Genomic DNA, 144,179 nt, shown 5'->3' with positions numbered 1-144,179 from the left:
TTGGGAGATTGTGTAAAATAATGAGATATGGTATAAGCCATTATATCTTAATTATTTAAATCTCATGTGGGTTAACAGTCTGAAACTAAGATAACATATACAATGGCGTGATGATACAATGTTTGTAAGGCGATAAAGCAATCCATAGCACAGCTAACAAAATGTTTTAATTAGTATTAAAGGATTAATTGATACCCACTGCGGTGTAACTTACACTGTATTAACATGTTGCCATTATGTCATGATTATCCACAGCAAAGACAATCAGACTGTGGATTTGATTGACTGGGACCAACAACTACCAAACAACTAACAGCAAACAAACAATCTTGTATTACAGCCAAACAGTACACTAGAATATTTAAAAGATATATAAAATGCCCCCTGGTTAATCCTTGCAATTGTTCTCTTGGGTTGATTATATTTTCGGACATATTGTTGATGTAAAATCAGGAGTTATACACTGACTATAGAGTGGTGAATTAATGAGTCCTAAAACGCAGCAGTCTGTTAGCCTTTTAGCACTTCCTGTTCCCTTGTCTTAAAGTCTATAGGTTTTTTGAATGGGTTTTTGGTAAAATGCCTTAAATAATGTCTGTGGTTAACACAGGCTAAAGATATTTACACGTTTTGTTCTGCAACATAAAATACATCATACACAACCCAATTTTTGAACTATTAAGGTTTTACTCATCTTAAAAAAGGCGGTTGCTATCAAGTGGCTAAATGGGACTACAATGTTTATCGGGAAGGTAAGACATCATCACACTGGACACAGAAACTCATTAAACCCACTTGTCTGCCTTTACAGCTTAACAGAGTCACACTCGAACTTGTAAATTTAGATGTATAACAAACCCAATCCAAATTAGACTTTGGAATGGTAAGATAGGCATTGTTTTGCCTGGTGCTTCTTTCAAATAACAGTAAAATAATATATAATGGCCACCATGGTACTAATAATGTATGATAGGCTGAAGGTGGAAGACTTCTAACAATGACTGAACTCACCCTGCTGAGTTACTTAAGTTGTGAACTCCATTCCCACTAAATCATTTCCGATATCATTCCCCCTTCCTCTGTATCAAAGCCAACAATGGCAGTTTAATTAGTCCCAGAGCTGGCCAGCTCTCCCTATCACCATCGGTCTGAATCCCTTCCACCCTCCATCCCTCTCTGTATCTCTGTCTCTTTCTTACCGTATCTTTGTCTGTCTCATCTATCCTGTTAGAATACAATAAGCCTGTGAACTTGGCAGTCAGATTCACTTTTATGCTGATTTCATCATGCGGTCTCTCATTCTGCTGCCACATATCAGCTCAGAGAGGCAGAGCGCAGCTACTGAGAGACCAATGGCAAGCACAACCTATCCTAGCACTGAGACAAATTAACTGCCATTGTTGGCTTTGATACCAAGGTGAAGGGAAATTATGTTGAAAAGGATTCAGGAGGAATGGAGACTGAAATGTGAAAAGCTGTTAGCACAGTAGGAGACGAAGGGAGAGAGAGACAGACAGACAGCTTCTAAGCAAATACAACTATTTCTCTGTCTTACTGGAGTTTAATCTACTTTACTGTGCTGTTTATTATGATCCAAGTGGTATTCACACCTTCTTGCCAGACATATAACAGCAGCAGAACCTTATTAGATGTCAGACTTTGCTTACAGTGACATTTGCGAGTTTCAGAAAGTGCACTATGTCCTTCAACAGTGACATATTTATTCATGTGATTCACTGCAAGAAAAGTATTAAACTGCTACAATTTTATGCGCATTATAAAAAATGTACTGATTCAACTTTTTTTAAAATTGCAAAACCCAGCCTCAAGGCGAGGATAGAAGTGCCACTAGTTTGCCATTAGACATTGGGTTTGTGGTTTGTAGCAGCAGTGTAGCCACTGATAAATTAGGCTACTGACCAGGGGCCCAAAGTGTCAGGGGCCTTCTGTCCCTTTCCTGCAAAATGTCACACAATTTAACTCGTGGCAACCTTTAAAAGACACAAAGAGACCACAGAGATACATACTACAAAAACTCAAATAGACCTTTAAAGAAACAGAAAATAACCACAAATATACACAAAACCACAAAAATGCATAACAACATGCATAACATTTATATATAAAAATGCAAAACAAACAGAAAGGCAAATTCTCTATAAATGTTATCTTTTATTGGTTTTATTCATTTTTCTATTTGATTGAAAATCAAACTTCGCTTAATTCTATTTATAGACTCCTTTATCCCACTGTATGTTTTTGTATGATTACACAGCAAGCTGTTAAAATGAATCCTGCCTCCTTAAAGAAGTTGTCTGAATCTGAACATGAATATCTATGCCAAGCACTGACTCATAATCCGCCTAAGTTTAGCGGGTATAGGCAACTTTCCAATTCCGTTTCGAGGACGTCAATTACAGCCTCTTGGTCAGTGGCCCTTGGCATCTGCTTCTGAGGTGCCAGGCACTCTTCAGCATTTCTGTGAGACACACCAGGCTTTCAGCTAACGCCAGTGTAAACCTGTGATAATAATTTCTCGGTATAAGGACCAAGAAAGTTTGCGCAGGATAGGAGGGAGTGATGGGCAAGTCAAACAAACAGAGGACTTTCACCCAGGAGACCGCTGTATATAAAGATATTGGCTTTATTAAAGCCCTCTTAGACAAGAGTAGTGTTGCTATAAAAAAAAACTGGCAAGCAGACAGAAACTCTGTTAGTATTCAGGTGAAGGTTTGCATGGTTTAGCAGTCTGGCAGTGGAGGGCAGAGATTATTGAAAAACCTTGCGCTCATAGTTTCTGTAAACGTGGAGAAGACGTACAGCTTTAAATAACCTCCTGAAAGCTTCTCATCCAGCTTCTGTGCCACAGCAATCACATCTGAGCCTCCACATCATCCATCAGGCATTGATGGAAAACTCTATTAGCACTGACAAAGCAACAGTTGGATCATATTGCGGTGGACAGAAGAAATAGAGCTCTTATATAATGTCCATTAGCAGCAGAGGTGTTCACGTGTGTTTTATGAGGCGGATAGGAAATCTATTACTGTTGGTGGAAGCAAAGATAAATCAGGCTTCACAGCACTCTGAAGGTTACATAGAAATCTCTACTGCAATGGGAAAACATACAGAGATAAAAGTTTAAAATGACCTCATGAGTGTGGACGTTTTTTTTTTTTTTGCTGCATTTTAGTACAATTCAAGTTTGTGTTTCAATATTTGGTTGTAGCACATATTACTATATAATTATTTTCTCAGAACAGCTTCTGTATTTTTCTAATATTAAGTGATCACTATAAATATGCCATAATTAACTGTGTCCCCCTGCGTTTTTTATTGGATGTAAAAGATATGTGACACCAGGCAGAGGCAGAAATAGACCTCAGATCAGGCATGTGTGAAGGTGTGACCTCACTCTTCGATGCAGTGTGAACACGTGGTGATGAAGTGTCTCAGCAGCTACCTAGTGACTGACTAATTAGTGAAATTAAACTCTTTTATTTTTTAATTGTGACGTTCTCTGTTTGAACTAATGCTAAACTACCAAATTGAAAATATGCCATCTCAATTATGACATTTTGGGCTACTTTGCTTCCATTGCGTTTCTTTTTTCAGACTAGTGGAAAGAAAACAACCACAATGCACATTTATGTATTTATTTTATATTTGTGTTTTGGAAATGTATGCCAAAAAGTGCAGTTTTGGAAATAACATTTCTGAAAACTTATGTCAGTAATCAACTGGTGAAGTTTCATGGTAATACGTATCAGGTTTTTTTTACCCAATTCATCTGCAGCGTCTTATATATTTTTTAAAATACATATCTTTAATAGCTATTTTCTCAAGATGTGTTTTTCCTCATATTCTGAGTCACAAATCTCAACTTCAGTAGCATTTACATAAGGAATCGAAGACTGTTTAACTCTACCAGCACAGTCAAAAGCTGACTTAAAGCGAGATACGCCTCTGTAACTAGGTTTCATCATTCCTGTCGTGTGATCAGGAGAAATGTGTGGAAAATGTTAGTTAGGATAACTTACAGAGGTTTTCGAACCTTTAGAAACTGAAATCTGGATATTAAGGTGTAGTCCAAACAAACATAATTTACCCTCCTTTGTTCCACATTTTGACGCAAGATCCCAACGACAGCATTGGTTGCCATGTGCTTTTGTTGCCTAAACATGACAATGTGCAGCATAATGCCACCATGTTTTTGTGCTGACTTCACGATAGCAGCCGGATTGTAAATAGCAGACACAGAAGGATACCTGGAGCATAATATGTAGACCCAGAAGTCTACTGCACAGTGGCAATATATGACAACTTGGGATGAAAACATGTTGCACACACACAATTCAAGCACTGCAGAGAGCATGCAAAACATAGCACAGGCAGCAACATTAAAACAGCCTCACTAAAAAGATCTTGATCAATCAGCAGAATGAAGAACTATTATCAAAAGGCCACTGGAGCTGTACTTTTTGTAATGCATTCTGACAAATGCCATTGTGCAATACACCATCTCATGTGTGACACTTTGCAAAGGCCATAACGACGCACACTCTGACGTCACAAACCAAAATTTAGTGACCCTAAAATTCAGTTTGCATGACAAAAAAAAAAACATTTACAGACATACCAGTATCAGCGTGGCAAGGAAGTCAGCGCATAGTTTGAGGACTGCAATCTTAACCAGAAGATGCAACATACTGAACTTTTTTTTGTTTTTCAACTCTGTGATCAGAGGCTATTTGAATTTAAACCATATGCAGACACATTTGCATACTAATCAAGATCCTAGAGTGTCAGCCCAACAACAGTCCAACCAAGGCATGGGGCATCACCCAAAGGTGCACAGAGCACACATCTGTGTACAGCTGCAAACACAGTTACGCAAAAGACAAATGGTGTTGGTGCTATTTGGTGAAAAAGAAACGGATGTGTAGTCTCAAGCAAGTCTTTGAGGAAATAAAAGCTTTTACCTGCTTCATGTTACTCAAAGCTGTAAACGAGTCTGTAGTGCTGTTGTGTCCTCAACAAAATAGTAGACTGTTTGTTTTTCAGCAGCATTGAGCATTACCTCAATTTCTGCATCACTGCACCTCTTCTTTTAGCCTCACTGCCACTTTGGTCCAGAAGATGATGGAGGTGATAGATGATTGATAGCATTTTCGGAGGTGGAGCCATCATGTTAACTCATACTCTTTCATAAATACACCTCGCATTTAGAGGCAAATGAGTATCATTAACATTCACATAGATGGTTCTAAATGCTCAGGTCTGTTTTATTTTACTGAAATGAACACATTCTTAATAATTTACATTTCAAACATTTCAAAAATGTTATCATATATAAGCTGTTGTTGAATGAAGCGAGGTCAGAGGTTCTGCTACAGGAAAAAAAGATGCAGGTTTGCTATTTTATTGACTTCTCTTTCAATGACTCTGACTTGGTAGATGTAGGTTGTGATAATCATATGGAGATGGTATGGAAATGAAAAATTACCCCTTTTGTTGCAGAGCACCTCAGAATGCAACCCCAGCACTTTCACTATATGGAAATGAGCTAAGTGTTTCTTAACTGCAAATATCAGAGAATAGATTGAATATGAAAATGCCCTCTATGTGACCTTAATTTAACACGGTATTTTCTGTTGGCCTTGATTTAGTTGCTGGATCGTTACTTTGCCTGTGGCCGCTGAGGGCGAGATGTGATGACGGTAAATTTGAGCCATGAATAAGCCCAAATGATGCTGTCATTTTTATGGAAACTCAACATTAGATGAATGATTAGGTCAAATTTAGGTTGAATAAATCTACAGTGAGTACAATTTCCATCACTGTTGCATTACTACCTGTGATGGGCAGGCTGTAGAGTGTTGTGACTGGATTGCTGGGAGCAGGAGTTCTTTTTTTCTTTTTTCCCCAGTCCGTATGACGATTACTCCAAAGTAGACTGCTGTGAATGTGGGATTTCTATTGGCCTATATGTTAGCATATATTAATCATTTTAAAACATTTATTTATCCTAATAGTCCTGACATTAAACAAGGCACACATTTTATTCACATGACAGAATGCATGCCTTTAAAGAGACAGTTCACCCCCAAATCAAAATATATAAAAGTATTTTTGCCATTTACCTTTAGTGCCGAACCATTTTCATTCTGAACACGTCAAATGGCGCCACTCTGTGCTTTCTACATACAAGTGTGATGCCAGAAGCCACCTTCCATATCCACATGGAAGTTGCACAGACGCACCAGATGATAATGCGGTCAGACAGAACCTATGGCAGTATTACGTATACACTTGCGGACGGCCCACCATGACGTCATCCCTTCACGTGCATTTGTTGAAGTCACAGTAATGCAGCCTGGAGCGTAAACACCTGATGCACAAGGATATCTTAAACTTCATAGGTTTATATGCAGAAGGTCCTGACAGAGTGGCAGCTCCATGTAACGAGTTCGGAGTGAGAATGTGTTGGTAGTGCTATAAGTCTTGATAGTTTTGGTGTGAGTTGCTGAGTGTTGAGGATATAGGCCATAGAGACGTCTGCCTCCCCTTCAGTATAATGGAACCAGATGGCACTCTGCTTGTGGTGCTTAAAGCTACAAAAACAAACAGAAAACTACATCGGCAAAAACTAGTGGTAAGGTATTAATCAGGTAAGGAACAGCTGCCTCTTGCTTGAGAAAACTTGGATCTGTAAATCTTTTACTTTGCATGAATGAATGTCTCCTTGTTCTCTTAGTTCTTTCTTTCTGGCAGCCTCAGCAGCACACTCCTTTATCACATATATCAACCTAGGGTTAATAAAAGAGGACGTGCTCGCTGTCTGTTAAATTCAAACATAACACTTCCAGCACTCCATTAATTAACAACTACATCACATCAGGCGGTATGAGCAGGAGCTAATGTCTCATCCCCGACATCCTGACTTGACATTAACAACCTGTCTGATCTACCACACCAGCGTCTGATGGCCTTCTCAGTGGTGTAACTGGTACTGATAATTGACCTGATCAAGACTCGGCCAAAGCTGACAGAGAGAGAAAAAGAAAGAGTTTTAAAAAGAAGGATAAAAGATGTGCAATCCATTCAGTAAATATTTTGATATTATTCTGATCCCACTAGTAATTTCTTGCATCTCCAAGAATACAAATGCATGGCCTGAAGGAGACTGGGTGTAGAAACGAAGCTCAGAAATGCTGCGAGTGCGTCAGTGTGCTTCATTTGTCTGATATTACCTCAGTGTGTACGACATGTTAGACCTGCATATTATATCATTTTTAGTGTGCCAAACACGTACTGCCCTCTACCCAACAGCTAATACCAGCTCCCACTCCGATGGTTCCTCTAAGCCGGAGAATCCACCAGAGCTCTCGTGCCCTGGCCCAATTACAAGAACCCACCCACCCCATCCCCTTCTGAAGCAGCCATGCTCTGCGTCCAGAACAGAGACCACACTACTGTCGATGTTGATTCAGACCAAACACAACATCGCAGCCTGTGATGATATTTAAAAGATGCTGTGTTTACAAAACGAGGCTTTACCAATTGCAAGAGTGCACTGGAAAAGAAACAGGGAGTTTTAACTAGCTTGCATGTAACCACTTCAACCACCTGCTGGGACCAAAGAGGAACTCTCTCTAAGCTTACAGTGAGAGGTAAAAAATTCATGAAGTGAGAACAAGGTTCATGTTAAATTGTTTATAGTCGGGAATAAATCAGTAAGTTCAAATGAAATTGAGGTAATTGATTTTACAAATCACTGGAATACTCCTAATTAGTGTGACAGTGGGGATACATTTTAAATTCACGTTTTAAGAGAGCACATTTTAACCTATCTATAGCACGTAGTGTTTTAATCATTGCTTGGATAAAAGTTATGAACCATAAAATGACACTTGGGCCCAACCCATTTTTTATTTCTACTCTAACCCCTTGTCTTTGAGTGCCCCCTTGCCCCTTAGAATAGAGTTCCATGCGGCAGTGGCTACAATCTCCCCCTATTAAATGGTAAAAATCTTCAAGACCCTGAATTATCATCAGTATCATCAGTGGCATTAACGCAAACAAACGCAAATACATGAAGATATATATTTTTATTTGAAAAAAAAACAGTGGTATGACATTTGCCATTTATTTGATGGAGAGAAAATCATGGATGCTTGTAATTCATTCATGACTTTACTGATAAATTTGCTGTTTTTCAGCCTTGCGTACAATACACAATACATGGTCCATGATCCCGATATTATCATGATACAGCAATACTGCGATAATCAATATATTGCAACAAAATAACGATACATCACAAAATATGTCTAACTAGAGAATAAAATTTAGCCATAAAACGGTCAAGTGCAGGATTAAATATTTCTGGCTCAGTATTTCATACCTTGGCTCCAGCGTTTGTAGCATCTGACGAAAACCCTCATTTTCGACCATGCTGTAGGGTCGGAGGTCCTTGCAAATAAACTTAATGATTGACTTCATAATGTTGGTGGCCCTCAGGGGCGAGAAAGGGAGCTTTGCGCTGAACATTGCATTCACAGTTACATGTTTGCTAACATTAGCATTAGCATCAGCCACTTTCCCATCAGGGTGGTGGCGCTGCAAGTGAATCTGCATGTTTGTGGTATTTCCTGTGTACTTCACTTTTGTCAGTTAGTTCTTACATACAGCAAAGTCTTTGTCGAGTTTGTTTGTCCCTTCGGTGTTGTAGAAGCCAAGGGTATCCATACTTTTGATTTAAATGAGGCTGGGGGATCTCATAGTAGACTTTTCGCTGCACTGCTGTCCACCATTACCGCTCTGCAAACTTCCTCTTCTTTGGCCAGCTAACTTCCATCCAAATTTCATGCACTGAAGTGTGAAGCGTCCCTGCGAGGGGTCATAAAGTAGCGACGCCAGCTGACAAACCAGCATGGACATCTGTTTAAAGCACAGTATTTTACTAATTAAAATATCTATATTTGGCACCAGCATATTGATTCTCGTACGGAACGAGGAAGGACAACGATTATCACCATATCGATTTTTTTATCCCACCCCTAGATGAGAACATGTTGTGATTTCTCATTACACGTGGTTTGAAGTGTGAGTCTGATAAAACTCTGTTTGGTGGGCCATGCATGCAGCCTTTACATCTGCCCTACCTCTCTATCCCAACAAGAATCAGCACCGAGATGTTAGTGCACAAAACAGAGGGATAATGGCGAAGAGGTAGTAGCAAGATGTGTCATAAGACTGACCTTTTGACTGCAATAAACAAGATCTTCAGTGCTGCAAAACCTTGGGTTGCATTCAATGCCAAAGTTGCCGGTACTGTTACTTGCAGATCTGTGAAAGGAGGTGAACTACAGTCTCCTGCATAAAAGAAAGACATGCAACGCCTTTGTCCTCCACCATGACCCTCTCCTCCCGGACTTTCTGCCTCAAAACATGTATAGCAAATTATTTCAAGCATTGTGGATAAATGTTGTCACTGAACAGAAATTGTGAGTTGCTGAATCATCCAATAACGACAAGATTCGTAGAGATCCTGGGCTGTTGACTGACATGTCAAACTGCTGCTCGAGCACCGTCCTGACATGTCAAGTCTGCGGCTCACAGTCTGCTGTGACAATGATTTCACAAAAACAGTGAAGCGCAACGAGCCTGATGATGGAAAAAAACAAAAAACGACAACTTCACCTGCCACCACAGTACTCTCATCCCCCCAAATTCAGCAAGCTAGAAAACTGGTAATGGGGATTTTCGGGCAGCTGCTCTGAAACTTGTTGATTCTCCTTCTAATGAAAGTACCTCTGTCATCTTCCCTTGTTCTTTTACGGGTGTAAAAATAGAAAGTGACAGGGGCAGGGATGGAGAAAGATTAGAATGTGACAGAAACACAGATGGAGAGACAGGCAGCAAAGCTGTTTTCCCCCATGTGAGCAATGTATTACAAGCAGAGAAAATGTGGGGAAATAAAGAGGCGCTTGCTTATCCTATTATTTGTGAGAATAAGAATGAGGAGAGAAATAGACACGGACTTTTTAGCATTTATTTGTATGACCCACCGCATTCTTCCTTCCGCTGAGTTTTAAATGAAATCATTTGGTACGAGTCCGTCTTTAATTCACATTTCCAAAACCTCATCATGTACCTGTGATTCACTGCAGCCTCCTTATTATGAGAACAAAACCACTCCAGCGGACTTCAATAGAAGTCATTCAGAGTGATTCTCGCTCTCGAACAATTTACATGTTCTTTCTCCTCCATTCCACCTACAGCCAGGGACGTCTCTGTCTCTCTCTCTCTCTCTCTGTCTCTCTCTCTCTCACACACACACACACATCACATTCATTTTCATTACTTAGAGAACTCTTCAGTAAAGGCGAGAGAAGAATTCTTCAAACAGCCATGGCTTTTCAAGTGTCAATCAGCAGGAGGAAGGAGGAGGAGGAGGAGGGATGCAAAGAAAACAGGGAGAATATAGGGTAAATCGCCAGGAATGAAGGAGACTGAGAGGATGAGGAGGAGAAAAAGACAACATGATGAAGCTGCACAAGAGAGCATCTGGTGTCAATCACCACAAAATGAAGAAAAGCTGAAAGTGGGAAATGCAGGAAGACGTGTTTAACATTCTCCATCCGTCATTTAAAAGATGCTACATGAATGCTTTGCTGGTGTTTAAGTGTTTGGAAGAGAGGAGGAGGAGGAGGAGGAGAAGAAAATGGCGGCATTAGGGGGAAAATGGGATTTGTGGCGGCGAGAAAATCTCACAGCAGTATTACCTAGTTGGATTGCAAACATGGCAGATGGACGTGGCAAAGGATTTACACACATTGCAGCACGGATGCACACACACTCTGCTGCCCACAGATTTATTAGGAGTAATTAAATCAGTTCAGCAGTCTGGGGTATAAATATATCTGTTCATTTTAACAAAAGGGTGGGCATGTGTCACTCATGGGCCTATAGCCTTAGACAGGTCTAAAGGCTTGACACATACACACAGTCCAACTTTTCCAAGGTAGATCTGTTTTTTTCATCAACCTCTTTTTTAATGCACATCTTTACATATTACAAAAAATACCTGAATGGAAACCCCAAATATAAAAAAATAAAAACTTGAAAAAATTGTTAAGTTTATGATGATGTCTGGCGGCATTCCAGTTGGACGCAGAAGATGGCGTTTGGTGTCATTCTCGTACACCAAAGGCGCAGACAGAGGTATTTGATGAGTTTGGATTGAAAATGTGCTACACTGACAGACCCAACATTGCATCCATAGAGCTGTGCTGCTACTGTGGCTAAAGATCCCTTCTGTTTTACTTACTGTTTAAAAAAAAAAAATGCTCAAAATGTACTGATGGATGAAGCATTTTGCTCTGTTCTTGCACTGATTGGCTTCATAGATGCTTTATAAAACTCAGCATCATGGGTCTGATCGGGCAGGAAATGACAACCCAGGATCCTTACACTGATTGATCAAATGACACTATGATCTCAGATAAAGATTCTGAAATGCCTGAAGCAGTTTGATTTTTGTTAGTGGACTAATAATACAGCCTATTACTGATTGGTAAATGGATTTGCACTCGTAAAGCGCCTCTCTAGTCTTCCCGCTTAAGCATTACACGCATCGCTCTGTGCACAAAATGCACTTTTCAAAATCAAGCTTTGAAATATATTATACATTAATATGATTTTCTACTTTCATTAAGTCTGTTTTTCTAACCAGCATCAGTCCTAATCATAAATATCAAATATTCATTAATTCTTCTGATTTTTTCAGAAAATTTCAGAATTTTAAACTTTTAAATGCCAGGTTTTTGTCATGATGCCACTATGTTTTAGATTAAAGAAGAAAATACAAAAAGATTAATTATTTTCAATATACCACATACAAAGTAGGACTTGTCAATAATTTGTAGCAACACTGATTGTGACAGTGCACAGAGAGGATATTCTGTAGCATGTATTTTCTCCATACAACATGGTAAAAAAAATGACATTATCAGATGGAAAATAGTAAAAGTTACAAATTCCACAGCAAAAGCCCAGAATGACACCCACAAATAATACAATGTATGCTTTTATGCTGCAGTTTGAATCGATTTCAAAGGTGCAATTTTGGCATTTAACAGAATGAAGTACTGTATGAAGTATAATTTTGTTTAGAGTGTATTTTAGATCTATTGTAGTCGCTAAGCTTGAAATTCCAAGATTGAACAAAAATGCAATCTTTTATGCCATATGCATGAACACAGCAAGAATTATCACAATTAAGTTTAACAGTTATAACAATTAAGAATGAAAAGTGTGTAAAATGCACCCAACAATCCCTAAGAGTTAACACTTCATGTCACATCTAGAGGCTACAGTAAGTGCATGCTCCATTTCTAGGGTATGGCATGTTACCTGTTGCTTTTTTTCCACATATGCCCTCTTCAGCTCTCAGTGTGAGCTGTGTGTGATGGTTTGGTAGTGGTGTGAATAATCTCGCTCAAAATTCTGACACTTTCCAATCAGACAGATAAGAGGCATGAGGCAGAACACTGGAGTGGTACGCACCACCACCTGATCGGCCCACCGTCTGACAGCTCATCAGCTGATCAATCAGCAGACCTTTAAGATCATCAATCACACTCAAACAACTCAATGAAGCGCCCTTTATGATCTGACAGCTCCCACTCCTCTCCACCTGTACTCAAGATGCTGCCAGAGCTCTTTCTCAATGTCTCGTTCTGCTCTCATTTTTATGGATGGATATATCTCTGTTCTCACTGCTGGTTGGGAGCATGTTTAGCTGTGCATCTGCACAATAAATGGTCCTTTAAATTCTCTCAAAATTAATTTTCAAAGTCAATACTCCATAACATGTGAAGACGTGGCACAAGTGCAAAGAGCTGCAGGGTTTATCAAGTGCAAATGCAGCCATTTAACATTAATATTCAGCACCTCACTGCCAGTGACACATACAGTATGTCATTGGCATGTACAATTAAACTGCAAAGGTCAATCAGAAAAGCAATCAGTTCTGAGAAACTTATGGAAATTAACCTTAAGGAGTCTCTACTTTATCCCCTGCTTATGGGGTAGCAGTGGAATAATGGAAGTTCGTAATGAAGCTGGATTCTCTGGAGAAAGTCTGCACTCAGGGAGGAAATGAGTAATGTTCTTCCTCCTTAAGCAGCTGTTATTAGAGTGGTCTATGGCAAGGAAATTAACCTCTGCCTACCCAGGGGAGTCATTCTTGTATGAGATGTAAATGTATTTAACCTTCTCTGGCCATGTGCAGGCCTCTGGGGAAGCATTGCTTTGTGGTCTGAGTCGACAAAGGATAAAAACCAAGATGCTTGTGTATAGAAATGTTCTTTAATTTCTAATTCAAACACCCCAATTGCCTTAGTATAAATGCACTAATGATATTTAACATGTCTTTAGATGTAGAGGTCAATAAGGACATTTTTATGGAGATGGATCTCCTGAAGCAGAAATAGAATATGTAACTTTGTTTTTTTTTGTTTTTTTTTTGGTCTTATCTACTTGTATTTGTTAGCAGCTTGTTGTCATTCAGACAAACTGTAGGTGTTTGTTGCATAAATGGTCCCCATGGCTTTATTTAGACAGGACTGTTGCAGAGTTGCTAACACAGTAATTGGCACATGGTGTGCAAGAGTGAGGGGGAATATTGCTGGAGAACAGAGGTGAGGTTAAAAATGATGGTATCATTTTATCATTTTCTGGCACAGGCCAAATTATCCATCTTAATATATTACTAAGTTCCAAAATCTTATGTTAACAGAATATTTTGAAACTAAATAACTTGTTCAACATGGTATTTTACATATATATGAGTAGCTGTTGTTAGTTGTTGGTTCTGCAAAAAATGTAATCAAGTTAATTTGTGCTGTAAAATGGTGAAATAATGAAATGTTTTGGTAGTTTTGACATCTGGAGCCACTGATTTTCACTATACACTTTAAGTTTAATAAGCATTTTGCCAGCATTTTTGGTGGAAGTTCCAAATTTCCCAACTTTGGAAAGTCCAATAGGATATAAAATTATATTTAAAAAAAAAAGAAAAGAAAGAAAGAAATGATGATATCAAGGAACATATGTTTTCTTTTTTTCCACATGCTGCATAACTGAGGGATTTTAAAACTTTTTTTGCCATTGATTCCTTAATTGATGGCCAGTGAGAGCAATGGACATTTTCACCTCGTACTTTTTGATCGAGAATTGTTATTGTGTGTTATTTATTTCCTGTGAAGTAAAAATATCAGCCTGCTTTCACTTAAATACTCCTGGTTTAAAAGGGTGTAATTTTGGTGTAATTTTGTAAAAACTGGTGTAATTTTGTTTAGAAATACTGAAGCTAATAGAACCACATCATCTGTGAAGAGCAGAGATGCAATTCTGAGGTCCCCAAACTGGACCCCTTCCTCCCCCTGTCTGCCCATATGTGCAGACAGGGGGAGGAAGATTCTGTCCATGAATATCAAAAAACAGAATCCATGACAAGGGACAACTCTGGCGGAGGCCAACACCCACCGGGAAAATGTTTGATTTTAGGCCAAGTATGTAGATGCAGCTCTCCCTCTGGTCATAAAGAGACTCGTAGCAACAACCGCAGTATCCCATATTCCCTCAGTACCCCCCACAAGGCCCCACAATTCCCATGACCCCTCCAGCAGCCAGATTTTTGTCTGAGAAAATGATTAAAACATATTGGGCCCCTACTTCTGTTGGCATAAGACAAACAGATAAGTTTTTGTTTTTTGTTCCATATCTTACCTGGCTGTTTTCAAATGAATTCAGAGGTGCTACTGCAAAAAGTTTTATCCAAGTTTTTGGGCTGTAGTCACACACTACAGGTATATGGTATCTAAACACCGCAGGGACTTAAGGAGGATTTGGCAGCATAAGAAATTCAACTCAAAATGAAACTCCCCCTGTCAGAACCGTCTCCAGAATAATTCTGCAGCCCCAATTTAATTTTCTCACCATCCAACTTCAGGTCCTGGCCCAGCCTGTGAGAGAATAATCTACAGCGTCAATGTATAATTAACTAGAAAGGCCAAAAGATCCATCTGGTTTTCAATTAGACTGTTATCTCCTGAGAATGGCTCCGGCATTTGACTTCTTTCTATAGAATAGAAGTCACAGAGGTCAGCGAAATTAATGTCTCCCATGTCTGAAACCAATCCCCTGAGATTATTCATCCTTGCTTATTCACTAGGTTGGATATGACATCTTTCTCATGTTAAAGTTCCTCCAAAATATGTTCTATCTGAAAGTCCTTCCTCTGCGTTGGTTGAATTTGCAGTGTATTGTATAAAGGCCATGTTTAATGCAATAGGAAGAATGCAGTTCACTTTAAAACAGTGTGATTTGCACATTTCTCCTTCACAAATAAATAACATGCAGCTTATTTTACAGACTTGTTACTTTTAAACAATCTATATTTATTGTGTTTTTAGCTAAATAAATGCATGTGAGGGGTTAAGTCTTAGCAGGTTGTTTCAGCAGCCTGCAATGCCTCAGCTAGCAAAGGTCTAAAAAATAAAAAATAAAAAAACATAATTATTTCTGTAGTTGTTTACTTTTGGGTAAAATAAATGCTTCATTTATTTATTTGCAGGTTTGAAAAGCAGCTAGTCTGAGGCAAATCCCTCGGCTTGTTCAACAAACAAATATGATTACTGCACTCAAGTTGGTGTCCAAAGTCCACATCTGATTAATTATTTCGACATAAACATATTTACTGCTGTACTCTTGGCAATTTCTTGTCCCAAATGATTCAAATGTAAGCAGTGAGCTCTCCAGTTTTATCTAAAGGAAAATGGATCGGAGGTAAAATCGATGCCATGTGTCTGTCCGTCCTTCTGGCTGCCGGTGTTTCATAATTAACTGTCAACCCATTGGCTAGTTGGGCGGTTCTATCGATTGTGATTGGCTTTTATCCCCATGGGTTTGCTTTAACAGCTCCTCCTGAATGTCTCTGCCGCTCTGTCTTTGTCATCCAATTGGCCTGTCTCGCCTCAACACTGCAGGCTGATTGGTCATTTTGGCAGGCAGCTATCTCTAATGTTAAAGAAAGTCTTTGTAGCTTCTGGTGACTGTGTGCGTGCGTGCGTGCGTGCGTGCGTGCGTGCGTGCGTGCGTGCGTGCGTGCGTGCGTGCGTGCATGCGTGCGTGCACACAAACAGGCCCAACAGTCATTTTAACAGAGCGTGTGCCCTCAACCCTCTTCTACCTCTACACTCACACACACACACACGCACACACACACTCACACACACACAAAACACATCATTCAGTTTAACTCCAGGCCAATGACAGGCAGTGGCAGATGACAGCAGACGACACGCACACACACGCACACTAACACACACACACAAAAACATGTCTCAGCTCATTTCTGAGCCTGCACACTGGATGACAAATGTGTATTATTTTACCCAGGTCTCAAGATAACACACACACAAAGGTCCATTTCCATTCTTCATATCAGCGTCTGAGTCATCCCGGAGCCTCCTAATATAGTGAAGTTAACCCCAGATGTAGTTCAACTGCCTCTGATGATTTCATTGGCCACACTAAGATAAACTGATATACTGTGTACAGACATACATAAAGAATAAGTATAAACTGATAGTGTTTTGGATAATGAAGTATTGTAGTTGCAGCTAATTGATGCAATTTTGCTTTCTCTTTCTTGACATGATACTCTTATGCCTAAAAGAATTCATGTGGGTCTAATTCTGCCCTGTATTTTACATGGACAAGGACCAAACATCCCCGGACTGTTTTTCATCGCCATTAAAATGAACTGTTCATTCTTTTTCATGGTCTCTCTTACATTAATCTTTATAAACAAATATCTGCATATGTATGCAGAGAAAACAAGATTTTTGTATCTGAAGCCTTGCGGTTTCTGGTAGTAATCTGCACTTTGAGGAATATTGACCGATCATGTTTCAAAGGCAGGCAATACAGTCTTGGAAACCAGTCGTCTGACAACAATCTAGTTTTATATTGCCTTTTTAAAAGTTTATTTGCACTCAAATGCAGATGTTTGTAGAGATTAGCTGAAATCCGTGCACATAGGGGAAGAAGGAAGAGGTCTTGGCCCAGATATTCACTTGCAACACCAAATTTTTAAAAAATATTTGCCATGGATGTATAAAGAGAAGTGGATACAGCATTGGGGGTGAAACACTATTCATTCTAAAGTTCTACTTTGGCGCATGAAGCTCAAAAAGTTTGACTTCGTATAAAATTAAATTTGTGGGACCTCTGGTTATGGACTTCCCATTTAGCGCTCCCCCAGCTTAAATGGGGATAAGAATTATTCAATTGTGCAGCTCTTCTTGACCTTCAGAATTTTTTTTGGACTGACTGGATCAAATCCAGATAGCGGAGCACATCATTTACTCACACATCATTTATTTGCAATGCTGAAAAAAACAGGTGAAAGCTGATTTACAGAATGTTTGGCCACTATAACCTATTAGTTTAAAAACCTGACACTGTTCCCGGGGACTTGGCTGTTGCCTCCAGAGGCCAAAATTGGTCTTGCATAGATGCTCTCTGTGCCTGTGTAACAACAGTCATTAAATTCTCGTTAACAGTGCTACCTAGCAAAGCTCCCAGGCAGCCTTGTCACATATATGCCTTTATAAACATCCCCTCTAATTATGAAATGAAAATAAATAAAATGGTCAATACCTTAGCTTAAGCTTTGTTTTTAGCTGCAATAACACATTTTCCCTATGTAAGGGGCAGCAGAAATAAAACTTGTAGAAAAATGTCTAATTATCTTCATTTAATATCTAAAATTATGTTACAGCATTATTATAATCTTCTTAGGACTGGCATTTCCTTGCTCTGTTTTTAACTTCATTTATCGGAATTTTAGGATTTTTTTCCAGTGCTTTTTACAGATTTATTTATAATATTCAAGTAATTTCTTCTTTTATTGCTCATTGCCTTCTTCCCATGTTTTTGAAAGATATCAAGCCAATTTGCTTGGGTTTTAAAGGGTTAAAATAATTTACTACCCAGAAGTGGTTGGAAAAAGTAAATATCATAATGTACAAGTCAAAAGCAAAGATGCAGTGACAATAAATACATAGTATAAAACAAAACTGTCACAATAAGGAATAAACTAGTAATGTATGAGAAAAGCACCTTGAGGTTTTAATTTCTGGTAACAAGGACATTACACCCTGATCTCTCCTGATCTAAGACGGGACTCCAAGGTGTCATGTCCTGCAGCCTCCTCCGGTCTGCTCACGGTTCTCCTGCTCACATGGATTCCTCTTCCAGTACCCCAGAACGGGGTACGAGGTTTTACCAGCTGCACAGCACTTGTGGGGAAAGTGATGTTGACCCAAATAACAATGTAGCATGACCCCCCTGTTCCCTCTGCTGTTGTTGAGATATATGATCCTGGAGACCATGGGGGGTAAGCCAGCAGATGTGCGTCATTACAGGGGCTAAGGGTGGTACAGCGAGAGGAGAATTTATGAGGGCAGCATATTTCAAAATTCCTTCAGTGCTGGCTGGGGACCTCAGCTTTGCCCCTCTCATTTGGTGAGGTTAAGTCCTGCCTCCACACAGGAAATAGGAGTCGATCAAAACCATATTATTCTTGTCGGTAATTATTATATCCTCTTGTTATCAGTTTTGTCAGAGTCCTAAAGGTCGCATAGAGATGTACAGTCATCAGTGAAGATGCTCTCGTGTGGGGTGGCACACAAAGTCTGAGATCTTAGTCTGGGTTTGCAGTCTTCATATATAAAAAATGTTAAAAAGATATATATATATATAATGTTTTTGTTTTTTTTAAGTTCACTGAGGGTTCCTTTGTATACAGTGATGTGGAGTGACAAACATGTCAAAAGCAGTTACACAATAAAACTAAATAATATCATGTAAAGCTGCACAAAGCACAGGAAAATAAAACAAGGATGAAAACAAAGAAAATCAGCTAACATGGTTGCATCATGATCTACAGTGGTTTGTGATCATGGTTTGGAATTGTGTAAGAATTGGAAGAGTATCGATCTTAAAAGTTTGTTGAAGGTTATACTTAAAATCATGAGCACTAAAGGAAAAGGCAAACTTTCCAAAGCCTTGCATTGCAGCATTTTTCATCGTCCTGGTGTTTCTGTTTTTTGTGTTTTTTTGACCTTGCGTTTTGGCTGGCCCTTTTTGGATTGTTTACTGACTGCCTGCATGTGTATCAAACCTTTTTGTGAAGTAAAGACTTTTGATTATCCAACTGAACTGTCTCAGTGGAGCTACTGAGTTCAGTCAGTCTTGTCAAGATCTGTAAACTGCATGTAAGAAAAAGACTTGTCCCCCCATCTTGAATTACTATAGTATGAATTCCTCACTGGAGATTAATAGTGTTGGTTATGGTCATGCTGACAATGCTACTGTCTTGAAACAATTTGCTTCCATTATCTTTAAGAAAAGAAAAAAGCAAAACGAGCTTCATGAGGTTCAGTAGAACTAGATACTTCTAGACTAGTGCAGTCCAGTGTTGCAGCACGTGCTTGTATGCATGCATCTGTTTGTGTGTGGATGCACATTACGAATATAGACACTCGTCAGACGTTGTGTGATCAAAAAGATGAAAGTTATGTGTGACTTTGTGTCTGGAGAGTGCAAAAGAGAGAGAGAGAGCGAGTGAGACATGAGCATATTCTGTGTGCGTGTGCGTGTGCGTCTGTCTGTCTGTGTGTTTGAGCTTTCAGAGCTCAAAATGTCAACAGCATGGCATGAGGGCACAGACACTGAAAGCTGTTTCTCTAATGCCAGCGAGATGATGCCAAGCCACAGGCTGAGTGTGTGTGCGTGTGCGTGTGTGTTTGCGTGCATGTGTGTGTGTAAGAGGTAGAGCAGCTGTTTGAAAGGTCAGAATATCCACAGAGGGAGCGGCTACAGAGAGGGGGGCAGATGAATTTATGATGGGAGGAGGATGCGCAGAAAAAGAGAGGGGGGGTGATTCTTAGATCATTCAGTGCACAAGAGAGGAAGAGACACTAAAGACAATGAGCAAGTTTTTGTTATAGTGTTTTTAATCATTTTGAATTATTTATACAAAAAGCATGGCGAATTCTCAATTTTTTTGTTTGTTTGTTTCTCTTTTGAGAGATTCCATTGTTCTCCTGTTAGCCCAGTCTCTGTTATACTTATGTTATACCTCCTCTGTTGCTTTTTAAATTGCATCTATTGAAAAATAACACAACTACAACATTTTGGGGGCCTGAAAACGCAGACTTTTGGAACCAGGTTCTCGGGTGTAATTTTTTCGAAAATGCAGCTCCTTCTGTCGCTGTGTAAATTGGCAGTGCACAGATCCTGTGAGAATGGTGAGGTCGCGGCCGCACTTTGGGCATGTGCATTACGTTTTAGACAAATAGCCACGCATAAGTAGAAGGACAACAAAAACAACAATGGCCGACTACTGAGCTGTGTTTGTGCTGCTAACTCTACTGACTAAAATTAGGCTGTCAGTTATGTTCATTGTTTTGTACAAAAAACAACAAGTCAAATACCTTGTATATGTAAATACTTGGCAATAAAACCCGATTTTGATTCGGATTATGAGTTCTTGTGCATGCACTCGCCATCATCTTCCTGTTTGTTTATACCCATCACTCTGCAGAACACTTCTATGCACAGGTGTGTGGTGTTCCTTTATGGTGTTTCATTACAAAGTTACAACACCAGCTACAGGCCTGGCATGCATACTACAGCATTTTCAGTTATTTTTGCAGAATCACATACACAACGATCATTTTTACAACGTTGTCATATCAATGTGGATTTTTTTTTAAATGCAAATGAAAGACTTTTCCATTTTTAGTAGGGCCGTTCTCATCTAAACATGGCCTTATTCACTTTCTACATGCTAATGTTGTTAGTGCTCTCATGTCCTCACAGTTAGTGTGAAGTTACAGCCGGCAGCTGATTGGCTTAGCTTGGATAAAAAGCTGGAAACGGGGAAACTGTGTCCAACAAGCTGTAGAAGTACTGGTATTCAGGCTAACCTTCCCTTCAATTTCAGTTATTATGCATTCCTAAGCTATCCAGCTGCTGTAGATAGCTTCAGCACACAGCCATGAATGTGGTGTTTTGTCAGAACAGGAAATAAGGGTTTCCTATTAACTATTGCTTCAGTGTAAACATGGTGTCACTCACTCCTCATCTGCTTCAAGTAGCAGAACTCACACAATGTTCATTTTAATCTAAGTCTTAAAATAAAACAGCCCCATCTGCTTTGCTCTCTCTTGGCGCCACTATATTTGGACCTGATCTTTTTAGCATGGATTTGATCCATCCTTTTTTTGTCAAAAAGCAAAGATACTGAAATTTTGGGCAATGTTGCATTACTTCCTTCCAAGTATTGCAAGAGGCTTCGTAACTCCCCGGGCTTTCTGCTAAACCACTTGAGTTTCCTAAGTCACGCCATATTCTCGGGCTGCCGAGAACTCCACACAAACTCAGGTGTCGCCTGCCCTTTCTTAATCCCTCAGAGGGCGGATTGCCACTTTGGACTAAGCTCCGCAACACACTGCCAAAATCAAATGCACCGAAATGTGTGAATCCCCCTGAAATCTAAGAGGGTTGTCAGCATGAATTTAAAATGCACAGTGGTTCGGGGTGTTTAAGTCTGTGTTTGTTGTTTTGGTCAATGCACAGCGTGAGTGTGAAAGTGTGTGTGCACTCCACATACTTTAATCATTCTGTGGGACTATTTGCTTGAGGAGGGCATCGTTAAAGGGAAATGAAGAGGTTGCTGGTTCTAATCTTTTTTGTCGTCTCTTGGGAGAAAAACTGTCTCTCTTTCTTGTCTAAAGTGGGCAATTTCAAAGTGTGAATCTGTGTCAAGTGAGGCCCTGAGCAGGTGTGTTTAACTCACCTACCCCGGGTAAAGTAAGGTGATGCACTGTAATTCCTCCCTGACCTCCACAGCTGAGGTAAGCCCCTGACTAATGCCACTGTCAGTCCAGCAAAGCAGTGTGTCTGCTCACACACGTGCATATTCTCAGTCTGTGTGTTCTCCTGTGTGTGCACAGATCAACTCTAATCCCTAATGTCCTCTTCCATTATGTTAACAGCAGGTGCTCTTAATTATATTTTCCATGATTACAGGCCCATTTGTAAACCTCTGTCTTGCTGGAACGTATTAGAGGGGAACAAAATTTAATGACTAATGAGATTACATGAGCAGCTCCACTGTGGTCTCCATGACATAATAAACATACAGTATAAAAATTCATCTACCAGCAGAGACTGGTAAATATTATAATCTGTACACTGTTTTCATTTTACCCAATCATCACAGATTTGGTTAGAATTACAAATGCTCATAATATCCTTATTATTATTTAGTTTGTATGCATCCTCATTCCATATTTTCTAAAATACGTCCGTAAAACCCGATTTTTTTTAAGGTTTAACTCGTCTTAAAAAAGGCAGTTGCTAAAAAGTGCCTAAATGAGTCTACAGTGTTTGTTGGGGACATTAGACGTCATCATGGCGGACACAAAAACTCATTAAACCCACTCGCTACCTTTACAGCTTTACAGAGTCACACTTGAACTTGTAGATTTATCTGTTTATAATATTTTTCGATTGTGTTTTATTGAAGTTTTACAGTGTTTGTAGTTGTGACATTTAAGTAGTGCGACATCGATGTAGTTTGTGTATGGCCTAACAATAGGTTTTTGCTTCTGGCGATTGCATTTGCTTCAAAACTCACAAAAGTGGTGTTCATCTGTGAATATTATCATTCTGAACAAAACGTGTAAGTCTCATAACCTTGTTTTCGTCACAGGGCTTATTTTTGTAATAATCGAGATCCCATTCAAAAATCACATAAGGTTTTGATGAGGGAACCAGTGCGACGCTAAATTCCTGGTGGCCTACAAAAATATGTCATCCCTTCACCACTCTATTACCTGCACAACCATAACCATTACCTTCAGAAAAATAATATTCTGACAGGTTTTCCTTATTACTTAGAGAAATGTAAACATTAACCTTTAATTCAAGTTTCTCTCTTTCACCTAGTCGTTAACTCATCGCAAAATACACTTGATTTAGACATGATACAAACAAAATAAAACTTGAAACTGCCTTTGTTAGTCTTGATGGTCATTGAGTTAGTGTGTTCCAACAATTACCTGCTCTGGTTTGATCAGAAGAAACTCTTAATTTCTTAAGTTTGGTGTAGTACTTTTGTCGTCGGAAAAAATATCAACACTTTCCCCAGACATAAAAAATGATGACAAACGAATATATATGACAAAAAATAACAGTATATCAGCGTTCTATTTACTGGAAAATCAATGTCTATGCTGTGCTGTACTTCTTAAAACTAATGCATCATAACTCGTGAGATTGGAGATTCCAGAAAATGAACTCTTCCATGGACTTTTTTGGTGACTTTCTTGACTTTCTCATCTAACTCTCACCAAGAAGGAAAATAAGTGTGTACCCCAAAGTGTCATACTATCCCTCTAAGTTATAAATGACAATCATAAAGCAGTCACAAATACCATGGGTGATTAAATTTTGGTGAGTGGAGGACAAGTCAAGTGTGTGATGTAGAAAAATAACAGGATAAACTCAAAATGTCAAGGTATCCCTTTCGGGGAATTTTATTTAATGATCATTTGAATGTCTCATTAATCATATAGCATGTGGCTATCAGCAGCCATTGTTTTCACTGAGGAATGCTAACCAACACAAACCAGCCAGCATAGAAATTTTTTTAACCTACAACATGACAAATACTGTGAAGAAATCAAGCAGAGTGAAATGCAAAATGTCAATTGTCCCTCTCAGGAAAAAGCTGTTCTGGACTCATTTGATGAACCCATAACTCACATAGTGACATTCTGTGGAGTTGTACACCTCCATGTATATCCTTTTTGGCATTTACAGTCAATCTGGTGACATTTAGGAGTGAGTTTTTTCAAAAAGTCTTTGCAAGTATGTGATGCTTCTTTTGTTAAACTTGTGCTGAATGTCTTTGAAGGTTACTCTAGCACTTTGACAAACAAAAATGCTCATGCTCTGCTGTGGCCCTGTGGCACAGTGAAATGACTTTAATAAGAGACAAATTTAATGAGAGGTCAAGATCACAGGTACAATTAGAAGAACAACACTGAGATGCAGAATAAAAGGGTGGTGACAGAAAGACAAACACTGCAAATGAGCATAGATACCAGTTTACGTAACCCTTTGAAACCTGGAGCGTCATCACTTTACAGGAAACGTTTGACCTCTGTCATTGCCAACAAAGACACATTCTGTCTCACACAGTTGAAGTGTACCTATGATGAAAATTACAGACCTCTCTCATCTTTTTAAGTGGGACAACTTGCACAATCGGTGGCTGCCAAATACTTTTTTGCCCCACTGAAATATAAAATAAAGATGTAAATAAATCTAAATTTTACATATTAAATTGCATTCTAAAAATTATTACATACAGTGGGGCAAAAAAGTACTGTACTGTACTACTATTTTACTACTATAATTGGAGCTCAGTTTGTTTTTGCATGAAAGTGGACATTTCTGCTATATTTTGAAATATATTTGACATTTATGTGTTCATATCTGATTTACATGCGCATCACATCTATATACAGTGGGGCAAAAAAGTATTTGGCAGCCACCGATTCCGCAAGTTGCCCCACTTAAAAAGATGAGAGAGGTCTGTAATTTTCATCATAGGTACACTTCAACTGTGTGAGACAGAATGTGAAAAAAAAATCCAGGAAATCACAATGTATGATTTTTAAACAATTTATTTGTAAATTCTTGCGCAAAATAAGTATTTGGCACCTACAAACAAGCAAGAATCGGTGGCTGCCAAATACTTTTTTGCCCCACTGTACATATATGTGTGAAACATACATGGGCATGTACACAATGTAGTTGACATATGTTTTCATCAACTTTCTGCATATGGGTTGTAGGTTATGTCCTCATGTGTCATCTCTTGTGTCACTTCCTGTCTTTGTCTGTTTCCCGCCTTTTCCCTGACACAGCAGTCTTCCCTGCACACCTGTTCTGTGTGAATCTTGTTTGCTTCACCCTGCCACACCCTTGTTGTCAGCCAGCGCCTTTTGCCTGTGTCCACCTTATCCAGCTGTGTCTTCCTCTTGTGAGTAGTTTTCTGTGTATATATACCTGTGTCTTCTTCGTCTTTTGGAAGTTTGACTGTGTTCTTCCATTTGTTCATTCTTTCATTCTGTTTGGTTTTCACTTTGGTTCTTTCTTTTTTTACTTAAAGTTTTGTTGCCTGCCTGTTTTGGAGGTGTTTTACCAGAATTAAAGCTCATTTTTGTTTGATTACTGCCTGCTGTTCTGTATTTGGGTCCTAATTTAAACTACAGCCATAACAACAGTAGGCGATTTGATGAGGGGGGATGCCATCCCCCTTGTTAGCAGGATGACAAAAATGAATCCCCCTTGTTAACCTGCCAAAATTAACCTGTACTGACTGCACCACGCTCAGCTGCTAAAGTTACATAATTTGAGGTAAAGTTGTACAGTCAAAACTGTGGTGTGTTTTGAAAAATAAGCATGCTGTGGACACCCTGCCGCTGCAGTGCTGAATCAGCTGCGCAGAGCAGATCCAGCCGGGCAGGAAGTCCTGCAAGAGCGCCTGGTCAATTTTAAAAATAAAACAACTAAAACAGACAAAAAAAGAAACAATTTAGTAATGTGCGTAACACACTGGCCCATGATAAAGGCACAAAAATAAAGAAAATGACCAAATCAACAAAATCTCAGAAAGTCAACAAACTCGGGCAGGAAAAACTCTCCTCTGATATGCTCCAAATGTTATGTGAAGCGGTGCAGAGGACAAAACAAACAGTGTAGACATGCCCTTAAAATGACGCTGCTTGTAGTGTATTGTTGAAAAAAAAACCTAAATAAACTCTGCAATAAAATGCAAAAGTGTATTTACTACTAAATTGTTCACTTCCTGTCTGAATTTGATGGCTTTTTTTCCACACCTTACCATGTGTTCACTAATCCTAACCATCTATGCCGGTATGTGCAATTGTTGACGTTCAGCCGTTGGTTGCTATATGCTGTTGTTGCCTAAACATAACCACATACAGTGTCATCCCAACATGTGCTTGTGTTGAGTTTACAGGTAGCAGCATCCTGAAACATCAAGAGCAAACGCAGAAGGATACCTAGAGCGCAGTAATTAGACATGGTAGTCTCTTGGGATGAGAACATGTTTTTTCATATTTTCTGAAAGAATAACTCCACCAAGGATCGTATTCTGCCATCCAGTGGCAGCTCCATGCTCTGCTCAGCAATGCTTTCCCTCGTTGTTGTGACTTTCTCCTTCTCCCCCACAGTAATGTAGCCTTTGATGAATTTTTTTCATCAGTAAGAAAGACAAGTCCTTAATTTGGATGTTGAAATATAACCAGTTGAACCTTTGAGTAGCCCGAAGATGCTGCGGCTGAATCTACATGGCCTCTGATTTGCGGATCATAGTAAGAAAGTGTGAATAATCCTTTACACTGAGGACTGCTGGGCCCTGCAGTGTGCTTTCCCATCACATCAGAGAGCTCCAAATGCTCAGATGACATCAGACTGACAAGCGTTGGCAGGGTGTTTGACTCGATGCTTCATGTCAGATTTGAGACAGAGAGGTTCAAAGGTGCTGCATCAAAATGCAGCATCACCTCAGGTGGAAAGCCTCTCGCCATTTACAGTGGCCGTAAATGCCAGAGAAATGCCACCAAACATGGAATGTTAAATGTGTGTCTGCGGGTGTGCGTGTGTGTGTGTGTGTGTGTGTGTGTGTGTGTGTGTGTGTGTGTTTTCAGACTTGTATTGAAGCATTTGTGGATTGTCTGGTGCTTATCTCTTTGTGTCGATATGTTTCTTGACTGATCCATCGATAAAGTCTCACTGATTGCAATGCTAATCCACATCACACACACACACACACACACACACACACACACACACTTCTACAGAATGATCTAGCGGATAAAAACCAGCTCACACACCTGATTAAACTCCTATCCTGCCGATATGCGCACACAATCACCTGCATCACTGTGACATACAAAGACAATAGCTGTGGTGTGGTTGCTATGGCAACAGACGGGCGATAATTCATATATGAAGGTTATCACCTTTCCTCTCTCCCTCTTCTCTTTCATTTTTATTCTCTTTAATCTATCTATTATCTTCTTTAATCTCCAATTCTTTCCTTTTTATCATCTCATTTCTTCATCTGGTCACCTCCTTTTCTCTCCTCTGCTCTCCTCTTCCTCTCTTTCTTCCTCCTCCCAGCCAAGACCAAGCAGCAGGATCACTGAAAAAGGGGTACATCCGCTTTTGGAGGCAGGCACAAATATTCTTAACAGCAGCTTTTTTTAATACAGAGAGTGAAGGAACTGACATGATGACGTTTGAGTGGAGTTGTAAATTGTACAGAAGTTCATGTGACAAATAGATTGATTGATTTGTGCTGCCTGTACAGTAACCTGTAATAAAAATAAAACAAAGGCATGGCCAATTTATATTAAAGCAAGTTCAAATTGTAATTGTATTGTACATAAGTAATTACTATTACACATTGCAGAAAATAAGCTCTGTGGTAAAAAAAAAAAAAAAAAACTGTACCAATGTTCAGCAAGATAATCTTCACAAATGAACACAATTTTTTAAACCTAAATGCAAGAAGTAAAAAGCTATTACTAGACTAAAACAAACTACACCACTGTGGCATTGCCTCCTCTATGAGGCTGAAAGGCTGTGTTTGGCACAGTTTGGTGAGTTGACATTCTATATGGTCTCATTTAGTCACTTGTTACCAACTGCCTTTTTAAGACACAAAAAATGACGTATTTATTGTCGTGTTTTATGCTGTTAAACAAAACGTGAAAGTCTCTTCAGCTTGTGTTCACTACAGACCTTATTTCAGGCTTCTAAACAAAAACCCATTACAAAGAAATCCATTGACTTTGAGATGTGGGAACCAGAGGTGCAGAAATGCTTCTGGATTTTCAGGTTTTAAGGGCTCATTACTGGGTCTCTCTATGCTGTTAATTAATAATAACTGTGTCAACATAGCTTTTTGTTCCTATTCGGTGTGCCAGAATCTCTTTTCAATTTTTTTTGGCCATGTAGAGAAAACAAGGTCATCTAGGGGGGCCTGGCACCTAAATGCCCGCCATTGAGTCAGGCCTTGCCCCGCAAGACTTTTTCTCTTTTCCCCATCTTCATCACCTCCATCTTTCTCCTTGTACTTTATTCACCGCTGTCCTCTGTACCTTCTTATCCTCTCCTCCCACCTTACTTTACCCTTTGCTCACTTCTCTTCCTACTCATTCTTTCTTCATCCTTTTATTCCTCCTCTTCTCATTTCCTCACCCTCTACTTCTACTCTTTCTCTTTTGCCCCCACTCTCATCTTTTCTTATCCTCCTGTCTCTTTTGCATCTCCTCTCTTCCTTGTTTCTCTTCCTCTTTCCGTCCCTTATAATTATCACCTCCCTCCCCTCGCTCCTCATCCTATTATTTCTCCTCTCCTCCTCCCCTTCGTATATCTGCAATAACCCAGTTTAGTCGTGTTTTTCCATTCCAAATCCTGTCACCTTGCATTACCTCAAAGGTTCCACTGGCCGTCCCTGTGGGTTATTTATGTGTACTAGTCTCTATATGTGCCTGCTCTCTCCTGCCGCCGCCACATGCTCAAATAGCTGCAAAGGGCCCCGCCATTAATATTCAGGCCCTCGAGCCATTTGGTGCTGGAGATATTTGGAAGAATATTGTTTTTTAAATTTATTTTGTATTTATTTATTCTTTAGGTGATGGGATTGAACAGAAATTCATTCAGTGGTAATATTTACGCCCCGAGGCATTTTTTAAGAGTTGTTTTCAGATATTGGTGGGATATTGTGGTCTTTTTTCTTTGTTTGGGACGATGCTCATCTGGCATCCTGCCCTCTGGTCCTTGTATAATCAAATAACAGCAGAGATAGTAAATATAGCCTGTCTTGTAGGCATTCGCTGCTGCTTCACTTCCAAATAGCCTTTCCGGCCTTGTGTTTATGTACGCTTTATATTATACTAAACTAGTGTTGTTTATATCGCTGGTTATGTGTGGTCCTGTAGGCTGGAAAGATATATCAGGCTGATGCTTTTCAGACACAGATATTACCCATTCAATGTCAGCGACGTCTGCTATGACAAACGCTTGTAATGAATAACATACAGTGTTTGAGCTCAGATGTCTGAGGAGAGAAATGATCTGGTGTGGGAGTGAATGACTCAGAAAGTCTGGAAAAGCCACAATGAAAGCTGACTCAGGCTGTGATCACACTGGAGGCTTTTATATCGACGTGACCTTTTCTAATTTTTCTCAATGGGTTTGAGATGTTTTGTGTGCTGTTTTTGTGGTTTTTGTGTTTTAGTCGTCTGGCCTTCGCCTCACATTTTTCAGCCATGTTCCACCCTGATGAGAGTTTGTGTAGCCGGGTTATCTGAGCAGTAACCTCTGGCTAAATATAATATTACAAAACTGATTCAAAAATACTTTTTTTCAGGACAGAAAAGGCCACAAAACTTAGTATGTGTGCAGTGTATCTGTAAGGTCCAAGTTCAAAGTCACTCCTCCGTTTATAAAGTTTATTTTTAAATGCTGAATGCTAAAAGAAGTATTTCACTGCTGGAAAGATGGTCTATTCATAAAACTGGGCTGTCCATGCAGTAAAAAGACACTAATTCTTTTGAAATTGATCCAATATGACCAGAGAAAAAGGAGTTTGTTGAAAAGGACTAGATGTTACAATCCTAATGTTTGCACCTCTTTTAATTCAGGAGTTCTTGATGGATGGCTGCTATAAGGCTTTACCAGAGGGACACATCATCAGTTGTGTACCTCAGCCACAGCCAATGGCTCGTCCTCTCGGCGGTGTTTGCCAGTTCCTTGATGGCTAGTCTATGAGCCTGTCCCCTGACTCCGACCTCCCTAAGGAGCTTTGCTGTTGTACTGGCTACAAACCCCTGCACCCCACCTACACCAGGCGCACCCTTATCTTCCAGCATCTGTCCTCTGCCTCGGCTGCTGGGTTGGAGTAACGTAGCCTCTTAGGCTCATACGCTTCTTCAATGGCGTCCTCCCAGGGAACAATCAGCTCTATGATGTAGGCAAGTTGGCAGGACTTAGACCAGAGGATGACGTCTGGCCGCAGGGTAGTTGATGAAATCTCTGGGGGGAAAATGAGCCTTTGATCTAGGTCGACTCGCATCTGCCAGACCCTGGCAGCATTCAGTGTGGTCAGGTCAGGGTTTGAGGGGCTAACCCTCGGCATGTCAACCTCCCGAACAAATGATGGAGGTTGTCGGCACATATCCTGGTTGATGAAGGGTTGGGCGTTGATGGATACCCTCTTGCACTCGAGTTTATCAACTAGACATCTGAGGACCTGATTGTGTCTCCACGTGTATCTGCCTTGGGTGAGGCTGGTCCTGCAGCCAACCAGGATGTGCTTGAGTGTTGCAGGGGTTGTGCACAGGGGGGGCAAGATGGATCCTTTCCAAACCACATCTGTAGATTTGTGGGAGAGGGCAGCACATCATACATAGCCTGGACGATGAAGCTCAGTCTGTTAGACTCCATGCCCCAGAGCTCGCTCCATGTGAGTTTTTTCCTCTCAACACCCTCCCATGTCATCCAGCAGCCCTGTTTGGCTTGCACTATGGCTTTGGAGTGTCTGGCTGCCAGACCAGACCAGAGAAAAAGGAGAAACATGACTGTGGCCTTTGCTTTTGTTTAAGAGGTAGAAATCCTACAACTACCAGAATGCACTGTGGTGCACAAGACCAATAACAGTGTATTCTATTTGTACTGAAAAGTCGAAACTTCCCGATTAGTTCCCAGATGAAAATTTAATCTGAAAGAGTCAGAGTGCCAAATTGGAAAGTCATAGGAGCCAACCCTGATGTCAAATTCCAATATGGCTGCTTCCTGATCAATAGTAGTGAAAGCTGTAGTAATAAAAATTAGAAATTTAAATTAAATTAATGTTTTATTAGCACATCTGTCTTTTTTGTGTCTCACCAATACAGTCCTACACATAGTCTTGTCCAACCTTTGTCTGTGGACATGTTGTTGTACAATGGTTGTATGTGCAAACTACATTGTAATGTGTTGTTATCAACTAGTATTGCTAACAATGGAAAACCTTACTTGAATTGGTATTGCTAACAACATTGGGGTAATCCTACTTGTTGTACTGGAATGCAATCAACTTGTGTGTGATGTCATAACCACCTCTGACCTCTGACTTGTGAGATAAATGGAATGGAGCATAAACGTTCCTGCAGGTGGATGACATAATGTGAGCTCTTACGTTAGAAAGCCACCTGTTACATTTGCATTGCCTTTTTAGAAAATGATGCATTTTTGGATGAATTGTTCACTTTTAATCTAAAGATATTAACGACAGCCATCAAAGACTCATGCTGGTTGACTCCAAGTCACCAAATTTAAAACCAAAACCATCAAATTAATCCTAAAGAGGTGGTAAAGCTGCTTTTTAATTAATTAATTCTGCACCAGTTCAATCAGGTTCAAAAACCCTGAAGCCAGAATGAGAAGCAAACAATGCTGTTCCATTTTTAACCACATCTAACAGCTCATGGCTGTGGTTTGGTTTTGAGATGGGTGCTGTCTGTTGCACCTGTTACCACATTAAACAGTGATGTCATCTGTACATGTACTGGTATATTTACAGCTGCTGTTGTTTGATCTTTCAGCTATTTTGTGGCTTCTCTTGCAACAAATCAGTTGTTTCTATAGAGACGCATCTGTTTTGTTGGGCCCTAAAACTTTAAATTGTCAAAACATGATGAAATAATCACTTTTTTAATGCTACTGGGACATTTAAAGGACCAAAAGACTAAAATCATAAAAAGTTTGGCCATGGAAGACATAAAAAAGAGAAGTTTCCAAGAGTTTATTATTGTTGCCAGAGAAGCAAGAGTTTGTAATAAAATCCTGTGCTCTCTCCTTGTAGTGTTTCATCAGTTTTCTTTTTGACGGTTCAACATTTATTTATCAAATGTTTTTTTTGTGTGTGTGTGGGATTGGGTGTGTATGGTAATTCCCTTATCGCTCCAAAATTATGTTTTTTTTGTTAATGAGGTTTGGCATCTGTGGGGCTTTATTCTAATATTGGGCTTTGTGATTTCTGCTCTGTGGAGAAATTAATATTTCAGTAGTGATTAAATTCATTGATATCTGGTCTTGATATTGATCAGTCATCATTCTCCTTTGTGTGAGGAAATTAATGAAGTTTCAGAAGTTTCTTTAGAGTCTTGCCCTGTTTTTGTTTTGTGATGTTTGGAAATATTTGGTATTTGATGCCATGGTATATAAAGTACTGCCCTGTGTTATATATTAAATGAGCATACAGGGATTCCAAAGGCAGGAGGGAAGATGGAAGAAGGATGTTATATCTGTGAGAGAGGGTGGCAAACAAATGAAGAAAAAAACTATTTTCGACTCCGTCTTTCCCAAGACGAACATCCGAGTTTTCCCTTTTCAACAAATTTGATCAGAATCAATCATTTACTGCCATCTGCCCCATTTCACAACTGAGAGCAGCCCAATTCCCACCCTGCATTATTCAGCTGCCTGTTGTTACATAGGGTTTCTATTTGTTGTCATCGTCTGGCAGTGGCGGATCTTTCTGGAGGTGATATAGGCTGAAATTGATCCTCCACCCCGAAAAATTGAACATAAGGGAGATAGTGAAGTGGAGTGTATATCAGTGATTTCAACATATTTTTTTCAGGGAGCTGTTTTCAGAACAACTGATAAACTGTACAATGATCCAAATTAGTGAAGGTAACAACTGTAAGAAGTTTGTGTAAAACAAGGAAGATTGAATGAATTCTGACGTGATTAATTCTTGTGAATATTACAGCAGAGATGGTTTCTCCATGATATTTTAAGTAACTTTTAATATGATTATCTGTCTGTATCATAAATGTTGATTTTAAGGGTGGGAGGGTGACCCAGGGGACATGTTCCTCTTAATATTTAGACCATGTGCAGACAGACTAGATATCCACTAATGCAGAAAAGCACAAATTAGTACAAAAAAAAAGAAAAGTTATGAGATTGCAGGAGATCAAGTCATCATAATTTTCTGGCGGATGACCCTCTAATTCCTGTTTCATATGTGTCCCTTCAAATGTTGAAGTAAAACTGAGTAGCATCCTCCAATGCGGAAGTGCCAAAAACTGCAGTTCCTCTAATGGCAACTTGAGACTGGCTCTAAAGGTGAGTAAATTCCCACAGACCCTCATGTTAAAATGCCCAGCTTTACAGCAGAAATAAACATGTTTACAGACTGCTGCAAAAACCAGTTGCTACAAATCCTGGACTTTCAAGCAGGAGTCTGGGGGATGCTTCCTGTCTGAATGTGATGTTTCTTTTCTACACCTTACCACGGGCCTCCTTCCTCTAATTCGAACCATCCATGCATGTGTGTTTGTTGACATACTGGCATTGGTTGCCATGTGCTTTTGTTGCCCAAACACAACCACATGCAGAGTAATCCCACCATGTGCTTGTCATGACATCAGAATGTGGCACAACAGAATGTGAATACCAGATGCAGAAGGATATCTAGAGCGTTATTTGTAGACGTGGACGTCCACTGCAAAGCACCAACATGTGACGACTTGAAAATGAGATTATGTTGCATGGTTCTACACTGTCTTCAGGCGCCTCAGTATGACTTGTGGACCCTGTGATTGCCTCTCCAGTGCTACCAGCTCGCAGCAGCGCTCTCCCAGTTTCAGCCTTGATGTTTTCTCTGAAGCTGCTGAGAAAAGTTATTGAGGACAACCCATGACATTAAACTTTCAAAAGAGGAGCAAAAATACTTTCGCAACAGTGATTCAATTTAATGTCGTTCTGTTCGCTCACTCTCGTCGTCACGTTTCATTTAAATCATTCACACGCACGCTGATTCATTGATTATATCATGTCTCCTGCAGTCATGTTTCAGTCAAATGTTCACTCTGTAATAGTGCAGCTGGCCTACTTATGGCCTGATTGAAACCTAATGAAATCTTTTAATGAGCAGTCTCTGTGTGACAGCCTCTGAAGGGCGAGGCTCAACTCACACACTGCCGTGTGCGCGTGCCTGCGTGTGCGCTGCAGGAATTGAAATCTTTGTGCAGCTGACAGTGTAGTGCATGAATATGGGAGCATATACTACATATGTGTGTGTGTGTGTGTGTGTGTGTCTGGTTGTATGAGCATCTTTTCCTTAAAAAGCCTCTTTTCTGTCACTGAGACCTGGAAGGGGATTCCAGGCATTGCTGGGAGAACACAACACACCAGAGACAGGATTAGTTCAACTCTAAGTGAACAACCCCAGAATAATTAAAATGTAATTTTTTTTCTTCTATAAACCCCTGTCTCTTCCTACTCCTTCACTTTGCATGCAGGTCTAGTCTAAAATGTTTCCCTCTCTCCTAACCTCCTCCTCCCATCTGTCCTGCTTCCCTGCATGTAATTTTAGTTTTTTAAAATGTTTTCTCTGTCTCCTCTTCCCCGTGGAGAGCAAGAGCACATAAGTAAAGAAGCTCTTATCCTCGCGCCGACGAGTAGATAAGAATAGGAATTACAGAGGCATTCACTGGAGAGAGAGAGATGGAGGGGGAGAAGAAAGAGAGGGACTGAGTGATCCAGACAGAGAGGAGGAGAGGAAATGGAGGGGGATAAGGTAGAATAGAAAAAGGAGAAGGGGAAGGAAGGAGAGGGAGAAAACACAAAGCTGCACACAAAGAGAGTCACACGCAAGCTGTGCAGCGCCGCTTTGGGCTCGCTTGTGAATTTACGGGGTTTATTTCACGCAGCATGAGGTTTACGGAGCGATGACTGATAACGGGGAACTTCTTAGACAGTTCATTCAAGGACCGTGGCACATCCTCTCTCTCTCAAGACCTATCTAAGCATAGTATATGCAGGATCTGATGAAACATTCCCCCGTGCAATAACAAGAAAATGTCATCGACAGAAATAAGAAAAAGGCTCTTCCAGGTCCCTGTGGCCTCTAATGGTATCGCTGGGTAATGTAATGCCTGCTACATTATTATTATGTGTCATTAAATGGGTAGAAAATTTAAATTCACCTTAGTTTAATTCAATACATTTATTGCCCCCAAAGGCAAATTTGGTTTTGGCAGAGCACTTGTGATTTCACATCTTGATGGCAGCTCTTACCTGAGCAGCTACCAGCTGAGCAGCATGATGCTGTCAGTGAGCTTTTAGGCAAAGCGAAGGGACGTATTTATGACTGAGTGCAGTGTTGTTCTGAAAGGAAACCATGTCAGCCTCAAAATCACCTTCATTTCCAAGTGCATGTACATGGGACTTTTTATATATATGTGGATAAGGCTTTATGTTTTCAGGTTAACCTTCTGTCCGCCCATTCTCTCAGCCCGTTCTCACTCTGAACTCGTCAAATATGTCCGCTCTGTCAGTGCTTTTGGCATATGAGCGTGACGCCAAAAGCCACCTTCCACATCCAACCGGAACACAGCTGGACTGGCGTCAGATGAAAATGCATTCAGACAGAACCAGTGGCATTGTTATTTTCCGCCAGCAGACTGCTGGACAGCACCAGTGGCGTCCTCGTGCAATATGCATGGGTGGCATCACTTGAGAACGCGGCAGGACAGAACCGGTCACATGCACATGAAACATTGATGGACAGCGTCAGGCAATGATGCTGCTAACAATGTAATACAAGTAGTGTGAGTGCGTGTATAGGGCGGATAGCTGACTACAAGTTCCCTTTTTGTTATGTTATTGTGTACAATAAAATAAGGGTCTATAATTTTGTCATGCATTATATCACTTCACTGCTAAAGAAAAGAAAACAGACTCATTGCCAGATGCAGTCTTATTTTGATTTGATTTGTTCATTTTTTTGTCTAAATGATTGTCATTATTAGTACTTAAAGTAATAAATACAATAATACAATAAATACTTAAGTAATAAATACAAATCATTAACAATTCATTAGAAAACACAGTTTTTACATCTTCTTGTATTTGTTTGCACAACAGACCTGCCACATCCAATATGGCAGATGCGCTGACGTATCATATTAACAGGCCAAGTCATAGCTATTAGTACAGGCGGTGAGTGAAGCAGTGGATATTTTGATGGTACAGAGTTACTGAAGGTGTGTGACTGATTTAACAGTTCATCACACTGAGGGCTTGTGGAAAGAAGCTTTTGTTGTGTTTGGTTATTTTGGCGTACAGTGTTTTGTAGAACCCTCCAGAGAAGAGAAGCTGGAACAGGTTGTTTCCAGGGTTTGAAGGGTCAGATGTTACCTGCACACACTGACTCTGGAGGTGTATAAGCTCTGGATGGAGGGCAGACTGGCGCCGATTATTTTCTCTGCAGCCGTGTCTGTCTGTTGTAGTCTGCTCCTCTCCTGTTTGGAGGCTGATCCAAAGCACTCAGTCAGGCTTACAAAAGAGAATAAAAACATTTTACACAGCTATATCTGTTATATAATAGGGAATAGTGCACTCAGAGAGCAAGCCGGCTCACCATTGTGCTATAATACCTTGTTAATATTTTATGTGTGTGATGGGGCCAGCTGACCGCGGCGAGCCAACAGTGAGACTGACCGCTGTATTGTGCTCTTATCCAGACACTGAAGCACAGCACAGAAATGGAAAGGAGCCTCTCATCCATCATTCCTACACACAACTCAACACAATGAGCCAAGAGGTTGATTAACCAGCCAATTACAGCAATGTCTGGTTGACGACAGTTACACTATGGGATACCATTAAAGATGATTTAGAGGGATGATTAAAATGTTTACTGGATATGCAATTTAAATGGACACCTGCTAGACAGGACTGTTTTCTATCAAACAAGCACTGCTATAAAAGACACAAGAGGCTGCGCTCGTAAGCATGTTGCCTCTGTTACACATTAAACACTTTATTTTTTTTACTTTCTTTTATTATTTTATTTTGTGCTGTTATCCTTTCATTTACCTCTTATTTACAACAATCAGCGTATCCTCTGTTGCATTCTTTTGCTATTCATACTATAGATATATGAGTATTCTGCACTTGCAAGTGTTGACTCAAAATGATGTTGCCATGTTCAACTTTTTTTGCTAAATGACTCTGCATTTCTCTTGCGAGAGCCCTCTGTGGTGGCACCTGTGTGTCAAAGCAGCCTGTTCTTATGCTAAAGTCTTCAAATACCACCACTTTTGCAGTGATTTCAGTGTAAAATCCCAACGTCAAAACTTTGCATACACATGATACGCCGCTGGACAGCGTCAGTTGAGAATGCAGAGGGACAGAACTGTTTGTGTTGTTATTATACGCTCCTGGATAGCCGGACGGAACCTGTTGCATCTGCATGATACACCACAAGACAGCGTCAGGTTGAAACGCTGAGTGTATTGACATGATATAAAGAGCAGGAACCTATTGGGCTGGTGGGAGGGGCAGTGGATGGAACCCCTGAGTTAAATTTGGGAGCCTTGTGTTTTCTTCTCATCTGAGTGTGATGGGGTTTTTCTACACCATGTGCCTCTTTTGCTTATCATATGTGCCCTTGCTGTCTAATCCTTAACCATCCCTGCCAGCATGTGCATTTGTTGAAATCCTGGCGTTGGTTGCAATGTGCTTTTGATGCCTAAACATAACCACATGCAGTGTGATCCCACCACGTGCTTTTGTTGGCATCATGGTAGCGCCATCCTGGAACGTAAACAGCAGATGCAGAAGGATACCTAACATAATATGTAGACATGGAGGTCCACTGCAACGTAGCAACTAAAGATCTCACCATTCTTGATTCCCCATGCAAACAATTTTCTTCCAATCCTCATCATCAACAACAATCCCACTCTAGAAATTATCCCACTATCTGCTGGTTTTGACAGGCCTGATCCAGATTGTTTCTGACAGACCTAAAACACAGACGCTGAGGTGGGCCAAACGGCATTTGTGTAGGAATACTACCTTTAAGTGCAAAGTATAAATTAGTCCAAGCAGTTCTAAAAAACAAATGCTTAACATATATAGCAACAAGGGACATGCGCAAATCGAGGAGTAGATATCATTGTCTCCAGAACACTCTGGCTACTTTGTATCATTGAGAAAGTGTAAAACAGAGATTTGAGGGGCCAATGCATACAGTAGATTAAATATCTATTTTCAGAAATACCTGTATGCATGTAGACAGAGCGTCAGTCTCTTGATGGATGTGCTGTTAAAGATCATGTAACCTGGTATTAATATCTCCATGTGTTCCATTCTTAATCTGTTAGCAGCAGGGAGTGCAGATAACACAGGTGAATCTGTATTGTTCATGGGTTCAGTACGGTGGCAGATCTACAGATTAGAGCCATTCCACAAAGCTCTGTACTGCAGTATTGCCGAGATCCCTTGTAGATTACTGACAGCATAATTCCCAGGGCTATCTGCGCTGATCTGCTGTGTTCCACCTCTGGATGAGACAGGACCCAGCCATGCAGCAGGCATGATAACTGATGCTGCTGCTCAACAGATTAAATCTATAGCGACCTGGGGCAGCCTGCATGCTAGATAAGGCTATATGTCACTGTCCGTGGACAGTGCTGATCTGGAGTCTGCTGTTGTAGCAGAAGAGTTTTTTGATTCTGCATAAGGACTAAAAAAGAGTTAGCATGTTTTTTTAGGCTTTGCAGTCACTTCTGACAAAACGCTTCTCACATAATACAGAGCTGTGTCGTACCCAGTCTGCACCACACCGGTATTAAACTTGAAGCGTGTGTGTGGGTGCGACTCATGCTGGTTTTAGCGTTATCCTCCGCAGCAATAAAAATAAAGTAGTGTTCTTTGTGGAGTGCCTCAATATTGTATCAGGTATGTAATCATCCATCTCCATTTCTCTGTTCATCTCCCCACTGTCCCACTCCTGATATTGATGTTGTTGATACTGAGGACAATATTAGAAGCAATATCAACACTTCTCTAAAGAAGAAAAATCTCTCCGCAGAATCTCTAACACAACTGTACTCTGAGAGAGAATACAAGTATGTGTGCTAGTGTGTGCTGCATTTTCCAGTCAAGTTAGAGACTAAACTAGATCGGTTAAATGTCCTACTCACCAACCCACATTTTAAAAGTTTATGTTTATATGCTGTGGGTGTGTGTAGTTTAGTGTATGCGTTCAGTACAAACGGACACATGCAATGAGGAATCAAAGCTGAGGAGAATTAAGTCATGCTGTGAGTTCCAGAGCTGTGTGTGTTAGCATGTGTGTATTCATGTGGTTTTTCATACATCAGTGATACTCAACTTATGGCCCCAAGGCCAAATCTGGCCCCTAATAGGGTGCCAGAGTGCATAAAATAGCATCAAAATAGAACTTGTTTACCAAAAAAAAAGTGGCAATAGGACCAACAAAGGTCCTAGCTGAGCCCTTCATGTCCTAAAGTCTTAGAAGCATCCTAAAATCCTGGAAATGTCCTGAAATCCTTGAAACGTCTTATGCACTAAAAACGTCCTAGTATCCCAAAAATGTCCCAAAATCCTAGAAATGTCCAAAAATCCTGGAAACCTCTGAAATCCTAGAGACGTCCTTAAGTCCTAGAAACTTTGTAAAATCTAATAAATGTCCTAAAATCCTTGGAACAGCTTTAAAATCCTTGAAACGTCCTAAAAATCATACAAATGTCCTAAAATTCAAGAAAACATCCTAAATCCTTAAAAATGTCTAAAAATCGTATAAAAATCAAAAATTCCGAGAAATGTCCTAAAATCCTCCCTGTGCAGAATCTGTATAATGCACCAGAAAACATTTCCTCATATTACCTCCTATTTTTGTAGGTTAATGGTTGTTGCTGTCTGCCAGGCTTTACTGTGAATAGATTAAATGGGCATAATTAGCTAATTTGATATCCCACACACACACATTTAGAGCCACATATAGACATGTATTTATACCTGCACATTATGTACACAAAAATCCTGCTCCATCATAAGAGGTCAGTTCATCTAATTATGTCTGTATATCTGCATTAAAAAAAATACAGCAGCTCGTGAGATGCTTGGCTTCGGGTACTAATATATATACTATATATATAATATGTATGCATATTGTTTATATATATTTCTTTTATAATGACTGGAGACTTGGGAGTTGGCATAGACTGCCATGGAAAGACTTGACTTTTTTAATTAGATATTTGCATTTCTCCATTTATTGAGAAGTTGAATTTTGTTTTTATTGGGTGATTTCTTGTGCAATGGAAACCTGGCAACCTACAAGGACGTGGCAGACCAGCAGAGGCAGCTATCATGGAGGGAGCATTTTAAAAAATAATAACATTTGAAACTTAAGGATTTCTTTTTTTTTTCCTTTTTTTTTTGGCAATGACAGTAGTAAGAAAAAGAACAGTGGTATACTAGTTCTGCAGCTCAAAAATCAATGACAGAACAACCACAACATCCAGATTTAGCTGTGCCTTAAAAAGAAAACACAGAAAGACACAGGAATGTGTCTTTTTTAGCTTATCAAGTTAGAATTGTAGAATTTTACATGACTTGTCTTACTTGACTCATAGCAGGTGTCATGGGGGATGCAACCCTTGTTTTAGTTTTACTTTCTTTACCTGGCTCAGTTGGGAGGCACTCTCCTCAATCAACACGCAAATTATCAATATGATGTGCAAAATGTACGATTTATAAAAAACAAGCCAGCAAATAATTAAAAACTGCTAAAAGGGCCCCAGTTAAAAGTCTCTTTTAAAACCACTGTCCATCAAGTTTACTTAGAATGTCTGTCCACCCCCTTACTCCGAGCGCGGCTGGGTCCAGGGGAAGGCAGGTGCAGAGCTTAGCTGAAGGAGAGGTGAAGCGCACTTCACCCCTCCACGTGTCTCACTCAGGTCTCTGTCCATCCGTCTGGTGCTGATCGTCGTCGGGGGGTCGCCTGGCCCCGCTGCTCTCACGGTCGACATCTCCCTCGCTTCCCCGTCTGTCACCACTGGCCGCAGTCTGCGCCTCCCTTAACACCAGCTGCCAATGCCAAATGTTAAAGGGAACACTTAAGAACTTTAAAGGATTTTCATACAGTTTTCCCTCATTATTATCAGTAGTGCCGTGTGCAGTATGGCCACCAGAAAAACACTGTTTCTACATCAGTAGCCAGTAAATACAACTGTTATACAAATTATATTCTCAATTTCATGATTTCTGAGTCAAAAAAAATTAATGGAGTGGCAAAATGCAAATTGTGCATCTATGTGTATAAATCCTCATGCGTGTAATGTGTTCTATGCAACACATACAGTATTATGCCATTCCTAATGGTTACATGAACATCTGGTGTGCATTGAGATATTTATGCACTATAGTTTAATCAATGTCATTATTAAAGCTCAGATAATCACAGTCCATGTGATAAATGATTCAAGACAATTAAATTAGAAGGTTCCATATTTGCATACAGAGAAAGGAGAGATGTAATCTAATTTGTCAATTTCCCATTACATGATGTTTGATTTGTTCGTTTTATTTATGGATGCCAGATTGTCACATGCGCATATGTCTTCATGTGTCCTTTACTTACCTCACAGTTCTTTTGATTACAGTGAGCGTGTTTTGTGGACACAACCTACTTTTCGGAATAATGTTGGTATTGTAAGTTACAAAATGTACAAATCCTGACTCTGAATCTGAAGATGGCCTTTAGGGAGTTCTCAAATTTGGCACGCGTCCACTCAAGAACTCAAGAGGGATTGATAAGAATTTGGAGGTTGAAAGTCAAAGGTCAAGTTCACTGTGACCTCATAACAGATGGCCATAATTCAAGAATTCATACACTAAAATTTCTGACAGTGCTGACATGTCCTGACATTTTATCTCCGAAAGGTCAAAGGTCAACTTAACTCTGACATCATAATGTTCTGAAAAAACAATGGCCATTACTTAATGTCATAATTCAGGAACAGAAGGGGAGACATTTGATCAGATACTGAGAAGGTGACACTAATCTTGGGCCCACCTTGAAACCAAAATCCATCAAAATCATGATATTATAGAATGTCGTCCAAAATTCATCAAAAACTTAATTGTCCATGTCCATGTTTTTACAGACATGGGTATAACTGCAACTTTCTATTTTAATGTATTTATTTTCCATCTAACTCTTTTAATGTTGTTCTATGTTGCCTTTGGAGTGCTTGTGTGGCTGTTTTGTGTGCATGCTTGGTGTTTGTTGTCTGTGTCTTCAGTGTTGCAGGGGCTGGGCGTGGCTTCCAGGGTACTGGAGCTCACAGCACACGTCCTCACCTGTGCCTTGTCAGCAATCACCTCCCTCACTGCATTTAAGCTTCAGCCTCACCCAACTTTGACGTCATAGTTGTTTCCACTCCTACCGTGTACCTACCACCTCTGAGCTCCAGTGCCTTGCCGCCCAGCCCTTGCTGTAGTGCCCAGCCACTCGCTTCCACCCCATCTTCGGATCCTCACCACCCTCTGCTTACTCCAACGTCACCATCACCCTTCTCATACCACCTCGGAGATCCCCAGCTCCCATTCCCCGACTGCCATTCCTCACCCCCTCCTCTTCATCTTCATTAAAGCCCTTCATTTGTGCACTTCGAACCTGTCTGTGTCCACTTTTGGGTCCACCTCACGCACAAACAGTGTATACACACTGTAAAGCACTTTTACAACTGCATCTGTTTAAAAGATGCTATTACTTCTCATCAGACTTGCCAACATTTTCAGATTTAATTATTCTGATTGGGGGAAAAAAGATCAAACAAAAGTTGAAAAATTAATTCTGAAGCTGTTTCTGAAAAACTGCTGGTAAAAACAATACTTTTACAAAGTCACAACAGGGTGCGCTCATAATTGATATTGCATCTAAGATGATAAATTAGTATGTATTTGTAATAATTTGTTAAACTGCTTTGGTTGCTCATAATGTTGTCAGGTGTCTAGACTTTGTACCTGTTGTGAAAATCAATAAAGTATACTTGTTCAGAGTGTTTATTGCTGTCACTTAGAAGATGAAGAACCAGCAGAGTAAAAGGAGGCAGAACAGAGACACAGAATGAAGAGTAGCCTGAGGCGAGGTATGAGTTTGAGTCTCTCGGGTGTGTTTCCTGTCCCCCTGCTGCCCACTTCCTGTCTGTCCATCACGGTGTGGCTGGGATTGGCTATGACACATGGCCCCCGCGTCGATACCGGGGGTCACATTCACGAAGACTTTGCACTTTGTTTCAGAACACAGTTAGCGCCTGGAGGCATGCGTGTCATCTATCAAACAGTGGAACAGGCCTGGAACAGTGCTTTACTTGTCATCTGTGTGTGCCTTGCGTGTCAGCAGCGGAGCGCGCTTTTCTCTTTCTTTCTAATGAAATTCAAGCATCAATAATGTGCACAGACTTTGAGTGTGAATAATTGTTGATGGATTTGCTGGACTTCATTTAGGTCAATTTTTGCATTCATTTTCTTTGCCTCTAAAGATGCAGATGCATCAGAGTCACCTCCACTCTTCATCTTCCTCTGCTACGAGCATCTGCTGGACCAGTTGCTCCATCCTGCCTGCTCCTCCTGCTGAGGTGCTCCTCCACCTGCTGTGGAGGCCTGGAGTATTTCATTTACTCAGAGATTGGTTAATGACTCATACCACATTTATTTTAGGAGAAATAACTGCACAAATAAATAGCAATTAACCACTGTCTGTAAATTTTTATGCAGATTGTGGGTGTAAAAATGCATATTCTACGTATTCATATTATTAAAAAAATAATCTCCACTCAAGAAGCTAGTAATCAGTTGTTGTGGAGCTATCCACCATGGACTAGATGTTTGAACTCTCCATTAGTAGGACATCGCATTTATGCTGCTTTCAAAATTGACAGCTAACTCTTGACTTGATATGAAGGTAAAAATCTTACTTTTCTGTTTTGGAGTTAAGCCTTTGATGTTATTCATTTCAGTGCAACTTTAAAGGAATAGCTCCAAATCTGGGAAATACACATATTTATTTTCTTGACAGTTAAATGATAAGATTGAAGCTACTGCCAGCAGTACTGTGAGTTTGCCAGGCAGCAGGCGCTCCAAGAAGTTACTGCCCTTGGTCAAGAAATAGTTCCACTCACAACCACAATAACTGCATGAAATTTAAATTTTACACAATCATTTTTGTACAACAAAAAAGACAAAAAATGTTCATGAGTCAAATATGGATACTTAGTTAGTGGCCCTACACGTTAATCTATAGGTGGGTTTCTGTTAAGAGATTTACTCAAAATTTAAGAGATATTTTCAAATACAATTGTGAGATGACTGTGTTTCCATTGAGTTATGTTATGTGACTTCTCCTCTCACAATAACATTCCAAAAAGCATGGCAATGGATGCTGAAAACATCAGCAGGTTTATTTCTGTTGTAGCCACTGCACTCGCCATCATTATTTCCAATCGAAGGCCACGTCAATGTGTTATGCAAGCAATAATGGAAAGGCGAGCCCCATGTATGTGGGAGCGGCCACCTATGAGGGATTTCTGTGAGATGATAGTCCACGATTTCACAGAGGAATTGTGGATTTAAAACGTCCGGATGATCTGCTTAACTTTTGAAGTTATTCGATGCCCAACGGAGCTAGTTCCTACTGCCAAGCACATAGCCATAGCAAGTCTTTTCATGACAGTTCTGCAAAATATGTTTGTTATTTTCGGATCACCTGAAGTACAACCTCGTGCGAACATAAAAGCTTTTTGCAACAAATAGGTGTTTTTTTTTTTAATTGACATGTTTCCATTAAGTGTATTTTATATCCACAATGTCAATTTGTGCAATGATTAATGGAAACCCGCCTACTGTTGCGTTGCTGTTGTTGTTGCTGTTTGTTCCCTGTCATGTGACTTCACCCATAGAACACCAGACAGCCACGAATAAAAATCCACATCTTGGGCAGTAAAGACTTGTTTTATTATTAAAACCAAATATCTGCTCCTTCAGAGGCTTTGCTCAGAAGCACAGTAGCATAGGGCTGTAATGGACTTAGACTATAGAGCTAAAGTGCTTTGACTAAGTGCTCCATCTGTCTCACTGTATCTAACACAGGTATAAATGTGATTCCCAAAATAGAACAAAAGAACAAACTGACATTGGCAGAAGCTCTCAAACTCTCATATTTCCCTCCATATAAAAAGTGACGCATCCACTGATGAGGACAGTGGAAAGGCAACTACTTTAAATGCGCTTTAACTGCAGATCAATCTACCTGCAGAACACAGAAATATCCGTCCACTCAGAAATATTAGTGAATAGTTACATGGCCGTGGAATATGAGCATGGCTGGGGGCATAATTCAGTCTGGTGTGTGATTTATTGCTCAGAGGAGAGGGAGAAAGCACTGCATTCAGAGAGCCTATTCACTGCTGGATTTAAAGGGAAATGTGGAGGTAAACAGTAATTTGAGATTCATCTTGTCAGACCCTTAATATTGTTTGTGCGCTTTAAAAGCTCAAATTCAAAAGTATTAAGTGTAAGCACAACAGAGTTGAATTACCATTTTCAATAGTAATAATAATAATAATACCAATCATGGCTTGAATACGAAAATGTTGGTGAAATTTACCTCTTTTTTCTCTCACAACGGAAAAGGAAAGAGCAAAGAAAATGTGAAAAGCTGAACTCAAAGATTACATGTTATTTCATGTTTTTGGGAAAATCTCATAACCTTGTAACAAAGCACCCAGCTTTTCACCCAGGCTCTACCAGCAACCCATGAAAGTTTTTTATTATTCAAGATGTTTTTATTATAGTTCTATCAGCTACTTCCACAAAAAGTAATTTGTGAACTACTGCTCTGTCTGGCAGAATGATTCATCTCACAGCTTTTGCCCAGCTAGCAGGGAACATTCCCACAATATTGGCTAACATTCCCTACAACTAAGAATAATGTTGTAATGTTTTAAATGTTCAGGAACATTTTAAGGATGATTATCTTTTCAAATAATGTCCCTATGAGGTTAAATGTTAACTAAGATATAACATTAGAACTGCAACATTCTGAGCATGTTTTGGTGATGTTCAGAGTTTTCTTTTATAAAATGTTCCCACAGTGTTTCATGAGAACAAAGGAAGAACATTTTCAAAGTAACATTCAGAACATGTTATTGAGGCCTGAGATTACACACCGTTTTAATGAAAATGTTCATTCTACCTCAAAAGTGGACCATTAGGCAAGCAAACAACCTGCCTCCTTTGCCTGGATTCATGGACCCCACCACAATGACACTTAACTGTATATGTTTCAGAACTGCACGTCGGTATTGGCCAATCTCGATTTTGTTGACTTCCATTGGCCTGTCGGCAAATAAGTGTTTTTCTTTTCTGTTACATCAGTTTTATGCAGGCTAAAAAGTTATGTTAAAGGTTTTTTCATAAATATGTTTGAATTTGTGCTCATTCAAAGATGACTTTAAAACAGCTCAGTCATTTTTTATAAGACTTCTTTGTTTCCCTATCAAAAAAGTAAATAACAAGAAAAAATAAATAAACAGCAATAAAAATGGCAAAATTGAGCAGCCTCTAGTTCACCTGCTTGAGTGTGCGCCCGATATGCCGAGGCCTTTGCAGTAGCCCGGGTGCGATTCCAGCCTGTGGCCCTTTGCTGCGAGTCATTCCCCCCTCTCTCTCTCTCCCATGTTTCCTGACATACTACAGCTGTCCTATCAATAAAGGGAAAAATCCCAACAGTCTTTAAAAAATGGCAAAATTGTTTTTTTGAACAGTGGTATAATTATCAACTAAGAATCGTGCAATCAGTGCATCCCTAATATGTGTTATCATGACTCTTTACATAGGGTAGACTAATGCCGTGTGGACAGGAAGAGAAGAGCGTTATTACAGATGTAGGGAGATTGGTTTGAATCATAATAGGCTGACATTTTGACTCACAATAGCAGGAAAAGCACAGCCGGAATTATTAACATTAATGACAACTCTTTTCCAGTACATGCTATTCAAGTGAGCCAGCATACATAAGTAGAATGCAGCCGTCACTGATGGTGTTGAAAAAGTCTATTCGCCCCCAAGGTTACATACCTGGAAGACCCCTGTGGAGTAATGGTGCAATTTTTACTGTTCTTCCCACCCAATGAAAGTAGCATTGTGTGTTGTTTTGAACTGTATGTGTTCAACCTGCATCCCCCAGGCCAAGAAACGAAACACAGCAATAACGGACAAAAGAAAAATCAGTTTATAACTGCAGTCAGCAGCACCAGGCTCTCAGGATGCATGCACAACAGGCTTAAAATAGGCAATAAAATCTAATATTTGTGGAGTAAGAATAATTCCAAGCATTTATGATAATAATAACAATAATAATAATAATAATAATAATAATAATAATAATGATTTTTATTTACATTTGTACTTTTTACACAGAGATCGCACTATAGGGCCACTATGGAGTCCCTTCTTTACACTGCCTCTGCATTTTTACACAGAACCAAATAACGGCACCATCATACCACTCCAGCGTGTGATTTTAGACAGCATGCCGGCATAACAGAAACAAAAGAGCCGTGACAAGCATTTAACACAACAACCCAAGCCCCTAGAGTCATATACAACATATGTGCTGCAGCTCTTTCTAATCAGTAACAATGGCATGACATGGCAATTACAGTCATTCACAATCTCTGTCCAATTTTGCGGACGTTTATAGCTGCTGTCTTCTTCTTTCAGTTAGCTGCTAATTGCTGCTGGTTGCTTTTTAAATCTCCCACAGTGGGTCACACACATAACAGGCCATCAAATCCTCACACCCATCCTGCCCATAGTGCCATCCTACCAGATGTCCTGTTTATACAAACACCATGTCTGCGCTGTTAAAACTTCCCAAGGTGGCTTAAAGGCAAAACAACTCTGCCCCTCCATTCCAGAATCATAACTTGCATAAAGAACAGTGAGAAGACATAACAGCATGATATTGTCATTGAAAGGCAGTGTAAAAAGGGCTATTGTGTCTGTTTTCCCCCTCCTGACAATCACCAGTGAAGTCCCAGTTACTTGATGGTTCTAAAGATCATCATGCTAATTTTTTCTGTACTTTGGGGTACTAACAGAGGTTTTTTTATATATCTTTGAAATCGGCCAAGATGGACTTCCAAGTAGATTAAATTGCAAATGCTCAGTGTATGCAATATACAGTATATAATCTGCTATCCTGTTGTGAGCATGGAACCCTGAGGATCAGCAGCAGGTCCTGCAGAGAGTTTTAATGCAGCTTCGAATGAGATTCAACTCAGAATTTACTTTCCTCCAGCTTGTGCTTTGACCTATAAAGTTCATGCTCATATGGTGTCCATGACATTATCCATACTTTCTTCTTCATGAGAGATTTGCGAGATTTTCAGTTTTGAGAGTCTGGTCATTGGCCAAATTGTTGCATTAAACGTACTATAGGAACAAAATTGTTACATTTATAATCACGTCATTATGTGTGGTGTTTTCTTTTGGCACTCCCACGCGTGTGGGCTCAGGACATTTTTTTGAGCTCTTTCATGCCACCCACAAACAGAAGAGGGGAAGAAAACCCAGTGTGTTGTGCCGTGACATTAAATTAGAAATGACAGTGGAGTAGCATGTCTTGAGAAAAAGAAAAACAACCACAAGAACATGGAAGCAGACTGCAACATGACATTTTCCTTTTAATAATAAATGCACACGTTGCTTTTGTCAGTCTTAACAAACACGGCAGTTCATGAAACTACTGTACTCAGACATATAGTCTAAAGCATCAGCCTACTGAAGACATAAAAATGTTTTTGTCCTGGTAACGTGATGTTCACAAAGCCCTCGTGGCTTCCTGTACTCGCACACTTTACAGTGATGTCACAGGTGATTGATTCAAGTCTGTGAGGGTTCAGTGCTCAGGGCTCAGGGGGACATTGAAATTGGTCAGCACACTCTGGATAGAAACATTTCCTGGGAGACAAGATTTAGTGCAAATAAACAGTGCTCAATCATTGCATCCTTTTAAAACTGTAGTAATGGTCCAAAAGTGGGTCACGGGTCCATTGTCAATGGACTGCAAGTGACTGGTGAACATGTCAAGTTTGTGAAAAACACACTTTTTTTATGAAGTACAGTGAATTTCCAGCACAGAGCTTTTATTTTGAAGTATAATTTCTGTGAATTCTTTCAAAGTTTTTTTGTGTTTTATGTTTATTTTATGAATCAAAATTAAATATTGAGCCATTTTTTCCAACAAAAGACATACAGATGCCATTTAGTAATCTAATATGCACAACTGATGCAACAATGAATGTGTCATCTAGACTTACTAAACACCAGATCATATACACCATTCCAACCTTGCCTCCCAACAGAAGAGAAAACAAATGAATAAATAAAAAAACAAAAATTTAAAAAGAGAAGGAAAGTAAAAAAGAAACTGTATTCATTTTTATGCACAATCCAACAACACTCAAGTCCAGATATAATTATAGTGTCATATCTAGTTTACGGTTCTTAACATGTGCAATGAATGGCTGCCAGGCCTGATAAAATATTCGGCAATTCATCAAATGTGTGGACTTTGAACTAGTGACGAAGGAGAAATATAAACCCAAGAAAAGCCAAGTTTTATTTTATGTGACTTTTATGTGACCAGGTCAACAACAGCATGTTCCAACCATCCATCCAGTTTTACATATAAATATGTACAACTGCCCATCGTTACTGTGCAATTTGAAAACGCTTCAAGAAGGTAAATGATGCCATGAAAGCCAGTAAAAATCTGATGATGACTCCACACACACACACACACACACACACACACACACACACACACACACACACACACTCCTCTTTCCTTAGTCGTCAGACAAGTGTCACTAATGCTGGGCAAAAGACACTATCAGCATTGAAGGCACTCACATTTCTGTGTGTGCGTGTGTGTGTGTGTGCATGCGTGCCTGTGTGGGGAGCAGAATGAGAGAGCAAGAAAGCGGGACAGAGTGTGTTTTTGTGTGAGAGAGAGAGGGTGAAATCATTAATTCCTGGCATTGTGAAAGGGAAGCTTGGCCACTGTGAGAGAGACTGAGAGGGCGACACACTCAAATGGTTTTGTGCAGATCAACAGTGCCCCCTGTGTCTAAACCACAGACCTGTGTCTGCACAGACAAAAAATATCCCTTCTGTACATCTGTCTATCTATCCATCTATCTGTCTAGTATCTATCTATCTTATTAGGTGCCTTATATTCTGTCTGCCTGCTAATGAAGCCGTCATTATCTGTTTTTAATGGCACTCAGGAGCCCCGGAGGACGTGCACATGCAGTGAGTGTAGGGAAAGACTAAAAGTAGAGACACACAGGGAGACGAGTTTCATCATCACACTGATGAAGACATCAAGTCTGTCCTCTGAGGTTTGAGTTTAATATTACATTTGAACCTCAGCAGCAGCAGCCAGGAGAGACAGGCGGAGAATACAGAGTCTATATGAGGGGAGCAGGGAGTGCCTTTCACTTTACACAAGATGGTATATGCAGGCAACGTACGCGGATAAATCACAGCCACGTTCCTTTTGAACCGTTTGTCTGATTAGATTAAGATTCATATCGGTCCAGCTGTGATACCAGGAGCTGCTTTCCTTAGCCGAGGTTCAGCTGTAGACTGTGAGCTGGAATCAAAGGACTGTACTGCATGGCTGTTCCATAACTGGTCTACAGACTGCACTTTGTTTGGTCACTCGCCTGGCATCAGTTGTCATGCCATCTAAACAAGAGGGCATGACAACAGAGTTTTAGCTTCTGTTTTTCATGTGCTTATATTAGAGATCTAAAAAAAAAGATCTAAAATTTCACCACAGTCGTCAGATAAAAATGTTACCATTAGATGATCTGCCCGTGATATATTTATCATATCAACATTTCTTAGGTGACATAATACATTCAATATATGCTGAAATTTGTAATTGAGAGGTGTAGGGGATGGTGGATTTCATGTCAGCTTAGCAAGATGCCAGTCAAGCTGCAGACAACTGTTCAAAACCAATAACAGCGGTTGGTTTTTTGGCAAATCCTTCATGACATTTTCATTAGTGTTTGACGCACTAAATTTGGGTGTTTTTAGCCGCATATTGTGCCATCTCCCAGTGGCATTTGTGAAACTGAACCTTTTTGTTTTTTACAGACACATCGCACTGGCCAGTCATTTGAAATTATTGACAGGGTGACAAAAACATTCCAATCAGGCCCCTCATCACACAGCACATAGACCTTTGCAGTGGGTCATTTGTACCCTTTGACCCACAAACAGTGTTTCCCAGCATGTTTGTGGCGTTTGAGCGACTGAAATTGGTGTTTGTGGTGGCACACTGAGGCGTTTCCCAGCAGTGTTTGGGCCACCATACCTGGATGTTTTCCATAGATTGGTCCCTGCTTTCCTGCTTTTGTGCCACTAAACATTCAAGACAAAACATTAACTTTTTCTCACCAAAGCCAAGTCATTTTTGTGCCTTAACCTAACCAAAACTTTGTCACAGCATTATTGAGGAACATGAAGTTCAAAAATTACCCCTAACAATTCATTTATAAATGTAACGTACAGTATTAGCGGTTTACAAAAATGTCCAATTTCATATTTCTCCAAAATTGTTCACAAATTTTGTTAAAATCTGTGTTAGTAAACATTTCTCCTTCAGGAGGCGACACAATAGTTTGCACTCATCACCACTAGTGCTTTGTGTTGGGGTTTTAGATCCCCACTTCCTGTCCTTGTGTGTTTCCTGTTTCTGTGATTGCCTGCCCTGCCCTCATGTGTTTCACCTTTGCCCAATTATCCCTTGTGTATTTAAACTGTGTGCTCCCTGTTCTCTGTGCCAGTTTGTTTTGCCTCTGTGTGTCTGGCATTTCAGCGTTCCTATTTGTGTTTCGTTTTCCTGGTTATTTATATCCCTGCTTGTGTTTTTTTACCTTGCCTTTAAGCCTAGTCCCTCCTGGATTTGTCTGCCTGCCTGTGTACCAAACTATTTTTGCTGGTAAAGATTTTGGATTTTTCCCCTGAAACTGTGTTTCGAGTCATGCTCTTGAGTCCTCTCTGAGAACCAGTCTTGTTTACTTAAGTAAGTACAATCTGTACCCTCTCTAACCTGGAAAGGTGAAAATTAGGGTGATGTTGTTACACAACCACAAAACCTACTGAGGTGTGTTCAGATATAAAGTGAATATTAAAGGCATGAATTGCATAAAAAATCAATAGAAAAGCAAAGTGATTTAGATACTCAATATTTGACATTTAATGAAGGGGCTTCGACATTAAAATGTAAAAAAGACTGCAGGAAATGACATGCAGTTGTGTTTTGATGAATGAGAAATAATTATTTTAATATGTATGAAGACATGAGGTGCAAACAGTATTTAGCCACATTGCATTGGCACAACATTAAATAGTGTAAGACAACTAGTGTGAAAGGAGCAAAAAAAATCACAATACATGACTGTCTCTTGTATACACTCACACACACACACACACACACACACAGATGTATATATACATATATGAGTCACTGAAAGGCTCAGATGCAGTCTTTCAGAGAAATGGCACCATTAAATATTCACATGATTGGCTTCACTCTTCTTATGAATTTAAATTTAATAGACCGTTGACTTATTCTATGCATGCATTTGTGCGTGTGCGTGTGTCTGTGTGTGTGTGTGAGTCTGAATATTTGTGTGAGGGGACACCAAAGTGAATTCAGCGTATTTAGCAGTTAATCCACGACTGATAGCCCATACTGTAAATCTCCATTTTCTGTAAGTCTCACTATCTCTCCCATACACACGCACTCAAACACACACACAGTGTATTCATGGTGTTCTGGCATTCAGACTAAATTAATTACCAAAGTCCAAATCCAAACCTCCCTGCAAGCTCTTAATTTATCCTCATCCCTGAACCTATGGCTTTGTTCGGTGCAGAGGTCAGTCTATAGTTAAATCCATCAGCGGAGTGAGACTAATCGTGTGAATATTTAATGGTTCCATTTCATTGGATAACTGCCTCTGAGTCACTCTTCACTCAGTGTGCTGAGTGTGTGTGTGTGTGTGTGTGTGTGTCTGTGTTTGTGAGACGGTTAAACCAGCCCGTCTTGCAAAAAGACCCAGTGATTTCTTAATGAGAGCGTGTTGAGCGGAGGCAGAAACTGTTTTGACCTTTACGTGTGAGAAAGTGGAAGGAGGAGATAGAGGAGAGACCAATTAATGCAAAAGTTTTCATGTAGTGAAATGAATCCCTCTGGGATGGCAATGCAGTAAACCAGACTCCACGGACTCCGAGAAGTTTCACAACTTCTGACCCTAATGTGTCTGAATGAGATGTTTTTGTAATCTTGGCTAATAAAATCTAATGGTGTATTGCTTGGGATTTAACCTAATACATAATTTAGATGTAAACACATAAAACAGATATTAAAGAGCAATTTAGCAACAGCTGAACATCTTGTTTTGGCTGACCTTTAGTAGCTGAACTTTTAAAATTGCTGTAGTGATGTAGAAGTGTACTCCAGTGTGTGTCATTACGCTATGACATCACTGTTATGTGTGGTTACACATGGAAAAAGCGAGGTGAAACAAACTTTAAACTTTAAACCAGACCTGGTGAAAAACTGCTTTTCAGGTTCCAAGTTAAACTGTTTCAGCTTCCTGACTTCCTTAACTGAAATTAATCAAGTTTCAGTTTCTCTTTAGAGAGTTTCAGAATGGATTTCAGAAATCAATATTACTGAATAGTAAGGACACACGCAAATGAAGAAAAAAAAAGGAAATGAAGAAAACACCTTCACCGACTGGGCAAACATCAACAAGCATCAGCAAAATTAGTCAACATCCTGTCAAAGGTGTTGAAAAATATTAATTACGTTCTTAAGATTTTACTGCAAATACTTGCTGTTTGCAAAGCATTGCAGTGAGTCGACACAGGAGGCATTTCAGTTGCATATTTCAGTCGTCCATCTGAGGCAAGCTTGATGAAACAGATGTTCTGTTTTTCATCAATACAGCTGTATGTGCATAAACACTATTGTTACACTGCAAACATGCAAACCCCTGTTTTACATGCATAAGGAGTGAGTTTTTTGGATGTCACCATTATCATGAAGTCACAGATTGGTTTGTGGACTGCATTTTTGAGGCCTTGACTTTGGCGTTTTGGTGTTTTTGGGCCTGAAGTGACCATGTTTGGATGAGAGGCTGGAGCTTTGGAGGAACAAGAGGTGGATCTGAATGAGAAGGACATCTCATGGTAGCAATTTGTTAATCGCATGGTAGCCACGTCCTAAAGCAGACCCTGTTTTATTTACATGTTTTACTCTATATGGAACCATTATTTACAAAATGACCATCATGCTGTATTTAAGGAGACTTGAAACTAGTGACTAAGAACATAAAGGAAACGTTTACTGAGGTAATTGATTAAGTGAAAAGTTTGGTCATTTTCCCATAGAGTTCTATAAAATAATTTCAGACATCTTTTTGCAGCCAGTGGAGTTGTCCCCCGCTGGCCAAGAGAAAGAATCCAAGTTTCAGCCACTTGTACGTTTTTTTCACTTTAAGGACCTTGAGATAACCCCTTGGCTGGAAAGAGTTAATGAAACTACTGTTTCTGAGACAAACTTATGTCTGCAGGGAAAAAAGTAAATGATAAATCTAAAGACCCCACAAGAACCACATCCACTTTGAGTTTTCTTGGTCTCTCAGTTCTGCAGGAGATTAATGGACTTCTGGAGACTTGTTCGTCATGCTAGTTGTGCTGTAAAACAAAAAACACAAGTTTCTTTTGATACGACTTACACTGAAGTGCTTTTGGTCAGAATTAATGACAAAATGAGTGGTGTGAGACAGTGTCAAAGAGCTACTCTGTGTACTCTGCGGCAAAACAAAGAGGAGAAAGTGTGCATAATGGAATCATTTTTGTTATTTTTTTCAAATTAAAATGTTGAGAATCACTTCAGTGCAAAGTGGTGAAAACTGATTACATGCTTAGTTGGAACAAATCAATAAGCCACATATAGAGTTAACACAGTGACTGGCCGTTATACTAATGCGGGATAATTAACACATTTCAAGGTTTTCCTGAGGCAGTATCAGAAGCTTGATACGGGTTGGGTTTTCCTGCATGTTGTACACAAGTGTATCACTGTGTTCCATTTATATGCATCGTATTGATTTGCACCCACTAAGTAATTAATCAATTTTCAGCCTTTGCACTGAAGCGGCTTCAAACCTTGTAGTTTTATTTTTTCCACACTGTTCTCAGGTCAATAGTATAATGTATTACTTAACAGCAACGCATGATACATATGTTGTTTATATATTTAGCTTCTGCACCCATAAATATTATATTAACACAACATGAAAGTAGTATGAAGTGTAGGCAATCTTTTTTTTTCTAAAATAAGGTGTAAACATTATTTTGCATTTATTCTGAGTCACTATGAATAATATAAGAATATTTTGTATGTGACTTAAAGGTCTGATACTTCCTCCTCTTCTTTGGGAGAGGGTGCGACTTTGGGACTATTACATGACCATTATGACAGTGAATTCAAATTGTTACCACCACAACTGGAAATATGTTGAAATTAAAGTTTACAGCCACTCCAGGTCTGTACTCAAAGGTTAAGTGTAGGATTTAGGGGAACAAATGCATCAGGTGATTTCAACTAGTAAAAACACAGAATAAATCATGTATGCATTACAAATAGATATCTCTTTCTCTTTGGTATGTTGGAGATGGGCTGATAGCTGCTAATGTGTTTTTTTCTCTGATAACTTAAGAGCCTGACATTCAGGAGGTTTTTATCAGGAGCCAAATTATCTGCAAAAGTCTCTTCCTCTCCAGAACAAACAGACCTGGAGATTTACACCAGTACAAACACTGAATGAAGCAGTTACACTGTAGCACTGCTTGTTGTGGAGGGGCTGCTAACTATGACGGCTTACAACATGCTTACAATGACAATGTTAACATGCAGCTTAGTTGGTGTAGGCTTCTGTTTACCACATTAACCATATTAGTTTTGTGTGTTATGGTGCTAATATTTGCCTATTGGCACTGAACACATCTACACCTGAGGCTGATGGTACTTTCCTTAGATTTTCAGGTATTTAATTTTAAATCAAACTGTTGAATTAATAAACTTTTGACCTGAGGGTGGCGTTGTAATGTCAAGAGGTCACCATTCGACTACAGCATTGATTAAAATGAAAAAGGTGATAAATCTAGTCAACATACTGCACCCCTTTTCATCACACAGATAATCCTATTTGATCATTTTTCTTAAAAATAACTAACCCCTTTAAACTTTATTGATTTTTCATTGTGAGCCATTGCTTGAGTTCGTTCCAAGGGCACATTTGTAAAAGGCAGAGTGAGAGGGAAAAGCAGATGAAATTAGTGTGAATCAGAGCAGCAAACATCACTTGAGCGCCAACATCAAAGCAATGTCCCCACATTGTATCCAAGAATTTATTATAGGGGAACAACTGACCATGAATTTTTAAATGCACCTCCAATTGCCCCTATAAGTCCCAAGTCCCGCTACATTAATGATGTTTTGCCTTGATAAAACAACACGATACCTGAGAGTACTGCTCCCTGAGTTCGATCAAGGACGAGGGATTTTATTTGTCCACTAAAGGGAAAGCAGATTAAATTTGTATGAGTAGCAGAGAAAGCATTGTTCCATCAGCTTGTTTAAACAGGAAAGCAACAGGGCAGAGAAAATAATCACATCAGATGATTCTGTTTCTTGTGTCTCATTTTTAAGAATAGAATAGAAATTTCGAGTGTGCCATGCCCTAGTGCAGAAAAGTTTTCTTTAAGAAGCTCTCATGTTTAGCAATAAAGTCTAAAAGCTGTTAGTTAACCTCACATATACTTAATTATGTATGAATTGATCTGGCTTTAATTGTTATAAGCTTCAACATTTATTTGACTGGACAGTTTTATCGATCTCTCTGAGACTGGAGGCAAGTCAATGATTGAACTCAATAGAAAGTTATAGCGTCACTGCAGGAGGCACTTAGCTCAGTCAATATTGATACATTTTCATTCCAGGTCTCTGTGGCTAAAAGTTGCTACAAAATTGCAGTGAACTTGCTATACTGCAACTACATACAGCTCTTTATTGGACCTACTTTCATCAGTGTAAATATTCATGTCTCAGTGCTTCATGATACTCTGGCCTGTTGAAGACTTTTTGCACCTTAACTATAACTTTGACCTGATGTGCTGAGCAGAAAGGAAGGAGTAGTCTACGTGCTATTCGCCTGATATATCCTTCAATATTCTGTCGATGAAAAATGCTGCAGGTTTGGTGGGCTGCTCTTATATCCAACATGTTCTAATCCCATCTCATCTCAAATTGCAGCTTTGTCAATGGACTTCATCCAAATATTATGTTTTAAGTGTCCTTCTGTATCTGCTCTTTACATCCTGGGATGTCACTACTGTGATGTCAACAAATGCACATGGTGGGATTATGCTGCATGTGGTTATGTTTAGACCAAAACAGCACATGGCAACCAACCAGATGGTTAAGATTAGGCGGCTAAGTCACGGATGGTTAGGTTTAGGGCAAGGAGGCACATGGTAAGGTATAGAAAAAAATGTCACATTCAAACATTATGCGAAAAACTGGATCCACACTTTAAAGTTCAAAGTTTGTTCGACCCATCCCCCTAGAGTACAAATCCTGCCCCATTATGTTGACTCTCTCTAAATGTGGTAGAAATAATTAACCTGCAGTGATGGGCATTGCCTGGGGTGTCCCACAGAGCTCACTTCATAGCCCACTATTGTTTTTATATCAGTTTGAAAAGAAATAATGTTCTGTTAGTTTTGTATGCATGTAATGCACCATAAAGGTGAGTGACTTACAGTAAATTGCTTATGTAGGCCCTATCATACACCATAAATACTACAAAGAGCTTTTCCTGCTAGCCTTCCAACTCCATCAGCTGAACTCAGTACGGCTTGACAGAATTTCAGTCAATATTAAACATTTGGGAGCAATTTTTGACCTCTGCTTCATCCAACAAGTGATGAAAGTCATTTTGTTCTTTTTCCTCCAACTGAAAAATATCACAGAAATGAGACACTGGTCTTTGGAAAATGATATATTGTGCCATATTTATTTAAAGCCTCTGTCGCACATAAGATTGAGTGTCAAAAGAAATATTGCAGACATTTTCATGATTAAAAGTTTAGGTGATTAAAATTGAGTCATATCTAGTATTTGTACAAGGAGAGAAATACGAGTGTGTGTGTGTGTGTGTGTGTGTGTGTGTGTGTGTGTGTGTGTGTGTGTGCGTGTGTGCGTGCGTGCGTGCGTGCGTGCGTGTGTGTGTGTGTGTTCCTCAGGGAGAAGGGGAGCAGAGGGCAGTCGCAGCTGTTTCTAATAGGTTTCCACAGTTTGTCCCTGGAGATGAGGAACATGCACACAGACACACACAGAGTCATTATTGCTCTCCTACCGTTCTCCAGGTATTTTGTAACCTTTGCTCCACCCCACAATAAGGAAAATGGCTGAGCAAAACAAAGACAACAGATGGAGGGAGAGAGAGAGAGAAGTAAAGGGACAGATCTCTGGAGAGGGAGGCTTGACTCTGTTGGCTTCCAGCTGAAATACTCCACCGGGGGTTGGCAGCTGCTGGGAGACCCATTTTTACAATTGTCAATGGAATAGCTGTGATGGACAGATGGATGGGGTGATGCAGGGACACAGGGTTAGATAGGTTACTTTATTATTGGATAAAATGGATGAAAGTCTTCCCTCACACACCAAACAGATGGTCGTCCATCGGTCAATGTCAGGCCATGAGTGTCAGTCACTCTGATTTTTGCGGCACACTGTTGCCTCTAATCAGCTCTTTTCTGCTTTTATTCAGCCATTTCAGCCTGCTGAATGTGAGATCAAACAAACTTGTGGGGGGGTTTTTTCAGCCACTGAGTTCTTTACCAGAAATGATTCGTAATTGTAAGGCACGGCAAATAGAATTTTTTCTTTCAACTTTTTTTATGTGCTAACAGGCTAACCAGCATCTTGAAACTATCCTATTGGTCTTCATCGCCACCTGCTGCTATGGAGAGTTATTTCATCTCAGTACAGCAGTTTTGGGGCATTTCTGCATAGGCCTCTGAGGTTGCTGCCTGCGGAGAATGTGCATGTAAGTTGGCTGTTGGCAATAGACTTTTTAGTGCATTCAAGTGTAACTTCTTGGTCTAGAATCAAGTGAGATGAGGTGCTGCAATAGCTGGTCTTCATTGCCATTAGTTGTTTGATGTTGTTGCGGTGCATCTGGGCCTTAACAGTGTGCTGTTCACATTACGGACCAAATTCACGACCAGGTAATTTATACATGTATGCATTCTTGTTGAGCACAGAGGGCCCCTTATTCTTGATTTTGGTAATGTTAGCATGTTAAAATAGGTCAGATTCCTTATGTTTGTGCAAAAGCTCATCTGCAGCAGGGATCATTAAAAGAAATTCTGCACACCTGTTTTTTTTGTTTGTTTGTTTGTTTTCTTTCTTAACAGCATCCGCAGATCAAGTACCTAAGTGGTTGATGATGGACTGATTACCAGAATAAGTCTCCTGTTGTTGAGCCAGAGCAAGCTTGGCTCCACTTAAAAAAAACATGAGCTCCCCTGAAAACATGATTCATGAAATTTGGGGGGGTCTCTGAAATATTGACAACATGTTACTTTTGCCATGCATTTCTATTTTTCAGTATCTTCGTCGTCATGGATCATGTCTCAAGGAGGCTTAAATGCTTAAACATTAATGTGTTTTTAGATTGTTTTGCTATTTGACCTGTTGGTGTTCCTTTTTGTGCCCCCTCAGTAAAAATTAAGTAAGCGCCCCTGAAAGCAATGATATAGCTCATACTCTGGATGAGCAAAGTTGCAGCACAGAAAAAAACAAAAGTTTATTGTACTGACAGCTCAAATTGTTTTTCAATTAATGGTGAAGAACTCTGCTTTTTTTTCCCAAATCATATCATTTTCTCACAGCCCAGTAGCAGATGTTTTGTTGCCCAGTGCTGATCCACTGCCCGGTTTTTGGAAACCACTGCCCCAGCTCATATACATAAAATACATAAAAAGCTGAATTGAAATGTGTGGGCTCAGATACAGAGATAGACTTTGACCTAAATGATGTGAAACAAGGAGAGTCAGGTAGGTTTGCTCTGCTCTGCTGCATCTCATTAGCTTCACTGACATTGTTTTGGCAGCGTGAGGAAGGCTGCTGTCTCTGTGCATGGGCATCCATGTAATGATATACATAGCAAAATTTAAAGCAGCTGCAAATGGACAAGAATTACGATACTGTTAAAAGGATTTGGAGAGTCATCATGGCCAACAGGATTGCTGTGGTGGTATCTCTTTGCGGCATGCTCGGGGAAAACCAGACTTTTAATATATTAATGATTTGTTTTTAATTTGCAAAAATTCCAATAGCTTTCTAACCAATGTGGCACCCGAGGGTGGAGGGGGGTAAATATTAGGAAGCAATAACACAAAGCCAAGCCTGCAGATTAGATAATTCATTTGTTAAACACACGGAAAATGAGGTCATTAGAAAATAAATACAAATTAATCAGCTCTGTGTTTTTCTCCTGGAGTCTGAAAAAGTCAATTTCCTGGTTCACTGCAACGTGCTTAAAGCAAATAACACTGATCCAGTTCACTGCTTTATGGTGAATTTAAAGCAGATTTGCTCAATTTAAAGATAGCCACTATTTGTTCAACTGCTACCAAATCAATTTTTTTATGTTTTTATTTTATATATTTTGCAATTTTGTCACCAGCTACTATGATATAACCACTGAGCAACAAGATGTTTTATTTCCAAGTTTGTCATTAAACTTGATGAAATAAGCACATTTGTGTTTTATAATTTATCACCAACCAATAATGTCAACACAATGTTATAATGTGATGAGGTGTTGTCATTTAGGGGTCAAAGGGTCAAAGGTTAGAAAAAAAAGTCCTCGCATTTACCCATGAATATTGGGGTATTTTATTTTTTTGGTTTTTGTATGTCAGTATGTCTGACCCTTTACTAAGTCCCGCCCCTCGGAAGTAGACTGACCAATCATGTGGTAACATCAGACAGCGCCAACAAGGATGCGACAACTACACACCTGTGCTCCATAGACTCTCAGATTTTCGTAATTTTCAGTTTTTGGGGGGAATACAAGTTAACAATCATACTAATTTCCTGGAGCGAACTGCAATTCACATTTTTAGCTCAGCAACATGACTTTTGATGTATTCTTTATCTTTCAGGTTAGACAATTAATTGTTCTTAAAACAGGGTGGTTTCCCTTTTCCTGTCGGCATGGTTGGTTCCAATGGATGCGTAGGTTGTCTAGTTCTACAACCAGTATGGTTGAACAAACTTAAACAGCAAGCACAGCTTCCTAAGGACAATAATATCAGTTTTCAACAGCAAAGATTTTTGCCAGCCCACCAGTGGCGTCGCCACTTGTATCGGGGAGGCACGGCTCTTCCTGGCCCCCTGATTGTAGGCACCACTGCTGAAATGACAACTGTTCATGGCAGTTTTTATCAACTGTAGCAGTAGAAAATTAACCTTTGTAGCTCAATAGGTTTGTTAAAAACAGTGACTCCAACTGACCTTTAACATTTCATCTTGTTCTCTTAAAAGGGGTCTTAAATATCCACTTGGTGGCTACGTACATGATATGCTAAAAGACTAAGGCCAAAGCTGCATGTCCTAGGCAAAAAAAAAAAAACATCAAAATCCTCACCAGCTGATAATCAGTGTAGAAAAAATGGAAATTAAGATACATCATTATTCTTGTATTGTAGTGTTAGTTGGTCGTACTATTAATAGCATGATAATAATTATAGCAGTCATTCATTCTAACAGAAAACTGTTAAACTGGTCAGCTTAAATCAATATGTGTATTTTTTAAAACCATATCTCTCACTTTAAAGCTAAAGTTTTGAATGGACTGATCAATGTGTTTAGAAAATGTATCTCAGGCAATGTTATCTGTTTCTCAACCATTTTTCCATAAAGGCCCTATATTACCACTGAAAATGCCTGTGTATGCAAATGCACTATTCAGCAGCAAATCAGGTAGAAACTGTTTTATGCTCAGGCAGATTTCACCACACCTTTGCGGGAAGTGTGAAACAGCACGCCATATTGGGTCATTACACTTTGTTTGCAAACCCACAAATACTGCAATCCCATTTTGAAATCATGTGTGACAGTGCATAAAAGAAACTGCACTGCTCAGCCAATTTTCATAAGCAATTCTGGCATTGTGTAAAATGAGATTTTGGGCCATAAGTATGATGTTCATTGGGATGAGATCACCAAGCAGTGCCCATAGAGTCATTTGTTGCCTTGCAAGCAGGTGGGAGGACGGGCTACTGCAGATTACAACTGGTGTCCACACCATGAAATGTTGTGTTGTAATCACCGGGGTGTGATGAGCTGCTCACTGTCATGTCTGTCAGCTACAACTAACTTTGAACTAACTGCTCTGTGCAGACGATCCTGAATGTGTTGTTTGCTGCATTTTTTTGCCCCCATCTTTACAGGTTATCCTAACATGACAGAATGTGTGAGTCAATGCAGTTTAACTCTTAGGGCCCACTTTAATACTATGCATACTTGCATCGCTCTGCACATAAAATGCGCTTGTTGAAATCAAGTTTTTAAAAAAGTAGGCATTAATATTATTATATTCTTTCACTTATTTGATTTTTTTTAACCAACATTAGTCCTAAACATAAGTATCAAATGTGGGGGTTTTTTTTGTCATGATGCTACTATGTTTTTAGATGAAAAACACAAAAAGATGATTTATTTTCAATATACTAAGATAAGATTAGATGAGATAACACTTTATTGTCCGTTTGCATGGAAATTTGTCTTGCATTACAAACTCATAAATCCTCACAAACATCACACGTAAAAAAGTCATCATAAAAACGACATAAGTTGAATTAAAAACAATACTGACTTAACAGCACACAAGAACCTATAAAATGTGAGTGGATTTTGTGTGAGTGTGAGTGTGAGTGTGAGTGTGAGTGTGAGTGTGAGCACAGTCCATGTCTGAGGTATCTGTGTGTGTGTGTACTACATTACTGCTTATTCAGTAGTGATATGGCATGAGGGACAAAAGAGCGTTTGTACTTGTTCCTTTTACAGTCTGGCACCCTGAAGCGCATCCCAGAGGGCAGGAGCTGGAACTCCTCATAGAGGACATGAGAAGGGTCTGTGATGATCTTAGCAGCCAGTCTGAGGGTCTGAGGGTGTGCTTGTTGCAGATGTTAGAAAAGGAGGTCTCTACACAGTGACCCACCACCTTTGAGCAGATATCCAGAAGCCTGAGTATCCTGGATTTCAGCTGGACTAAGAGGACACAGAACCAGACTGGGCCTCCGTATTGTTGGACACTTTGGAGCAGAAGAAGAGCTGTAAAATCTCCTTACTCACAAAAAGTAGATCCTCTGTTGGACCTTATTACATACATAGGTAATAATTATTATTATTATTATTAGTAGTAGTAGTAGTAGTAGTAGTAGTAGTAATAGTATTGTTGTTGTTGTTGTTGTTGTTGTTGTTGTTACAGCCTTATATCAGATCACTGACAGCAACATTGATTTTTATACATTATTTTTTGTGCAGTGTAAAATACTCACACTCATATCACTCATACGCAATAAATTTGCTTTTAAAAATCAGACTATTAAAAAAATTATACATTACTATGACTTTATACTTTCATTTAGTTTATATTTTCTAACCAACAGCAGTCCTGATCATAAATATCAAATATTCATTAATATTCAGAATTTTAACCCTTGGAATGCCAGGTTTTCTGTCATGATGCCGCTATGTTTTTAGATGGGGAAAAACACAAATGAATTATTTTCAAAATACTACTTGCTAAGTAGATTTTTCTTTTTTTTTATATATATATTACCACAGCCTAGGATATGTCAGTGATTAGCAGCAACACTAATGGTGACAGTTCATGTATTTTTTCCATATGCCAAAGGCGGGGGTGTCATCAGGTGGAAAAATTATAAAAAGTAAAAGTAAAAATTATAATTATTAAGTCAAATGCTTATACTTTGATGGCTGTTGCAGTTTGAATAGTTTCAGTGGTGCAATTTTGCACTTAACAGTATGAATGTAACTATTTTGTTTACATTTCAGCCTTATTGTAGGAGCTGAGCTGGAAATTCTAAAATCAAACGAAAATAAACAATCAAAATGTATGCCATATGCATGAAGACAGCCAAAATTATCAAAAAATGAAGGATAAAAAGTGCATAAAATTCATCAAACAGCCCTTCAGGGTTGATGACTCCCAGTGCACTGATGTATGTTATCAGAACATGAGAACAGATGAAGATGCCATCAGTGAAGCATACTGTATGTCCTGTCAAAGGAAATAGGAATCACTTGCTTGTCCTGTTCAAGGTGAATTGTGAAAACATACTGTATGATAGCTACATGACAGAGTGAACACCAGCGCTCATGACAGAGCAGATGAGTCACCCACACAGTCGCAGTGATGGAGGAGAATGGTGACACCATCATCTCTCAGGTACAACAGCAGATTTCGCACACTAAGCCGGCTGACAGGTCATTTTTCCTCACTTTTTGTTGCGCTGATTCCTTCCCCTGAGTCTCGCTCTGATGTCAAACCACGGCCATTTTGGGAATCAGGAGTAAGTTGAGGTCTGAGCTGGGTGCTCTGTACCCACACTCTGGGCCTCAGGGTGCTAAGACAGTCCTGCTATCATCCGTCCACAAGAACCACTTAGACAGCGCTTTGGCTGACACTCACACTGCTGCTGGAAATCATCACAAATCCTGTATCGGAGGCAGAGAGAAACTTTTCCACCTTAAAGAGGATAAAAAGTTGCACCCTCAACACCCAGACTGAATGCACTGGACCTGCTCTCCACTGAAAACCAGCTGATTCAGCAACTGCAGGACTGCCAAAAGTGAGATTTCTGAAAGCTTTGCACACAGGAAGAGTTATTGCACCCCTCTCTTCTCTTTATCTGAGCCTCAGCATTGATGAGTTAACCTTTTGGAGCCCGAAAAAAATTGGTTTGATTTCTTTCGAAAACATGAGAGGAAGGCAACGGGCAACTTAACAAGAAATGGCCCAAAAAAATTAGCAAGAAATTAGTAAAAGAAAATTGCCTGAGAATATGCACAAAAATAGAACAGAAAAAAACAAAAATTACCATAAGAAAGTGTTAAATATTTATATTTTGTCTTTTACAAATCTTGAATATATAATAAAATCCATATGAATCAGAATCAGAATCAGAATATGGTTTTTTTTGCCAAGTACATTTACATATACGAGGAATTCAACTTGATGTTTTGGTGCAAACACTTAACATAAAGGAAGAATAAAAATAGGAAATCTGAATCTGAAGACAAAAGATACAAATATAGAAGCAATATAAAAATATTTTACAAACAAATAAAATATGAAAGACACTGTATGTGGGTCTTTTGTTTTGCGCTCTGTTGAAACATTCGAACGGAACGTTGCTAAATGCAGAACCTGGAGAACCTTTTCTTGCTTTCTTCCACCTTTCTATTTTTGTGTGAGATGCGGAAAGTTGCTTGTTTTCATGAAATCTTACTTTGTAACCACCCTTGTACATACACATATTGTATTAATAATAAGTAATGTGGTGGAGGTTCAGCTTCTGCATACAGAGTGACACTAACATCCTGTGAAACATCCCATTAAATTAAGAGTGTATGATTCATGGCGTCAAGGGGCTCTGCACATGTACTGTATTTGTTTGTTGTCCGCCAACGCTCTGAGATATTTACAGCATCATTATACTGTATTTGGATTTCCCAGTAGTAGCATAAAGTATCTCAAGGACAGCATGTTTACATGATCAGTAGAGTGTGGAACACAGGCTATAAAATAATTATCCACACCGTGTTCACAAAGTCAGTGAAAACTTACTAGAAACAAGAGAGATGTTGTGGCGCTATAATGGATTAAACATTTTCTTTCTGACATCTTTAACTTTTGCAGGTAACACATTGTCTTAAATGCATACTTACACACACACACACACACAGTAGCAAAGTGGTGGTCGACAGCGTGGGTCCTCCATTAATGAATCCACCGCTAAAAAAGAAGAGCCAATTCACATTGACACCATATATGTTGTACTCCACAAGTCATTAGTCATTAGTCAGTGCCCTCTAAATCTAAATATTCTGCAGATTGTTTGTCAGTGCTTCCAAATTACTGTTACATCAAGGATTCATGTGACACTTTGCTGATTTTGTTTTGTGTTTTTTTTATGACATTTATTTCCTCTTATTAGACAACCTGAAAGATTGAGGCTGGCAGGAGAGGTGATGAAAGTGGAATCACATGCAAGAAGAGGGCTTAGAAGTCAAAACACATGAAAATGTCTCACTGATATCAGAGGTGGACATAAAGTAAGAACTGTATTTGAGTACAGTGCAGAGGTACAAGTATATTATTTGTGCATTTCGATTTTATGATATTTTATACTTCTAAATCATTACATTTTAGAGGCAAATGTTGCACTTTTATTTTTTCAGTTAATTTTCAAGTTGTGATTATACATAAGCAACATATGATTATTTGATTCTTTTATTATTTCAAGAGACAATCCTTTGGGATGGTATTTGCAACAAAATAACAATTAACATGATCTGATAACTCACAAAAAACATCTACCAAAATATCACCCAAAAATAACTGCAGATTTGTGTTAAACTTTGTTTTTTCTTCTTTGCCCTCCCTGCTCCAGCAGTTACAACAGTAAAGTCTTGTTTGCACTTTGATGCATCAGTATAACAATCTAAACATGTGTAACACATTTCTTTTATCAATAAGTCCCAAAGCAGCAGCTTGATCAGTGGTCCTATTCTTTAAACTGTGCTCTACACTGTAGGTACCCCTCTAGCATTAGTTTTGGAGGCTCAGGGGTGAGCGTGTCACTTTCCACTCATGACAGGCATCCAAACAAAAAAAAATCCATGTTCACAGGAAATGTACGATTTGCCACCAAAACTCCTTCGGTTAAGTAAAAACATGGTTATGGTTAAAATAATTGTTTGTTACCTAACTTAATTCACTGTCACACGAAGTATGTCACATAAGTCACATTTCATTATATTAATATTTTTAAATTTGATTTCAACCAGGACATGAACAGCTGTCTCCTGGGCGAAAGTCCTGCATTTGTTTGACCCATCCACTACCTTTCCAACCATACTATGATTTTCTCACTGTTTACACTATGTCATTGCTGCAGAAAGGTTTATACTGGAGTTGGTTGAAAGTCCAGTGCATCTCATAGAGATGCTAAAGAGTGCCTTTTGCAGCAGCTCAAGATGTCATGTGCCAGACATGACCAGGCTGCCATACATTACACCCTGGGAATTAGAACAAGTTGCATTGCCAAACAATACAGTAGGAACAGCAGTACAAGCATTACTCTTGATACTTTAAGCACATTTAACTGAAAATGTGTGTGCCCTTTTACTCAAGTAGGTTTTGAATGCAGACTTTTTTATTATTTTCATTAGTATTTTTATATGGTTGTATTGCTATTGTAATGCTTAAGTGAATACTTCTTCCATCACAGACAATTTCAGCTGATTTTAGTCATGTTTTTAATGGAAAGAATAATTTAATAGATTGAATATACATCATGATAGAAAAAAACACATAAAGTGCAATGTGTCAGGCAGAGATGCCACTTCATTACACGTACTGTGACAGCAACACAAGATTACCCGACCTTCTCATGGATAAGTGCAAGAGCAGGCAAACTGATCCAACAGCTTGGCTAATTAATAAATCTAATTATTAGTGTTAACTGCAGAGAAGCTGCCCTCGTGAAAGACACCCCCCACGCATGTTTGTTTTTCATAGTGAAAACATCTGTTCTTTTAGTGCCAATTTTGCCCTTCTGCCATTTCTCATATAGATTGATTTTATTGGGCTATAAATTTTACTGCAGCCTATATAACGCTCTGGATAACTGTGTAATAAAACTCCCCTCGCCAAACACAGTCTAAAGGCTTTTAAAAACAAAAGAAATATTTCTAAGTTTACTTCCTTTGTGTGTTTGCTCGAGTGTTTGTGTGTTCAGAGTTCAGGATGGAGATGTGATCAGTAGCACAATGATCACAAATATAATTCATACTATTCTACACACATGGTGCCCAATAAGAACAAACAATATATAGGTATTGTTGATATAATGCTGCATAACTCCTCATACGGATGCCAAGGGAGCTGTAATCAGTCCTTCTTGTCTGTATTCATGTCATGGTGAAGTAGCTGTCAACAGGAAAACAACCCTCTTGAGGGAAAAGCACAAACATCATAAAGCTACAGGAAAAAAACATCCAAACGGGGAGAAATTAATAACAAGCAATGAGTAGGCGTTAATGATTTTCCATAATTAGATTCAGTCTTTACTGGCATAAGTGTGCACATAAATTATTATGCCTCCTCTAATTTATCTTTTACCCAATCTTGATTTGTGGTACACAAGGGAAAACAAGTGCTGCATGTAGTGTAAGTTTGAAAGGATTCAACATCTCGAGAAAAATTGTTCAGTCACTTTCTTGGCAAGAGTTAAGGCCCAGACAAACCAAACCGGCGTCAAAGAACTTATGTCGATGAAGACCAGCTGTTGCATTGCTTCATGTTGCCTGTGTCCCAGGCAAAAAGTTGCATTTGAACACACCGCAAAGACTACAGCCAACGGTCAACTAGCACCTAAGTTATGCGCCTACATGAAGAAATAACTCTCCATAACAGCAGGGATAGTCTGCATCCCAGGTCGCCATACCCATAAAATGATTCCTTTCACTTTCAGAATTTTAACAATTAAGTCCAAACATTTGGAAAGTCTGAAAAAAATGGCATGATTAAATAAATGTATTATATATTAAAGTTAACAGAGCGCTTAAGCAGAAGTAGCGGGTTCAGCCGACAGAAGTATCTAGTGCATTAGCTTTAGGGGCCAAATGATGCAGAAGAAGAGGCGATCATCCGGATAATTTTATACATGCCAGTTGAACATTTTTGGCTATATGCACCACTGACCAACTTTAATAGGAATGAATAGGATCCAGCCTCAAATGTTCTATGCAGGTGCCAGGGCCCATAGATGTGAACTTTGATGTCACTGTCATGTCAGGATATTTAATACAAAGCTAGAGCCAGCAGGCATGTAGCTTAGTTTAGCTTAGCATAATGATTGGAAGTTGGTATGATTGGAATGATTGGATAATTGTATTAATTATCAAGAAAATTAGTATATTTCCCAAAATGTTGATCTCCTTTAATTATTTTTCTTATCCATAACATTAAAACACATTGTGAATCCTGATGGCTACTTTATTCTTTAAACTGAAGTGTCAGAGGTTATCAAAGTGCTAAAGGTAACAACGTTGTACAAAAAAAAAACAATAAGGAAGGGTTGTCATTCCTGAGACATGTAAGAGCTAAAATCAACAACAAAATGCAGTATGTGAATGTTGCTTTTGTTTGCTTCAAGTACATGTCTAAAAGATCTGATTTGCCTGTCAAAAGGTCCTTGTTTTTTCTGAGAGCTTTGTACCCATGTCATTTTATTTGCCTTTAATTGATGCTGCTTGAACAAGGTCTTCCAGTTTCCTTTGGAGAGACCTGAACAGACTGTCACTTACAGACAGACGTTTGGCATGTAGTCGCACTGAGAGGCACTGAAGCACAGCGGGGGTTGTCTGACATGGCATTCACACAGCACAGCTGGCATGAGTAGCAAGTCTTTGACAGCAGCACAAGTTCACAGATCTGCGCATACATCAAAAGAACTCACTGCAAACTCTAAGCCAACTTCTATGACAAGCAAGTTGGCCAGACCAGTGAACCACAGAGGTCAAAAGCTGTTTATTCTGGCAGATATTACCATCAGATTCACTACACTTGGACATGAGAACGGACAAATGCACCAAGTGATCAATTTACTGGGCAACTAATGGAATATGTTCAACTGAACATATTCAAGAGTTCTCCTCCACTTGCAAGGCCAGACATCATGTTGTGGGTGGGCTCAAAGCAAATCAGGAGGGCTTAGTCCAGGACCCAAGGTTAGGGTTAGAGTTTAATCAACTGAAAAACAAATCACACCTGTTAGGGGGCACAGCAACATATTGCTTGGCAGACCCTTATAATACAAAAACATAAAAACACACAGCCAGGGGGAAAAAATCACCAAGCTTATTGCAACAAAAGTATAACAGCTTGCCAGAAACAGAGACATCCATTGTTTATACTGCTGACCACTCGTTTATCCTTTAAGAGCTCAAACAGCAACACAAAATGCTACTACAGCCAAAATATACAGTTTGCCCAATGCCTTATCACCAGTGAACATATTTCATAAATGTTCGATAGTATTAACAGAGTCAGAGTCACCACCGATGCCCTAATGCCAGTGTTCTTTTATCTGACTGACGGTTGAGAAGACTGCACCATTTATCATGGGAAATACAGTATGTCACGTGGGTCACATTTGTTTGAGACAGAGTCTCCTATGAACTGCTAGCCCAATCTTATTCCAAATGCATTAACTTGTACTGATTTAAGAATTCTTTTCCTGTCAGATTGCAATACCAAAAGGCACCTTTCTCACACGTGTGAAACGCGGCAGAACGGCAGTAAATTGAAACACTGCTGATAACAATGTAATATAAGGAACACAAGGTCACAAACAGGCATGGAAAATTGGTCCAACAAACTCTGGACCCTGGACTTTCATGTGGGAGTCTGGTGTTTGCTTGTATCTGAATGTGATGTGTTTTTCTTCATTTTGCCATGTGCCTCCTACCCTTAATCCTAACCATCTGTGCCAGCATGTGCATTTGTTGACATTCTGTCATTGGTTGCCGAATTGACAGTTATCACCACCACAAACAATACTTGTTCCTAAATAACCTGACAATTACGTACCGATGCTTAGAATTGCTATGGCATCTTTAAGTCAAGTCAAATTTATTTATAAAGCCCATTATCACAAATCACAGCCTCAGAGGGCACCCTCTATCCGTAGACCCTAGAAGGTCGCATCGAGCAGGATCACGGCATCGGTGCAATCAAGGCCCACAACACAGGCACATCCTCAGATAGGACCACAGCAAGAGCACAACCAAGAACAGGATCATTTAAAATGGAGACTTGTTTTGTAAGGCCATATTATCAGTATTTTGTGGCATATTTATTATGCTTTGGCAAAAATCCACCCATCCCTCCTTTCTTTGTTAATTTTCTAGGTTATTATTGACTGAATTAATGGATTCTGTCTCCATGGGCAAAGATAGTGGAGGCTCGACTACTGGCATGATGAATGGAGAATTTAGACTCCCACACACTCCAGTGTGCTTGACCTTTCAACAGTGAGAAAGAGAGATTCACAGATTCCTTGTGGCATGAGCACTCGACCCAACAGTCGCAGGTAGAGATGCTTTCTTTAACAAGGTGGTGCGACACAAACACAGTTTGTGCACTATGTGGGGCCCAGCTCCTTGCCAATAAATGACCCACAGGAAAACATCAGAAGATTTTGTGGACAGGATTTTTTAAACAATACTTCAACCACAAAATGATGTCCTTGGAACATTGTGGGAGTAAAGCACAGTCACCCATTGGGCTTGGAGTTGTAGTTTGAGAGATAACAATGAAACAGAGGGTTTTTTAAGGACCTTTTCCTGAAATGACTGGCATGAAATTTGGTATATGTGGTCCCAGATTTAATTGTGATTATTTTGATGATCTTCTGACTTTTCTTCAAGGGCTGTCAAGTTTTCATTTATCCATTGAAATATCTCAGCATCTACTAAATACATTTGCACAATGATTTATACAGACAATCATGGTTCTAAGATGATGAATCCCCATGACTTTGGTGACCCCCAGACTTTTTCTCTAGCATCACAACAATGCTTATATTTGCTGTTTTGAGTTAAATGAGCTCTAAATGAAATTCAGAGCATATCTGTCTTTTGGAGTCTTGGCTGGAGGTGCTTGAACACAGCTCTCAACATTGAGATTGTGTGTGCACCAGTGCACCAATGATGCAAAGATAATGCAAAGACAAAATGATTATTTAAAATCATTTAAAGTTAAGTTTAAAAATAAGTTTCCCATCATTAAAGGGGAGAGTGAAACATTACTGACTTTGAGTTAAAAATGGTCTGGATGTAAGCAGGGGAATCTCATAAATGTACAGTAGGTTTGCTTTAAGTATCTGGATTGCTGGTTGCCTTGATGTTTGTTTGTTTTTCTTTTTTTTTTCTTTTAGTGATATTGATTATTGATGATAATACCATAATCAAGAACTGACAATAATTTATATTGTCAGTATATGTGTACAACAGGAATGCCTTTGCTGATTTGAGATTTGGGTTGTTTAAACACATTTGGGCCATTGTATTTTTTAAAACTATTTATTTATTTATTTATTTATTTATTTATTTATTTATTTGCATTCTGATTATTATGACTGATAATGGCAGTTTCATGGCCATCACCAATAACTGCACATTTACAGCTAATCCTTTCTGATGAGATGCTGAAATCAACCCTGGTAGCTCTACATTAAATATGAATCCCACAGCCTGCTGACACACACACACACACACACACACACATACACACACAACTATTCTCTCTCTCTCTCTCCGATTTATTGACTGAGGAAATTTATATTCCCCATAAACCACAAAGGTCAATATCATATTTGATAATGAGAGGCAATTGAGCATACATGTCACATAAATGTGTGGTATTTTATTCATGTGCTTCTGAGTGTATTAGTCTTTTAATACTCGTCTACCATGTTGGAATTTGCAGCTTCTTCTGCAATCACTCATCTCTTTCATCTCTTGCTCTGTCAATTAGATTACTTATCCACCACAATGAGAATATGCTATGATATTACTTTACACCGCTAATAAATAATGATTTTCATGTTCCCATCTGTCAGTCTTCCTCTCTGTTCCAGAGGACGCCTTGGTACTTCTTAAACCTGCCAGAGACTACAGGAGCAGGATCTAGGCTTGACACTGTGGCATTAAAGAACAAGAGAAGAGAAGAGAAGAGAAGAGAAGAGAAGAGAAGAGAAGAGAAGAGAAGAGAAGAGAAGAGAAGAGAAGAGAAGAGAAGAGAAGAGAAGAGAAGAGAAGAGAAGAGAAGAGAAGAGAAGAGAAGAGAAGAGAAGAGAAGAGAAGAGAAGAGAAGAGAAGAGAAGAGAAGAGAAGAGAAGAGAAGAGAAGAGAAGAGAAGAGAAGAGAAGAGAAGAGAAGAGAAGAAGAGAAGAGAAGAGAAGAGAGGAAGCGAGGAGAGGAAGAGAAGAGAAGAGAAGAGAAGAGAAGAGAAGAGAAGAGAAGAGAAGAGAAGAGAAGAGAAGAGAAGAGAAGAGAAGAGAAGAGAAGAGAAGAGAAGAGAAGAGAAGAGAAGAGAAGAGAAGAGAATCCTTTATTAGTCCCACAACGGGGAACTTTGCATTGTTACAGCAGTAAAGGGATATCAAAGCAAGGTATGTATAAGATAAATAAAGCAAAATAAAACAAAAATAAGTAGTAAAAAAACAAAACACAAAACTAGAAATCGACATAGGAATTGAGCAAAAAATAGAAATAGAGTAAAAAGAACAGTACAAATACAAATTTATTTTTTTTAAAGACACAAAACTCAACAGTAAAAAAAATATATCCATCAATTGCACATGGAAAATAATTGATAATATGTGAATTTACGTAAACTTTTCAAAGCAATCAGTTTCCTACATCAATTTAAGTTGCCAGAGTGATGTAGAGAGGAAGAGCAGCAGGGTACAGGACTGGTTATTAATCTTGGTAGTATCTCTAACTAGCTGATAACCACAGGAAGCTGCCATGTTTCTTCTCTAGAAAGCTCCTGGCCTTGCTTGCCTGTCACAGCTTGAGAGGAAATTGCACTCCACCTGTGGAAGAAAAAGGGTCAAACATATTACATTAATAACCTGACAGTTCTCACTATTGATCTGTTGGTACCTTCATGCTAACTCTGAATGCTGCTGTAGTTGATCCGTTTCCCCGTCTTAACCCTTCTTGTTTCAGGTCACGGTAATTGTGTTTGTGCTGCGTGTCCTGCTGCAGCTAGCCTCCCCAGTTTTGTGGTTGGTCATTCTTTGTATCAGATGTCAGCTCATAAATCGGTTTAGGTTTGAAGCTGAGCTCCCTGTTGCTGCTGTCTGCAGTTTAAGACCATGCTGACTCTTCAAGCAGTTTACTCACCAAGGAGATGCAGGGTACTAGTATGTGCTGCTTGTGCGTTTATATACTCTCAATCCAGTCTCAGCTTGACTGCTGCTTATTGTTGTCACAGGCTTGAGACAGTCTAATTCCATTTGCATATTATGGGCTTTTCGTTGTGGGGGTTTTATTGCTTTCAGGTCTGTTTCTAGATGATGTCATGGCAGCTGATATCAGCTAAATTTAATGCAGATTCAGGTATTATATTAACTTATGGCCATGTTGACATGGTGTGCAGTGCAAGCAACATGTGCTATTTAAACATAAAGGAACAATAGCTCTCGGCAGGAATACAGTGCAGCATAAATTATTTGAACATAGGTAAAATATTCTTAGAATAGGCATGTAAATTACAAATTAAGTTATATCAATTGTGAATAGTTTGTATGCATCTGTGCTATTTTTTTGGGTTGTAAATAGACAAATTCATGATGCTTTATTGAGACCAAATCGCAATGTCTATTTACAATAACTTCTGGGTAGAAAAGCCCTGCATCACTGCATAAAATGAAACAGCACTGAGCAAACATTGACTTAAATGGTTTGTTTTTGGGCACCTAAAAAAGGCCCGCCTAAAAGAAATATCTGTATAATTTTAAGTATACACTGTGTAATAAAGATGATATGAGTCCTTCAGCTAACTACAAAGTGATGGAACTGAACTTGATAAAGAAAACTTGTTGACATTCATAAAAATTCCTTGGGTGTCAAGTGACAAACAGTACCAAAATACCTAAACAGAAACCTTTGCAGTATGCTACAATATGTCCATAAGTTTTGATATGTTAAGTGAAAAAATCTAATACATATGCCTTGGAATAGATTAAATAAATAATAAGAGATGTACATTACATACTTCAGAATATGTAAAAACACTGGCTATTTCACTTGAATGGTGTTTGCTCTAGCATTTTCAGTTTCTTTAAATCATTCATTGCTACTGGCTTCATAAGATTTGAATGTGAACAGCTCCTCCCTGAAGGCTGCAAAGGCAGACTGGAGGTGTTGTTCTTTCAGCAGCTTGTTCAGCTGTTGCTTTGTTGACAGTGTGTGAGGAAACTGTATGTTCTCATGAAATGAATTAATTTGAGATCGTACACCCCAGTGTGCTCTGCTGGATAGTTGCACAAACATTTCTGAGACAGCCAATGTGTCCATCTGTCCCTCTATAAAGGCTGGCTGCTGCCTCACCACAAAAGAGTTTAAAAAAACAAGGCTGAAGTTAGGCCATGCAAAAAAAAAAAAAACTGCATGGCATAGAGGCGTAAGATGATGCTTTTTTTCTTTGTTTGTTAATTGTAAATCATTCATAAATATTTTGTTAGGTTATACATCTCCTCAACACATTTGTTTTCCACTTTTTATCCATTTTTTAACAGTCCAACAGTGTGTTTTGTATTTCAGCAGCAGCGTTCATTTCTTTTTGTCCTCCTCTTACCATTTTTAGTTCATCGGCTGGTATGACTTACGACACAAGTTTTTATCACTCTACCATTTGAGAAAACGGAAGCTTGCCTCAGGTGCCAAATGTGCTACAAGTTCAGCACTGCTATCTCATCTCTCTTTAAATTTTAGCTTGGACACACAAGATATCTAGATGTAATTAACCCTTTGAAACCTGAGAAAACTGGTTTGACTTCCTTTAAATACATGGGTAAAAGGCCATGAGCAGCTTAACAGGACATGGCCCAAAGATCAGCAAGGTATTAGTGAAAGGTTCAAAGAAAATAATCTAAAAATAAGCAAAACGGGGAAAGAAGTAAAAAATAAAAATTGAAAAAAACATGAAAATGACCCCCAAAGTGCTGGAAATTGAAAACATGTGTATGTATGTATATATATTTTCTTCCTGTAACATAATTTTAAATATGTAAATATTATATATATAGTTTTCTGGACGTCATTCTCAAGAGTCTTTTTTTATTTTTCCCTTTTCTTAAACTTATTTTCAAGTCATTTCCTTGTCGCCTTTTACTAATTTGTTGCAATTTGTGGAACATTTTTCGTTAATTTGCTCATTGCCTTTTTCTCATGTTTTCGATAGAAATCAAAATAATTTTATTTTAGGTTTCAAGAGTTAAATTTCTTATGTAACCACATATTATTCAGAGCAGTAAAATACGAGGTGCAAAATCAGCAAGCCAAACACTTTACTCTAACTGTAAACAATTACAAAAAGCCATCCCAGGCTGCTAAAGTATGCTCTGTCTGATCGGGACCTAATCCATCCAACAGACATCACCACATATCACCAAGAACCCATGATGTCATCCTTATGGTGGTGCTAGAGGAAATGTCAGTGGGTCACCAAAATCAGTAGGATTCATCCTCTGGGGACCATAAAGGTCTGTACAAAATGACATAGCAGTTCATCCGGTAGTTGTTGAGATATCTCAGTCTCAGCCAAAGTAGACAGACAAACAGTGCAATTCACAGAGCCATGTCGCTGGCATGGCTAAAAAGTAGTTTGCAGAACATACCTGCAGTGCGTGGTTCAGCAGCATGAGTGTGAAATAGTCATGAAATCCTTAAATTCTGTTCTTCTCTCCCATTCTATAATAATGCCAAACAATAAAGGGAGCAGGACAAGAGGGCAACAATACATTTTCCTTTCCATTAGTGACATTTGGACTCTTCACTTTTACGACTGCAGTCTAACTGAAAAATATGTCAAGTTGGACTGGTGACTGTAATAATTTCCACTTAACAAGCAGCTGCAGTTGTGTTCTTTGAGGAGAGGCTCTTCAGACAGCCTCCCCTAACAAACAAGGCGTTCTGGTTATATGAAGAATGCCTCGCTGACGAATAACGCTCCTTGCTGCGGAGGATCCTTTATTCAAGAAGACCACATACTGAGCAAACAACAACTTATTCCAACCCACACACACATATACACCCATTTAACACATTACTCAGATGCTGGGAAGTAAATCCCCACATGTATTGCAAATTGCATCACTACAGCAATACTACAGCAGCATGAGTGGATAAAGCAATTTTGCAAATAACTCCTCATGGGTAATATATTGAGCCATGATGGGCTCCATTTGCACTCAAAGCATTTATCATTATCATCCTATTTTAGAGGACGCTGTATCGTGAAGCCACAGACTTATTTTAAAGCCAATTCTCCATTTGAAGAAAATAAAAGTACCAGACATCATGGAATTGCAATGTCTTTATTAATGAAAGGGAAATATCCATCAAATATCATAGGGGGCACTGCCATAGACAGTAATAAGGATGGATAATATACAGTATCTATCTGACCATAATATATGGTCAGATAGGTGTATGGGCGGGACCTTGATTCTGCAGATATTGATATAACGCAGACTCTGGCTCCAAATGATGTCACCAGTGCAAAGTTTTGATTTAAGTAAAAAAACATATATAAAAAATATAATATTTCTGAGATCTAATACTGACATGCCAGTCCAGCAAAGCAGTTAACGTTATTGTGTTCATCAGTGAGTGATTATCACGGTCAGAGCATGTTAGAGAATTGATGAGTATGGTGGAGTTGAGTGTACGTGGAGAGCATTAGAGTAAAAGAAAAAGGCAAAAGGAGGAAAAGAAAGAGCAAATTTGCCAATTTTGCACATTATTGCTCGTCGTTTATTATTATTATTAGCTGAGTTGTATATTTGTTTTCATTTTTTCATGAGCATTTGTTGTAGATTGAAGAAAATATGAGGTAGAATGTTTTTGGGGTTAGGTTCAGCCCTGGTGACTGCTGTCCCCCTTTATAACTTGAAGCCTTCTATGCTGGTTGGGCTCTCCTACAAAGACATCTGTGTAATTTAACTCTTTTCCCATGTAGAGACATATGACTCAGACATGATAAAGTATTAATAAAGCATACTGTGCTGTTTTTGCCACAAAATCTGTGTCCAAACTGAGTGAACACATACAAAACTCTTAATATTCAAGTCTCTATAAAGTCTGGTGCCCTTGCAGAGGTGTTTCTTTTCACCTATCTCCACTGTGATTCTGAATATATTGATCCTACTGACAGGCCAGTTCGGTTTGTAAGTTTGACGTACTATTTGGGTTTTTTAAATCAAATCTGTTAACTATGCTTGATGCTTTTGGGTCACTTTTTGTTAGGCCTCCTGAGTCAGGTCATGCATTTTCACACAGTACATAATAAAACGACTAAAACTAACGCCCCATATCTGCTGAATCAGGCCATTATCAGGCTGATGTCTGGCAGTCTGGAAAGGCCATGAAAAGGCTGACGCCACTGAAATGCACTGTGAAAATGCTAAAGTACATAAACAACCAGCAGAGACACTTTGGATTCAGCTAAAATGACTTTTAAAAACGCTCAAACTCTGTTTAAAGCCACTGAACTCTGAAATCTTTCCCACATTTTTTTTTAATCCTTGTGTGTTGTGAAAAAGTACAAATAGGGGAAAAATCACGTTTGTAGAATTATTTCCCCATATGATCAACCGCACATTGACATCGAATGCTGTTTGAAGGACGTCTTCTTGGAGGCCTTGGTTCTGCTTCTTCATACTGTATGTGCAGTTTCTTTCTCCACACAATATCTCATCCTTCCTTATATGTGCCTCATATGTACTAAAAATATCCTCCAGTATTTCTTCTGCCATCAGTGCCTGAAATATCTCTGGTCCTGTACACAAATCCACTGGTATAAATTATGATTTTTTTCATCAGCTCTGCATTTTATTGATTAAAGTAATAATTCAGTCTTCCCTGGGAAAGATGCCTCACTGAGGATCAGTCGGCTGGTGTTATGCGCATAGTGGCTCATTATGACAACTCTCTCATTCTCGTCTTACCTGTCATGCAAAACCACAAATTCATTTTGGATTTATCCTCAGATATAAGCCCTTTCAGCTTAGAAATCTGGGCTTATTTTATACTTCTCATATAGTCTTGTCACCAGCAGCTCTGCATTTTTAGATGTTATCTTTGCTTTTTTGTGTGTGGCTGAGCTTCTACAGCACACTCAGTATGATGGCCAGCTGCCTGTGAAGCCTCTCCACCCAGTCCTCTATCCTGCAGTTCTTCAGGCAGACAGGCCAGTGAAGGAGCTGTCAGTAGACCAGTCACTTCTTAAGAATGACCATCTTGCTTTCTACAGTCATCACAGGACTCCTCAATAGTCGTAGAGGTCTTCTTTCTCACCTCCTCAGGCTCGCCTCCTTTCTCCTTCTGACCTTCTTGAGCTGCAGCTCCTCTATCTCTAAGTCTGTGTTATCTGTGTCAACCCCAACCTCAATGACTTACATGCTCACACTTAAGATTTTAAATCACTTTTGATTGTTCTTATACTCCTTATATCATTTAAGATGACCATCTTCACAGGAAATTAATTTATATAGAAACCTTTTGGAAAAGAGACTGAATAAGTAAGAGATAATAAAAAACAACTAATTACCATAACATTTTTACTGGCCTCCATGCTGCTTTCTACTGTTTACTAACCTGACGACTGGCGCGTTCCTGACATTGAAAATGACATACCCAAAAAAAAACTCAAAAATAAAAAAGAAACGCATAATCATCATTGGAAAATGAGTCTATCACCTATTGTAAGGGAGGTTCAGGTTCATGTGACTTTATTTATACGCATAGGTAGATTTGTTTTTCAGAAACAGGAAAGTGCATCCACATTACACACATACATTTAAAATACAAGACAGATACAGAGGTTAAGACTGTACAAAACAGGGGCATGGACAAGGTACTCACAACGCTTACTGGTTAGATTACATTAAAATACGGTACAAGTGAAGTATTCCCTCATTAAAAAACAAAAACAAAAAACCTGATATGCTTGTGCTGCTGTTTTGCTGAAAAGTGGCCACATTACACGATAATGGTAAACATTAGCAGAGTCAAATGGGCTTTTGTTAATGTAAATATTTCTATTAATATTTATTATAAGGAGAGCATTCCCTAACATATGTTTTATTGCAGTCATTATATTACTTATTCATCTCTGATCACCATGTTTACTACAGACACGCACTTTTCAGTTGTAACAATAACACTGAATGTTTGTGCTTTTAATATCAACTAATATCTTAATGTTAGTATATTTAACTGTTTATTCCACATCTGTACATACATTTGCGTGTATTACACACACATTTTACATACCTGTAAAGAAACGCTTCCTATATATAGATTAGTTTATAGTTGTTCCCAGTATACATATGGGAAATTCCAGTGAAGCCCCCCTCTTATGTCACTAAAAATACCGGCTACTAAAAATATGTCATTAGAGTATTGCCTTTGGTTTTTGTGTTAAGATTTTGGTTGTTAATGCTTTTTATTTCTTATCCACCTAGATAGATTAATTGATATTCTTTTTTTATTCCCTCACTGTGGCAGATATGTGAGGTGGAAGCAGTTACTTATAGAGCTCTACCACCACCCAGTGCATTGCAGTAGACCTGCAGCAGGCGGTGACACCAGGTGATTCAGCACTAAATGGATCTGTTTCCTACAAGCATCAGGTTCACAAAACTATCTGGTCTTCACAGAGACTGAAAGTGAGCTATTTGAAAATTGCTCCACACACTCACACATCGGCAGGATGTTGACTCTGTGGCATCACAGCATTAAAACAGTCGGGCAGTGCAGAGGAATGCAAATTGACAAATATCAGTGCAGTTACACTTGATGAGTATTCAGAGGAAGGCACCAACATGTCTGCAAGCAATCAGAGCACAGAGATAGAGTTTGTGAGGATGTCATTTGATTAGCAGGCTGCGACAAAGACGACAAACCGGTGAAGGCTCTAGTTAATAGAAACCACAACTGAAAAGCAGACGCCAGCAAGCATAATAAATAGTTTTCTTGTTGTTTTTGTCCGTGCAGTCACTCAATTTTCACCACTTACACTTGGCTGCAATCAACAGACTTTGTTCGTGTTTTCGCAGCCACAAATTCATCATGCAGAGAAGCACTTATCTTTACCACAGAGTGATGTGTGAAGGATCATTAAGGTATCACCATGAGAGCCGTAGCAGCTGCCATCAGACTCTGCAGGTGGAAATAAAACAGATTATCTCACAATTGGGCTGAGGAGATTGATAGTTTTGGCTCGTCTGTCCCACACATTGGTATTCAGTGACGTTAGGCTTTATTTGATGCAGTGTGCTTTAATTTCTGAGGAGGGGAAGCGAGTTTTGCCCTCCAGTTAGGGTGCAGGATCAGCCAGCAAGTACCTTGCTCAAGGACACTTTAGTAGGAAGCCAAAGCTTCTGAAAAGATGAAAACTGGGCTAAACTAAAAGATGTTACTTGATAGGAAACTCTGCAGCACCCATGCACCTGAAACAATCAATACCCTGACAAGTACACTGAGACCAAGTATTTGTTTGCCATGGCACAAACAACTTGACATATATGTAGATCAACCAGTCATGCCATGTCATGTTCTGCCCTCTGTCATCTTTGCATCTTTTCCATCAGAGAGAGACACACAACTATGAAAAGTCTTTCTCTAGGGTGGCTACAGTCAACAGGAGCTAGTTAACACTTCTGTGTCTCTGATATTAAGTAAAATCCAATCTCCCCAGCTTAGTTTGGCTGAATAGCTTGGATCTTTACTTACTGTTGCATGTACAGCTTGTTCCACTAAATAAAAGGAGATGTTTAATTACTGCGTCTGTGAACTGTCAAATTGTGAGGAGCACACTGTTTTACCTGTGCCTGCTTCAGCAGTCACACAACAGTATTTGGACAGACTAATAGATAATTTTGCAGCCCAGGATTGGATTTCAGACCCTGATGCTCTACTCATAACCAGACACTGGACACTATCTTCTTATTGGACACTTTGATAATAGAGATAACAGAGCATGTACCTCACAAGTCGAGTCACACAACACGAAATTCTCTATTATACACGATTCATTCATTTGACTATTGATTTCATGTGTTTTATTTATTTGATACCAAACACTTTTATATATATATGAATGAATGACAGATGTGATTATGAATTAAGATAAAATGTTTCATTTCATGTCATTCATTTGCAGACAACTTAGACAGCACAACTATATGCACATACATGTGTTTCACACAAAACCAAATACAGTAGGTCCCCCATTGTGATGTAAATTTATTTTCTCCCTCAGCAGCAGATGGCAGCATGTTTTCAGTTTAGATGACTTCATAAAATGTGTTTGACTCAGAAGATGAACATGGTTGCTTTTTGTTTCTGCATGGGACTGAAGTTCTGTGTAAATGCACACAGGTAACACAGAAATCCCACCTCACCTAATGTAATGACTGAGTGCCTTCAAGACACACCTGTAACTCAGCAGGATTCACTGTCTGTTTATGCTGTTTGTTGCTTTAAAAAAAAGACTAGACTTTCTGTATCCAAGAGCACTCTTTACAAAAAGCAAATTATTTATTCATATTAGTCGAATTATTCAGTCAGCAAATTCCCTTTTTGCTGAGCAGTATGTCCTGTGCGATGATGAATTTGACTGTTTACAATGAAACAAGGACATATGTTGGGCAGAGACTGCACAAACAGCATATAAAAGAGTTACTTAAAGCGCCAAACCTTCTCTCTTCAAATTGTATTGTATACACAGAGGGTCATGTCAGTGTAAATCTTACATTCATATGGATATTCAGGAGAAATCTAAATTTAGCACATGACTTATACCTTTACTAAGAATTATACTTTTTTTTTAATCTTTAACTCACTTATTAACCTTTTTTTCTAGTTTTCCTTTTTATTTTTTATATATGTTTAAGTAGTTTATGAGTTTATGAATGAAAAGGTGACCTTGCTGTGTTTGTATGTATTTAATGCAGTGTAAAATCATAATTTTTCTTGTTTTGTTGTCATTTTTTTAATTAAGATGAGTCTTTAAATTACATATCATATATCTAATCTGTCTTTATTTGTATTTCTTGATAGGGCTGATTGTAAATGTGTGCAATTTTAGTTATTATTGCTATCTATATTTTAAAACATTAATTTAATGTTATCTAGGTAGTTAATGATCACATGATACGTGTCTGCTTTATCATATTTATGACGTGTCTCCTAATTCATCAGAGAGCATGTTGGAGCACATATAAAACACACATTAATACTTTTTAAATCTTTTATTTCTGTTTCCAAAATTGGGACTAGATCTTAACTTCAATGTGCAGTAAGCCTTTTTCTTTCATTTTATACCATCTGCCATATCAAGATAGTTTTCATTGTCACTTAAAAGAGAATAAATGTGACATGACATAAATTAACCGGCAGTAACTAATACATCATAGATCAAAAGCTTCATCTAACACAGTCACCAAAGATAGGCTTTTACATTAGAAATACTTGTTCATATGTTATAAGGCTACTGCAGTCAGTCACTTATGGAAAAATTCTCTATATTATTTTTTCCTTTTCACCAGAATACCCTGTAAGTAGTAAGACTGACAGGGAGGATCTTCTTCTCTTTTTCTCTCCACACCTCATCTCCTCCAAGTAATTCCCTGTCAGGAAACCAATGATTGTGACTGAAGTAACGGACAAGATAGAGGCACAGTGGAGCTGAAAAGTTTTAAGGAGGATTTGGTTCATTGGTGGTGCTGTGCTGAGTCACTGCACTGCTATCTTGTGGTGATAAGTGGAACTGAATAACTATTGAACTCTTCAGTCGTTGCTAACACACCCCAAACGGTGTAAGTCTAAAAATCATGGACAGAAAGGTAACCTGCATAAAGAAACTGAACTGTCAACACAGAAATGTCAAACCGTGATGTTCATGTCTGAAAAGGCTACCTGCACACACTCACCTGATTTATTTACCTTAGCAGCATCACTGCACAGTACAATTACATTAATCTCTTGATAATAATAAATGTGTCATTTTTAAATCTTTTTGTTAAAAAATCAAATTACTATTAGGCTAGGCAAGGCTGCTTTATTTGTATAGCATATTTCATAAAACAACAGTGCTTTACAGAGCAATAAAATATAAAAACATAACAAAGGATACAGATTTACAATAAAGCCTATAACCTCACTTAAATCTGTCTCCCTGCCAGTCACTCATCCTGTACCTCTGTTCTGATTGCTTATTCGTTGTTTGTCTGTTTTGCAACACCTTCTGTTCTACTGTGTAAAGTGTCTTTGGGTATCATGAAAGGCGCTATATAAATCTAAGATATAATAATAACTACTATTCTTATTCTTCTCATTATTATTATTATTATTAAAACAATTAAGAGATCAGAGGTAAATGGTAAAATTAATTACTACATAATTCAATTATGTTTTTAATAAAAATCGCCATTAAAATATCAAAAGAGCAAAGATAAAATGTTTATTTAAAATTATTTAAAATCCAGTTTAAAATAATAATTATTATGAAAGAATTCACTGGAAAGCTGAAGTGAATGTTTATAGATATGATTTCAGTGTGGTGCACAGATGTGAGACAGACAAAATAGCAGGACTGCTTTACAATGCATTCCAGTGTAGAAGCCATGCAATAAATACTACTAACTACTACTATCATGATGCATATCATCTTTGTTGAGACTGTCACACTGTTGTCGCTTTAATTCTGTGCTGTGGTGTGTTTTTGTTCACCCTCTGTAATCGGGGTTAGGAGTAAAGTATGAGCTGCAGGGGTTGTGTTTGGGTGGGAACCAATTCCAAAATAAAGATCACGTGTTGGCTTGACTTTTTTTACTGCCGAGAAATACCGCCCTCCTGCGGAGCATGGCAGTATGGCAAAAATAACACCATTTCAGGACTAAACCATTAATCTGGCAACGAGGTGAGGCTATCACTTATCAACATAAAGCTTGTGAGAATTTCACTAAAGTCTTAATATCGTTGAATAAATATAATCGTAATTTTAACAAATAAAAATGATGACACGTGCCCAATTATAGGCATTTTTTGTAATGTTTGTGAGGATTGTTTTGTTCCCCGTGCATTAAAAGGGAGTGGTGCGGTCCAATAGTATTGAAGGCAAAGCTGAAAAACGGTTTGTTTTCACCGAGAGGAAGAAGCGTTGCTGTAATTCGCCGCTGCAGCACCGATTTTTAAAAACGGTTGTAACATTTAATTTTATACCTGGTTGGTTTTCGGATAGCAGCCTTCTCAGCTCGCCATGGCTCTGTGCGGGGGTGTCGGAGCCATGGCTTTACCTAGCGAGCTTATCGTCCACATATTCTCCTTTCTGTCCGACCGAGACAAGCTCCGGGCCTCGGCCGTGTGTTCACGATGGAGGGAGTGTCTCTTCTACCCCGCGCTGTGGACCGAGCTCAAACTGCGGATAGGTGGCGGTTGTAACGGCGGAGGCTCCAGCTCGGAGGAGACCCCGAAGCTGGAGTTTCTCATGCGTAAGTTTGGCTCCTTCGTGAGGGAGCTGCAACTGGAACTTGCACCGGTGGAAGGCTACCTCAGCCCGCTGAACAACGAGCCGTCGTCCACCAGGATGGACCAGACCGAAAACGACCCGCAGCTCTCCGAGCGATGGAGAGACGCCATGGCCACCTACTTGGACCAGGTGTTGTGTGTGTTCTCCAGCATCCGCAACAACAGGTATCTTTAAATTCACTCAGAAATCCCTATTAGAGTGTGTGTTTTTATTCAATTTCAGGAATTCGCGTGACACCTTCTCCTTTTGTGTAATTTTATACTTAAATGCTGCGTCGCAGTAAGCTAGTAGCTAGCTAGCTAGTTAGCTATAAACAAACGCTGACATTAGGAGTTACGTAATAGGGTCATGTCTTTGCAGTGGAGTTAGCAGCTAACGTTATCTTAATGTTTCTGAAGGCGTCGTTATTATAACAGTATTTTAATGCTTTGCCATACATTTACAGTTATCAAAGAGTGATATATGTATGCTTCAGTGACAAGTCAAAAGCTCTTCTGCGTTTCTTTTGTTGCCAGTCCTATTTTCTATGTAACATTGGGGTCTTCATACCAGCAGATACAATGCAGCACTGGTGGTGGCTAGAGAAGGCTTTGTTGGCTGTGACTTGCTGATATCAGCACTGACACACACATATACAGTGCATGTGTATATGCACATTTAGCTCTGGTATGTCGTTGCACACTGTTTGATGTACCCTAGTGTGTGCTGCATATATAAATATAGTCTAACCACTTGGCTTGATCCAGCTGCTGAAGTTGAAACCTTTACTTTGAAGGTTAAGGTTCCTGATTTCAGAGCAGAACTTCTCTCTGTTATACCTTCTCCCACATTCTCTATTATTCTCTACAGTGCTTTGTATTGTTGACATAGCACCTGTCCAGTGCTGTGCAGTTCATGTCTTAGTTGTGCTGAGAGGGCCGAAACCTTTTCTGTTGTCTGACTTCTTCTCATTGAGTAGTTTCCAACATTTTCCATTCAAAAACCGACTGACAAAACCAGCATGTGCCCCAGTTCTGTGCTGCACAGTAATTCTTACATGGTTTTGAGTTGGAAATGTGACAAAATATGATACATTGAAATGTCAGTTTGCATACTGAAATTGCATGAGTTTTGAATGTGGTTTTTAATGTTGTCTCACCAGGTGTCGTCAAGCAGAAATCTGTGAAAACTTTTGCTTTCTTATTGGAAAGCACCTGCCACCTCAGAATTTTGAAATGGTGTTTCATTGGTTGGTGAATAAGTTGTATACTTTAGTTTGTTGACTTTTTTTGCGTACCAAGGATGCCATGAAGATTTTAATCTGTATTGCAGAGTTGCAGTGATATACCAGTGTAAAGGTATGCCGTAGTATGAAAATTGATGGTTATAATGATGTGCACATCTGCTTATCTACGGTATTGACAAAGATTGCAACCAGACAAAGAATCTCACGTTTATTCTGTTTTGTATTTTTTCAAAGGGAGATTTTTTAAAATGAACTTCTGTTCAAAATGGTTTAAGTTGCAGTTATAACAAAGCATTTGTTCCCCCAAAAAACATTCCTTTAAATGTCATTGTAACCAATATAAAACAATAGTATTATCGCATGAAATTGAAACATTTTTCTAAAATCGTTATTGTACCATGAAAAAATTCCAATACCATTGCAACCCAACCGTAAAGTAGCGCGTTAAAGTATGGCACTGGGAGTCAGATCTAGTCTGTATTGAAAGTCAAATAGAAATTGCTGCAGGGTTTGTGCAGTTTCTAACTTGCATACTGCCATATGCAAACCAGCAATGAAAATCGTTGACTGGTCAAGTGAGTATTTTCAGCAGTTTGTTATAATAAAATGTGTCATACTTAGCTTATGTTATTCCATTGGTTTTCACAATTTTTATCTCTTCAGACCAGTTGACCACTGATAAAGACAAATGCCAGCTGTCATATCTTACTTTACCTCCCATGTTATCAGGTGGTGAAAATGTATTTTTTTACATTCGTTTTGCATTGGTCCAACTCCTCTGGCACATATTCAAAAATAATGAGAATAGATAACTCATTGTTCCTTTGCTAGTGATTTCACACACTGAGTAGCTGCACGTGAGACTGCTGTTGGTTTTACAGCAGAGGCATTTGGTGAAGCTTAGCTCTCAGCTCATTTACAGGAAGTGGGCTCCATTAACATAATGCAAACGGCCCATAGAAGGTATGTCATGTGTAGCTGCCTGACACACATGTTGGCTTATAATTTTTTTCCCACAACTTCCATCCAGTAATCTTGCAAATGTTATCGTCAGAAAAGATGAGTACAGTCTGTTTGGAAGAATGTAATTGGATGCATTGTGACCTCTGCGTTTACCTTGACTGCTTTTCAAAGCATTACTTTTCGCATATAGTCTGCTGCTTGATTGTTGGGAGTCTATTTTGGGTACAAGGATATAAAGGGCTCTTGGCAGCAGTGCAGCAAAGTGCAAGGCAGCCATAATTCTGTCCTGATAGGAGACGACCCAGCGACATACAGGACCATGGCTAGATTAGATTGCACGTAATGGCTATAGTTTTAAGTAAGAGGTAACCCCCATTCTGATGTTGTCTTGATTGGAAATGGTTTTACACCCTGTTGCTTATTCGTGTCACAGCACCCCTTATACATTCCTTGTGATAGAACCAGATACACAACTTACAGGAGTAATGCCTTAAACAAATGTTGACATAGCAGACAGATGACAATAAAATCCTACTTTTGAGATTACTGTTATGTGACTAGTTTGGATCCATAAGTCAGTCTGTTGAGCATACTATCAAACATATAATTGGGTATAATTACTTTTCTTATGTTACAGTTGTCTCAGTAATGACCAGCAACACACACTGATGTTTTTCCATCGTCAATTTTGAAGAAAAAAACTTGCTAAACCCACTTTTGCCAAAGGCAATACTTCTCAAAACATTGAAAAATATTGCTGTAAACTATGACTTGTTGGCATAAATCAGTTTTTATTGAATACATTTTTTGTATTTGTAACATTCTCCCTCTCTCATTCTCTAGAAACCTGCGGAAGTTAAGTCTGTATGGAGACACCTGTATTCTGCAGCAGGAGGGACTGTTGGACAGCTCCAACCTGCACCAAATTCACCAGGGGGACAAAAAGATCAATGAGTAAGCCTGAGAATAGCAACATACATTTCATACATTTCTGTCGAATGTCAGAAATGGTTAGATTCTGTATTTGTCGCTGTCCATCAAGGCATTACTTGAATTGTAAATCAAATGTTTTCTTGTTTTGTTTTTTTATTTTTTTGGACTGCAACCATAATGTATATTGGTAATTGATTGGTTGCAGAGCATGAATGGACAAAATATTTTTCCTGTTATGCTCTGCCCCGGCGACAGCTGTGGCAAGAGACATAGTGTTGAAGGGTTGTCCGCCAGTCCTGCCATATATCTATATGTGCCATTCTCATGGATGCAGCATCTCAGAAACACCTTAGGGATATTTCCTCAAATTTGGCACAAACATCCACCTGGACTCAACATTGACCTAATGTTATTTTGGTGGTCAAAGGTCACTGTGCTCTTCCGTCTGTCTTATTCTTGTGAAAGCAAAATCTCAGGAAATGCCTGGAGGGAATTTCATTACATCTGGCAAAACAATGATCTTATTAGATTTTGGTGGTCAAGGTCAGTGTGACCTCACAAAACACATTTTTGGCCATAACTCAAGAATTTATATGCTAATTTTAACCAAATTTCACATGCTGTGTGTGTGTGTGAACTTTCTTGGTTGATGAGAGGAAATGGCAGAGTAAGTCTCTTGTAAAGACTAAAACTGCACCAATATGGCAACATTTTGGATTTGAAGCCAACAAAAGAGCTGTCCTTGTTGGCTGCAAGTGCTGTTGTTAGCTGAGTGTTCTTCGGATGCTGTGTTTCTTTTTATGCCTGATGCTTGCTCCAAAAGTGCTGCAGTGGAAGAGGACAGTCTGTTTATGAAGTTGAAATGGTGAATTATTTAAACAAAACCTCATTTTTTTTCACTGCAAAAACATAAACACAGTGTGAGCTGTTGGCCATATTGTATGTAATTTCCAATAAATATCACAATATAAAGCGCGTAGTTTCTGATTAAAAAGTAACGTTACAAAGATAGCAAGAAGGCGACTCACCATCTTTTAAGTATTTGTGTCTCAGGTCTGATCTCCAGTGCACAGCTGATTGCTACATGATTTGTTTATATGAAGTAAAAGAGTGCATATTTAATGATTTCAGTGTGGACAGAGAGCTCCAGTGTTATGCAATGCAACATGATAGTTAGACACTCATCTTCTGTTGGAACATTATGTTCCTTTGTGGACTGACTGCTGAGTCAAGTCGGACACCTGATAAAATTCAGTGAACCTGTCCGGTCCTGTGTTTGGCTTAATATCAAAGTGGTTTAAAACTTTTCACACCAACCCAGCCCTAGCCCACATTTTGGAATTTGTAGCTTCATCACAGCAACACCCATATTTGATGCATTGTCTTCTGTCATGGTTACAACTTGCAACTTGACTCGTTGGCAAAGACAAACAGCTGTAGGGCGGTAATTCTCTTTTATATATTCAGTGGATGTTTGTGTGGGTGTATGAGAGTATTACAACTCTTGTTTGGAATAGGAAAAAGCATGTGCTATTGGGTATTTCAGGAGTATAATACATTTTCAAAATGTGAATCTGTTCATGAGACGGTTTTTAGTCATGCAGTCAGTGGGCACACAGCATCTCCAGCAGAAGCAAACCGCAGCACACAGCATTAAACACACTCACTGTGTGTGACCAGCTTTCTGTCAACAAACTGTTGGTATAATGTACCCAAGACTGAGGTGCAGCAGGCCCTGTGGATCACAGAGTCTGAAGAGATAGCGATTGTTTAGAGATTTGTTTTAGAATTGCAATTGATGATGTAATGTTTTTAAAATCAACCAGTATGCAAACATGCTAATTAGTAGATGTTGCATTTAATATACATTCTTTAGAATCTGTGGTAAAATCTGAAGTTCTGTTCATGCTGGTGCTATAAAAAGTGATGATGTCACCAGGGTTATCTCGGCATGGGCTTGGAAACATTAGGCTTTGTTGTTTATGTTCATACATACAGTATATGAACATAATAGTCGGGATACTCAGTTTCAAGACCCATTTCAGCACACACACTCCATTGGTCCAGAACAATATATGGATCATTGCCAACTTTTATAGCTTTTTCTTTTGGTATCACAGGATTTCACATACATAGCAACCACTGTGGGTTTGTTTTGCATCAAAGCAGTAGGTAGTGAAGTGGGTGGCATCACATGGAAATGCAATGCCAGTCTGTATCTTTGTATGTTCTGCTTTGTAGAACAGGTTGAACAGAATTCAGCGGCATTATGTCAGACTTTTTTATGAACCTCAAAGTAGCCAAATAATGCCAAATAAAATGTGCTGAAGTGCAATATGTAGGAGTCGACCAATATTGGTGTGTCAGGGCCATCACCAATACTGGTTATTAGTAGTTAATGAGAACGCAAGCATTAAGATCTTTCTGTCAATATTTCGAATTTGGAATATAACAAAATCAACACAATACTTTGTTTAAATGCCTTTAGGAAATGTTTATAAAAAGTGAAACTTTCAACATCACACACAGTATATTCCCAGCAATTTTTGAAATATAAAGTCAAATGAAAATTCAAATACAAAAATGAATAAATAAAACCTACAGGTTTTACAAAGTAAAAATTCATCTGACAATTCATCAATTCAATGCTGACACTTTCTTTGCACTTTTTAATAAATTTGATCAACTATCATTAAAATAAAATGCTGATACAGACAATCGGCAAATACCATATATTGGCCCCAATAATTGGCCAGGCCAATAATCTGTTGATCCCTAGTAACATGCCACTCTAGCAAAGTATAGTCTGTGTGTTGAGTAAATGTTCAAGACCACAACAGAGTTTACTATGGTGAAATGTTCTCTTTGGTTTCATGGCTCTGATATTTATATACAGAGCATTCAAATATCACATTTTCTCTGGGCAGTGTTTTTCTGTTACATGTCTTTCTCTTTCTACAAATGCACACTGAGCCTGTTTTTTTTCTGACAAGGGTTATTTTCAGAGTGAAATTTGTCTTAATTAGATTTGAAATGGCATTTTCTGCTCTTGTGGTTTCTTAAATTTCACTAGCAGGAAACTTTAGTCATGCTGGTAAAGTAAATTGAAGCTCATTCTCATCTTCCCCTGTACTCTGCAGAATCCAGCAGTTGTTTATGGAGATGTTGTCTAACAGCAGGCAGCTGAGGTGGTTGTCCTGTAGCTTCATGCTGGGCCTGGTGACTCCCTGCTCCTTAGCCTGCCTGTCAAATCCTTCAGCTGAGACCCTGCAGCACCTTAGTTTACTGGACCACCAGTTGGGTATGTGTTGCTGTGTTTCTGGATCTGTTTATTGTGTAACTCTAAATGCCATTACAGCTTCAAGTAAAAAAAAGGCTTTTAATCCATAACAGTTGAATCCATAGATATGTTAACATTATAGTAATTTTTTATGTTTGTGTAACTTGTAACCTCCTGAATTTCCTTCAGGTCCCCTCATTTCACCATCCGAGCTGGATCGTCTATCTAATCTTCATTCTCTGGCTCTGGATTTTTCTGATCTGACATCTGAGCTTTGTGGTTTGCTTGCATCTCCACGCCGAACTCCACTGCATCGCCTCTCCCTGCTGCTTAATGGCGCTGCCCTGGAGTTCAAACCACTTGAAGGGACCGCTACAGAGGAAGATTGGAAGGCACTGGTAATGCAACATGTTTCTTTGTTTATCAGTTTAATTGATCCACCCGCCAGAAAAATGATTCCAGGTCAGCCTCTTGCTCTATTTGATTACATGATGGGAATGTTTGAAGTGCCCTGTACCAATAAACCAACCGTTAAATAGACACTTTATAACTTAGTGCCTCCGTCCAGATGTGTACATCAGTCAAGTTTACCTGATCCTCCTCCCCAGATTCGTGTGAGTGCCAACCTGCGAGTGTACATCATGGCCCTGGAGGTGGACAGCTCCGAGCTCCTCCGGGTCCTAAAGCCTAGCCTTCCTCTGGAGCGCCTCCACCTCGACAGTTACAGCACACTGGTGACCGACGCCACGTTGGAGCTCATCTCTCAGCAGTACAACAAAACGCTGACTCACTTCCTGCTCCTGAGGGATGACCCCGACTTCCCTGACCTCAGCATCAATCGAAACGAAGACCCGTTGGTCCTCATGGCATGGAGGTGTACTCAGCTAGCTGTACTGGTGATACATGGTGAGTTTGGCTCAATGTTTTGAGGAGTATCAGGTCCATTCTGGTCTTTGTTGGGGCAATGTTATGATGGCACACACAGGTGGTGTAAGTGGTTACATACACTATATAAATTGGTTCAGGCTTTGTTGCTTATCTGAACTGCTTCAGACTCAACTGTGGTTTGGAAGCCAAGAGAAACAGTACTGGTTTTAAATGTGATATTTAATTGCTTCAAATCACACATTGCTACTTTTTTTTTTAACATTATTTTTATGGCATTTTTGCCTTTATTAGACAGGACAGATCAGCAGTGTGAAAGGGGGAGAGAGAGGGGATGACATGCAGCAAAGGGCTGCGAGCTGGACTCAAACCCGCGACTGCTGCGGCACAGACAGTGCCATTATTTATGGGGTGCCTGCTTAATCCACTATGCCACAGGATGCCCCACACATTGCTACTTTTATACATTAATTCCATTTCTGATGCAGAAACCTAGTTTTACATTCAGCCATGCTTGTCAATGGTGATTTGTTTTCAGCAAATCTGATCTTTCTAGAATTGATATGCTGATTTTCATTGGCGTCATTGACTTTACTTGCAGAAACCCAAAATAATGAGGCCCACAGTAGTTTTTTTGTAAGCAAACATGTAGATGTGGATGTAGATGTGTGTAATCAGTGCTTTGCAGCTCACTCCATGCGGGATGTATGAAATTACTATATCATGAACATCATGGCGCTGGTATGAGACTTGCTTTGGCTTTTTGGTTCTTCTTTGTCCCTTTCATGGACAGAATAAAGAAGAATTCACAAATACGTTACATGCACCCATCCACACTATTCTCTCCTGGGCAACAGTAAGTGAGAAAGCGAAGTTTGTGACTTTTTGTATTTACAGGGCTCCAGACTGCTTAAAAATAGTGCCATATTATTAAAAGACTATATTGTCCAGCCCTAGCAAGATGCAACCGCGGCCAGCCATGTATAGCAACTCTAATGTTAAGCTTAATATTTCACTCTTTTTGGCCACTAGGTAACATTACAAGAAACTAGAACAGAACACTAAGGTGTTGAGGTTAGCAGACAGTTAGCCTATTTACAAGTGCAGCAGACACAGAAGAAGTGAAGTCCTTTTTCTGGCCACCTGATTGATTTAAGTCCAATATTCACTTCCTTTTTTTCTCCGTTTTGCTCTCCACCAACTCCTGAGAGAAAGTTTCTGCTTGTTAGCTGCTAAATTCTGTGTTCACAGGTCAGTCACTATTTACTTTGTCTGCCTAGTGTTTGCCGCTGTGCACTCGGCAAAAAGTGTTGGTTTTTTTTCACAGAAAACCGCTTCCTGCTATGTTTGAAAACTAACCTGGTTAGAGTGAAAGTGAGCCAAACATTAAGGTGAGGTTGCTGGCAATGCAAAAACAAAAACAGGATCTGAAGATAACAACAGAGTTTGGTGGTTGCGATCTGTGGCTTTTTCTCTACAAAGGTCATTTTAAACAATGCACATTATTTTGTCCTTCTTTATGTGTGAGAAGCTCATGAAGAGGTTTGCTTATTTCCAAAAGCATGTTGAATGCTGAACACCAGTTAGTCCAGACAAGAAATAATCAGCTTGCTTTGCCTGGGGGCCACTTCTGCAAAATAACAGGAAACCTGGGGCCACTTAATAAACAAACATTGATAATTGATGTACAAATAATTAGCTGACCCCCTCTGTCAGGGGGTCTGGGGGATCCTCCCCTGCCACTTATTTTCAATAAACAAGCTCTATTTTGATACTTTTTATGCACTTTAGTACCTTTTGACTTTCCAAGTACAAAAAAAATATGTAAACCAGAAAATGGTTGGTGGGCCACCCAGCACCTTATTTAATGTCTGCTGGCTGTAAGTTGAGTATTACTGCTGTAAAGCACATTCATTATTTATCCTTAATATTGACAAGATCAGCCCAACCTCCCTGAACACATCTCTGTCTCTGCAGGTTACACTGTATGGTCCCATAACTTGGTGGCCATCTCTCGGCTGCGAGGCTCCAGCCTCCGCATCCTGACCGTCTCTGAGGAGAGCATCGACTTCGATCCGGACCAATCTGTGTGCATGGAGGGCGACCCGGTCCATAACCTGGTCAAAGAAGTTTCTCTGGGCCTCAGCCGCGTCTGGCACCCTTGCCTAGATTCCAGCCTGGTTTTGTCTGAACCTACCCAGCACTTCCACCGCGAGCTGCACGCCTTCAGCTTGGGCATGTAGGCAGGGACGGCAAGTCCAACACATCACAGCCTAACCTGCGTCAAGACCAGGCCAGACTGATCAAGTCCAAGTCAACTCAGACCTCTAAACCAGGCCACAAGCAGACCTGAGGGGGAAATCTAAACTGGATTTTGAAACAATCTCTGAAATACATTTATGTGAAATGATGTGAGCTGATTGGTTTTATTTTACATAATATTATTATTATTATTACAGTAGTAATAATAATATAGTACATTTTGTTTCTTCACAAGGGTTTTAGCATACAATCAAGACCTACCATTTTCCAAATCATTCCCGGTTTTCTTTCTCTTTATTATCCAGCGACTTGGAAAACCAGATTAAATATTTGATGTTTTAAATACATTTTCCAATGAATATCCCCTTTAAAACAGGATATTCTAAATAAAAGTTGTTATTCATCACACCAATCTGTGGTCTCTGACCATAGACAAGGTATAAGTTATGACCATTTTTAATTTTTCTGCTAAAATGGCTCACTCTGAAGCTTCAAACACCCTCTCATCCGACGTGGCCCTGTCTGGTCTGGTCTTGATGGACCAGTGTTTGGAGCTTGTTGTCTCTTCTTCTCCTTAATAACCTCCAGAGCCTCTGTATGATGTAACTTTGATTTGTTTTTCCTTTTTTTCTTCTTTTTATTTGACTGTTTGTCATCCCTCCCTGCTCTGTGTATTATCTTGTTTTTCCTGTGTGGTGGTTCCCTTGCCTGTATAGGCTTTGTGTGTATTTAAATACTCATATATTATTATCCTGCTCACAGCTAGAACAGGACAGGCAGGCGGGTTGAGTGATGGACCAGTGGGATTTTGGGGAGTAATGCATTAGTTTAGTGAACACATTTTATTTTATTTTTATTTTTCGTTAAACCTTTGCTCTGTGTCGGTCTGTCTTTCTGCTCCATTCTAGCAAACGTTGGAGTTTGTAAAGTAACCAATCAGTCACTTCCGGGGTAACACAAACATAGCTGCTGCTTCTGTTGCTCTGAAAGAGCACCGTGTGCACTTGTCCACTAGTTTGAGAGCGTTGACAGCAGGGTGGGAATCTCCACTGTAATGTGGCTGACTGTGGCAGCTGCTGGTTTCAGCAACAACCACGTCAGTGTTATGACTGATTGATGGTCATGTAAACGGGTTTATAGAGCACCTTACTGATGGTGTTATGGAGAATATTGTTACATGTTTGCATCCAACACACTTCCCACCCTGCTCACTCGTCGACTTTTAGGGAAACCTCGCTAGTCGATTGAATAGGGAGCCTCGTCTTCCGACTGACATTCAGAGTCGAACTTTGAAATTGAGCCCGTCACAGTACAACACCCCAGCGCTCTGTTTTATTTTGATTTCTTGTAAGCTGTTAGTAAATCTTTGCATCTCGCTTCTATATCCAGGTTGATTTTAGCTGCCTTTGCTCTCCTTCAGGAATCATGGATTTCTGACTGGTATCACTGGTTCCAGAGCCCTTTTCTATTAAAATGTCAAGTTAAAGAAACGGATCATAACATAAGGGTCTCTGAGATTTAAAAACCCTCAGATAGTCCTTAATTATTCTAAAGAGGACGTAGGCTTTGATTCCATAATGCCATATATATGGAAATCTAAATTCTTGTTGCAGCCACACAGAGAAAACCAGTTTTCTGTGGGCACAGCTTTCCAAGGTGGCAAACCTAGGTTTTGCAGTCATGCCAGCATATTTGTAGGCCGGAACTAGTTTTCTCTACAATGGAGTTCCTGTTTCGGAGTATAAACATTTCATGATAACGAACAGGGAAGAGAAAAGAATGCAATGAATGTAACTTAACTTTCATTCTGTCAGCCAGTCAGGTTTTTATGTAATATCGAAGGCCTACTGTATAACTCTGTTTGCCTCAGAGGTTTGGCAGATGCATATCTTGCCACAGCAGCTGCTGAGTAAATGGATTTGGACATTGTAGGTTTCACTTGAAGCCAACAGCGGTTGTTTTTGGGTGGTTTATTCCGAGAAGTGGCACCTACAGCACAACAAGGCTTTGGGCGTATTTCTGTGACGAAAATATTCTGTCAGTCTCAGGTAGGCTTTTAACATCACTTTGATCAGGACAGCGGCGGTGATGATGTCGAGTCCAGTGTGTGAAACAATCAGTGTGAGATATATGTTATTTTTTTAATTTCCTTTTGAGTCACAGTTGCCTTGGAAACAGCCCCTTGTTTTCTGGATACAGTTGTTGTTGTTGTTGTTGTTGTTTATGATGTTGTTTATCTTGCCATCTGATAAACCCTCGTTCCACCTCGGTTTTGGGGGGGGATCAGTTAACCTAATCATACATTTGTTTTCAAAGATTAAGGTTGATAAAGACTGAAGAATGGCAAAAACCAGTTTGCTCATTGCACATGTTTTATATCTGCAGTCGATGTTGTGGGGGACGGAGAGCAGCTGTGGAGGGAAGGGGATCCATGCTGCCAATAAGCGGACCTGCTGGGCCCAATTAACGTCTGAACTGAATGTAGTTGATTTTCTGGGGTGAGATCATTTCTGCCTGGAACATTGGATCTCTTGGGTGTGCAACTGTTTTCTCAGGCTGTCATTAATGCCTGCAAAGGCGACTTGAATCATAGTCGTTTTTAGTGTCGGATTCTAGCTTTTGACAATTACGACTACAGGTGAGTGGCGTTGCCTTTGCCCTAATAACTGAATTTAATGTTCTCTCACTCTGTCGAAGTACAAGCGTGCCATGATTAGGGCCCCAGCCGGGCATTGCCGACTAAATATCTTGCAAGTACGAAGAGATAACTAGGCCGAGTATGGTTACATCTGACCTCCAGTGTTGTGACTGCTTAATGATGATCACAGCTTTGGCACAGTGTTTTCTTGTTAAGGCGTTTCTTGAGCTGAGTTGGGATTTTTACCAGAAAAGTCAGTTAAGTACGCCCGTGGAGCCCCATACTTTGATAAGTAAATGCTGTCAACTTGTCATTGTTGGGAAAGTTACCCTCACTTGTTTTGCACACCACGGCGCTTTAGAGGTCGGGGCAATGGCATTGCAGACTGTGAAGGACCATATCTGTAGTTTCCGAGGTTGACCTGTTTTTTTTTTTGTTTTGTTTTTTTTGTTCGTTTTTTTTCTACGGACTGATATGGATCCTGAGTTATAAAGTGCCCCAGCAGCACTTTGCTTGGTTCAGAAATGAATTGGTCCCAGTGGCGGGCCAGTGGTTACCAAATGTTTGCTCATCTGTTTCGGGACCTTGATGGTGTAGCCATGATAATCTCTCTAGCCCTTGGTCCATATCTCAGGATAAATGCACTCTGGTACCAAGAGTTCCTTTTAAAGGCTGTAAGTGGCTGTAAATGGAGCTGCACACTCAAACACTCAGAGAGGAAAGCAATGCCAACATTACACATACAGACCAAAATATGTTGGTTTTTATCTCATATTCTTCTTCCTCAACTCTAATATTTCCTCTTCATCTTGTTTTAGAGCTCAGCTTTGCTCCTTAATGTGAGATATAAGCTGTTTATGTTGTGTGTAGGCATCACCTTATAAGGAGGGGTAATCACAGCAATTTACAGTAGATACAATTTCCAACCAGATAGTCATCTGAGCTGAGCACATAGATTTTTACAAACAGCTAATTTTAAAAAGACATTTTTACAAACGCCACCCTCACTTACCTTGTGTGCTTTCTCTTCTGGTTCCTGTCTCAGTCCCCGCTTGTTATTGGCTCCAAACTAGTAGTCGGATCGCTCTGTTTGGGCAGTTCAACCCAGAATAAAAGGAGGGGCTGTGGGGTTTTTTTTTTTTGTTCTAAACTTAATTCAGCTCAAGCAGAATTTTCATTTAACTTAAATATTTCCATTTGGATGACTTACTAAAAGTACCATTCTAATAATTAATTCAACTCATCCGTTTTTTTTCTTTTAAATGAGTCTGTATCTTTGTATCATTCTGTGTTCCCTCTCTAAATTCAGATTTTTTTTTGAGGGTCCATGAACATAGCACAGGTGGAGCTCTCCATGAGTTCTTTTTTTCTTCAGCAGCAGTTTGTGACTCCTGGGTGGATAATTGATCTGTCGATCTGTTCACATTGCTCAGATCGATGGATAAGAGGAGCAGCTGTTGCGAGTGAATGCAAACTTTCAGACCTGGCAGAATGAACAGTTAAGTTTGACTTTCAGTGCTTTCTACTGCTCCATCTGTGCCCAGAGTATCGTTCTCAGAGAGAATGGTGAACGAATACGCAAATAGTGTATTTCAGCAGCGCTTCTGAGGGACGATCCAGCTATATCTATTTGTGGGGGCACATGTTTTAATCATGGCGGGCTGCCACAAATAAGTGAATGTGAGGGAATCCCTACCATACACAAAAAAAGTTAAATTCTTCATCAAAAGTTAATGTTTTGACCATTTTTGATTATAGCATTATTTTTCAGTTATAACAGCAGAGAGAAAGGTGGAAGGTGATGCAGAAAGTTCCTGCAAAACAGTGTCTTCTTTATTATTGCTTCTCGTAATTTTTGTTTCTTCACTAAACCACACTTAAATTTTAGTAATGATGGCCCAGAGAGAGCTTTTCATGAGGAGAGAGGAGGTGAGACAAGTTCTGCCAGTGAGGCAATGCTGATAGGCTCATAACTTTACACTCCCATAGAGTTTGGCAACATAGACAACAAACATTTTCACAGTATGGCACAGCATTTTGAAATCAGCGGAAAAATGACTCATCCCTAATCCTGTTGTGTGACATCACTTATAGCTAAATATTGAGCCATCTTGTGCCTGGAAGCTTCCAGAGTCTCACTGCTTTTCAACCCCGCTGCCCCCAAGCTTTGTGTTGTTGTAATTGTTGCTGTGATTGTTAGTTCACTCTTTAGTGAAGCAGCATGAGATGCTAGCTTGGGTTTTAGAACATGTTTCAGCAGTATGCGCATTTTTAATATCTCTTGAAGGGTTTCTGTTTTTCCAAGTTTTCATTTCCACTTCAAAAGTGAACCCAGTAGAAATATGTGTATACGACTGCGTGTGTGAACGCAGCAGTGCAGCCGTCATATGTTTACTGCATGCATGTGTGTGTGTGTATTTAATGAGAGGCTTGCTCACATTCAGCAGTGTAGTCTTATCACCTCTACTGCAGCAGGAAACAGCACCAGAAATCCGTTCTCAGGGTACAATCAGTTTTCAAGAAGAGGAGGAGGAGAGAAAGTTACAATAGCTCAGGCCTCTAGCTTCACATGAATAGTAGGAGTCACTGGATCTGTTCTCCTCCCTTGATGATGTGTTTTTAAGCTGCCAAAGACCACAGTGGAACAAACTTAAACCCAGACACACATCTATCTTAAGTGCCCATGTACACATACACTGGCAGGAGGCTGGTCCAGTATTCATTCCTTCTCAGCACCTCCTTCTATTCTGACATTTTGTTCTTTTTTTCAGTGGTTCCACTCCACTTTTGGTTTCTTCCACTCAATTCTGACCACTCTGTTGATACACTATGGGCCGTACTGTGCTGGACCAGGTTTCAACAGTCTGGTTGGTGTGAAAAGAGACCAAAGCAGACCTGTGTGTGTAAACAAAAATTTGGCCAATGTGATGTTAGTGGCTGCACCCTATGTTCCAAAATGTAGGATTTCACACTAGTGGCATAAACTGTGTGTTATGGGAGGTGTGGTTGGACATTTATAAGGGCGAGCAGCGTTGTCGCACAGCTTGTACAATGTGGCCAAATTCTTATCTGTGAACAGCACTCAGGGTCCACACTGCATGTTGCTGAGGCGTCGCAGAGCAAAGCCTTTCTAGTCCAGCGCAGTACACTTTTAAAGTGTGACTGAAGCACCATATTCTTCCCCCTCTCTCTTTGTTTCCATCACCTGTTTCACTGTGAGGAGTGAGTGAATGTAATCTAAAGGCGAGGAGGACGAGCAGTGTGGTTTAATCTCAGAACACGTCCGGGGCTAAACACTCCCTCTCATGCTTCCTGAAGCTACTTTCTGACAGATTGCAGCTTCCCAGCTGGGTCACAGGTCAGCGTGCCTGATCTGATATGATTCATGGCGAGCCTGTGGCCAAGGTCAGATTTGATGGGAAGTTTTTAGTCCCTGGCTTTTGGAGCTGTAAAGTGATTTGCTGCTAGAGATCTGCTAGGAGCAGGACATTCCACACAAGGAGGGGTCGCTCAGGCCATCTGACTTGCAAACAGTTTACTACATGGCTTAAGTTTCTGCATGACAATTAGACTCTGTGTTTTTTTTTTTTTTTGCTTTGAAAGAGTTCTGTTATTGAAAGGAAGCTAGTAAAGACACCAGATTAGCGGCTAGTCTGAGCAGAGTGGAGGTGTGATACCATTTAGATGTGGTTTTTTAAAGTGTCTCGACCCCTCAAAGGTCGACTTTCTAACGTGTGTTTCCCACAGTGCCAAGCTTTGCTTTCACATGATGCATCCTGAGGCCATTATGGGGCCTTAACTGTCCGGCACACAAAAGGTCGCAAGTGTGAAAGCAGCTTACACTGACTGTGTGCTAAATATCAGGAAGAGCTTTCCATGAAATGAGTTGATTTCACCCATTTGATCAGGTTAAAGAACACAACACAGTAAAGGAAGTTAATCTGCGTATTTAAGCACACACATGATGCACACAGGCCATATTCACTACACACACACACTGAGTCTGGGCTGGGCCTATTTATACACCATATGCAGACAGATGTTTGTGTATGAGCATACTGTGTACACAGAAAGACTGATTGACACACAGCCAGCAGAGCCTTTTTTTAATGAGTTCTGCCATTAAAACAATAGGGTTGAGGGCTCTCGAGGGGAGATAAGGTGTCAGTTTTTCAGGAGACCATTACCAGCAGTTACTGTTCATCGATGTGGTCGCAGCCAGTTCAGTCTGCCCTTTTGATCTCTTTATGTTTTGTTTTAGTTTATTTTTTTATTTCTGTGCTCTTTATATGCATTCATAGAGAAACCCTAGAAGATATCAAGGCCCCTGTGGCCTGATGGGTAATTGAATCCACAGAGCTGGCCTCTAATGTAATCAATCTGATACAGTCGGCCCTTGACAGCTTATTAAAACTGTTGTGATCGCAAAACAGGGATCGTCTGTCCTACCAGGCCCATAAACCAAGAGACGACACTTCTCTGCTAATACTTAATAGCCAATACTAACACACCACTGACACAGACAGATGTGCGAGCGTGTTTTATTGCAGTACCAAAGCAGCAGACTGTGTTAGATCTGCATCAGTGTAAACACACAGGACCAGTTTCACTTCCACTCTGATCGTCGCTCAGACTCAGAGCCAACTTGAGAGTTTGTGGTGTCGACTCTCGGGATGTGTGCAATGTTTTGGAAAGTAAAAAATAGCTGCAGAAAAGAGGTAGTAAGATGGGCCTAAAAAGCTTCCCCTGACCTCTTTTCTGGAAGGATCACTGTTAAGAGACGGGCTTTCCTCTTCACAATGTGAGATTTCAGATGCTTCCTAGTGTTTGTTTGATATTTTTACCGAAATGCTAAGACCATAGACTACTAGCAGTACATGCAAGACCTTGAATAGGCTCACACCGGGCTGGACTCATGCAGGAATGTGAAGAATCTCATTAACACCCTGGTATATGTTTCTGTTACTTGGAGAAAAACACTGGATGTGCATTGCACTGGTATCAAATCAGTCCTGTGTAACAGATATGGATAGGTGTGTGTATAAAGCTTGATATAATCTCAGTGAAGGTTCAAACAGGGCAAGGCCATTAGCAGAAACTGAGAGCCTCAGAGGAAGTTTGGATTCTCCAGTTTTCAATTTCATCCACAAAACTGATTTTCCAGACAGCTGATGATGATGATCTCAGAATACTGGTGATGTTAAGGGTCTCGTCATATACTCGCCACATTATATTTCTAGAGAAGAAACAACAAAATGGCACTGATAACCTGGCCAAACTCTGTCAGTAGCTGTGGTGCACACCCTGGAGGTTGGTGCAGCGCTGTGCTATATGAGTGAACTGATAGATATTCATGCTCAGTGTCAGCCAACTATCTTCATTTAGATCTCAGCTACTGTGGCTCCGATGTTTCTGGCTGCTAAACAAAGTCTTTCTTGTCAAGTCTGGAGAGCCAAACCTCCTAATTAGCCAGGCAGGCAGGCCTGCTGCCCAGTCCAGCCTCACAACTATGCAAGAGGAATGCATATAATCCACTCTTTTTTTTCATTTATTTTCATTTATTTTGTTCTTTTTCTAACTGTCACGCAGTAGAAATGAAAACGTAAACTAATAAGAACTTGCAATGACAATACTTGGCCTTATGATGATTTATGAAATCTTATCATTTTTAGTTTTAAGATCTTTTGATTCTGGTCAGCCAGCCCAGCGACAGCAGCGGTGACGGCGGGCTCACTCTTGGTCTCTGTGAGACTGGCTAGACGGCCCCAGTTTTATCGTGGTACGAATGTTGTGCATTTGTTTAAAATCAGGACAGTTTGCAATAACAGCAGTCTTACTAGTGGCCACAAAGGGGCACAAGCAGTGCTGACAGCGCCCGGCTGCGTCTTTAGAAAACAATAGAGGAAGAAATATAAACTATATAAATAGATATATAAACTCACACAGTGCATATTTGTATAGGTATCAACAATGAATTATCGTGGTATACTCTTATGCAACACATGTCCGGGTTCAATTTATGAACATTTATGAAGTATATTATTGAAAAAATCACACAGACTTTGTAAATCAGATGCTATGTTGTTGTGTGTTTATTTTTTTTTTCTTTGCGAAAATGGTTTTACCATCCTTAATGTTGAATATTCTGAGCGTTATGTTCCTGTGTGATTGTGTTTGTTAAAGTGAGCACATAGCAGTGGGTTTTAACGTCTTTCTGTATGCAGGGAACCAGACGAAAGCCAAGAAAAACGGCTGGAGCAGATTTCAAATTACATACCGCATATAAAAACGTTTCATTCATTTCTTGTGAAATGATACATGCACAGTTTTACAAACAGTTACGTGAGCAGCAGCGTGGATTAAGACTTCTAACCAGCAAAGTTCCACTCCAAAAACGTCCCTTTGTCCATATTTGTCCATACATGAGACCATTGTAGCTGAGAACTCGGCTTAATCTACATCTGTGAGTAAATTTAAAACTGAAACAATATAAAGCCGATTTGAAACCTGCCCAGCTGTTTTTTTTGTTCTTGTCTGCAGGGAAAGAATCCTCTCCAGCTGAGAGGGCAGATTTTTATCAGAGACAACAGTGTTGATCCATGTTTTGGAGAAAAGGGAGGCTACGTTACAAACCTCCATGTAAAACCTCTTAACTGACAGACGACCTACACTTGAGGGGTCAACCTGCCGAATGTTGATTTGAATTAATGTTGAATGAATGCTTCTCTTCTTTTAGTCAGTGAATAAAAGCATTAAAAAGTTGTTTGTTTCTATCGTTTTTGGGGGGTTTTTACCTCTGGTTTTTAGCTTTAGCAGCATTCTGGTTATACACACACACACAGTCCCTGAGACTCAGTGGTGATCCTAAGCCCTTTTTCCATAGAGATCAGGCTTCAGGGTCGCTACTAAGTCCCTTCTTTATAACTCCTGTGAAATTTTATGCAGAACCAAACAATGGCATTATCATGCCACTCCAATGTGTGATTTTAGACAGCGTGCTGGCATCGCAGATATAAAAAGAGGCATGACAGGTGTGCAGTGGTGGAATGCAACAAAGTAATAATACTTCTTTACAGTTCTTAAGTATTTTCTGGGAGTATCCTTTACTTGAAATTTAAATATTTCTGTCAACTCTAACTTTTACTCCAATTAATTCCTAAATATAATGTATACTTAAACTAATTTGCAGTAATCATTGTAGTTTCTTACTGCGAAAATAGGGAGGGAATGGACAAACAGATTATTAACAACATCAGAGGGAATGTACAGTAAATAATATTTATAAATATTATAGTTATGTCTTTAAAATGATCCTACAGAAACAACAACAAATAATTATAGCATCGTCATGTTTGTTTTTGTTTTCTACTTCTCTTTTGTCTTACCATTTTTCAGATAATTTTCTTGTTATTGTTTTTCTTTTACTAATATGTGCCTATCTTTTGGCCATTTTTTGCTAAGCTTTTAATTGCCCTCCTCCTATGCTTTTTTTTTAAAAATCAAGTCATTTTGTTCAAGTTTCAAGGGGTTGGTGTGAATTTCAAACTGTAAACTGTAGTTACAGAAGCTGTAGCCCTTATTTTATCACACATCAGGATTGTGCTTCTTTGAAAAAAATTTGAAAACAGCAACAGGCTTCATCTGAGGGAGAACAGCTGATGAGGAGGGAGCACTGAGTATCAGCTCTTCTCTATGGACCGAGGCAACACATCCCTGCACTGCAGGGCTTTCCCTCCACTGAGAGGGCAACATGAAACACTTGCAAATGAGATTCAACCACTGTCACCATGACAACACAGCAATGGGAAATACAGAGGGAAGTGCTGGTTAGTGATGAGCAAAGAGAGAAAGATACTGAAAGACTGAGGCAGAGCAGACAGACGACAAACAAACCAGGAGGAGTGATAGTTTCCTCTCCGCTCACATTGAAATTAATTAAAACACAAATATGAGGCACCTTCCTATCTAAATCCGTTCAGTTTTTAAAGAAAGTCATTTTGGTGCTCAGGTGGAAGATTTACATTTGCCAGAGTGATCATGTTTTATTCAGGTAAAAAAAAAACATGGAGGCCACAGATAAGAGTAATAACAATGCAGCCAAAAGCCACACCTAAAAACCTGTCATACAAGGGTGCTACTATTTTCACTTTCTTTTTATGAAAACAAACGTTTTTGCTTTTACTTATAAATTATTTTGTAAGTCGTCTTGATGATTTAAAAAAATGTCCGTAACCTCTCAAACACAATGGAGAAAGAGCTCCCTGCTCATGTCAGTTTGTTTCCTGCTTTGCTCAGACAAAGAGCTTGTTCACGTCGGGGTAATGAGATTATCATGTTGGTGTTATGCAATTAAGCTGAAACAATAACACATTTTTGTGGGTCCCACAGTTACAACACGCTGGGTGACGGTCCCTTATTTCTCAGCAGAGTGTTGATTAATGCTGAGACTTACTGAGCTTCACTGAGGCGTGTCACACACTAAACTACAAGAAATGATTAACACATAATTATTCATTATTTTTATGTTGTCGTAACTCCTACTATTACTTGAAGACACATACATTATTTTGAAGGTATCATCAGTTCATTTATGTACTCATTTTTTACATTTACCCTTTAAAACCTGAGCAAACTGATTGGACTTCTTTCAAAAACATGAGGGGAAGACAATGAGCAGTTTAACAAGAAATGGCCCAAACAGTAGAAAAAAATTGGTTTAAACAAAGTTACCAGAAAATCATGTGTAAATAAGAAAAATAGGAGTGAAAACCAAAAACAAACATCAAAATGACCTAGAAAAAAAACCAGATAAAAATGTATTCAATTATTTTTCCTGTAATATGATTTTAACTATAAAATTGTTATAACTATAAATATAATTTTTGGGACATTTTTCCTTTTTTTGGATCATTTTCTCATAATCTTCTTCTCTTTCATTAAAACTGATTTTTTCGTTCAGTTTAGTTTAGAAGTCTTTAATGTCCCCGAGGGGCAATTTGGTTTAGGTCATTTTCTTGTCACCTTTTACTGAATTCTTGCACTTTGTAGGATATTTCTTTCTCCCATGTTTTCAAAACAAATCCATTCAATTTGCTTAGGTTTCAAAGGCTTACATTACTTGCAAAAGGCTCATGCTCCAATTTAAACATTACTGAAACAAATAAATAAGAAGTTATGATGAAATATTTTCAGGTGCATTAAAAAGGACAAAGTTGTGTTGTGGTTTAGGGGGTATTTTCCTTTAATGCTAACATGATCATGTGATAGACAGTATACCTCAACATATAGGCTTCTCTTCAGCTCAGTGTTTCAAATACTGATGATAAATCACACATTACATATGTGCATGCACATGTCAAATGGTGCGTTTAGTACTCACATAAACACAATTCAGTGAGTTCACAGTCAAATACAACAGCAATGTAACACACACACTGCTAGAATACGTTCATATATACTGGATGAGAAATATTGATCCACTCCACAAACATCAGCAGAAAAAGGAGAAATCCAGTAAAAAAGATTTGAAATTAAATACTGTTTAATGGTTAGTTTTTACTTTGATATGCAAAAGCTGCAAGACTCAAAAAGGTTGTTTTTTTATTTTTAAGAGCTGGCCTTCTCAGTTCACTGTTGGTGGTGCAGTTTAAATGAGAAGGGTGGGCACACAGAAGCTGGCTGCAAAGAGAAGACAGACCGCCAGTACACTGTGACTCAGGAGAAATCAAACCAAACAAGGAACACTTAGCTCTCAAATGATTTTTTTAACTATGTTTTTAAAAATGACTGATGAATCTACCTTCTACCTTGTATATGTCAGTTCTTTTTTAACATTACATGATAGATGTTTTGCTTCACCTTAGTTGATTGTCATGAAATATTCTGAAACATAGTTTTTTAAAGTGATTAATGTAAGTAGCAGCATGCTGGTACAGTAGTTGAATGCACCAGCCTTTAAATGAACCCTTTAACACCTGGATCGACATCAGTTTTTATGTGCTGCACTGTAAAACCTGTAAAAAATATACAATAATTATAATATTTTTTGTTTAGTTTTGCTTTTTTACTTTATTTTTTTTTGTGTTTATTATAGGGTAATTTTATTGTAACGTTACTAATTTCTGGAAATTTTTATTTGTGGCCTTCATCCCAAGCTTTTGAAAGAAATCAAGCCAGTTTACTCAGGTTCTAAACAAATACATTGCACATTGTTTACAGTCTTGTTTACTTTTATAAAGGAAAAAAACATATAATCATGATAATTAAAATATTCTGTTTTTTTATTTTATTTTAGTGAGTTAAATGTGTCTTATAAAAATAAATATAAAGATATAAAAATAGAGCAGCAGATGGCGGTAATGCACCACAACCTCACGTGTCAGCTGCCGGTAAACCCGAAGAAGAAAAGCGGCGCTCGGTGAAAGTAGAAGAAGAAAAAGAACACGTGATTCGCGCTACTGAAAGCAAGATGGCGGTGGCGGTGCGGAGCTTACAAGACCAGCTCGAAAAAGCAAAAGAAAGCCTGAAAAATGTGGACGATAATATTCGTAAATTAACGGGACGTGACCCTAATGAGTCAAGGTAAAAAGCCCAAGTGGTTTTTCAGCCTTTGGTGTATTTCTAGTGAAATGCTAACACGCGTGCTAGCATTCAAAGGACCAGCGGTTTGTGTTAGCATGAGTCGGTTAGCTTGTTAGCAAACATTACCCTCTGCTTAGGTGGTTTTGTTCGAGCTGAAACTACACGAGCTCGACTTAACTGTGTCCAAACCAAATTAAATTAGCCACACAAAGTAATAAATACACCCGGGAAAAAGAATTTTTACACTTAAGAGAAATATGAAACCCAATACGACCATGGCGAGGCCCTGCAGGCGTCGTCCGGGTGTCACCACAGATTTATGTTTGGACCTCATGGCTCTGCTCCCAGTGAAGTCACGATTTCATTACCGAGAACAGGATGATAGTACTTTCTCTCCGAGCTTAGACCCAGTATAAGGGTAGGTTTTGTTATTTGTGTTGACGTAGTTTGTCGCTGTGTTTACAGACCGGGTCAGATCCGTCGGCTCGGCGGCCCCATGGCAGGCCCCGGTGGAGGTAGAGGCAGAGGAATCAACCTGCTCAGGTAACTTCCAGCTGTGCTTTAGATGGCTAAAGCAAACGACATGGTTATATTTATTGAGGTAGTGGTAGATTTTGGAGGTACTGACTATTTGGTGTTTTTTTTTTTTACATTCGACACAACTTGCAGGTATACATCAACTCACAACTGCTGTCAGTATCACAACACTTAAATATCAGGGCAGTGAAATATTTTTAATAATTGGAAATACATGTGATTACTCTTTTAATTGACATTTCTATATTTGATTACTTACTAAGTGTTTGACTGAGATCACTCCCTTTATTGACACTTTTAGATGACCCTCATTGATGCTTTTACAGTTGATCGGGATTGCTTGTAATCAAATCTGGTTGTGCTGCTATGATGTCCTATGAGCCTGTTTATTATACTTTTAAGTTGTTTTGTATTGGCAACCACAGACCAGGTTTTCCCTTGAGAGACAATAAAAGCTCTGCACTGAATGAAAGACATGCCAGCTAAACCAAAATAAATAAAACATCAACACACTAAAAAAACAGTGCATAACAACAAATGCAATACCTTTTTGATATTCTTTAGTAAAATATATAAATTGATGAATAATAAATGTAAGTATCACGTGATATAGCCCTGCAAGAAAAAGACAGTAACAGATATGGAAAAATAACACACCTGCCCCTTACCCATGAGTCTTTGTTTAACTTCCCATAATGCAAAGTTTCTTGCATGTCTGTCATAGAATAAAAATAATTAAAGACAAAAGTATTCTTTCAAATTCATATCTTATTTTTAGCTAAGCTGAATGCCTCCTTCCTGGCCTCAAGCATAGCGCATCCTGCACCATTCATCCTACCCACAGAGAGCTCCACAGATTAAATCTCAATTTAAGAATAAAGCCACTGTTGAATAGAAAAAGTGTGATGCAGTTGCCACCTGACCGCCAACATGTTTTTAGCAGCAGTGTAGGCTGATATCCAAAGCAGCCTTTGAGTAGGCTTAAAAAAACAACCCAAAACATACTTTGAAGGTATTAAGTACCAATACCCAGCCCTATAGTAGATGTAACTAATGAAGTGGCCGCTGAGTGAACAATATAGTCATCTAGTATTGACATTTCATCGTTAGTGTTTTGGCATAAAGTAATTAACCGTACATAATAATCATTTTTAATTTCTTTATATTTGTTAGTAAAATAAAGACACTATATGAGAAATATTAAAATACCACATCTGCTAAAAAAATGCACACTCACAGACTATTTATTTGTTTTTATTTGAAAATCTTCCAAACCAGAACTGGTTGTTTTTAAGTGCTTGCTTAAGTCTAACCAGTGTCTCTGTGTCCTTCCCCAGGCGTAGTCTCTCAGACATGGGAAGCGGCGGCCCCCCCTCCAAGCAGAGGGACATCGAAGGAGCCCTGCTCAGGTGAGGTTTTAATATATATATTTTTATAATGATGTACATCTAGCTGTCATACTCAAAGCAATTTTCACACAGTTTTCCGATAGCAAAAAAAACTCATGAAGGTTGAAACCACCGTTTTGAAAGGACTGATGCAATTACTCTGAACTAAAGTAATAAAAGTAATCTAATCGATTCTCTTTTTTCTTTTAAGCTTTGGACCTTTCTTAGTGTCGAATCATGACTGTTTAGCTTTTAGGATCAGAATAGATTATTAAAACAAACAGACTCCACTCAGTGGAGCAAAATTGAGTTTAATGTTGATATTGGAAAATGTACCACGTGCTGATATTGTTGAAGTGGATCCAGTTATTTCATTTTAACAGAGCCCGTAGACTGCCTCAGGCCAATCAGAAGACATGATGACATTTACCCTCTGTCCTGTGGTGGTTTTGTTGCCGTTGTTAAGTTATTTAGCAGGTGCTGTTTTTGCATAAAGTGTGAAGTGTCTTATGTTCTTGGTTGTGTTTCTGCAGGCTGGCGGGGGACCAGAGGGCCAGGAGAGACATGCGCCACGACAGCGACGCCGAGGATGATGACGATGTCAAAAAGGTAAGAAAAAGACCCTCTTCTGTGTTGGTAGCACTGTTCATGTGGGCTTGATGTGTTTTGAGTAGCCCAAAATCCTCAGGCAGCTCAGAGAGCACACTGTCAGATACAGATTATTACCATCCACTGTCACATTTAAATGTCAATTCTTAGGAGAAGCGAGGACTTTAAGTGTTCACACTCTCTCTTCTTTCCTCAGCCGGCGTTGCAGTCGTCTGTAGTAGCTACCTCCAAGGAGAGAACACGCAGAGACCTCATTCAAGACCAAACCATGGATGAGAGGGGCAAACAGAGGTATGCTGACATAAGCTGCTGTATGAGGCTGCAGTCCTGATATGCAGCGCTGACTGATGTCATCATCTTTATGGTCACATTTATTCAATTGCACCAGCAAACAGAGAAAATTAGAAATAAAACACACACAAATATCTGAACCTAATGGATAATATTAATGATTGTACAGCAGAAAGTTGCAGTTGTGTGTGATGGCTGGTTCGTGTTTTCCTGTTTAGGAATCGGCGTATGTTCGGCCTGCTGATGGGGACCCTGCAGAAATTCAAACAAGAGTCCAACGTCTCCTCAGAGAAGGTGAGGAAAATCGATCGGACTTTTTCGAGCGAAGTGTTGAGCTGACTGCCACTGAGGAGGGCAGGCAAAGCAAATTAACAGACTTTCTTAGAAAAGAAAGACAGGGACATTAAAGGATTACTTCACTCCCCAAATGATCATCATCACTTCCTCTCCCTGTGTTAATGTTAAATTCGTGAAGAAAACTTTGCTCACATGCCTCTGGTGAAGGAAAACCCACAGATGCCTGTATGCATGCATAAACTACATAAAAATGAGTCAGAATATGTGAAATTTACCATCCGTCACCATGGTTACCGCTGCTTCCTTCTTCCGATGGAGCACAGAGGGCATCCCATAATCATACCCTCATTGTATACCCTCCCCTTCATTAGAAGTGCCCTCCACAGCCGTGAGCGTGACTTGATTTGGAGTGACACTCGGTAGTGAAGGGAAGTAATACCTCAATGCTAGCTTATCGCTAACATAGCCATAGCATAAGTAAGGGGTTGTAGCCTTCAGTTACCCTAAGGTTAGGAACATAACCATCTCCCCTTTATTAAAACATATGATTTTAACATAACACTTTTTAGCCAGTTTATCGCTAATTTAGCTTTACAGTCAGGCCTTCCGCTCCCAGGCCAAGGAGTGAAGGGGGCTGATCACAGACTGGCATGTAGGTTGTTGTGGGCGAGTCTGGTAGCGAGTGGGCGGCTCACTAGGTTCTCCTCTGCATTTAGTCAAGCACTTTGCAATTTGATTTTTGTATTTTGAGTAAATGTCAAATTTGTCCATCTTCTGCTTTCATCCCGACAGCAAAAGAGACGTTCAGAGATTGAGCAGAAGCTTGAGGTTCAGGCTGAGGCTGAGAAAAAGAAGGTGGAGAGTGAAAAGAGGGAGCTGTTTGAAGAGAGGAGAGCCAAACAGACTGAGCTGAGACTCCTGGAACAGAAAGTGGAACTGGCTCAGCTGGTAAGAAAATACCTCTGAACACCATTTTGGAGCCAGTAGACACCAGAGACATTGAAGTTTTGAGATAAAAGTGTCAGCGAGGTTACTTTAGTTTGGTTATTAGCAGCACTGACAGATGGTTTGCATTTGGAAATCAGCTGCTTTGCATCGATGTAGTGTCCTGTTTGGTTATGCATGCACATAAAACAAATGAGACCAAGAGTTTTGCCAGAATTGCATTTAACCTTTTCTTTTCCTTCGTTGTCACAGCAAGAGGAGTGGAACAGCCACAATAATCATCTTGTAAAATACATTCGTACCAAGACCAAGCCTCATATCTTCTATGTGCCTGGAAAAATGTGCTCCGCCACACAGAAACTCCTCGATGACTCCACCAAGAAACTAAATGGTCAGTAGTTGTTCTGCATCTTGCCAGTGCTTTAAGAGATGCTGTTGCTTGCATTTTTGAAAGACTCATGTGTCTTTAAATCTAGACGCGATGCTATCCAGTCAACCTGAGAAAATAGGGTTGTGTGTGTGTCGATCACTTTGTGACCTCTGTGGATCTTTGTGTCTGTTTTCTGGACAGCTGTGTTTGAGGAGAGGCGCGAGGCTTTTGCCGAGCACCTCAGCAAGATGGAGTCGCGCCCCCGGCGGCAGCCAAACCGCGACCAGGACGGCAACGCGGCAGCGACAGGGACGGACCACTCGGCGGAGGGTAAGCCAGCAGGTCAGGTAGTCAAGGTGACAGGTAACAAGGGGGTTACAGCAGAGATACAGGAAGAGGAGGAGGAGGAAGAGGAGGAGAGGGAGAGAGAAAAGGAGAGGGAAAAAGAGAGGGAGAAGGAGAGGGATAGAAAGGTGAAAGAGAAGGATAAGGTGGAGGAGAGGGAGAAGGAGGAGTTGAAGAAGGCGGAGGAAGAGGTGGAGGGGATGGAGTTGAGTGAGGAGGGGAGAGAGGAGAAGAAGGAAGGAGAGGAGGGGGTTAAAGATGGAAAAGAGAAGGACAATAAGGAGGCAAGTCCAGAGTCAGAGGAGATGGAGGTGGAGGGCGGGACAGAGCAGGCAGACAGGAGTAAGGAGGAGGAGGGAGAAACAGACCGTAAACAGGAGTCCACAGACGTCCAGAATGAAAAGATGCAGGACACTCAGTCCTCTGAGACGACCGAAATCAGCCACGAAGCACCAGACAGCAGTCACCAGCCGCAGCTCAGCCTCGCTGCAGAGCAACCAGCAGAAAAGTCCTCTGAGACGCAGGAGTCCTCTCTGACCCCAGAGCCCCAAACGGCCGTCTCAGTGCCGGGGCAGGACTTCACCATCCCCGGCTTCGAGGTCCAAAACTCAGCAGCTGAGAGCGAGACTGTGGAGGAGAAACAAGGGGACGAAGAACCCCAAAAACTGCCCGACTCCCAGGAGGCCCCCAGCACTACTCCTACACCCTGTAAGGAGGACGGGGACGACGAGAGAGGAAGAAAGAAGGACAAGGAGCCAAAGAAAGCCCGCAGTCATAGCAACAGCTCCTCTTCTTCCTCCTCCGGCTCGTCCTCCAGCGGAAGCTCCTCCTCTTCCTCCGGATCCAGCCGCTCCTCCTCGTCCTCGTCATCCTCCTCGTCCTCGTCTTCAGGCAGCAGCAGCCGCAGTCGCAGCCGAGACAGCGGCAAGCGCAAGAGGAGGCCGTCGGACAGGGACAGGGACAGAAAGAAAGGAGAGGAGAGGAGCCACCGCAAGAGAGGAGGGAGCAGCAGCGGAGGAGGGAGGGACTCAAAAGGATCCAAGGAGAGGAGGAAGAGGAGCGAGGAAGGGAGGGGCAGGTCGTCCCACAGCGATAGGGAGCATAAAGATAGAGATAGGAAGGATAAAAGACGCTGATTCGATTCTCAAGTTCTAAAGCTGTCAAACAGGAAAACTCTGAGGGAAAATCAACTATTTACTTAACTACACATGAGATGCGTTTTTAAATTAGCGTTTTCCCTTAAAATGCTACGTAAAGGCCGACTGAGGTTTTAACAAAGAAGGATTTTTCTCTGTAGGGATTTATAAGTCCATGTCAAACAGGAAGTGGATGACTGGTTATGATTTTCCTCCGTTAACCCCCTTAACTTTGCAAAAGAAATGTAACTGGTGCGTCTCTCTCTGATTGGACCCCTCACAAAACAGGTTTCAAACAACGCGGCTGTTTGAAACGTCATCATAGTAATGTCATTTTAAATGCGGTTTAAAATTTTATCTTCAGCCGGACATTTTGCTTTTAGAAAGATCTTTGTGGCAATATGATGAAACGATGGTGTTGAATGTTTGTTTTCATCCTGATCATAATGCCGTAGGCTGGGGTATCGGTGGTTATGGTAGCAGTAACCATTAATGTGCGGTAGTTGTGTTTTCAAGTCGATTTGACGACGCTGTTAATCCTCATTTATTTTCACTATTGATCAATGTCAAGGCCTTTGTATCTTCACTTGTGATTTGCTCAAATGCTGGTTTATGAAAATGTTTTTCTTTTTTGTTTTGTTTTTTTTTGTTTTTGTTTTTTTTGTACCAACTGAGAATCTGCTTCAAATTAAAGGTGAGGTAATAGTGAAAATGTGTGTGGCGTGGTATGTTTTCAGTTAATCAGGTGATTATTTTCCATTAATTTCATGCACTAGTAAATGCCGAAATGCCCAGATTCTTACCCCTGGGCCACATTGCCCGTGTGTGCAGCACTGCATGGAACATTAATGCGTTTTAGCCGAAATAGACAAAGAAAATAGTCTTGATGATCATAAATACATTTTACTCAGTCCCTCCCGTTTCTGTTTAAAAATACGTTTTCTGACAATGTTTCTGAGGACAGAATCCCTTCAGTTGTTGACACAAGGTGTTTTATTGTGAAATATTTGCAGGAGTGTAGTGTTTATAAAACAGTAGCTTGCAAGGCTCCATAAATTAGTGAAGTACCGGCTTTTATTTGTGGAAATGCATTAATCATGGCAGCAGGCAGCTCTGTAGCAGTACCACAGCAGCAACTCTGTCTCTGTAAACACCCGAGAGTTTGAGCGGCAGCACTGCAGCACAGTAGCCATCAAATATACTGCTCATGGGGGCAGTGTGTCCTGGGCGTAAGGTCCTTGGAGCTGAAATGAGTTGACAGAACAGTAACAACTATCTTGACGTTCTGTCAACTCATTTCAGCTCCAATTTATATGTCACATCCTTTAAAGTCTGCATTACAAGACCGAATAACATCCGAATGGCTGCTGCTGATGAATCAGCGTGTGTCATTTCGAAAGGACCTCAAAATGTGATTATCTGAGGGGTCACGAGGTCACGGCAGTCATTACTAACTTTTGACAAGTGTGAACTGAGCTGATTCAGAGAGGAAAAATCACCAAGATCACACATTTATCCTCTATGGATAAACATATTTTTATGGTACAGTTGTGTATTATAGTGTAAGCACTTGACCTATAGCTTTCCATTTGTTGACCCAAAAAGCCACAGTATTAATATTTGCAATTATATTTGTATGGGCTTGCACCAATAAAGTGCACACAAGTATTTATCTTACAAAGCACAGTTTATTAGAAAAATCTTGGATTTGACACATCCATGAACCTCTGAACAAAGAAACACAAATAATAATCTTTTGTTTTTTCGATCCACTTTTATCAGCAAAGGTCTAAATTACATTGTAAGTCCAAATCCAAATAATACAGGGCATGAGTTCCTGATCCAGTCCCTTTGGTTCTGTCCTCAACTTTCATCACAGGTGCAGTTCCCTTTATGCTTATTTGCACAGTCACGTCCTTGGAAATTTTCAGTTTTCTTAAAAGATTTTACTTAGTTGGCAAAGACTGTCCATCTCCAGCTGTCTTCAAGTTTCTTGTTGCTTCACTGTGCAGCCTGAATGCTGCATCATTCAGAGGGCTTTCAACACATTCCTCCTTTTTGTGATATCTGGTCCAAAAAGTTGAACCGTGTTCACTCCGGCTGGTCTGCCAGGTCATTCTGCTCGAAGTATCTGCAGGAAAGATTCAAGTATTGCTAGTCAGGACCACAAACTCATCTTACTCTCTCTGAGTTGGATTTAATACGTCCAGCCTTGACGTATGAAATATTACGTGACCTGACAAATAAAAAACACTCAGGGTTAGTTACCTGGCAACAAGACAGATGAGCAGGTTGAGGGCGGGCAGTCGCTCATCCTCCTGACTCTCCTGTGGAATCATAAAGCAGGACAGATATACTGATGGTGTCAGCTTTAATATATCACAACAAGAATTCAATTCTGACAAATAAAAGATGCAAGCACACCTGTGGTAGCTCACGTTTAAGATTAATTTACTGTCCTTGCACAGAAATAATGGCGTAATCTATGCGTTATCACTGAGTTATCCATTTATGGATTCTGCCACTTAGCATGCATTATGTGATCTATTATGACATAAAATACAAAAGTGCCACCAATAAAAAACAATGCAATGTCTTGTGCCAACCCTTCTGCAGTGAGGATTCAACACCAGGATACAATTACACAAAAAAGCAACTTGTAGATTTTTGACTTAAATACACAACAAAGAAAAGAGGAGCTAAGAGAGCAGCAAATACATGCTGATAGCATTACTCAGGACAGCATTAGTAGAGTAACAGACTAGAGGACTGGTATAAAGTGAATCGTACCAGTGTGCTGCGGAGCTGAGCACATCTCCTGGCCAGCTGTCTGATGCAGGAGTGAGCTTCAGGCAGCAGAGGCTTCTCTAGGCAGACCAACAGAGCGTACAACCAGCGACCCTACAACAAACAAACGGGGGATATAGACAGACAAAAAAAAAAATTTAAAGGAGCTTACAATGCAGTTGAAACAGAATTACAAATAAGTGTAATGTGAACCATAAGTGGACCATAAGCTTTCAGATTTCAAAAATGGATTATAATGGACAAGCAGAAACAAAATTAGGTATTTCTTCTTCTCGATAACTAAGTGGTCAAAAGAGTGCTTATTTTATTTGTTTAAAAAAAGAAAAATGTGGAGAAACTTTAACTAAACTCACCAACTGTGGCACAAACTCGTGTTCCTCAAACCAACAGATTAGAGTCTCCAACACCATCAGCACTGTGGACTGCAGACAAAGAGAAAAAAAGCATAATAATCAGACTGTTGAGCAGGTTCAGTGTGAGCGAGTTTGCGGTACTGAGGAGGTTATTTACCTGGTTCAGCCTGCTCACTATGCTGAGGAAGGGAGGGAAGCCCACCTGAGCAGACACATGATTTGATCATATTACATTACATGCAGTTATAATAAAACAACTTCAACATGTATCAAGAAATGGCAGAAGAAACAGTTATCATCATGATCACTTAAGACTTTATTTTATTCAGCTTTGCTGATGAATACAGTCGAGTATTTAAAGTGACAGCTGAAAGTGTCACATTTTTGAAGACATTTTACAAACTTTATGGATTTTGTTGATTGAAATTTGTACATTAGATAACCAACCCATCAAAACTCTGCCAGCTACATAATAATAGTTCAATAAATTAGTTTTCGTTCTTTTCTTCATAAAAATACACATTCATGGCACCTTGCTATAGTCCAGTGCTCGCTCTGGTTCAGCGTCTGTGTGGCAGTATGAAGTGCCAGAATAGACCGTCTCTCCTAAACAGAATCTCATCCAGCCCTCCTCATCTGTTAGCTTTGGCTGTAAGGACACACACATAACAAATATTAATTCAGAACAAATGTTAAAACTCAGTAGACGTGTATACATCTACATTTCCAATGATCAGCATTCTGCTCAAACTCAAAAAAAAGGTGACCTCGTGGTGAAACTTAGATGTGACACTAATCATGTTACACTTTTCTTTTCCATCTCACCATCAGTACATTGTCGTCCAGAGTTTGGCTGCTCCAGTGTTTCCTGTTTTTTGTGATGCTCTAAAAAAAATGCAGAATCCACAAACAGATTAACAGTGAAATAGATTATACAGAGAACATACTCCTGAGTCTGCATGCCTTTGCAAGACGCAACTGGGCCTTATTTATTCAATCACACTGCCTAAAGTGTCATTGTAACATTCAAAAGCAGGCAAACTGAGCCAAGATGCATTGCTTTCAATCATCCTGTCACATGTATTAAAGATCTCTAGTAGATAGTTGCTGCTTTCTTTGTTTCATATTTTACTGAACAATTTCAGATTTTTTGACTCTTATTATTTGTAATGTAATTATTTGTGATGCTTATGTTTTTTTTACAAAAGAAGTTGTTCTTGTAGGTTTTATTTACCTGTCTGACATCCGAGAAGTTACTGACTTGGTGCTGCTGCCATCTGAGACTGGGGCAGAAACCTACTGGAGCCGCATGGCAACCTGCCACCTAAAACATAGAAAACACAGTTCTCAGATAACTGAGGCAACAAAAATTCATCTCATCCCACTTAATCTCATGTACACCAACACTATATATGTGTCTCTGGTAGCTTACTCAGTGCTTTATATAAGCAGCCTGACTACTAATAAAAAGTGATTTGATTCAATTTATATAATGGCCCAAAATAAGAGGAACATTACATTTCTTTTGAAATGCCTTAAAGAGTACATTTACTCACAGAGGCATTAACTGTTTGTTTCTTCTTCAGTTTCTTGGGGTCTATCTGAGCAACCACCACCTCTGGACACTGTGATGCCTCCAACCTGATGAAAAGCATATAACGTTACAAAAACATAATAAAACAATACAAAAGGACACAAGTGCAATTTGGCAGTGATTGTTTTTTTGTGAGTAGAGTACAGCCGAGCAAAGCGTGGAGATGGAAGCAGGCAAAAATATTTATTGGAGCTGGCTGTCAGGGTAAAATTATTCCTTCTGAGGGACTTGGAGCCTCTGGGACCACAGGAAAAGGACAGGTGTTTTTATTTGGTTTAAGGGATGGGCATACAAATGTCAGTGCCCCCATAAATGAAGCACAGTCCCTAACTTGGATACATTAGGTGAGCTTGTTGATAAGCCCTCTACTGACCATTAATCAATCCGATTTGATTCATATTGCACAGTTTACACTATTCGAGTGCAATTCAAAGTGCTTAAAGTTTGATTGAAGAAACAAAAACAACAGAGGAAATAAGCAAAAATGGATCTTAAAATATATTATTATAATATAAGTAAATCATGACATTGTAAATAAGACACTACATAAAAGCCAGACTAAAAAGACATAAAATATACACTATATCCAGTGGCAGCAACCCCTAAAAGAGTCTCCACTGTCCAGAGGGCGGGAGTGTTTTGAGGTGGACTAACTGGACTTGTCGGAGGTATTCTCGGGGGTTTCTCGGTGGTCCGTTCAGGTCCAGTTGCTCTGCACCGGCTTCAAACTCAACGGGCAGCAGCCTCGGCATCAACTCCTCCACGTCAGACTTCATTTTCCATCGACTGTGAGCCAAGTTTTATAAAAACGTATAAGGTAAAATGTTGCGAAGTACGAACGAAGCTCCGAATTACAACAAAAAGTCCTTCTGACGACCAAAACAGCGAGTTTTTCACAGGTGGTAAACAAGGCGCACAAACTACGTAGCCATCTTGTTTATAAACGCGGAGTGATGACGTTGTCTTTGTGCGCTGCGTTGGTTGTCATGGTGATGAACGCCGCATGTGTCGTCATCTATGTGGATAAAGGCCGAAGTCCACAAAAGTCCATATTTTAGCGTGCCAAAACAAATTATTGTGGCCACTTTTGTTTATTTATTTAAAAAAAAAAATCTAAAGATTTTTTTACTTTTTATAATAGAGTACAATAAATGCCTTTGACCAGTGACCAGATAATGTTTCATATTGCAAGCAGCTGTTGGATGTTAATGATTGTCCTCACGCTAGCCTTATATCTTATCTCAGCTCTCTCATTTACTATTGAGTCTTCATGACAGCAGCAGCTTAGAGGCAATGTCCACTTGCCAGCACAACTGGCTGGAGTTTATTTGGACTGGTTATGGACATTTTCTCTTGATACACTCCAGTTAAAACAACAAGAATGGCTCCTTCACAGGTTTACAGAATCCTGTGGGGTACAGGCATAGTTTTTGTGATTTTACCTCACGTATATCTGGGATTGCTGTCTGACTACAAGATCTGTGGAGATTCAGCATGTGAAAGTAAGTCCGTAACGACTAATTTTCAGTTCATGATATACAGTCTATAGATTCAAAGCTTTCTATATGATGATAATGTGTTTTTTTGATTTCATTTATACATTTAGGCTGTTTGTCCATTTTCTATTTTAATCCCCTCTTGTGTCTGTGTGTCTTTGCCACGGCGTGTGTGTGTGTGTGTGTGTGTGTGTGTGTGTAGGTCTGATGAGCAGAGTGCAGGCCATCAGGGACCACCATGGTAAGGACTGTCGTTACCTGAGCTTCAGACGAGGAGACACCATTTTTGTTTACCACAAACTGACCGGAAAGAGGGAGGACCTCTGGGCAGGCAGTGTGAGTCTGACATCAGCATCTATTTGACTTTGCTGCCGGCCTTTTTTCTCTTTAAAGCAGAATATAATGAAAAACACACCTAATTCAAGTAGTCTCTCATCTCAGGTTGGAAGTTAAAGAGATTAGTCCGCATTATAATACAGATAGTGTGGGCTCTCAGCACTGATTAGCTGAGTCATGTTAATACTTTACCAGCTTAACACAAACATCTATTAGAGCAATTCAGTTCCTTTATAATGATATGATTATGTACCATGACCAGCTTAATGAGTGAAAAACAAAAAACACACATCTACATATAATGTAGTATAGTGCATTTCAGAGGCATAATCTAAATAATGAAGATGGAAAATTTTGTTAAAATAATCAACATGACATCGGTCTGTTTTTTTAACCTTGGTGATTTGACTAATTATATAAAATCATTTAAGACTGAGGTAATCTGAGTGTACCTTATTTCTTTTAATGTCTAGTGTTTAAAATGAAATACACCTGTAAAGACAAAAATGCAAGTTAGGATTTTAAATCTGGTGAATAATATAGAATGGTGGTTTGGATAGACTAACTGGTTCTGCTTTAATCACAGCTGACAATGAAAATGATTCTAAAACAGAGAAGAAAAATTCCCTTTTTTCAATTCTTCCAGAATGTTATCATGGCTTTACAGAATTGTGATAGCTGCTCTGCCTCCTTTTGATTTTCAGATTGACAAACAGTTTGGCTATTTCCCAAAGGATGCGGTGCAAGAGGAGCACATTTATGCTACTGTGGAGAAAGTCGTGGAGACACAGGTAAATAGGCTTTAGCTCTCCAGAGTACAGGATTTGAACAAAGTGTTCTATGACAGAAATACTATAGCATGCAAATATGAAACATGTAAATTGTTTGGTATAGTATTTAAAGGGGCAGTTCACCACAAAACCAAAAATGCATATCTTTCCTCTTACCTGTAGTGCAGTTTATCAGTATAGATTTTTTTGGTGTGAGTTGCTGAGTGTTGGAGATACAGCTGTAGAGATGTCTGCCTTCTCTCCAATAAGATGGAACGAGGTGGCAATTGGCTTGTGGAGCTCAAAGAGTCAAAATAGCACATTTTAAAAACTCAACAGCAATGTATCTTTACAGAAATGATGACCCGCTAATCCAAGATAATTCACAGACCTTGTTGTGAGCAGTTTCATGTAGGAACTATTTTCTTTCTTTGTTGGGGAAAAGGCAGACACCTCTATGGCTAATATCTCCAACACTCAAACAATCTAGATTCATAAATAGCACAACAGGTAAGATGAAAAATATGTATTTTATTTTGGTGTGAACTGTCCCTGTAACCCTAAATTAGCATTTGAGTGTGTATAAAATGAAATCCTTATTCTTCATTTCCTCTCTTCATTCAGGAATCAGATTTTTTCTGTATGGATGAGTCAGGATACCTCATTGACTCCAGTCATCTTGACAGTGATGATGATGATCAGACAATCCAAAACCCGGATTTAGAAACTACCCAAATCTCCCCATATATTGATGACACAAATGCTGATAGTTCTTCAACATCTGAACATCCCTCTCCAGAATCTCTAGTTTCAGCACAGGAAGTTGACGGGACACTGACAGAGGAGGACAAAAGCAAAAATCATGATGATGCTGCTGCCGAGACTAATGAGGAAGCGCAGAAGACTCCTGAGGCTCCAAACGAACAAGGTGGGTCTGCTCCCTCTTCCTGGCTCGGTTCTTCAGTGACAGGATGGTTAGGTCTGAATAAAGAGGAAGAAGCTGACAATGTGGCTGAAGAGGAAAAAAAAGATGAGAGAAAAGAGACACCGGTTGGAGCTTCTGTCACTTCTTCAGTGACAGGATGGCTAGGGTTGGGAGGAGAAGGAAAACCTGATGATGCTGTGGAAAGTAGAGAAGAAGATGGAGAAACTGCTGATTCTTTTGCTTCAACCATGACTGGCTGGCTTGGCTTTGGAGGAGAGAAAAAAACAGATCACTCTGCAGAAAAAGAGCAAGATGAAGAAGGAAAAAATGACGAAGAACCAGCAGAGAAATTCAGGAGTCGGAGGATGTCTCTGGACCTTGAGGGCAGCCAGTTACAAGAAGAGAAGACAGAGATGGGGACATTAGGTTGGCTTGGAAATGGACTGTCAAGCACGTTGGGGTTTGACCTGACCAACCAGGAATCAGAGCAGGAGACAACAACTGAAAAAGAGGACAAGGAGGAAGAACAGCCAGCTTCTGGTTCTTGGTTGGATATGGGGATAGGGGACATTTTAGGCCTCAGAAAAGACAAGAGTGAAGCAGATGAGAGTGCAGAAGAGGACAAAATCTTAGAACAACCAACAGAATCTGTGAATGTGGATACCAGTCAGTCACCCACTGCACTGACAGAGGATCTAAGGACAGAAACCAGCAATGAATCAAATGCGGAGGAAGACCAAAATGCCCCACCAGAAATCATTCTCAATGCTGACAGTAATAATTATGATATAAGTACATCAGACAGCAGCAATGATAGTTTCATACCTGAAGACACAGCATCCAAGGAGTTTGAGAAAACATCCAAGGTAGTAGATACAATCCATAATAGCAGTAACAAAGAAGGAAGAGGTAATGTTTCAGATGATCACAAGGAAGAGGAAAAATTCCTGGGTGGAGAAAGACCTGCAGAAATGGAGGACAAGGATCATCAGATGCCTGAAAAAGAAACGGAAACTGCAAACGATACTGATCAAGATTTTTTGACACAATCTGACATCAGTGTAGGGTCTGATGTAACTTCTGCTGATTTAAATTCAAACTCCATGGGACAATCTGTTGAGGAGAGCAAAGCAGAGGATGTGGTTGAGGAAGAGGCCCAGATCCCTCATCAGATCAATAACACAGAAGAATCCACAGATACATCTGTCAAAATTGGAGCCAGTAGTCATGATCACGAAGCTGAGGGGAATAAAGCAGATGTACTTTACATAGAAATTTCCACGACTCAGACTGATGACTCAGCAGAACAAAGTCAAGTCAGTAGTGTTGGACAGACTCAGCCTTTCTTATCATTAGGGGCAGCTGACGAGAAACCAGTTTCCAATGAGGATGACAGTTTTAAAGCTCAGAGTGTAGAAACCGATGTTGATCATTCAGATTCACTAACTGTGACTGATAGTAACACAGAGACACAGCAGGGAGAGTTCGGACAGGAGAGGGAGGTGCATTCTGTTGAGGACAGCTCTGAGGAGTTTGGATCTTCTGATATTCAGTATGTAAATGCCTCAGAGGAGGACAGAGGAGTGTTTTCGACTACTGAGAGCGTAATACAGATGGAAAACAATGTAGATCAGGACTCTGAGCTTCTGCAACAGGGGGGCGCAGAAAATGATGGTGATGCACATGAGCTAAAGGAAACAGTAAAAGAAACCGAGACTGATGGTGAAGACGAAATCCAGCCAGTTCAAACTGAGATTGAGGACGTAGAGGAGACAAAGGAAGGAATGGGGGAACGGGAGGAATTAAAAGAAGTGGAGGAGATAGATTCAGAGGAAAAATTGCAGGAAGTGGAGCAAGTAAAGCAGGATGAGGGAGAAGAGTTAAAAGATGAAGGGGGAAAGGAGGAAATGGAGGAGAAGAAGCAGGAGAGGATAAAAGAATTGGAGAGGGAGACTGTAGATGAGTTTGAAGAAAATAATAAAAAACAGGAGGAAGGAGAGGAGATAAAAGAAGAAGAAGTGAGGGAGTCAAAGGAAGAGAAAAAACAAGGGGAGGAGGTAAATAAAGAGGAGAAAATGGCTGAGATGGAGAAGGTGAACGAGGAGAAGATGCAAGAGGGGATGGAAGAGCTAAAGGAGGAGAATCAGGAGGTAATAGAGAAGTTAACAGAAAACTTGAAACAGGAGGAAGTGGAAGAGATAAAAGAGGATAGCCAGGAGCAGGTGGGGGAATTAAAGGAAGAGAAAATGCAGGAGGAGGTAGAGGAGTTAAATGAGAAGGAGGAGAAGGATGAAATGGAGGAAACATTAGGGGAGGAGAAGCAAGAGGAAGTGGAGGTGTTAAGGGAAGAGGACAGGCAACAGAAGGTAGAAGACTTCGGAAAGGAGAAGGAAAGGGAGGTGGAGGAAGTAAAGAAAAATGAGGAGGAAGAGCATGAAGAAGTACTGTCTTCTAATTTTGGGGTAGAGATGGAAACCAGCCTCCACTCTTCACCTCACACTCAAAAAGACATCAACAACGGAACGACAAGACAAGAAGGCAATAAAAAGGAGACACAAGAGGAGAATAGCTCAGAATCTGTGTTCTCTGAAGTATCCACACAAACTGAAAAGAGTCCGATCGAAAACCCACAGACGGAAGAACAGGAACGAGTGGAAGAAAAGTTCAAGGACGAAGTGAAAGAGCAGGAGGATGAAGGAAATCATAGAGTGGAGAATGGGAGGGGCGAGAGGAGGGACAAAGAGGACGAAGAGAGTCTCAAAAGTTCAAACAAATTTTTTCCTCAAGCTAGTGAAGACGGATCTATGACGGACAGCAATGGAAATGGTTTTGCAAATAGGTTGAGCTCAACAGATGAAGGGACAATGGAGACAGAAATCAAAATTCCGACGACAGACGGTGATCAAATATTCGCAGATGGGACAGGAGTGAGTCCAGTGGTACCAGGCATAGAGAGGGATGAGGAGGGAACACAGGAGGAGGAAAATGAAGAAAAAGGAGATAATGGTGTGATAAACAACAATGATCTGAGTGGCCAAAACAGCCTTCCTGATCAACTTTCGTTTTGCCAGACAGCCGAGAACAAAGAAGATGATCAACTATACTCTTGTGAGGTAGGAAACACTGACCTTTCTGATGATAATGTGCTCCGTCAGAGGGATAAAACTACGCCTGAAGACACTGAAACCAGCACCAATGGAATTTACACTGAGACGAAAACAGTACAAATACACTCTGGTCATGAGACAGACACAGAAGAGATGGAGATAAATGGAAAGCATGCCAATATGCCGATGACAAACCATTTTCCTAATATAACTGATTCTGAACTCAGGACAGAGGAAAGAGTGGAGGTGGAAGTTTCATCTGGTGACCCAGTGATATCTGAGCAAACTGGTCTGTCTGATGGTCACAATAAAGGCACGGCAGAGACTGGGGGTGGAGGAGCATTTGGCCTTTTCAAAAATGCCTTTGGCTTTTTCAGCCAAACACCTGTCACTGAAACTGAAGGATCTGCAGAATCTGAACCAAGTTTGGATTCTAACACAGTTGAGACATCCACAGACTCACTGACCCCTGAACAACAACTGGATTCAACTACAGATCCAACCCAGGTTTACATGCAAGATACGCAAACAGACTCTTCCGTCACTGGGTCACAACAGCAGCTGGAACCTTCTCCTACCTCTACAGAGCCTCAGACATCATCTTCATCTCCAACACAGACTAATAACCATCCAACAGAAAGCCAACTCCAAACAAAACCCCCCACCAAACACTACAAGAACCTCCTTGCCTACATGAGCTCGGATGAGGTGACTATTTTGACAGAGCTCTTTGGGCGACACAAAGTGCAGTTTTTGGATTACGTTTTAGGAAGTTCAGAAACCATGACTGATGATCCTGATAATGATGAGTCAATATTGCTGGATATAGAAAGACTTCTGCATTATCACAGGGAGACACTGCTCGCTCCTAGCATGAAGCTCGCTGATGTACCACAGGAGGATAAAGAAAAGACCAGAACGCTCATCACACTTCAGAAGCTAGAAATGCTGTTGGCGAGAGTGAGAAAGACTTTAAGCAATGGTCAATCAGATATCCGTGACGCAAACCATCAAGGTATTTTATTTTATGACCTCAAAGATCATTGCTTATATCAGTGATATTTGATATTTTAATTTTGGTATGGGTTTGACTTGCAATGATCTCAATCATCGCTGCATGTGTTTCCCTGTCAAATACAGCTGAGGCCAGCTGTGTTGGTGCATCCTGTTTGACTCATGGCAAAGATCAGGGAATGGCCACCGAGGTAGATTCCTCTGTAGGTCTAGATAACAACGTTCTAACAGATGAATGGAAGGGGGTGGATAAGAAGAAAGATGGACGACTGAGTGGAGGCACAGGAAATGAGAAAAGAAGTGAAAAAGAGAGAGTGTCACCCGAGTCCCCTCCTCATATTCAGCCAGAATCACCCCAGTCACTGGAAGGTATGGATGACTCAAGTATCCCTTAATCAAAAAGGATAAACGATGATTCAAAGATATTAAGCAATAACATATGAAAAGGAGTGCTACTCAACCTGCTGCATCCTCATGCCTACAACACGCAACCTGGAACATTACAGCATGGCCACAACATTGTTCATTTTTTTTTACGCTAGGACATTAATATATTAAAGATGAAAGCTTTGGGTTGATTATAATAATGTAGAATTGTGACAGAGGTTGAAAGTTTAAAAGTTAAATTCTGTTATGTTTTGTGACTCTAATTCCAGGGGTCATGAAGCAAATTCTGGACTTTGTTCTTTTGATTGCTGAAGCCTCAAAAACTCATCTTCATGCAGTGAGGGAGCTTCTCATATGGCTCACTGTAAAGGTAAGACTGTAAGACAGGTTGTTGGTTAAATCATCATGAAATTATTTAAGCCAAAAGTGCAATTTCTCAAAAGTGCAAAATGTCATATTATATACAACTACAAAATTACAAGGGTTTTTTTTTTCTTCAGTCAGCATCATCTTTCAGGTTCATTTCTAACACCAGCTGATGCAACTTACAGATATAACTGTGGTGTTTTAATCATTGTACAAATAATATACTTAAAGTATAAAATAGTCACTTAAATCCTAATGGACTACATTTGAGCACTACTCTTAAACTGTCAAAAAAACACTTTTTCCTATGTGAAAAGAGTCTAATGTATAATATGGAAAAACAGTTTTTTTGATTTAAAGTTCCAGTGTGCAGGATCTTCAGGGATATAATGGCAGAAATGGAATATGATATAAAAAGCATATTTTCTTTAGTGTATATCACCTGTAAATAAGAATTATTGTGTTTTTGTTACCTGAGAATGTGTTGTTTATATCTACAGAGGGAGTGGGTTCTCATCCAATGAGTATGCCATGTTGCACATGCATGTTTCTACAGTAGGCCAGAATGGACAAATCAAACAGGGCCATTTGCATTTCCACGACTGGTTTAAATCACCTGGTCCATTTGTTTTGGACAGGAGGAGACAGGGTGAGCATAGGCTATTAGCGGATGGTGGGCTAGTAACCCATCTGCAACAAGCCAAACATCCCTGGAAAAACACAGATTTTTAATGTAAAACTGCTTTATTTAGTGTTTTTACTGGTTTAAATCACCTGGTCCTTTTGTTTTTGAGTTGAAGACACGTGCAGATAATGTGTCTCCCTTTTAAAAGGAGCACTGAAGGATTTCTAGATTTGACTTAATGCTTAGCAAATAGGAGACGTTTCAGCTTGATGCAATCTGCAATCCTTATCACTGAATGCCACTAAATCTAACACACTTACTTTAAATATGCTAAAATTACTGTTTTTTTCCCCCTCTACAACATTGTTAAATAGACATCATGATGAAGGACGAAGCAGGATGCATTTTGTTTAGACCTCTCCAAATTTTTTCCTGACTCAGTTCAGTTTTAACATGTTTTTCTTGGGTGACTTAAGGCTCACAGTTATGCATGTTTTTTGATTATTTTGTACCGGGGCATCTCTGGGTCCCTCTTGGTGCAGACGTGACCCTCTGACACTCCTTCAAAGGCACATACAGCAAAACTGAAAGCAACAGCATACACTAGAGTCTGGTTCTTTAAGACCCTGAACTTGTGACATGTTGACTCTCCTGCGGACAGTCAGCCTTGCCTACGTCTCAGCTGTCAAGCTGGCTCGGCTCTGTTGCACCCCTCACATACCTTAGTGCTGGAGGGTCTATTACGCACATAAAGCCAGCTGGCAGCCAACTTGCTCAAAAGGCTAACTGTTTTAAATGTTTGGAGAGGACTAGATAGTTTCAAATGGATGAAAATGAGGCCACATCGGTGAGTAGGCTACCTTTTCAAACATTTGAAAGTCAAGTCTTTACATGACTGTCTTACTCAGAACAGGTTGTTACTACCCTGCTGCCATAACTCAATACAGGTGACACATGGTTGTAAGCTGCTTGAGAAAGATGGCGTTTGTGCCAAAACACAACAGGCTTAATTTAAAATAAGTGTGTTAGTTATTTGGGACATTATCAAAGACTACACTGAAAATTCTACATTTCGTTGATTGACACCTGTTTCATCTGGTGTCACTTTAAAAGTGCTCCGATATGCCAGTGTGGCATTTTACAATTGGTGACGTTGCGGCTGAACCATTTACGCTTACGGGGGTGTACTTTTTTTTACACAAGTCTGTGGGTGTTAAAATATGTGTATATGTATTTATCAAGTCTTTATTTATATATAGTCCTTTTTAACTAGCCATGCGAAGCGGAAACAGTGTAGTGGAATATCTACGAGGAGGTTATAGAGGTAACCTAACATCTCTCTACCCCTACGACGTGCAGTATGACGTGGTCTAGTCTTGAGCGTCGGTGTTGTGAATAGGATGTGAAACTGCCGCTAGCCCGGGTCATGGCTTTAGTTTCTGTCCCTAATGTGGGTTAAATGACAGATATCACCTAAATAATAACTAAATGAAATAGCTGGGAGATGGCGGAACATACGGCGAGCGACCAGTTGGCCAGCAAAGCGGTCGAGTTTCAGGCGACGGCGGAGGCTTACTACAGTATCGCCGTGGAGAAAGTGAAGGATGTACGTTATGTGGCAGGTTTCGTTAGCATTTCCTAACTAGCCGCCACAGCTGACACAACGTAGCATTAATGGATTGTCAAGCAGTTGAAAACAGCTCATTTGACATAGCTGTGTACATATTGTAATTTTGTACAGCTCATGTTTGACTACGTGTGTCGTGCCAGTGCTGTAAATCCGCTGTCAAGACTACACTTACATTTCAAGACGCCTTTTCAGATGTGTTTTTTAATTCTTGACAGAATTAGCTAGTGATAGTTAGCTAGCTAATTGATAGTTACGTCATTATGTCTGATCAGGTGTTGTACTTTCCTGCCGTTTTCAGTCTTTAAGCTAAAATGTGGCATGTGTGTTTGTTTTTTTTTAGATGCTGCTGCTCTCTATAAGCCACCATTTCATTTTACTAACAGCTATGTAATAAATTAAGACTAAATAACTACTAACACAAATTTATGCTATAAATTTAGTTCTCAAGTGTAATATCATTAAAACAACATAAAGATTAAATAAGCCAGTTGTTTGGCTCCTTTTAGAAGTATAAGAAGCATAACAACACCTACTGAAGCAACAGCTGTTTTGTCAGTCAGGCTGTATTAAACCTTCCCTCATGTTGAATTGCATTTACCACATATTGTTAGACCTAGTTTGCAGGGCAGTCATGCAGCACAAATAAGCTGATCCTTCTGTCCACAATACGTATTCCATTGTGTACAATTCACTTAGAGGGAACCAAATAATGTTCCCAGACTATGAACAATCACACTTCTTTTTTTTTTCTTTTTTTTCTTTTTTTTTCACAAAGGTGTAAACTAAAACCGACTCCTAAGCAATCTTTCCTCTTCATTCAGGTTGTATCGTCACTGCCTGATGACATCAGACCTGGGCCAGACCTGTACGGGGTGCCATGGGAACCAGTCATCATCTCGAGTCTGGTGGGGATGATGACATTGCTGTTGTTTACCTGTAGATGTTACAGCTCTGTGAGTATGCAGCCATGTATATACATCATCACAAATATTATATATTTACAGTGTGCACATTTGTAGCAGCACAGCTGGTTTAAACATAGACGCAATGAAACCACTCTACTCTTGTCCATTTATTAACTGATTAATCCCTTTGATGAGTGAATTTTAAGCATAGTTTTCATCTTATTTCTTCACAGGTCAAAAGCAGAATGTATCGAAGTAAGTTCTCACTATTCTTTTTTGTCACTTTATTATGAAATAAAATTGATTCATTACAAATTCAACCTTCCTCTGTACTCTGTATATTAACACAGTAAGCAGAAATGTTGTGATATGATATGAATGTGTTTTTAAGCATTGTTTTAAGCATTCACTCTTTTCAGGTAAAGAGCGGTGGATGGCTGAGCAGGTTGCACAGCAGCTGGATGAGAAGTGTAAAGTCCTTGAGACCCTCAGCAAATGTCAACAAGAGGTGGGTATCAGTGCCACTCCTAAATGATGGCAGAGCCGGTCTGACACACAAAACCAGGGGTTTTCAACTGACACCAAAATCATATAAAAGGCTATGTTTTGATTTTTGTGGCGCAAAAACTCTGAATTAGAGGATGCAGTGTTCCACATGTTGTCTGATCAAAAAGCAGAGATTCTCTCATTCCAAAGTCATTGCAGACAATTGTGAACACAATTTAAATCACGTGTCTAACATGAGTGTTGTCCATGTTCGCGCTGACTTATTTCCTCATCATCTGTGATGTGTAGTATGATGACCTGGAGAGCTCACTGAGGGACAGCGGTGTCTTGGCCCAAACACAAAAGACAGAACATCTGGAGGTAAGGCAGAGAAATGAATAAAAGGGAGATAAGACACGTATGACAACTTAACCAAAACCAGACTTTTACAGTAATTCTGCGTAACGTTTTGCTAAAAGTAAGTTGTTGCTCATAAGATATAACTTCAGACAGTAAGTTTACTTTACATCCTTGGAATGTTTTAACTTATTTCATGAACAAAATTGCTTTGATATCTTTTGGGTATTTTATTGTGTGTACTAATTGACTTGAAAAATTCATTTAAGCTTTACCTGCAATACCTGATTTTTTTCAGCCACTTGGGGGCAGTGGAGACCGGTCATATTATCATTTATCACATTTCAAGTTGATATTACAAATGTGTTAACAAACAGCTGCTTATTTACACATCCAGCTGTTAAGGAGACACAGTGTTATTTATTTAGAGTTGTGTTTGCGGCCTCATGGCTAATGTAATGGTGCCTTTTTAACCAATATCAACTCCTGTGGGAACTATCTGCTCATGGTCATCAGCTAGTTTTTAACTGTGTCTGTCCTCTGTCTGGTACTGAACAAGAAGTGCACAGTGGATTTTTAGAAGTTTTTTTTTTTTACTGTAAACAGATGCCTGCGCAGCTGAAATTATGAGAGTGAATCTAAACAGTAAAGTAGTGGACCAACAGCTAAAAAAAGCTCTGAGAGGAGCTGCAGATTCTGGTGATAATTCTCTGTAGGTTCATCACTACAAATGACCCTCTTTAAATTGTAATTGTCACATTGTTATTCTAAAAATATTGATAATAAACACTTTATGGTGAATGTTTCTAAACTTCCTTACCAAACTTGGAGTGATAAATTAATTACAGTTTGGCATTGTTATCAGAATCTTCGTGTTCACTCCACACTCACTCACCCACACTTTTACTCTCTGTTGAATACATCCTGATTCTTCAGGTCAAAGCCAAACAGTTGGGACGTGCTAAAAAAGAGCTGGAGAGGGATCTTGAACAACTTAAGGATCAGCTGGACCAGCAGAGAGAACAGAGGATGGAGCAAGAAAAGAGAGTAGGAGCACACACACCACTATCAACAGTAGCAACTATAACACCTACATATGTTAATCAAGAATCGAATAGAATATGAATGGAAATCCATTGCATTAGTACGATTTTGACAAAGTGGATTCTTTTTTGGTTATCTCCACAGATAGCAGTGCTTGAAGAGAGCATGACAACGTTTGAAGAAGAGATCAAAGACCTCCAGTCACAGGAAGAGCAGGTACCGTTACATAACCTCACATCGCTGTACCCTCACACTTCTATCCGCTCCTCTTTGCTGTCTCATATTTCCCTCCTCTGCTCTGTCCCTCCGAGTTTCACATAACATCATTGTTGCCTGTTTGTCTCCAGGCACAAACCACACTGAAAGTGTACAATATGAACAGTGACAGACTGCAGAGGAATCTAGAAACAGCTGGAGAGGAGAACACACTGCTGCAGGAGAGCAACGCTCAGGTAGGATGCTGTACACACACAGATACATACAGTTACAATGCATGGTAGCAAGTGAGGTGGTTTTGCTTTTGCGTGGTTGAAATGAAAGCCTGAAACTGCCTTTTAGTCAGTTTATTCCACACAGTCCATCCAGTCACATACTGTATTAGATAAACTGTTTTCTATATGAACTGCACACAAAAGTATTGAAAATCTGATCTTGTCTTGGCATTTTTTGTCTCTCCCTCTCCATCTCTGTCCCCCCTGTTCTGTCTCTTTGTGTCTGCAGTTGAGGCAGCAGGTGGAGGGATGGGCAGAAAGAGTGAGTGAGCTGGAAGCAGAGATGAGCAGGTGTGAAGCTGCCCACAGCGGGATGCTGCAGGATGTGGCCAACAAGGATGAGCGGATAATGGTGTGTTGGTTGTAGCATTGATAGTAGTATATTGTTACCAGTTACTGCTGGAAGTGTAACAATACACAAAGCTGGATTGATTTATCGATGATTAGTGAACAATCCATTATTATCAAAACAAAGTGAACAAATTGATATGTGTGCCTTTATTTTGAAATTTCTTTGGCACTTTCATGTCACCATTTCTATTCAATAGCACCTCTTTCCTAAACATTCAAACAGTGCTATGAGCCCAGCTCCAGGCACACATTTGTAAGCAGCAAAGAAAAAGACAGTTGGGATATTTTCTGATTCACTCTCATATGCAGAGGCCCCTGAATTGAACCGAATCAAAATCATATGGTGACAGATGTTGTCATATCAGCAGATGTTGCATCGTTGTCCAAAGAGCCGATATAATATTGTATCATAAAACATGATTTACATCCCTAGTAACTGTGTAATACACCTTAAGTTTTTTAAAGAAAGAAGATGGCAAGCTGATTAAAAGATTGACGTAAGTCAAAGGATTCAGTTCTATTACTTTGTGGTGCATGAAATAAATTTGACACCAAATATGTGTATGCTTCCAGTCCTTGACAGACCGGCTGCTGAGGATGAAAGCTTGGGATTCAGACCTGGAGGAAGAGGAGGGGGAGGAAGGAGGAGAGAAGGAGACATCCAATGGCTCAGCAGTGAGAGGAGATGCGAATGGAAGAGGAGACATAACAGACACACAAGGCCATCTCCAGAAAGTCCAGAAACTTATCTATGCTGCTAAGGTATTTGACCCGAAATGGACACGGACACACAGTGTAAATGACTTTGAAATGCTTGGATACTATGTAGAGAGCTAAAAAATCACTCATTCCTACTAAACACACCTACACAGTTCACTGAATGCCTACTAATATGTTGTGTCTGTATTTGCGTGTAGCTAAATGCAGACCTCAAATCAGTGGATGAAGACAAGGATAGAATATTTGCAAAACTGAATGATGAAGTCAAAGCTAAGGAAGACCTGCAAGGTGAGTCAACTGTGCACTGATGTGGTTTGGTATTAAGACGTCAGAGGTTATATAATAATGTGTAATCTGTGCAACATATAAACATCTGATCGTGTGTTTGATTTTAATCTAGAGAGCATTAAGGAGCTGGATAATGAGAAATTATCTCTGCAGTCAGACACTGAGCAGTACGCTGATCAGGTAGCTAAACCTTAATTATGTGTTAGTGTAAGATTGTATTGTATTCCTTACATTTATGTGCTTTAGGATTCATTTATTTTCCTCTTGTTTTAAGGTCCAAAGATTACAACAGAAACTCCAGATCATGACAGAAATGTACCAGGAGAATGAGCTCAAGCTACACAGGTATAGACACAGTGATAAATGTATGGATATATTGGAAGGGCAAATGTGAGCTCTAGTAATTGCACAGGGTGCTAATGAGTTTGTGTGTTTGCAGGCTGCTTACAGTGGAGGAGAAGGAGCGCATGCAGAAGGAAGAGAAGTTAAATAAGGCAGATAAAAACATTGCGATGGCCATGGAGGAACTCAGCAACTACAGGTAGCTGCTTTCTCAAAGTATCACCAAATGTATAATTGTGCATTTTGTAGGGGACATTTGTGAGCCGCCCATGCACAGAAACACCTGTAGAGTCTCACCTGTATGCCACTTTTTCTTCAGACAGCGAGCCGGAGAGATGGAAGAAGAACTGGAGAAAACCAAACAGTCTTATCAGACTCAAATATCTGCGCATGAGAAGAAGGCTCACAATAACTGGGTGAGTAAGATGCCCCCAAAAACATGCAAGTTCCAGAATATTTTGTTTAAAGACAAATAGATGTCAGTTGGTGTGGCAGTGATGGTTTGTTTCTACATTTCCTGTCTGTCACTGCTGTACACATTTACCCTCCTTCCTGGATTTTCACCCAAATTGTTGTAAATCTTTGTTTCATAATGGCCAATGCAACCCCCACAATTCATGGGTGGAAAAGAGGCATAAAATGATGCAAAGAAAACAAATACTTTTGCAAAAATAACAAAAAGCTTCAAATCTCTAGGTTATTTGGTGAAATATCATTGGTAATTATCAAAGTCATTTTTACATGATAAACTGTGGATATTGCAGATTCTCACAAGATAAAGATCGCAGATGACCTCAGTGATTATAACAAATTAATAGATGTTAGGCATGGGATGATATGAACATTTCATGTCACAAATAATCGCCAAAATGATTGCGATTCACAATATTAGCCCAATAATCTTTAAAATAAACTTTTAAAATGGCACTAAAACATACAGGGATCACGTTACCTTACATTTTGTTAAGAAGCAAATATTTATACACATATATATGTATAAATATGAATGTATGTATAAAAAAACCCATTTTTTTAATGAACATCTCTTTTAGTGAAAAACAATCTTAAAAAGCCAGGCTTTTCCACTATTTTAAATGGCATCATTTTTCTAAATCAGCTATCCCAATGCTTGATTAAGATCATTCACAATTATCAGGTTGGCGCTTCTGAAGTCTGTTTTATCAGAGTCTTTTTTCTTGTTGGTTTGGCAGCAGTGTCTTTGGGTGTTGCATGACACAATATTCACAATTGTCCAGATAATGAAAACGTATCACGATCAACTCTTTGTGAATGTTTTTTTTAACGCAAACTCAATAATATCCAATATCAATATATCCCTACTAGAGGTTCCTAGATAATACTAGTCGTGTTCAAATAGGGCTTAAATATCGAATGTTATGAGCGCTGTATTGAAGTGACTTGATGTTGTACACTGATCTTGACTGTATCTGTATTTATGTCCATATGACATGTTATGTTACTGATGTTGGCTCGATTTTCCAGCTGGCAGCACGAGCAGCTGACAGAGAGCTAGCAGACATCAGGAGAGAGAACGCCCTCTTCAGACAGAAGTAAGCATATACTAACTGAACTTAAATTAACAAATGGTCAAGGTGTACTCAAAATTGCCTCTTCATAGCATATTCATGTTCCTGGCTCATAACTATGGTTAAAGATTATCCTGAATTACATAGATTGTTTGAGACTTTTTCATCTGTTTTTTTTTCTTTTATGTACTGTAAGCATCACACATCAGCTCCAGAAAATGTTTGTCATTTGTTGACTTTAGGTGTGTTTGTTCACAGGCTCACAGACACACAGTTTAAACTTGACGCCCTCGACAAAGATCCCTATGCCTTGAACAGCCTGGCTAGACCACTTCCTTTCAGAGGTTAGCATGCTCATATATAAACCGCACATGCTGCATTGAGCTCACATTATATTCTGTGGCTAAATGCCCAGATGCAAACAGCTGTCCCTGACTTCAACTCACCAAACTAATGTTCACCTCTAGCTGAAAGGTCACCATACGGTCCGTCTCCTCTGGGTCGACCTGCATCTGAAACCAGACCTTTTCTGTCTCCTCCTACATTAATGGATGGACCACCTGCAAGACTGTCTCCTAGAGGTATACACACATGCACACAGAGAGACTCAATTCACATATAAAAAGAAAGTATCCAGACCAGAGGACACCAAACCAGATTAGACCTCCTAGAATGATGCACAAAAATATAAACACTGCAAAAATATAAACCCTGCAAACATAAATATAGTTGTTCTCATTTCCATTAAATACTTGTTGTAGTGGCAAGTGAAGTTATCTTGAAGGAATACTGTCATATCACTAACTCAACCTGTGTTTCGTTGAATTTGCGAAGAAAATTTTGTTTTTCTCGCATGCCTCTGCTGAACAAAGAATCAAAATACAGAAAAAAATCTTGATGAATTGAAATCACAGGGGTCCAAGTTTAACAACAGCATATCTATATCAAAACTTGCATTTATAAACTAACACAACTCGCGTTGTATAATTCTAGTCTCAGTTATCCAGTCATATGCTCAGTACTTCCCAAACACATGTATTTTTCCAATAACTTTATTTAATACTGAATTTAAAGTTAAACTTAACATTAAAGCCAGACTCCACTTACAAAAACAGATATTTTGCCTTAAACACAGGAGCTGCTTTTCTACCACTACCTCAGTTACTTAGTTTGTTCATGTTATTTTGTGACTTTGGTGTTTTTAAGGGCCAATTTGGATTCAGCCGTCACGCAGTAACACAAACACAGTGGTAGACCAGCAGCTTCCGTGTTCATCGTGGTTAAATAACTCTTCCTGTCAACTGAGTCTGGCTTTGAAGAGAGCACAGATAACTTTCAGTGTGAGTTCAGTTTTAAACAATTAGATTTAGTAGAAAATGCATGTGTCTGAAAAGTACAGCGCATACGACTGGATAAATGATACTTGGATCATACTGCATGAGTTGTGTGAGAGTTTGTTAAAGAATGTTTTGATATGATTTGCTGTTTTGAAACATAGGTCAAGAAATATCTCAGTTTTTGTATTCGTTGTTTATCAGAGGTATGCGAGAAAACTTAAGTTTCCCTCACAAAATCAAGGTAAAACGGAGTGAGTAATTGATATACAAATGGTCATTAGGGGGGTCAAGTATCCCTTTAAGTACAGTTGTGTCCTCTGTTAGTATTTATAAAACATTTTCTGTATCATTAGGTTTTGATGTTTGAAAATACAAAACATTCACCTTACTTTAGATATAGTTCATTTGCCAATTCAGTCTCACAAAGTCATCACAAGAAACATTTGCAGCATGTTGGAGATGACCAGCTGGCTGTAGCATGAACAACTGTAGATGCTCAGAAAATGTGTAGTAGCATGCTCTGTATGCTGGCATGCTGATAGCACTCTGGGAAGTCACTGGGAGAACCTCAACAGGTCATTGTTATTGACACGACACTTTCTCTTTGTCTCTGTCTTTCAATCTCACTCATTCTGCCTCAATTGTCTGATATTTTGTCTGCGGCCGATTGGTTCTCCTTCTTCCCTCCTTTCCCCTCTTTCTCCCTCTTTGTCACGCTCACCATCATCTTCAATTATGTCTTCTTTGCTCCCTCCTGTCCCTCGTACTGTCTCTCTCCTCCGGTCCATTTCCCAGGTGGCCAAGGAGAGATGGAGCGGAGTGGAGGTCCTCATTCAGACAGTGGCTCAATCTCTCCTACATGGGAGAGAGATCGCAGGGGGCCCCCACCAGGACCCCCTGGGCCCCCAGGGCCACTAGGACCCCCAGGTGTGTGTGTGTGTGTGCGAGAGACAAAGAGAAAGACATAGAGTGAATCAATAAAGTCAGGTGGGTCCACCTGTAAAGTTAGAGAGGCCTGACACAACCTGACCAGCCCTGTCCCACCTCTGAGGATCACAGTTTAGATCCTATTGAAGAGAAACTAGTGTGTTTCGTTAGTTTGACCCAAAACCAAGCAGGTAAGTGCCCGAAAGTTAAAACTCCTTCAAGATGGGAAATTCTAGTCAGCTAAAGGCGAGCAAAAAATGCTTTGCTGACAGTCCTAGCACTGACTGGTGATTGCAAAGATGAAACCTGCTCTTGCATATCAAAGTGAGAATCAGCCTTCAGAGTGCAGCAGGGAACCTTTATTTTTGTGTCCTCACTCTCACAGGGGGATATTTGCATGTTGCACCGCTGGATTTCTGCTGTGTCATCGACCATTTGTCATAGTCATTATCCGTGTGGAAAACTCAGCCTGACTGTGTGGAACCACTTAGACACTGATGTTCAGGACTGATATTTTATATTTATTCTGAAGGAATTGTGGTATTGTCACACTGTTTGGGAACTCAAAAGGCCTTTTTCCAAAGGTCAAATTCTGACATACAACAGTCAATGCACAGGGGCAGCTTATAACCAGACCCAAACATGATTCGCACTTTTTTTTTAAACAGTTTTTAGTGCCGATCCAGAATGAAAACTGTTGGATTCTGTAGAATTTCTTTTAATTGTAGTTTCATAGTCAGTATTTATTTAATTATTTTATTTTATTTTTTCTAAATCTGCAGAATGTCTGCTGGGGATGTCGTCGGTATTCTGTGGACACAAATTGCGTGCGGTCCGCGTTATAACATTAATTTAAAAGGAATCAGCATTTGTCAAAGGGCTGCTGTACCAATTTCCAACAATTTCAGTGTCACTGTGGTGTGTGAAGTGTCTGCAGATAAAAAATGTGAAGGTGCCCCCCGTGTTACCAGCTCCCGCAGCTCCCCGCCCATCCGCCAGATGATGGAAAATGTGTCTTCAATGATGAAAAATGACACTTTTTGCATCATGCGGCAGATTTTTCGCTCGCGGCACTGGTGGGGAATCGACCGCACCATGGTGACAAAGACATGGGTATAAGTAGCAAAGTAGTCCTCTAGGAATGGTAGTTGCACCCGTGTTTGTCAAGTCAGAGTCATAAAGTGTGCATGTGCATGCCAAGTGCATGTGCACGTGAAGTGTGTTTAATGCATTTTGAGTTTTGATGCTGGAAACTACAGTTGTCTAGGAAGCTTTGATGGAAGTGTGTATTTCAGATCATTTATCATATGAGAATGGGAAGGAAAGTCCACCTGAAAACACAATTTAAGAAATAAAAGTTTTCCTCATATTTCTTATTGTTAAGCTCATGCATCAAACTCACTCAAACACTTACAGTAACTTTCAGTAGCCGCACTATCACTCTTACATTATTTGTAAATGGAACAACCTTCATAAACACAAACATATCACTACAGACTATAGTGTTGTTTGTCTTGTTTACAGCTCTGCAAATCTTGATATATAATCTTGATATCTTTTCACACGTCTTGGTGTTATCTTTCTCTCCCATTGTGTCTTTCTCTCAGGATATATGTTCTCAGAGCCAGGAGGTCCAATGTACAGGAGACCTCCACCTCCTCCTGGAGCTCTGGGCCTTTTGCCTCCTCCTGGCTCCCTCCCGCCTGGCCCTCTTCACCCAAGGGGTCTTCCCCTGGGACCCCCTCACCCTGCAGACTTAGCAGGTGAGTCACTGCGATCTACATGTCAGCTTGTCCTATTCACATCTGTACTGTCTTTAACTCTTTTGTAAACAGGTGAACTTGAATGTGAACATGTTGAAATGGATCAGGAGATTTCAAACTTAAGTGAATATCACACATGACCAATATAGATCATGATTTTTCATTTCCTCTATTCATTTCTTCATTTTGATGCAGATGGCTCATACAGAGAAAACAGTCATGGTCCTGGTGATCTGGAGCACAGAGAGGTAAGAGATATTTGTGTGCGTTTGAGAGGGATTTTGTTAATGTTTGGGTCTTTGGTCCAGCCTCTGTAACATTTCTGTATCTGTTAGTGCGTTTACATGCACAGTTAAGCGGAGCTACGATTATAGCTGGAGTAGGCCATTTATTGGGCTACTGTCCTTGTACAGTAGTCCAAGTAAATGGACTATATCAGTTTAGTGTAGCCTATGCTTTATTTAGAATATTTTTATCCCTATACCCTTCTGTAAGACAGCCCTTACCAACAGGGATTTAAAGCAGTCATATCAAAAACACCAGATTCCATTGAGGAAAAACATTGATTCAGTCATTTTTCTCCACTGAACGTTGGGGCTGCTGCTCTACCGCTGCCTCCATCAGCTGTTGTGGAAGATAAAGTGTACACTTATACTGATATTGTTTTTTTTTTTTGGTGACATAAGTATGTTTTGCAGCTTCTGTGTTGGTGTGGTGGGACTGTACTTTATTTATCCGAAGAGGCGGCCGGCTGGGGTGTGAATTTTTTATTTAGGATAAGTTTTAAGTACTTTTAATAAGTTGTATGTCCCTTAACCCAGCCACAAGTCTCTCTTCAGTGCTTACATTTAAAAAAAATAAAATAAAATGCCTGACCCGTTTTGCAGCACCCCTTTCCACCTTGTGACGAACATTCCCTATTCATAACCACAGAGGGAGGCCGGCGCAGGGACTAGGAGCACAAACAGATCATCTAGTCCAGTTACAGCCAAACTAAGGTGTTTGCATGATGGAATAGCTCGACTTCCAATCGAATTATCTGGCTGTCTTAGTCTGATTTGGAGGAATTCAGTTTAGTCGGCTTTCAGTCGGACTTACATGTTTATGTGCATTTTAAAAGTCCAGTTTTAGTCAGACTAACAAAATAATTAGATTTTTTTCAAACACCATGTAAACCTACTGTGTCACCAGTCTGGTCCTGGTGAGAGAAGGACTCCCCCTGAAGCTGATCTAAGGATGGGGGGCCCACCCCCTCCTGGACCCCCAATGGGCCCCATGGATGGTCCATTTCCTCGCAGAGCCCCGTATGGACCACCACCTCCTGATTTCTACCCTCCCAGGGGACCTGGGGGCCCTCCCATAATGCCAAGTAAGCAGCCACAGCTATCTTCACAACTTAATGAGTACCATATTATCACTAGATGTCATGAGTTAACCTCACGCTCTGTTTCCATTTCCTCCTCCTGCAGTGTGGGCCCCTCCACCTCCAGCGATGATGTTCCCTCCTCGTTTCCCTCCTGGTGGACCTCCTCTTCGTCCTGCTCCTCATCCTCACTACGCTCCCCCAACGCGGCCCCCTATGCCTGACGGCCACCCACATCCTTCCATGGGTCCCCTCCCTCCTCAGCAGTCCCTCCCCTCTCCACCACACAGCCAGTCGCCAGAGGAGCACACACCTTCACCTGAGGACGCCATTTGAGTCTGAGCAGGTTTTCCACTCGAGCTGTAGGGTGACACGTTTCTGGTTCAAATTTGACACAGCGGGAGATGGATCTATCCGTCGTTCTGTTATCGTAAACATCTACACATTAAACCAGGAGGAGGTATTTAATGATGAGCACAGGGGAAACCATCAGCCTTTATACGGCCTTTTTGTTGCTGTCTGTCTGCTTCTGCCTGGTCTTTTTGCTCTGTTCACATCCTCTCTTCCTCCCTGTCACTTGCCTTGTTTCTCTGCTCTATCTTCATCCAGACCTATTCCCTGCAAAGTACTTCCTGTTGTCGTGGAGTCACGGTGACAGAGGTAATGTCGTGTTGTGTAATTCCACAGGCAGCTTAATCTGTGCGTCTGTCAGGGGGAATGTTGAATCAGAAACAGTCGCTTGTTTGCTTGATAATACCAGAGAGGTTTTTAATGCCCCTTTGGTTGAAATGTGTGCATGTAGGAATGCTGTACGTGTGGTATGTGGCAGAGAACCGAGTGTTTTTACGTATGGCATCAGTCAGCATTTCATCGCGATGGCGCAGAAAGAGAAATCTGAATGATCGCGGGCTATCAGGGAAGAAATGCGTCCTTTTAGGCCTAATATGATATATTTTATTGCACCAACTTTCTTGCCATTTTAGCGTAATTTAAAAGAAAATGTATTAACCATCTGGGTTTTTGTTAACCTGAATTCGACTACACCTCAATCAGATCACATCAGGTCTTATATCAATTCAAAATATTCCCCAGAGGTCAAATAAAACTTGAAATATATTTTAAGTGTATAACTGATGGCTTCTCTGTGGGATTTTGAAGACTTCATCAGCAAAGCTATTTTTTCAAACAGCAGCAAGTAAACAGTGTTTCTGATAATGTTACAGTGACTTGCAAACGGCCCAGGCTTGGAAAAAGTGGCCTCTTCTAGTAGCTGCTTGTATTTTGTGGAAGTAAGCTGTGACTCCTGATAGTCACAGAATGATGAATTAAATGGACTGACTGGAAGAGAGGTGACCATCAGAGCCAGAAAGATGACACCCATGTGAATTTTGTAAAAAGTGATTATTAACAGATAAATAAAGAGTGTCAAATTGTCAATGTTTCCTTTATATTCCGAATGTATGAATGATCCGTATGTTTTGTGTGGAGCAGATTTATCAGTGGCCAGCAGGGGCGACAGAGCATTGCAGTGTCATTGGAAGTGAGGTTTGAATAGTCGGTTTTCTATAGTGCAGCACATATGACATGCAATGGCAATATTTAAAATATGGTAATTATATGATCACAAAATGTACATTAATGTATTATAATGTTGATTGTCAGCACAGTTTATTTAATGATTTCTAAATACCTGACCAAACTCTTCTAATGTGTACTTGTAAACATTTATAGAACTTACATTTGACAGTGAACAAAACATTCAGAAAACAAATTAGCTGCTGTGCAATTTCAATTTTGTTGAATTTTAGATTTATAATCTCTAAATTATAATTGCGACTATGTTGACATGCATGGGATACAAGATGCCGTTTTACCAGGACTGGTAATTTTGCATTTCATTTTCAGGAATAATGTTGATATCTATGAAAATGATGGTGATGTTTGTTGGGGTTTGTACTAAACAAGCATGCTCCCTTATGTCTGGAATATGATTTTTAAGCCGCGGCATCTCTGTTGCACCACAATGCTTCATGTATAATGGTATGTTTTGACACTTTACCTTTATTTAAAAAAAAAAATACGAAAATTGCAATTTGGATATTGCACTTAACTATATCACAATTTCAATAATTTTTCAAATAATTTCTTCTCAGTTTGACAGCTATGCTGGAGAGAGTGGACAAGGCCAGCTGTAGCAGCCAGTGCTT

At 39.7% G+C, this 144,179-nt stretch overlaps 4 protein-coding genes across 5 annotated transcripts; 3 read left to right on the top strand and 1 right to left on the bottom strand.

Moving 5' to 3' along the window:
• Positions 1 to 85,338: 85,338 nt before the first annotated feature.
• Positions 85,339 to 104,903, top strand: fbxo33 (F-box protein 33). Its single transcript, XM_042500302.2, has 6 exons — positions 85,339 to 86,119; positions 88,987 to 89,097; positions 92,217 to 92,377; positions 92,546 to 92,754; positions 92,965 to 93,262; positions 95,219 to 104,903. Exons 1-6 carry the CDS (start codon positions 85,686 to 85,688, stop codon positions 95,482 to 95,484), a joined length of 1,479 nt encoding a protein of 492 aa, XP_042356236.1. The 5' UTR covers positions 85,339 to 85,685; the 3' UTR covers positions 95,485 to 104,903.
• A 3,661-nt stretch (positions 104,904 to 108,564) lies between these two features.
• pnn (pinin, desmosome associated protein) lies at positions 108,565 to 115,352 on the top strand. The gene is made up of 9 exons (XM_042500619.2): positions 108,565 to 108,722; positions 109,188 to 109,265; positions 110,597 to 110,668; positions 111,181 to 111,256; positions 111,453 to 111,547; positions 111,766 to 111,841; positions 112,637 to 112,792; positions 113,042 to 113,180; positions 113,361 to 115,352. Exons 1-9 carry the CDS (start codon positions 108,610 to 108,612, stop codon positions 114,638 to 114,640), a joined length of 2,085 nt encoding a protein of 694 aa, XP_042356553.1. The 5' UTR covers positions 108,565 to 108,609; the 3' UTR covers positions 114,641 to 115,352.
• Positions 115,353 to 116,308: 956 nt separating this feature from the next.
• gemin2 (gem (nuclear organelle) associated protein 2) lies at positions 116,309 to 120,358 on the bottom strand. The gene is made up of 10 exons (XM_042501020.2): positions 120,050 to 120,358; positions 119,358 to 119,442; positions 119,036 to 119,125; positions 118,627 to 118,686; positions 118,334 to 118,450; positions 117,959 to 118,003; positions 117,802 to 117,870; positions 117,431 to 117,541; positions 116,909 to 116,967; positions 116,309 to 116,771 (listed from the first exon to the last, which is right to left on the bottom strand). Exons 1-10 carry the CDS (start codon positions 120,169 to 120,171, stop codon positions 116,732 to 116,734), a joined length of 798 nt encoding a protein of 265 aa, XP_042356954.1. The 5' UTR covers positions 120,172 to 120,358; the 3' UTR covers positions 116,309 to 116,731.
• A 303-nt stretch (positions 120,359 to 120,661) lies between these two features.
• Positions 120,662 to 143,409, top strand: mia2 (MIA SH3 domain ER export factor 2). Of its 2 annotated transcripts, XM_042501416.2 has the most exons (28): positions 120,662 to 120,897; positions 121,094 to 121,227; positions 121,932 to 122,018; positions 122,622 to 127,044; positions 127,170 to 127,412; positions 127,700 to 127,800; positions 130,873 to 131,004; positions 131,190 to 131,211; positions 131,376 to 131,464; positions 131,752 to 131,823; positions 132,736 to 132,846; positions 132,988 to 133,059; positions 133,191 to 133,295; positions 133,564 to 133,686; positions 134,259 to 134,447; positions 134,603 to 134,693; positions 134,806 to 134,873; positions 134,968 to 135,038; positions 135,133 to 135,234; positions 135,355 to 135,451; positions 136,539 to 136,606; positions 136,841 to 136,926; positions 137,050 to 137,163; positions 138,715 to 138,846; positions 140,454 to 140,609; positions 140,805 to 140,857; positions 141,801 to 141,978; positions 142,079 to 143,409. In XM_042501416.2, the coding sequence occupies exons 1-28, from the start codon at positions 120,777 to 120,779 to the stop codon at positions 142,306 to 142,308; spliced, it is 7,470 nt and encodes a 2,489-aa protein (XP_042357350.2). In that variant the 5' UTR covers positions 120,662 to 120,776; the 3' UTR covers positions 142,309 to 143,409. The 2 variants fall into 2 exon arrangements, with proteins under 2 accessions (XP_042357350.2, XP_042357351.2); XM_042501417.2 differs by lacking the exon at positions 138,715 to 138,846 and having other exon boundaries at positions 120,741 to 120,897.
• Positions 143,410 to 144,179: the final 770 nt, after the last annotated feature.

Source organism: Plectropomus leopardus, chromosome 14 (assembly GCF_026936395.1).
Source record: "Plectropomus leopardus strain MGB_pleo_1.0 chromosome 14, ASM2693639v1, whole genome shotgun sequence".
Lineage (NCBI taxonomy): Eukaryota > Metazoa > Chordata > Actinopteri > Perciformes > Serranidae > Plectropomus > Plectropomus leopardus.
This window is presented reverse-complemented; position numbering and strand designations above follow the sequence as displayed.

Excerpts from the sequence above, each read along its gene's own strand:
- fbxo33 (XM_042500302.2), top strand. The coding sequence starts at position 85,686 with ATGGCTCTGTGCGGGGGTGTCGGAGCCATGGCTTTACCTAGCGAGCTT. Across the intron at positions 86,120-88,986 it reads TCCAGCATCCGCAACAACAG|AAACCTGCGGAAGTTAAGTC; the intron begins GTATCTTTAAAT and ends CTCATTCTCTAG. Across the intron at positions 92,755-92,964 it reads AGGAAGATTGGAAGGCACTG|ATTCGTGTGAGTGCCAACCT; the intron begins GTAATGCAACAT and ends CCTCCTCCCCAG.
- pnn (XM_042500619.2), top strand. The coding sequence starts at position 108,610 with ATGGCGGTGGCGGTGCGGAGCTTACAAGACCAGCTCGAAAAAGCAAAA. Across the intron at positions 111,257-111,452 it reads ATGATGACGATGTCAAAAAG|CCGGCGTTGCAGTCGTCTGT; the intron begins GTAAGAAAAAGA and ends TTCTTTCCTCAG. Across the intron at positions 111,548-111,765 it reads GATGAGAGGGGCAAACAGAG|GAATCGGCGTATGTTCGGCC; the intron begins GTATGCTGACAT and ends TTTCCTGTTTAG.
- gemin2 (XM_042501020.2), bottom strand. The coding sequence starts at position 120,171 with ATGAAGTCTGACGTGGAGGAGTTGATGCCGAGGCTGCTGCCCGTTGAG. Across the intron at positions 118,687-119,035 it reads ACTTCTCGGATGTCAGACAG|AGCATCACAAAAAACAGGAA; the intron begins GTAAATAAAACC and ends CATTTTTTTTAG. Across the intron at positions 116,772-116,908 it reads CTCATCTGTCTTGTTGCCAG|ATACTTCGAGCAGAATGACC; the intron begins GTAACTAACCCT and ends TCTTTCCTGCAG.
- mia2 (XM_042501416.2), top strand. The coding sequence starts at position 120,777 with ATGGCTCCTTCACAGGTTTACAGAATCCTGTGGGGTACAGGCATAGTT. Across the intron at positions 132,847-132,987 it reads GGATGGAGCAAGAAAAGAGA|ATAGCAGTGCTTGAAGAGAG; the intron begins GTAGGAGCACAC and ends TTATCTCCACAG. Across the intron at positions 135,452-136,538 it reads AGAAGGCTCACAATAACTGG|CTGGCAGCACGAGCAGCTGA; the intron begins GTGAGTAAGATG and ends TCGATTTTCCAG.